Below are 132,069 nucleotides of genomic sequence, written 5' to 3' on the forward strand. Positions count from 1 at the left end.
GTAGGTACCTATTTAGATATCTTCGCTTTTATTTTAAACAAATATTATCTTGGTCCTTGGAGCAATAGAAACGATAGCTAATCGATAATATGTATATAGTACAGAGTTAATAAACTACACTACAACTAATTGTCTTTTATCTGTATTTTTTATTTCGATTTATTGACATTATATTATAAATATACTTTAAACCCGTAATTATTTATAAAGGTGTTGAGAGTTTAATCATGTTAAGTTTAAACATGATTATCTAAATTATTTCTTTTAAGTTATTACGAATTATCAACATTTTAAACAGCCAACTTTATATTCAATGTATGTAACTAGCTGTTATAATAGGACACCACACCCGCATATTATGTATAGTTGTCTCCCTCTTACGAACGTATAACAAATGTTACTTTCACAATAATCAATTTTACTCTGTTGTTTTTAAAATTAAAGTGAATATACCTATCATAAAATATACATGTGAGATTATTATCAAGGGCAGAGGTTTTCAATGTTTTCAACCATTTTAGATCCAAAACTTTTGTGATTTAAAAAAAAAACAATCAAAACGACTCCCATACAAATAATATTAATAATAAAAAAAAAAATTAACAAATTTTTATTTTCTACCGCGGACGCGATTTCTTTGATAACATCGGTGATGCCTCTAAGAGTCGAGACGCACTGGTTAAAAACCCATGATCTAGGGCGACTCGGAGACTCTTTATTGTTTTAACTTTAAAGCAAGTTATGATCATTTTAAAATTTACAAAAAAATATCAGTTTTAAAATTCTTATAACTTGGTTAGTAATTAAAATACCAAATTGGGTTATTGCGAACGTACAATTTGGTATGTTATACCACTTAAATAATATGTACCCATACGTTTGTGAGTCGGAGACAACAAATATGGGTGTGGCGTCTTCATAAAAATAATATATAATATAGGTACTATATTATAATAATGACTTATAAAGTTATAACATAATATTATATACTATGTACATTATGGAAATATGTAATTGTTATTATTATATAATTACTCATGATTCATTAAATAAACTTGATTACAACTTTTAAATAATAATCGGAATTTATTTATATTTTTATTTATTATATGTATATTGTCTATTGTTAATGCACACCAGGCTAAAATATTTAAATATTAATATTAATTATCGATCACGCTTAAAGAAGTTATTCTATTTCCTATTAATCAACGAACGGAATCCAATATTATGTGTTTACAAACCAACATTAATATGTTTTTGTGTAGGTATACCTATGTAATGTGGTAGTGTAAATAATTTTTTGCACTCGTAATATGTTAGTACAAAATATTTATATACATACCTATAGGTATATTGGTGTAACTTGGAAAATGTGGGGAGGAAAAATTATCTTATGCCAGTCTAATCACAGATTAGATTTATTGAATATATAATATGTATACAGGGTGTCCCACAGAGATCTGACATTCTGACAAATGAAATAACTTTTGTTATAATCAATATTAAAAAAATTTTTTTTTAAATATAATTCATAAACACTACATTTTTTATTTTTTAATACTGAAAATAAAAAACTTAAAAATTGATAAAATTTTTTTCGAAAAATTCAATATAACCAATTTGTAAATCTGATTTTTAGAAAAATTTATATGGTAAAAACACTTATTTAAGTCAAATGGCTGATTTTTTACAATTTTTTTAAATATCAATATTTTCGTTAAGTAAATTACGATCTAGTTTATGTTAGAAACCTTGTAATTTCAAATAATAATAAAGTTTTTTAAAAATATTTTATAAGAACATTTTTAAATAAGTGCATGTTAAAATCTATTTTTTTTTTTTTATTGTATTTATTTTAATAATATGTGATGTATAAACTATAAATTACTATCATTTACCTAACGAAAATATTGATATTTAAAAATTTTTTAAAAATCAGCTATTTGACTTAAATAAGTGTTTTTACAATATAAATGTTTCTAAAAATCAGATTTACAAATTGGCTATATTGAATATTTCGAAAAAAAATTTTATCAATTTTTAAGTTTTTTATTTTCAGTATTAAAAATAAAAAGGCGGGTAAGACGTGGATGTCACTCTGCTGTACAGTAGGTTACAACTGGGTTACTGTAATGGATGGAATTAAATTTGAATCCTATGATATTATATCATTGTATACGAAAAACGATTCTGAGCGAAGACGGTTTATCTGTCTAGGATATATTATAAATTATTAAAAAATTTCAAATCTTAGATTTAAAAAGAAAATTTTTTATGAATTTCTAGTTTGAAATAATTTGCGAATTTTCGTGATTTTTGCATATGTTGTCAAAATTCAAACTTTGAATGCTTGTAAAAAAAAATTGTGACTACGCATTTCTTTTATTTTTCAATTGCTATTGTAAAAATATCATAGGAGCCATGTATTAAATTTTCAAATCTTAGATATAAAAAGGAAAATTTTTTATGAATTTCTAGCATAAAATAATTTATGAATTTTCGTGATTTATACGTATGTTGTCAAAATTCAAACTTTGAATCCTTGTAAAAAAAAAAAATTGTGACTATGAATTAATTTTATTTTTCAACTGTTATTGTTAAAATGTGTTAGAAGCCTTGTATTATATTTTCAAGCTTTTCTAACGAACAAATAAATTGTTATCGATACCTATTTATAGAAGAAAAAACTAAAAAAGTTGAAAAATTAAAATGTCAGTAAACAGCTCAAAACAAATCTAAATATTTTTAAAATTTTATCAAATATAGAAAATGCCTATATAAACATTCAGTGAATGTTTAAAGTATCTGCGGTCATTAGTTTCAGACTTTTAGAGTTACACCAAAAAAAGAAAATCACTAAATGTGAAATCCAGTGAAAATCCAATGTTGTAAATTTTTTCGTATTTAGTCAAAATTTTAACTTTAAATGCTTATAAAAAAAAATCGTGCAAAACGTATTTTTAATATTTTTTAACTGCTATTGTTACAAGTTGTTAGAAGCTTTGTATTAAATTTTCAAGCTTTTCTACCGAAGAAATAATTTTTCATCGATATTTATAGAAAAAAAACTAAAAAAGTTGAAAAATTAAAATGTCAGTAAACAGCTCAAAACATCTATCTATCAAAACAATCTAAATATTTTGAAAATTTTATCAAATATAGAAAATGCCTACATAAACATTCAGTCAAAATTTCAAGTATCTGCGGTCATTTGTTTTAGAATTACACCAAAATAAGGAAATCGCTAAAAGTGAAAATCCAATGTTGTAAAAATTTAAATTTCAAATGCTCATATAAATTTAATTTGAATTTCCGGTGGACTTTTTATTTGTGATAAAGATTGAAAAACTTGTAAGGAATCTTGTATTAATTTTGAAATCTTAGATTTAGAAAGAAAATTTTTATGAATTTCTAGCTTGAAATAATTTGTGAATTTTCGTGATTTTACGTATTTTGTCAAAATTCAAACTTTGAATGCTTATAAAAAAAAATTGTGACTATGAATTTCTTTTATTTTTTAACTGCTATTGTTACAATATGTTAAGAGCCTTGTATTAAATTTTCAAGCTTTTCTGCCTAACAAATACATTTTTATCAATATTAATTTTGAAAATTGCATGGTAGATAGAATATACTTATATAAACATTCGGTGAAAATTTCATGTATCTATGGTCATTTGTTTTAAAATTACATCAAAAACCAAAATCGATTTTGTCGAAAAATTAGTGTGCGTAAAATTTCCCATTTTTCCCTTAATTTTTAGTTTGTTTATCCCAATTATTTAAAAAAACATTAAGAATTTTTTACTTTTGACCCCCCAAAGTACCAACTAGATTCACTTTCTGATCGAACGAAGTACTGAAGTAAAAAATTGAAGCACTTTTACTGCCCCAAAACGTGATGACAGACACAAAAAAAAAACACACACATCATGGTAAAATCAATACATTCATCGCTCTGCTCAGAATCTAAAAATGTAGCACAAGTGTCTATGAATTATATTTAAAAGAAATTTTTAAAAAATATTGATTAGAACAAAAGTTATTTCACTTGTCAGAATGTCAGATCTCTGTAGTGGGACACCCTGTATATATTATAATAATGTGTGTACCTACTTAATATCTGAGCTAAATATTATATTAAAAATGTATAGTAAGTAGGTTATAGCCTATATAGGTTAGACTTAATGATATAACTAATTAATGAAACAGGCTTAATTAATCTAAATAATCCCCGATTAAAACATTCTGTTAACTGCTTAATGTTTATACTTAGAGTGATTCACTAAGCATGCTCAACCAAAATTGCAGTGACTTATTTCCAACATTTTTGCAGGAGGGGAGGAGAGTTTAACAAGTTTTAGTTATTTTTCAGGGGTTTTAAATTGTTTGAATAGTTGAACCAACAGCTAACAAGCAGTAGGTATAGGCTATATTTATTAGTTGTAATTGTAAATCGATACTAATATACAGAAAATGTTTTTATTAAATTCAATAATTGTATTTTAATTAAGAAACAGCAAAATCATGAATTAAACAATTAAACAATGTTTATAAAAAACTAGAATATTAAAAAAAAAATTGATGCAAGCATTCAAAAATATTGATTAGGTATAGGAGTAAATCAATATCTTTTTCAGGATGGTTAATGGATGTTTATAATAATACAATAAAAGTAATAAAATGACAGTGACTACATTACATGAAAAATACATTTTCAATTTTGATATTAATTATAATTTTTAAAAATCGCGTGGACAGCGATCAGCCCGTCCCGAGGTTTTTCGGGGTATTTTTAAAATTAATATAGGTGTCTTTTGACCATCATAATATAGTTAAATAAACAAAATATTCACTAAAATTAAAAAATTTGTTTGAAAATATATTTTTCCAAACCGTATAAAAACCCAAACTCATTTTAATTCATGTCCTTCATTACATTTTCAATAACTTCTCAGGTTTATGTATTACCAAATATACTAAAAAGTTCAAAATATCTCTAGGTAATTATAAACATTAACGATTTTTGTCCAAAAATATCGTCTGCACCGTCACCTACTGTAGTAAATCGAACCTTGGAATTTATTGTTTATAAGCGGTTATACCTTAAACAACACTTAGGTTTACGTGTTTTTAATGTTTACATAGCTTGACTAACTTTCTGCTGTAGACTTTTAGTCACTTGTGACTACTGTCCATCCTGTGTACTAGTTGGCGTATATCGTGAATATTATTATAATGAGTTCTATAGTTTCATTTGCACAGAATTTCAATAGGTATAATACAATATTCTTACAATGGTTCATGCTAGTTAATCAAAAAAAATTATGCGCTCTACAACCACCACAAACATATAACAGGTATGTCCGATAATTTGTTATTGATTTACACGATCCAATTTATTGTACAACAATAATATTATAATATCGCGTAAATATATAGCAACGGTCTCGCGCGAGTGATTTTCGATATTATTAGTTATTACTGTGCGATTATTATGCGAAATTAGTACATAATATACTTATTTCATGTACTCGGGTCGTATAATATCATAATATAAAACAATACGTTTTGAATTTCGTATAATTCCCGTAAATTAAACATTGTCTTCCGAAAATATAACAATTACTTGCAATAAAAATATATATTATATATGTATACAGAGTGATTCTCCAAGCATACGCAACACAATTTTTCCTTTAATGATGAATTTATTCAAATTATAATTTTTGGAATTTGAAAATATAGATACTATTAAAGACCATATTTTCAAATTCTTGTGATTTTTTTACTACTTAAAGAATTTTCTATGGCGATACAGAACTGTTCTGCTGTCTTTCAAACGCGAACTACATATTTTAAACTTCAAAATTATTAAGTAAATAATTTTTTTGAAAATAATAATATACCTAGTACCTACTTAATTAAAAACTCACACAATTAGATCATAATTATTAAAATATGTTTGCCAAGAAATAAGGATAATATAGTCATACTCTCATACTTAATAGTTTTACAAAAATTTAACGTTGATAGGTATAATATTGGATCTACATAGACATAGTATAATATATTATACATAGACCATTATTTCAAACTATACCTACCTATATACGCAGAAAGATTATTAATAACTGAAATGTTCAAATCACCATGGCCCACAAGGCCACAAATCTTCAAAGCTTATTATCTTGAATTTACATTATCCTTAGTAGGTAGATTAGAATAATATAAACATTTTCAGAATAATAACCCACAAAATAATTTACATTACAAAAGGGGTGTTTTCATTTTGAAAAAAAAAAACAAAAGTTTGTATAGGACACTTCTTAATTTGTAAAAAAATCTCAAGAACTTGGAAAATATTGTTTTAAAGGTTATACAACAATTCCAAAACTCAGATTTTTAATAACTGCATTATCAAAGAAAAAAGGGAATGAGTAATATGCTTAGTAAAACATCCTGTATATTATTTTCTATCGTCACCTAGTGACCTTGAGCGGTGGCCATATGTCGTATATTATTATAATATACGACGGATGTGCGCAAGTAGGTATCTTCAAGGCAGGATTGCAGGAGAGATATTATTATAATATGTGGCCATAATAATATCGTTACGACCAAAATAAAATTACGTCCTTAATGAGTAGGGATCGCGACACAGCCTGACAATTAATATTATTAAGTTTTAATATAATAGTTTATTATTGCCATTATATTGTGTAGACTGTTAGAGTCTTTTGTTTAATGTGTAACATTTCTTGCGAGTAGAACACGTATAATATAGTTATATACTTATATGCGACTATATGACCACAATGTATACAATGGCTGAAAAAATAAAATGATTATTTGTAAAAGTCAGAAGACTTCTAATATATTGTTAATAAAACAAAAATCTTAAGATAGGTAATATTAACTATTAATATTGTAGGCATAAATACAAAATAAATACCTGCATATAATATATAATATATATAATAATTAATCATTACATTATTATCATAAGAACAAATTGAATAGTTATGGAATACATTTTTTTCTTTTAGTTTTATTAAAAATAAATCATTATTACTTACAAAACTACAGCAATTTTTATTTCGGTGAATATAATATAATTCAAACGGCCCTAAAAATTTAAAATATATAAATTACTAGTAAAATATGATTATATTTATTTTAAGATTATTGAAGTTTGTTGTGTTATCAATAATTTATAAGCAATAAATTAAAATGCAACCATTTTTATTTTAGGTAAATTGTATTTATCCAATATTAATAAAAGATAAATACTAAATAGAAGACAGCAAGTATAAGTATGTTTAAATCAATCAATAAAATGATATTTTCATAATATTACAGATGATTAATTAAAAATTGTTTATGTGCTAAATAAAAGAAATCGTTTAAAAAATATGAAAATGAATAAAACATTTTTCCATTATTTAGTGAACATACAAAATAATGAAAATTCCATATTAGATAAACTCAAGTTTTCTAAAATCTATTTCTTAATAACGTCAATGTTGTTAGCTTTAAATTCTTGTGACTTCAAAGATGCTCCTCCAATGGCAACCTCCTCTTTAATTTCAGATCCAATGCTAGCGGATTTGAAAAGAGATGATGCATCAGATGATGCTGAATTACCGGAGAAAGTGTTAAATGGAGCTGGTGTCGAAGATCCGAAGAAAGATTGTTGGCCGAAATTGAAAGGAGACGCGGATGAACTGACGAAACCATCTTGGACGATGTTTGAGCCGTAGAAACCAGCCGGGCTGGCAGTTGAACTGTATGCGCTTATTGGGCTAGTGGTAGAGCTGTATGCGCCTATTGGGCTAGCGGTAGAGCTGAATAATGCACTTCCAGTTGCTGGAGTAGAGCTGTAGAATGCACTTCCATAACCTTGAGCCAAACCAGATGAGAATGATTTGTAACCAGATTGACCAATGAGAGCTTGGCTGGATTCATATCCTAAAGCAACTGGAGATTGTTGATAATAGTGGACAGTAGCAAAACGTTGAGCTGGAGCTGCAACCGGGACTGGGACCTTAACTTCAACTGGAACTTGAACTGGATATGGAACTCTCTTTTCTACTGGATATGGGACGGGTCTGTCGACGGATACTGGAACTTTAACTTCTACTGGTACTGGAACATTAACTGGAACGTCGTGCCTTACTGGATAAGGTACCCTCTTTTCAACGGCATATGGGACTAATTTTTCTACTGGGTATGGCACAGCTTTTTCTACGGCGTATGGCACTGGCTTTTCGACAGCTACTGGGTATGGCACTGGTTTTTCAACGGGGTAAGGCCTGTCAACATTTACTCTCACTGGGTAAGGAACGGGTTTCTCAACTGCGTACGGGACAGGTTTCTCAACTGGAACTGGAACTGCGTACGGCCTGTCAACTGGTACTTTCACTTCATAAGGTACTGGCTTTTCAACAGGATATGGCACTCTCTTTTCAACTTCTACTGGGTATGGCTGAGGAACGTGAACTGGACGGTCTACATTAACTTTAACAGCGTATGGCACGTGTTTTTCTACAGTGACTTGGTATGGGTGTGGTACTCGAACATAGACGGGGTATGGAACTCTTTTTTCAACTTGGACGTAGTATGGAACTGGAACTTCCTTATGGATGGTAACTTCATGTTGGGGTGCAGGGGCGTTAGATACGACTGGAACTTCCAAAGCATCATGGCTAATAGAGTCAGATTTGATGATAGTTCCTTGAGAGTAAGACGGGGCAAAAGCTCCAGAATAGTATGAACCATACGATGTAGCAAAAGCCGGTGACCTATTTAAAAGAACTGCTTCTGGGTTAGATGAAATAGCGGGCGAAGCTCCACCTGCTAAAATTGAAGCCGGGGTGGAAGAATATGCAAAGCTTGCGTCCGATACTGCGGCTCCAGATATGAAAGGTGCTGGCGTAGATGAGCCAATTAGAGCAGCTGGGGTGGAAGAAACAAATGATCCATCGTAGAATGGAGTAGGTGTGGAAGATCCAATGAATGATGCTGCATCGAATGATTGAGCTGCGGCGGCGTTGGAGTAGGAATTTGAGGCAAAAGAGTTACCGTATGCGAATGGAGCTGGTGTGGAGCTGTAAGAAACGGATTTGAATGGTGCAGCAGTCGACGAGAACGAGCCGCCAAACGCAAATGGGGCCGGGGTGGATGAGCCAAAAGTCTTGGCTCCAAATGCGAAGGATGGGTCGAATAAGGTGTCTCTTTTCTTATCGTTCTTATTCGCCGACTTGACGTCCGCAAATGTGGTGGACACAAATAGGAGTCCTAGAAAAGCTACATATATCTGAAAAACAAATGACAACTAAAATCATACACTAATAATTATTTCTATTCCTATCATAAAATACATAAAAATAAAATAAAACTTAGATGGGTAATCTACCTGCGGTTGAAAGAAAAAAATTATCCAAAAAAAAACTTACGTGTAATAAATTGCAAAAATAAATAAACGAATTTCGTGGTTATGGTTTAATATTATTAATAGCCTATGTGCCTTACTAAATTAATTGGTTCTATAAACTAAGCTTTCCTTGACTAGTCAAAATCGATCCAGTATTTTTTGATTTTATAAGCCTCAACCTCCACCTTGCCTTTTGTATATTAAAAAAGCTATTACTCACTCAATTTTTCATTTATATAAAATATTTATTTACATTAGCCTAAATTACAAAATATAATAAAATATAGTTATATCCAATCATAACAAATATTTGATTTTCGTGAGTCGAAACAAAATTCTTACCTATTTGACGTTATCTATCCTTTAGCGACTTACATACTTTACTTATTGTATGGTTAAAAAACGGAGCTTCAAACTCTCTCTGAGTCGCAAGGGATTTATTGCCATAGATGACAAATAATGCATTAATTTTTAATATTTAAATTATATCGAAGTAAAAAAAAATTATTGAAGTACAATATAATTTTGTGGAAAACACTACATCTACAATAATTATTCTATTGATATATACGTGCAAATAATTTAACATAATTAACTATAATAAAACCTATATAATATACATTTTTAAACATTTAAATATTTTACAAATAAGAACTAAAATAATTAAAAGCATTTTATAATAATTTTAATTTTATTGTTTGTAGTAACAAGAAACGTGCATAATATTTATAATATTGTGAATATTTTTTATGCTTTTTTAGTTATTAATTTTAATTTGACAAGTACATAATTTGTATATTACAACTATCATTATGTTATAATTATATCATATTAAATACCAATGAAATAAAAGTATTTCAAACCTAGTATTATAATTAACAACTGAATAAAATAATAAGTTAAAATATTCAAAAATATAATTTCTGTATACCTACCAATACTTAAGATTTTTTTAGATAAATTTATTTCTAACTGCATAATATATTTTTAATTTTCTCACTCGTATATTTTAATAATTCGTCATTATAAAAGAAGAACCGTGAAAATGTTTCAAAATACGTTAAATAATTGGTTTCGAAAAATTAATAGTTATTTACATCCTTTATTATGACAAGAAGTAAAGTTTAGGTAATTTTAAATACTGCGATGATGTTTAATTAAACGTAAAGATTTACCAATTACCAAAAAAGTGTAATATAATAAATAGTTGGCCACTATAAGTTTATTTAAGTATATAATATAGGTATCTATTATTATATTATAATAATATTTTTAAATGAATAAAACTTGATTCCTGTACATAATAATTGTATGTTATTTTATACCTATCTGTTGTTAGATTTTTAACTGTTAGAAATACGAGTTGATCAGTTATAGAAATATATATATATTATAGAAGTATAATTATGTGATAAGTATAAAACAAAAATAATATCTTGTCCGTTCTCACCATAGCACCGGACGCCATAATGTTTGTCGCTTCTGCCTTGTTGTTGGTACTGTTCAGCTCTGCAGCTACCAATTGACTGGATACTTTTCTGAACTCCGGCATTTATTATATATATACACGCGGGAGTACTAAAATTTACTGGATGGTCTCCGGACAATAATATTGTCAAAAACCAGTAATCTGGGATGGGAGAATTTTTTTATGGATATCTGAACGCGAAAAAACTCTTTCTACCGATAAATGTTTGATTTACGTTCCAAGGTTTTATTTTTTAAATATTTTTCAACATATTATTTAAATATAATTGATTTTTATTCGTATTATACACGATTTTATTTTAAAAAAATGTCTCTATATGTGTTTTTTTTTGTCTGGTCTTCTTATGTCCAAAAACCGGTTGTCCGTCTGCAGTTCATCCAAGGGTTGCATAATCATAATATTATATTATATATTATGATATGGTTTCTGCAAAATCGGAGACCTTCGGCCATTAAAATGTATGCTGTTCCACATCTTTCGACTCGCATGCAGCCATTCGTTTTTTCATTATTGTCACTACGGTGTCATATAATGAATAGGAGTTAAATGAGATGCACACGGTAAATGGTGATCACGGTTCACAATGATATTGGATGCAAAACGGGTCAAATTGAATTCATTTTTTTTTCTACTACATTTAAAAAAATATTATTTAAAATTATGGAAATATCAAATTTACATAAAGTAAATGTTGATTCTTCATAACATTAACGTTATTATATCATTTTATATTATTGTATATTGATAAGCAATGCTTGTGTGTTATGATGAGTTCCAACCTAATAATACACCATAAGTACATTAATATGCAGTTATAATTTAATAATTTCATACAAATATTAAATTATAAGATTTTAAACATTTCAAAAGGACGGAAACGTCTTTTCACAAAAATAAATTTTGGCGGAAACGGGAATCATACCTTTTTCGTTTTTGCCGGAAAAGGGCTATGCCTAAATCAGGGAACCGGTTTTTTGGCGGAAACGGGCGATGCCCGAAGGATATGGGGGTTATTGTGATTTGAAAAATATGGTAATTAATATTAATCCATCAACAAATAAATGCTACACCTAGTAAATTAAATTAATTTTATATTTTGTAAAACCATTTTTAAGAACTTTATCCTTTCTAAAAATATTTTAGTATTGAATACGTTTTAGACATGTGAAAAGTATGGCTATGAAAATGGCCCACCTACTTGAACCCAAATCAATCTTCTAACCAATATAAATTATAAACATTTAGTAAGAATTAGTAAGTTAAGTCTTAAAATTTGTAATTCATTATTTTCAAGTACGAAACAAAATAAAAGAAAGGTGGGCCAACTTCACGTAATCCAACTTTTTTCACTCACACGTTTGAATAAGTGGTATCGTTCGATTCCATGGTAGAATTGTCAAAAATTATTTTCTAAATTTAATAGGCAGTAGAAAACAAGGGTTCTTATTTAAATATCTTAAAAATCAAAAATATATTTGAATTAACTACATTACTGAAGAAAATAAGGTGGATGAGCATGCTTGGTGAATCAATATCTGCACATAATATTTACTACTTAGGCTTGTTAAGTGATGTAAACCGATGTGTCGTTTCAAGTCATGGATATAGGTTAGGCTAAAACTCCTGTGCAGTACTCCTGGAAACGTCGCTGGAATTATATCAGCTCGTTTTCAATGTAAAAATTATGTTAGGTATAGAAATATTAAAAAATTTCATTCAGAACCTTTATATTATAATTTATAGGCTATGGTTCAAACGAATTTGTGTTGTTATAGGGCGATCGGCTGGTGATAGTATTTTGCTCATTTAATATCTCGTACATTAAAGGTAACTAGGTATTACGCTTGAGCCAGAGCGATAAATAAATAATGCACAAAATCCTCTTATAGATTAATAATTTGAATGGTATGTGAAGGTACACCAATAGAAATAACTGACATTGTAACGCATTTGATTAAGATTATTTATTAATTATAAAAAAAAGCGAAGAAAATCAATTCGACGACATATACATTTTTGTCTGTAAAACGAGTTATCGTTATATTTTTACATTTATTTCTGCAGTAATACACTCTCTATAAAAGTACGTTTGAAATAAGCAATAAATCATTGCATTCCCAAAAACAATTCAGAGCGGGCTGCGGCGCTCGCAGATATTTTATAATAATGAATAATAATATAATATAGTGTTTACGGAAAGTTGTTGAAACTTGAAACTCTAGTAAAAAACGTTTGGAATAGCGATTTTTGAGGTTTTTTTTAAATAAAACTAGTAAAACTATACATTGTTACAAGACAAACTTTGTGCTAGATATTTAGTTCTTAGAAAGTATCCCAACAGGAAGTAACCCGCACAAATCGAGGACGTAAAAAAAATCTGTAATAGCACTATAAACTGCAGGACGAGTTCGAGGTCAGTGATAATATACTTTTGTTCCTCTTCTTACGACGACTTCGTAATTTTTCTAAGAAATTAATGGTTAAAAAAATGCCCTGTCATTATATATATTATAATTATTATATACAAATTTATGACGATTACATTAATGGAGATTATAAGAATTGTGCCTAAAACATCAAAACAACATTTAATTTGGTGATTTGCACCACATTAAAACCTATAATAAAATGTATTACCTATATGTAGGTAATATACTAATATGTATAATTTTGTAGGTAGCTTAAAAATTGCAATTAACGTCATTTTCACCTTATTAAAATCATAAGTTGTGCCATTTTAAAATAATTTTAAAATTTTGTTTTAACTTATCAATATTATGTATATTTTAAATCATATTCATTTTAATAGGTACATTTCAAGAATATTATAAAAATATAAATAAAGAAAAAAATGTAAAGTTAATTGTAATTGGAGGTGTTCGTAGGTACCTATTTAATGTTTAAATGAGTAATTAATACAAAACATTTTAGTCAATAATAACTCGTGTAAACATCAGGAATAATTTACTAATGTCTAATCTATTGTTCTTTTTATTCATTCACTTTTCATATGATAGATACAATTTATGTGAACTCGGTAAATTTATCAGATACCTACCTATATTCCAACAATTTAGATTGAGTATGTAACAGATAAAATGTTCTATTTTCTATCGTGGCACAGGTTACCAAAATTAATATCTAGTTATAGATGTGGCGAAAATAACATGTGGTTTCTGAATAATAAATTGGCGCACATTACATACCTATCCAATCAAAAAAACATAAGAATTCCTTCAAGTTCCGCCAAGTTTAATAATATAAACCTAGCTATTATAGCTAACAATCCAAAGTTGCTTTGCTGAACACAAATTTGCTATGTATATTATTATCCTTTTAAGTCTTATTACGTTCGAAATCAACATGGCAATACATTTAATTATTTGAAATATTATTACATCTAGGAGTATATAGTGTTATAAAAATTAGTAGATAGTATGTGATATATATTACAATATCATATATTAAATTAAACGATAAAGTACCTGTATACTATAGGTACAGCCCAAGTCCACAACACAGCAATCGCTTGGAGCTTCGGAATAAGTGCTTTTGCACCTCCAAAGCATGCGCCTAACAAATTTTTTTGTCCGGTACCGCATGAGTCAACGTCTGTGTGTTTGACGTTTGACCACGTTCATGGTAACCACCTAGTCAAATTACATCTTGATCCAAAATCCCAAAATAATCTGTACCAAGGCCACCACTAGGGATCGGATTTTGTAGCAAATGATTTTTTTCCATTTATGGGCTTATGGCAGTCAACAGGAATATAAACAAACTTGTATTGAGTTGTATAGGTTTATATACTTTGGTACATTAATTCGTATTATGTAATTCTGCTTATCATTAACCTATAGTCACACTAATAAGACAACTAATAAGTAATAAGATACCTAGGGTTGAAATAATTAAAAAAACCGTGAAACATTGAATTTTTTTAAATACAATTAATATTAATGATGGTTAATTATTAATTAATTAACTACCTATATTATAATATAGTCAATGAGTTCTAGAAAAGTTTAATCATTGAAATTAATGCAATGAGTGCCGTGGTTGACATATTCCTGTACTAGGTCTCGTTTTCCAGGGCCAGTGTTAAGGGGGGTGACAGTGCGGGGCATTTGTCCAGGGCCTCGCGCTTAAAATTTATATTGAAAAACATTTTATAAGGAAATCGTATAGCCGTATAGGCTATAGGTGACTATAGTTATTTTTTGAATAAGTTTTGCCCAGGGCCTTGCAAAAGGTAGCGCCACGGCCCTGTTGTTTTCAACTATTTACAGCAAAACTTGGTTTTTTTCCCCAGGAAATAGGCCTATCGTCGACGACGATGCAATACCTAATGGTACTATTAATAATAATAACTATACGTAAAAAAAAAAATGTATCAAAATACTTATTGAAATATTCCACGCTTTTAAAACATTTCATGGAATTCTCAAACACTAAAAATACTTAATAAAGTGATAAATAAATTCAAAATTTTTTTTATCGAATATTTTTATTGACACCGATAATATTTAAATTTTTGAAGGTGCAAAAGGTTTGAAGGTTATACTTTTCATTAAAAATCGTTTTTACGTCATCGAATGTATTATTATCTACTGGTATACCTTCCACCGATATGATTATTATAAACTAAGTTTGTATTTGTTCAGAAATTAATTTATCATGTTATCGTTTAAGCAAACATTATTGGAGTACAAACAACAGGTAACCATAGTAATGAAAACGATTTACCTGGTTGGATACTTACATGCACTCTGTCTATTGTGCCAGGAAACATTCTTCTACAGCTTTGTTTGGTGTGGAAGACGAAGTCAAAGTATTGTGTATGTACCGGTGATGCTGGTACTGCTGCAGATTTTACCAATTATTTGTTTTATGGGAAAACTTAAGAGTTTAATGTACATTTTTCGTTAAAAAAAATCTCTATTATATAGAATGCCATAAAAACTGTATAGTTTGTTTCCGTTGTTCGTTCGTAACGTTTTACGCTTTGGTAGTAAAATCTCTAGTGTATAGTGCGTCACTCGTAAAAGGAAACCAATAAGAATAATATAGGAACCGTCTCAACGATAAAAATATCCAACAACCCATTAGTGTTGTAGTTGCATTCAATGGAAGAACTTAATTTAAATGTTACTGTAGATTACTGTACTTGGATAAATATATATTATAAAGTTGTACATGCAGTTGTATAAACTATATTATATTAATATACTATACAGCAAAAATGTGAGTAGTTAATGGTTTTGTGCAAACTATAACTGCCAAAGTTACTACACAAACATGATATGTTTATTATGTAAAATAATGTTTGATTACATTATTATATATTTAAAAAAAAAAAAATAAAATGCGATTGGAGAATAAATCCAATATTTTATACGCTGCCTACAGACTGATAACGTATTATAGTCTATAAGTAAACATTTAAATTGAATGCAGTGACAGGTACAGTTGTATACGAAAAACGAATTTTGGACGGAGATGATATGTCTGTCTAGGATTAGGTACCTATACGTATATTTAAATTATAATATATTTTTATACGTTCACAAAATGTTTTCTATATTTGACACTAGAGTTTTTTTTTACGGTTATTTGAAGAAAAAGTTAGGAGAACGTTGTGTTTGGTTTTTTAACCTTAGGTACCTATTACCTAGTCACAACAATTTTATGAATTTTCAACTTTACAATTCCATAGAAATTTTTTGTGATTTTGACATATGTCGTAAACATATGAACTTTAAATGCTTATAAACAAAAATCGTGACTAACGATTTTTGATTTTTTTTACTACGATATATACAACTTAGAATAAACCTTGAATTAAATTTAAAAGATTTTTTAAATAGCCAAATTTTTTTTATAGGCATTTAAAAAAAAAACTTAGAAAAATCGAAAATCGAAAATTTCAATTGTATTTAAATAGCTTAAAAAAAGTCAAAATATTTTGAAAATTTTATCGTAAGTAGAAAACGCGAATATAAACATGGTGAAAATTTCATGTATTTACAATGTTTCGTTTTTGAGTTACAGCAAAATATAAAAATATATTTTGTTGAAGACTGATAATGCGTGTAAATTCCCGTTTTTTCGCTATTTTTTTTTTTTTTTTGAGTTTTTCCTAATCGTTTTAAAAACTACTAGAAATGTTTTACCTTTGACACCCTAAAGTACCAACTAGATGAATTTTCCTGTTCAAAGGGGGTCTGAAGTCATAAATCAAAGCATTATTTCTTTGCTACAAAACGTGATGAAAGGCACAAAAAAAAACTTACATCTTTGTAAAATCAATACATTCCCCACTTCGTGCATAACCTAATACGAACATATTTGTTAAAATTTTAATATTATTAAAACAATTGTTTAGTAAACAAAAATTTAAACGGTATACGGCTATTTTACAGTATACGATGATTACAGTGCCTTCTAAAAGTGATGATGTCATGTACGAGTCCATTTGTATAGAACAAAATGGTTTGTACTTTCTTCTTTTTTGACTTTTTTATTTTTATATTATGGTTACAGAAAATAAAACAACTCTTATGGTTGGATATCATTTTGTACCTATATTTTATACTTGGCCAAAACAGCTGAAATAACTGTATTAAAAATCGGTTTAGGTTACATTTAACGCAATTTAAGAAGGGTTAAATCCACTGAACATTATATTATAATTACGGGCAACACTGTGCAGGGTCATCTAGTTATTAATTTATTATATAATACAAAGATTTATTTTTTATCTTGCAAAACTATACGTGTTTTAACTGTATAACAATAAAATGTAAATTAAAAAAAAAAAAAAATGTTTTTTTTTTGTAGATATAAAATTCAAAATGCCATGGATCTATTATAGGTGCAGTAACTGTTAGTATACAAATTTATTTCGATGTACCTAAATGGATAAAATTCCTGTTAAAATATATTTTTGTTGTTATTTTAATATCAAATGAACAGATACTATTTAATTTTAATACGACGGTATTTATGTTAATTTCTTAAATCGTTAATGCATGAGGCTAGTGTGATATTTATGTCAAGTAGTTTGATAATGTCGCAATATTTACATAACAAAATTATAAAATGTTACTCATTTCTTCAGTATGAAATGAAGCATGGTGTGCACCATGACCAGTACACCGTGCAGGTCGTTTCAGCGTAATTTACATATAAATATGAACTATGAAGTAGAGTATACAATATTATAATAATTTGTATATAATTATATTTCGATGTGCAAACGGCTTAACCACATCGATAGAAATTGTAAAAATTACTTTGTTCTTCGAAAATATTGTTGCATATTATAATCAATCATATATGTGGTATATTATTACATTAAAACTAAGTAATACTACTAAACTAAGTGTATTTTAGGGCATATTTCGTATGCAACGTTGCCGTTGTGATTCTTATTATTATAAATCATATTTATTTTGATAAATGGGGGCATGGCAGAAACCTACGGGTGCCCATTCAAAATTCTGCCAAAATACCAACGTGTTTAAAACCTACAGTACCTTCCCCTACAGTTCCCCCAGGCTAATGATCTCAGTTGTCGAAGCCTTAACCCTAAAAAAAAAAAAAAATTTTGATAAATACTCAAATTAATTAGATTAGTAGATTATATTATAATCTATTATTTAGACAAATATTAGTAGTGATTATAATTGTCTTTAATAATATAATTTAAATTTTATAATTTTTTCAACATTTTGGGTTTAAAAAAAATAGTCAATATAAAAATAACTAACATTAAATTTAAGAATTCTAAGTTAAACAACACATAATTAATTCATACTAAGTTTGATTTACTGTAGTCATAATTCATCTCACATAAAATGATACAAAGTACAATATATGGTTAAGTATAATCAATGGTATAATACATCCAATTATTATAAAAATGAATACTGTTGTTTTTTCACACGTCATAATATAATAAAAAATTCAATAATATCGATAAGAGTGTAACGTAAAAATTAAAAATAGTTAAAACGGGAAAAATAATATGTAGGTACCTACATAGGTACAATAGTTTTAACTTTATTAGGTAATTCCAGAATACAGTTTACAGAGGGGGGGTTAAAATAACATCCCTCTCCTACCCATCCCACACAATATCACCATTATATACTATATGTATGGTCACTTAACCTATTATAATATTATGAATAAAAATAAACACCATAGGTACATAAAATCACAGATCATTTTACTGCACTGCATAAAAATATCGTTGGTATCTGCAAAAGAAAATCGTCACTATCATTGTAAAATATTGGTTTTACAGAACTGTAAAGTGACGAATCTTAGTGATAACAATTTTGAAAATTTAAAATGTTTTTTCCCATCTAAATTTTCTCACACAGCTTTAGTTTTAATGGCCACTGATTTAATAATATATTTGAGCTACATTATAACATAACTAAATTTGATTAAAATGGTTATTAATTTGACGAGTGAACACATCTCATACATTAACTGTTAAGTTTATATAATATGTAATATGTATACAGTCATAACAGGTATTTTTCTTCGTAACATTTTTAATAAATTTTTTTTATCTGACGGTTTAATTTGATGAAAATATACAAGACAGTGTTTAAGTGTGGGCAACGTTGAAAAAAAATGTTTGAGGAGATTTGAAGTTATCAAAAATTTTATTTATTTTTAGTTTTTGTTTTGAAACCGATATCAATCCGTTGTACAATACTTGGTCCCAAATCTCATTGTACAGCCAACTAATTTCCTGAAAATTCTATAAATTTTTTTGACATAATGAGTGAGCTTGAAAAGTTTTAAAAATATTTTAAATTTCGAGAAGCTAGTTAGTACTATAACTATACACTTCATGGCTTCGTGGGCGTCGTGGGCGTACACACTTCATTGTAGTAATACTTTTTTATATTAATAATATCTTATATGAATCCGAACCATATGACAACATTCTATAGAAATCAGAATAATAATACATACACTTTTCACATTTGGTACGGCAGGGAGGGGTGGGTTTCAAAACCCAAACCATCATCTTTTGACTATGCCACTACATGCGTATGTGAGATCTGTTTTTAATTTATAATATTGACGATAATATTATACATTACAGAAAAAAATTGATTTAAGGAAAAGAAACATGGGTACATGTGAATGTCGGACATTGTTAAAATATTTTAAAAAAAAATCTTAATGGAATTTTCAGACAAATTTTTTCTGGTTTAGACTTACGTATAGGCATGTATACCATGCAGTTTATTTATTATTTATGTATAGAAAATGGTGAAATGTTGTAAAAAAAAACCTTTATCCCAATTTAAATTTTTTTTAGACGAAAAAGGAAAAATAATACAATATAGAAAATTAAAAAAAATCATTATACATATTAACGTAAATTTGCTGTTGTATTTTATTTCAGTCGGTAATATGTCCGTTACAACTTACTACACATATAATATATACATAGAAATTAAAAATTCCATACATCCATGGCCCTATCCGTCGGACTCCTCAAGGAAAATAGAAACCGCAATAAACAGAATGCGAATAGGACACACATGACTAACACACCAATATCTGATGAAAAAGGAAGACCCTCCCATTTGTGCCTGTTGTGGTATTCCTCTCACAATCAAACACATCATATCCGAATGCCGCATCATATACGAAACGGACAAACGGGAAGCAAGTGTATCAAACATTTTATCAGAAGCCCTACACCCAGACAATATTAGTAATATGATAACATTTATAATTAAGTCCAAGCTTATAAATTGTATATAACCTGTAAATAATTGTATATATATGTAACCTATTGTAAACCAACGCCAATGGCCTTTGAAGCCGAAGCTTAATATAAATAAAAAAAATATATATATATATATATACATAATCATGCGTTGTACGACCATATGACGTATAGTCGACGATTCCATCATTCTGTTCTATTAAAATATTTGACCGCGAACGATCTGGAATATAATATACAACCATAACAGTTAAGTGTTGACTAATTATTTTTTTATCGCTCGGACAGAAATACAATTATATAGGTATATCCAGATATCCTTTTTACTAGGATGACTACTTCGTGTGACGACGCGCACGCGTCGCTGATGAATATAATAATTGGCCGCCGAACTGCAGGCGACCTATATACGGTCGGTGCGCATGTCCCCTGACCAAGTTATTTCCTGCAGTGGAACTGCATCATGTGTATATTCAACCCTATATAGGCCATCTCAATATTTTTACTATAGATTTTGTATTTTATATATAAATTAATAAGATCCATACGGGAAAGCCACGGTGTAGACAATATTTAGGGTTATAAAATGTAAAATGTACAATAATTTCTTACTCGATCAAAAATCTTGTAAATCTAATAGAATTGTTTCTCACGACTGTAACAATTTTAAATTATATCAAAAACATATATTCATGGGTACAATTATTTTTTTTATAAACGTTTAAAGTTCAAACTTAGAGACAAAATTCTTCGAAAATCACGAATTTACACATTCTTTTGCAGTAGTTAAAATTTTATAAAATTTTAATATCGAATACTTAAAAATTTAATATATAATCTTCCACTTAACATTTATGTATTATAGCAAATAAAAATTGTAGAATAAACATATTAGATAAAACTTTCTATTTTTATAGACATTTGAAGTACAAATTTCGACCAAAATTTACGGTTTTTTCCCTAACGATCAAGTTATATTGTTGCAATTCAAAAAATATTAATTAAAGCTTGAACAATTTTTGTCATTAGGTATTATAGTTTTTATATGCGTTTTAAGTTCTAATGTTGATTATATTCACTATATTCATCAAAATTCCGAAAATTTCATGTCAACATTATATGACAAAGGTGAATTTTTTACATCTTTAAAAGTGTTAGCAAAATATCAAGAAAAAACCGGGTACCTACAAAGATTCTAAAACGTGATGTGGAGAATTTTGAATTCATTGAAATTCTGATACAAAAAATGTAATAAGGGTAGACGATTTCTAATAGAAAGAAATGATATTGTGGTAACGCGAATACGGTTTTTGAGGCAAATAGTTAACCTACGTAAAAATAACGACCATCGACCAGTGTAGAGTATTTAGATGAGATGTGGGTGAACCAGAATCAAACTAGGAATAACATTTGGCCAAATTCTGATAGTTCAGAAGGATTTTAAGTATAGGTTTGACTACTGATAAGGGCGATCACATTATTTATCACGCTGGTTTGGGATCATTTGGGTTTGTAAAAAACTCGAAATCAGTATTTCGTACATCAGGTTCATCTGAAGACTACCACTATCAAATAAATTCAGATATATTTAAAAAATGGTTCATTTAAATGCTGAACAATTATTTTGAAGAGCCATGTGTGGTGATTATGGACAACGCGTTGTATCACTCGGTCCATATAATAGACAACTAACCAAAGAGTAACGCTAGAAAAATTCTATTACAAGAATGACTGAAAAAATAGTTGAGTTTTCACCCTAGGAAACGGTGTCGGAATTACGGGAACGTGTGAAAAAAAGTACAAGCTCATCAATGAGATAGCATCGACATTGGGTCACGAAGTCATATGGCTACCACCGTATCATTGCAAATATAATCCAATTGAACACATATGGGTACAGGTGAAAGGGAAAATTGCAGAAGACAATACAATTTTTAAAAGTGCAGACGTTGAACAATAATTAGTCCATAACGCATTGGTCTCCGTGACAATATTGATGATTGGAAGAAGTGCGTGTTGCAAAATGCGAAGTTGACTACGCTACAAGACAGTGATTTAAAAAATAATAAGGTTTACACGATGAAATATTAGAGCCAATAATCATGACGATCGATCCTGATAATACAAGTGAAAGTGAAGATGAGGGCAATTGCTAAAAATATGTATGATATTTATGTGAATATTGTAATAGCACTTTGAATTATAATTTAATTTATTTTACTTTGTGCATGTATACTTATTTTTTTTTTTTATTTCAAGTTATTTATAATATTCAAACATAATTTTTAAGTATATTTCGTAGGTGATTCTGTTAAATAAATATAAAATTAGAAAAAATATTTAAAAAACACGTACCTATATTCTATTTGAAATTCGCCGCCATATTTAAGTACTTTTTTTGGAATCCTTGACGAAAAACCGCCATCCAGCGAGTTGGTATCGAGGGACATTTGTTGTGAAATGCATTATAATTAATGATGTCTGAATTTTAAAATATTTGCACAAATTATTAGAAGTATCTATTTTATAAAATACATTAGATATTTACTATGAAGCCATCAATTTTTTGAAAATCATATTTAAACAAAAATGAAATAGAAAACAAGTTTTTTACTGGAATAATAAACACGTTGAACGCATATCCTACAGAGTATAATAATACAGATTACAGTGTATGATTACAAAATGTTTTTATACAAATGATTTTGTGTTTCATAAACCTATCGGCTATTATATTCCATTGGTCCCAACTCTACCTGATCTAAATCTCTGGAATATATAATTATATTATTATATTATACAATACGTGATTATTATAATTCTCTCATAATCTTGACTTTCGTTTGAACGACACTTTATATACCATTACATAATACATACACTATAATGTCTAAGACCAAACCACGTTTTTTCTCTTCTCCATTTTTTAATACAGTCTTCTCTTTTCGTCATCACTGCAGATTCTAACCCACACTTTAAAGTAGTGTTAAAAAAAAGTCACATAAAAATATCAATTCGCACCACTCTCGTATTTTTATTTTTGTCGTTTGTGGTTTTTAAGATATATATATTTATAATATAATAAAATTAGAAACAAAATTATGTACAACCGAACTTGTTCAAGTGTATAAAGTGTGAACTACCTGTAATGATACCCATCCCCAATTTTAGATTCTGAACGAAGTGATGAATGTATTGATTTTACAATGATGTATGTTTTTTTTTGTGTGTGTGTCTGTGTACAGCATAACTAGTCGAAATAATGCTTGGATTTAAAACTTTGGGAGTGGTTTCCTATGTAAAATTGAAGATCTTTGGTGCATTATAAAGGTCAAAAGTAAACATTTTCCAACAGTTTTCAAAAAAATCGATTTTTTTATATGATTGTAATTCAAAAACTAATCACTGTAAATACTTGAAATTTTTACCAAATGTTTATGTTATTGTTATCTATATACAGTTTAATTTTACTTATTTGAGTTATTTATAGACCACTGTAGTTTTCGATTTTTATGAGAATTTTTTTTTGAAGTGTCGGTAAAAAAATTTTGGAAGACCAAAAAAACTTGAAAATTTAATACAAGGTTCCTTATGAGTTGTTCTTATTGTAGCTAAAAAAAATTAAAAATCGTTAGTCACAATTTTTTTTTATAAGCGTTTATAGTTCAAATTTTTACGAAATCTGTCGAAAACGCGAAAATTTGCAAGTAATTTTGAAGTTGAAAAATCATAAAAAATTTTGTGTTTATAACTAAAGATTAAAAATACAACACTAAGTTTTCCATAAGTTTTCCTTCAAGTAGCTATAGAGAAAACACGAAGCATCATTATAGGAAAAATTTTAAGTGCGTTTGAATTTTAAATTTTTACGAAATAGCGTAAAGATAACGATTCATCCTCAAACGATTTTAAATATTTGTTATTATTCAAAAAGTATATGTAGTAGATACTTGAAAATTTTACCAGTTATTAAGATTGGCATTTTCTTTACATGATTTAATTTTCAAAATATTTTGATTTTTTTTGAGATATTTATAGACAACTGAAATTTTCAATTTTCTTTTGAAGTGTCGATAAAATTTTTTTGACCGTATTAAAATACTTGAAAATTTAATACAAAGTTTCTTATAAGTTATTCTTATAGTGATTAAAAAAGTATAAGAATACATAGCAACAATTTTTTTTTATTAGCATTTGAAGTTCAAATATTGACTTAATACGTAAAAATTACGGCAATGTTCAAATTATCTTAGATAGAAATTCATAAAAGTTTTTATTTTTAAATCTAAGATTTGAAAATTAAATACGAGGCTCCTAACACATTGTAACAACAGCAGTTGAAAGATATTAAAAATATATAGCCACAATTTTTTTTTACAAGCATTTTAATTTTAATTTTGACAACATACGTAAAAATCACGAAAATTCGCAAATTCTTTTAAGCTAGAAATTCATAAAAAAAATTCTTTTTAATTCTAAAATTTGAAAATGTTTCATAATCTATAATATATCCTTGACAGATAAACCGTCTCCGTTCAGAATCGTTTTCGTATACAATGATACCTATCATTGCATTCAAATTTAATCTACCCTTGTCAGAGGTCCACCCCGATCGTACATCAGAGCGATACCCACTTACCCGCTTTTTTCTTTTGCAGGTTAGGGATTTATTTTAATCCTGATTTTTAATGTTGAAAATTTGATTATCATGTATCAAAAAAACAAACCAAAAATCGAGTTTATAGATCTTAAATCAAAAATGTATGTGGTCATTCAAAAAAGTAAAAAAATTACAGAACAATTTTTTGGATTATATTTTTATTTAATAATTTTATATTTCAATGGATTGAAAAAAAAATCCAATTAGTGAGTATCATTACTCGATGACTTCTCATATCAAGTATAGTCTGTTAATATTTACTTAGTTTAATTGTGTAAGCGATTATTAAAATTAATTTATATGTATACTACAACCACATAAGCCTATTGTGCCTCTAAGGTATAGATTTATTTTTTTAAATAAGAAAAAAAAATGTTTTTATTTATTTTTAATGTTTTTCTGTCATAAATAAAATTATGTGAAAAAAATATTTTTAAAAAAGTTTTAACTTTTCCAAATAACGAATGTATAGACACTTAAATGAATCACTTTGTATCCGATACTGCAGAATTCAATATCACGAAGTCTTACATAATATTATTATCAGGAAATATATGCATAAATCATTTAAACTGATTTGAGTGGAATTATTTGATCATAAGATAAAATAACCATTATATTTAAATTAAAATTAAATATTAATTATTTGATTATAATATTTTCACATGTTAAAAAAAAATTCATTGCATTCGACGTAGGTACTGTGACGTGACAATTTGACATAGACACATTAAACAATGAGTCACCTACATGAAGTAAATTTTTTTAATAATTTTTTCATTATATTAAAAATGTCTGAATAATATACGTTATTACTATTGTGATTAAAATCAATTAATGTTAAAATATACATTTCTACTTAATACTAACTATTATTTAATATATTAGGTTATGTAAATATATATTGTTTAAATGGAAATTAAGCTTTACTCTGATTATTATGTAATTATATAATATTTATTATACGGATAACCGAATAAAAACATATTGTATAAAAATTAAAATTAGATATTATCCAGCTGTTTGCTAATTAAAATCATAATATACAATCTTAAGTTAAGCTTATATTCTCGTTGTATTGGTCCGTTCGTTAGTTCCCTCTTACCAGTATACTTACCTAGTTACGATTGTTGATATAAATACTTAAATAGGTAATTACTATATACATAAATCGTGTAATGTAACATAATAATTTTTTCTTGTATTAAAATACATTCAGAAACCGGAAATTTAGCACGCTCACTGAGTGCACTCATGCAAGCTCGTGACATTTCCTTAACTTGTTTTTATAATAAAATGTTAGAATGATATACATAATTTATAATATATAGACGATTATGATGTTTAAAAATATAGTAACGATTTTTTTTTATTCAGAGCAATAATAATAAATACATAATACATTTATATTTACCTATAGCAATTATAATTTAGACGAATTAAGGATACTATTTTTTTTTATTTAGCTTTTTATAGTATAACAATTACATATAGCTCAACAATTATGAAAATAACAGTTATGCAAACATAATATTTATGTAATTATACTTACTAAATAATGTTCAATAACTCAGAAACTAATCCTTTGAATTTTCAATTTTCAATTTAAATTTAAATATCTTACAAAATATAATATTTTTTCAAAAAAAAAAATAGGTGGCTGTTATTTTTTTTAAATAGTTTTATCACCACCAACTGTTTCTTATTAAACGGTAATATTATAATATCTATGTGTTGTGAAACCTTCTATAATAGACATTTCTAAAAATCAACTATTTTTTTTTTTTGGAAGCAAACTAAAAATTTTCTTAAAACTGAACCATCTGAATAGCAGACAAAATTTCAACGATTCAGAGTGTCAGTTCTTTTCCCTTCAATTTATTTTTGTCATATAAAACATAAAAAAAGAAGCATATTTACCGCTATATCACGTGCAGGCCTAAGAATAGTCAAAAATACATATCCCCTCCAGCATTCAAAAAATATGTGCACTTCACTAATTTAATATATGTCTAACTTAAACTTACATATTATATCCTTGCGTATACATTCAAAAATTCGGAATTCGAAAAAACATATAACTATATAGGATAAGTATGTACGGTTAGGTACCTTAAAAAATATATTTATGCGTATAATTTTGCTTTCACACGAAAAATACGCTATATATACGCATATCGGAATGACGTATTCTTTTTACTTCGAAATGAAATATTAATTTACAATTTAATATTAATATAATATATTTTGTATATAATGTGATTTTAGATACGTCCAAACCGAAAGCAAAAAATAATTATTACTTGCAAGTCTGCTGCACAGTGCACACAAAAGTAATTAGGTATACCTACCTAAAACACATTCGAATATTTTAATACCTCCCAGCGAGTCTGTATAAGTGTTTCTTGTTGGTCTTTATACGATTAAAAACATTTGAAATTATTATTATAAGCTCAGTAAAAGGATAATGTCCCTCATTTAAGTTAACACTGCAAACGCCATAAACGAAAAGCGGATTTTAAAGCCTTTAAGTATACACATAACAATATTATATTATATAGCATCAGGTGGTCAATTGCACTTCGAGTCACAAAAATTACATTATTATATTTACGCAACAGGCGGCCCTCGAGAAACAAGCAGATTGATAGATTTCATCCGAAATAGTCGTCTGCGTAATATGATTATTTAACGTCAGCCTGTTTACCTAAATGATTTCACTGTTACAGCCTTAAAATCAAATAAATGTTATTACTATTTTTCAGTGTCGGAGCAAACATTTTGAACATAATCTGAAGACGTAAATCTCTTTCCTATAACGATTCGATAATTTAAAGCTTAAAAATATAAATTTATCATATCGTCATGTTATTAATAACAAAAAGAAAAGAAAAAAATTAAAATCAGGCTTCTTAGCAGTGGTCGAATTGGAAAAAAAATAAAGATGGACTCTAAATGTCAAATGAAGTTGAACAATTAAACAAATTAATTTAATAGTAACCCTATTCCTTAATGAATATAATAAAAGGGTACGCTACAATTTGAAGAAAAATAAAGAGTAGCTCAGTCCCTCTGCGTCCTCTCCCATTCAACCACTGCTTCTTAGGTTTTTAATAACCTGCAGTACCTATAGTCTATATTACGTTAAATATTGTATCACTCCGTATACGTGTGCAGTATTATGTCCAGGGGCGTACTCAAGGGGAGGGGGTCGTGAGGTTTGAACCTCCCCCATGACCTCACTAACCTATGTAGTCTTGTGCGTTCGTGCTTAGGGGAGAGGTGGGCACAGTGAGACACGGGGCACAGTGATCCATTAAATATAAGTCGACTAATTTAATATTAAACCATCAGATGGAGAATCCAGAAGATTCATAAAATCATAATAAACATAATGGTTAACTTTACTATTAGTCACGGATATAGATACTATTATAGTATTATACTATTATACTATTATAGTAAGTTCAGGTCAAAAATGATACTATCATCTTTTCATAATATTGTTATTTTTTGTTATCAAAACGTGAAAAATGTGAGCTTCGTTTTTTTCAATTTTGGTATCGAATTTTATTCAAAGTTACGTATTTTAAGGTATGTATAAATAGAATTTTTCTTGTGCATAATTTAGTTATATGCACAATTGTTTATTATAAATATTCATACGAGAATAATAAAAAATCTGAAAAATAATAGATCGGTATACAGTGAGACAAATAAATACTGTTGTCTCGCTGTACCCAACATCAGTTAACTCTAAAACAAGACTGTTGAAATAAATTGTGATCATAATAAAGTGATATTAGGTTGTGATTTTTATTTAATTTTTAAAACTTAAACATAAAACTACTGAAATAAACAAAGTGAACACCTACATTTTTTTAATTTTACAAAAACACAATTAATTATTTTAAAATTTGTTAAAAAAATTCTCTTTAATTGTTTTATCATATTATATAAATGTTGTGAAATTAAAAGTTTAAATATAAAAGATAAACTACAAATTTAAAAGGTTTTATATTATGCACCATAGTGCCCCGTGACGTGTATCATTGTGTACAAGGCTGGGTCACAGTGAGACACTATGACATTTAAAAAAAAAATTTCTCTGGGTTGAAATTTCGTTAAATTTTAGAATGTATTAATATGTTTTTTAATGCTCAATAATATTTAGAATAAAACCATAACGTTGTTGAAGGATTATCACTTAAAACAAAAACAATATTTAAAAAGTAATTTTTAGTGTCTCACTGTGGCCACCTTTCCCCTATATATAATATAACTCACAGGAGCAATTTTCTAAAAAGAAATTTTTTTTAAAGGGAAAAAATAAACAAAATATATCTATTTTAAATCGTATGTCAACATGCAATATACAACGATTGCGTGCATTATCTGTTAAGAACTGTAAGATTAGATAGGTAAGTAAGAATATTTTTAAAGTGAAGGTGACAAAGTCCCAGTGATAAAAAACAAAATGTTCAAACAATCTCTTTCACAATATTTCAAAATAAAATAAAACCAAGCATTTACCCATCATCACAGAACACACAATTTTAATATTTTCCTTAAGTACATATGTATTAAAATTACAAAAATATTATGAATTTTAAATAAATATTTTATCTTTAAGCGACGGGAGAGACCATGCTTGGGCTTATCTCTCTGTACAATTGGTCTGCAGACAAAATATAATAGAATAACTTATATTCAGGGCCATAACAAAAGAGGGGGAGTGTCAGAAGGTTAATTACTTCAATATATATTAGAAAAATATTCGGGGCCCCGATTTAGTTCTGTACCAGGGCCAAAAATAAGATGTGGGGGCCTGCCTATATGTCTAGGTATATATAAATTATATAGAACATTAGTACATGATGCTTTCGGTAATTTAAATACTTTTACAATTATTACTGTCTCCTGTAATTGGGGTGTAAATAATTTGACGTACTTAAGTCAACAATGTTTCATAACGCGTAGTACGTACATTGTCATACTGTACCTATAATGTATTGTGTACAGAGTGCCGCACAGTGTTTTACACCACAGAGTTTTATCATATTTTGTAAGACTGCACGACAGGCCAATGTGCAGTATAATATATATATAATATATTCTGTAGCCATTAACTAAGTATGAATCTCCGAATAAGAATGATTCGTTGTTATGTATTCACCGTACTTTTTTATGGAGTAGAGACTTGGACTTTATCCAAAGTTTCGATCAACCGAATCCAAGCGTTAGAAATGTGGATATATCGCAGAATATTGAAAATTAGTTGGTGTGATCACATAACGAATGTCACAGTATTGGAACGAATGAACTAGAATCTAGAATTAGTGACAACAATAAAAACGCGTAATTTTATATAAATACTACCAATATCAGCACGTTCGCTGTGATTATTTGTTTAGATTTAGTTATATTTCAGCTAGCATTAGGTTTCAAACCTTTTTCTTCATCAGCAATATTCAGCGTATATTACTATAGATATATACGTGTGAGAAATTCGTATTAGAAAATATCTTCTATTTTTAAGCCCCCGATTATACATAATGTTGATCAAGGGTGTGTGCAATTAAAATTAGCACCACTATAATTAAAAAGACTGTACTGCTCCATTTTCATAGATTATACAGGAGAAATAAAAATTGTTTACAATACTGTAAGAAATTCTCAATACTTACAGAATTCGTTATTATCATTTATTTCTGTACGCGATAACAATAAATTAATGAATGCTAATAAATGAGTACAAATCCTTATAATGTTGATTCTCAGCTATTGAAATTAAATTTCTAAAGTTGACAGTTTCTTATATATTTTTATTTAAGTATATTTAACACAATTATTTCAATTTAATTAAACAATTGTATTTAAGTTTGAAAACACTTTATTTTGTATTTAATGATTTAAATAAAACAGATGTCTGCTGGTTGTATTTTGACTCAGAATCGGACAACTACAATGTTACCTATAGGTGATTTTGATATTAAATATAATCAGAGATTGTCTACTTGTTTTCTATATATTTTAAATGATTTTTCCAGCCATCGCAGCACTTAAGCAGGCATTTGAATTTTGTTCCTTTCAATTTTTATTTGTTTATTTAGACATAACATTATAGTTTATTATGGCTTGTATGAAAATGGAAGGAACTCTTTTAGCTAATATTACGTCTGCGTCTCTTGATAAAATGATATACCTATAGTAGCTATTATACTATTTATTATAGGGAATATTAAAAATTAGTATGAGAGGATTGTATAAACGACAGCATGAAAATAATTTTAAAATTTAGCTGTAATCCAAATTTAAATATTATATTGTTTATAAAGTTACACAAAAATCGATAGCGATGAAAAGTATTTGATAAAATTTCTGAAAAAAATCAGAAAATTCATTCATACAGTTAGAATATAATATATTAATATTAAAAATATTTAACTATATACATATGATAATTATATAATACTATTTTTTATCAACAATTTCAATAAACAATAATAATTGTCGTACAATCTTTTGTTAGTTATAAGTTATAACGATTTCAAATTTCGAGGTAATGGGTCCGTGACGTGCAGTGACAGCTATTCAATAGTCTATACGCTTTGAAATTTGAAATTGGGTAGGTCAGATAACGCATTACAATATTACATTTAAATACATATACATATATATTGTAACATTCGTACATTACATCGATGCGTCCTGTAATTATTCATGTAGCTGCAAAGACATGGCAACGTTAAGAGAAAATTATGAAAGAAAACTCTTTATTTTGGAAAGAAAAAAAAAAGGAAGATTAATGAACCTGTAAAAGACACTCTAAATGACGAGTAGGTTAAGGAGAGGACATTAAGGAAGAATGATAAATTAAAAACACTCATTCGAGTCTTTCGTAAACCAAAATACACTCGAAACGGCGATAAGGAACAAAAGATTACAGTTCACTGGGTTGGATGCGCTTGGCGTGCAGTCAAAATCCACTCATATGTATACCAAAATTTAAAGGTTGAAGAAAATCCAACTATAAAAGACCGATTGGATGATCACACTTGGCTATGTGTGGATGTAATAAGGAAAGATATGATGGAAGCGTTAGATTAAAAGACACGGACATCGAATATTGGGGAAACTGGTAACAATTGGTTGTAGTCCGTGGGACCGGTTTTTATTGGCCGATTCACCTAAAAATAATAATTTCGTATAAACAATCTAAAAACATGCTGAAACTTCTGGGTAGCAAACCAAATTTCAGAGTGTCCGGTATTTAGAGGTTTCACTTTATCATGTAATAATTTGACGAGTGAACATAAAGCTAGATATTATATTGTCTCTCCGTCACGACCCGTAGTAATGTATATACATACTATACACTACACTGTATATTATAATATAAATACATCACATTATTGGTATTCACATAACACAACTGCGGGAGTGGGTTTATATTTTTAAAGTAAGTTTTCTTGATGTTTTACATTTTCAGGCGTAGCCGCCACTGCAGGTGATAGGGCATTTTATTTTTTTTCGCTAAACATATTATATAAGCAAAAATACATGTCCGGCTTTCTGAAAGAACCCACATAATCGATAGACAGAGAAACAATACCTCGTGAATAAAAAAAGGTCAATTTATTTAGGAGACACATTGATGTGAATATAGGGCAAGATATAAATATAAAAATATTACCATTATAATAGTACTACAAGTCAAAATTATCACTATACACTATGACGTGATACATAATATTTCTGTCAAACGTTAACAACCGAAAAATTTCAGATATTTTTCTTAAAATTTTAATGTCTTTTTTAAAATTGTATTTTTCAACTTGCCGGGTCATCTTACTACATCGTTGATGGTAATTATAATTTATATAATATATAAAATATTGGTACATTTTCTCAACTGGACGTGCGCGTGTATTAACAATTAACGTATAACAATAATATAGGTACGATATTTCGTTTGTAATACATAAATATATATTATATATTGCGCGGAATGATGTGTATATAATAATAATAATGGTGATAGAAATAATAATAATAATAACGATTATAATATTTGAAAAATAAATTACTATTGCGGATAGTCATCATAAAATATAATACTCAAGGCTCGTATGTTCATACATTTACACGATTTTTGTTTTGCTACATATAGAAAAAACATTTTGAGTGAGGTAAATATTCGTTTCATAATAACAGTGAATTAAAAATATAAATTCTAACAGTGTATATTTTCACATATTTTGGTGATTTAGAATGCAGAAAAAAATTTACATGGTTATTACCACATAATTTTATTTCGTATAAATTGAATTTTTACATTCGTGTATGTTCTTTTTTTTCTATTATGACTACTGTATATAAGTATGTCATTAATTTACGGAAAAAATTATGTAAACGATTAGAATCACAAAAATAAAATAAAGACATTCAAAACGAATGGATATTTCTTGTTATTTTAGAATATTTACTTTAGATTTTTTCTATCACGCTGCATATTAATTCAAGTGAATATAGTTTTTTTTTTGTGAATATAAATGCATATATTTCAAAACTTTTTATAGTGCACAGCAAGTGCACGTAGCTTTTATTACTTATGTGCATTTTTTTATTTTGTGGGCCAACTTTTACGAGCCCTGCATCAACAATAATAACATTACGTAAAACTACCAATTGGCCGCGGCGCTGGTCAGACGACTTTAGTGGTACCAGCCACGTCCAGTTTCTTCTTCATGGCCTCCAGTTCCTTGATGTCGGACACAGTGGACTCGCATTTGTACACGACCAGGTTTCGGTAGAAGTGGAACACGAAGAACACGAATATTACCAGCACAGGTATGACGATTATGGTGGCGGCCATGGCGGCCCGGAACGAGTGGTCCCAGAACTTGACCCAGCACAGTATGGCCACTTCGACGAGGAATAGGAATAGTCCGAGCACGGTGGAGAACGCCCAAGCCAGCTCGACGAAGCCGCGCATACGCTCGTGCGGCGACTCCTGGATCAGCTTGGTGCTCTGCAGCTTGCTGATGGCGTCCACGTTGGGCAACAGGTACGTGCTGATCATCAACGCGAATATGTGTACGGCCACTAGCACTGTGGTGCACACCGCGAACATGATGAACAACCATTCAGGAACCATGGTCGGTTCGTTGATCTGCAACTCCACCATCGCCACCTGCAGCGTGCAACGAAAGGATAGAACTGGCGTATGAATTATAATTATAATTATTTAAAATTTAAAATTTAAAATTAGAGGATCCAAGACGTGAAAAATTATTTGACACAGACCCGTTGGCCGTAAGTAACAGGGGCGGGATATCACCATCAAGACATTACTGCATTTGTTCAAATATTATACGTTTCTATATAGCGCATACATATGAATTAAAAAATTAAAAATATAACCCATGAGATAAATGTGCAGGTCCTAAGTTCCCCGAAATTAATCAAATATAGTTCATACATTAAGTTGTCACTTGAAAAAGTAAATTTTCAAATCCATTGATCAGTGATAACTGATAACTATAACTTATAAGTGGCCAGGCTTGGTCACGTAATGCGCAGAAATGAGGAAGAGACGATTAGGGTAGGGGTGGAATGGAGACCTACAGAGAAGAGGCCTCGCGGACGGCCTAGAAAGAGATGGTTGAATACAGTGGAAGAAGATCTCAAGAAAATAGGAGTGCGAGAGTGGAGAACAATAGTTCATAACAGGGAAGAATGGAGGCAGATCGTGATGGCGGTGAAAACTCTTCAAGAGTTATAAATGCCAGCAGAAGAAGAAGAAGAAGTGATAACTATAACGATTATAACATTGGCAATATAAATATTATAAACTTTCACTTCTCCAAAACAAAGAAAGAGAGATAGAGAGACACTTGGGCATTACACTTGTAATCTTAAAACAATTCACTGATAGATAATATTTTTAACAGTAATATATATTATATACATATATATATATATATATATATATATAATATATATATATATATAAATAATTTTCTTTATTGATCTTGAGCGTCGGCACCAAGGACGATTAGCTTAATACATATTAAAATATATTATTACAATTCGATTACCATTTTAACATACAAGTTTTTTAAATATAAGTTTCATTAAATAAATTACTTCATTTCGGCGCGCATTTAAGGAATGATATGATGAAACCATCAGCTGACCATCGCGTCGCGTCCAATTATTTCAAATAGGTTTGTTGACATTTGTTTTTTTTCTTTCTTCTTCATTCGCTCTACATTCAGTCACACTCCGCATGAGGTGTATATTGTTGATAGTTGATTATTCATTAGGTGCCCGTGTGTTAGGTAGACATGGCCAACACTCTGGCGGTTTATTATAGTTTCTTTTTTTCTTGTAGTTTTAATTTTTCCATATATTTTGCATGATTAATTGTATGTGTTTTTTGTTTTTTGATCTGTTAATTCGTTTCCATTTATTTTGGAATGACTCAGTGCCCATAAGAGTTGTATGTTTTTGTTTTGGTTGTTTAAGTTTTCTATTTGGTTTATGATATTGGTGGTGATGTCATTGGTTTGGAATACCACTTCGTATATTGTAGATGCTATGCTGAGAGTGCTTAAAGAGTCGAGGAATATATTATAGTTTTGAAGTGGAAGTAATATAATATATTATATTGTTTTATAAAGAAAAAATACATGTATAATTAAACCGTTTTTAAATTCAATGGCCCATATTGCGGTGAGTCTTAATAATAAAAAAATAAAAATATATAATAATATGTTGTTGTTTGTACAAAAAATTGTGTTAAATATCTTAATTAAATAATATGTTGTTTTTATTATTTTCGTAATTCCCAATTATTTTGAAAAACATAAAAAATTGTTTACATTTATTAAATATATTAATCCCTCTCAGTGACTTAATTAAGAATTTGAGTTTGAGAGGGGGGATCATATGTTTTTAGCAAAATTTGTAAGCATTATACAGTAATAACCTACCTCACCAAATATAAAATGTTAGCAGTAAATTAAAAGTTTTTTTTCCCTTAATTACGCTCCTGAGCCCTTTTCCAATTTTCCGAAACACAAATAAGATTCAATTAATACCAGAAACCTGCACATTCAAAGTCAAAAATCAAATTATTTTTTCTACAACATAAAGCGTTTTCATACGCAATATTAAAAAGTGGGTAAGTCGTGGATGTCGCTCTGCTGTACAATAGGTTACAAGTGGGTTACTGTACCTAATGGATGGAATTAAATTTGAATCCATTGATATTATATCATTGTATACGAAAAACGATTCTGAGCGGAGACAGTTTATCTGTCTAGGATATATTATAGATTATTAAAAATCTTCAAAGCACTTTTACTGCCCCAAAACGTGATGACAGACACAAAAAAAAAAAATAATAATAATAATAATAATAAAAAACACACATCATGGTAAAATCAATACATTCATCGCTCCGCTCAGAATCTAAAAACACAAATTATTGTGAAAACAATATTATATTCATTGCCCCACTCAGACATAAAATGTCATCAAGTAATACCATATATAATAGTGTAACATTTCAATAGGTAAGTTCTCTTAAAAAGTGCTATAAAATCCAAACTCTAAAGATTGATGATGATTATTATGATTATTTATGATTATCTATATGGTTAATTTAACTCGCATATTTTTTATTACATGTTATTGTGGAATTGAGCTCGTACTTAGGTACTTGGGTGTACTTTCAACAAATTTAAGCAAAGTACAGTGTAGCGTATTAAAAAACAGTTATAGCATTGCAGTCAAGAATTTTAACATATTGTAACACCGAAAAATACATATTATATAAATACCTAATTTTATTATTATGTGCACGAAAAACCATAAACTGAATCACTCGTTTCTATGAATAGAAAAAAAAATTTTCCTTGATAAATTTGTCGAGCGCTCTATAGGTTAGGTTAGGTACCTGCTATAATTAGGATTTAATTTATCGAGCATATAACCATATATACGATATAATTATATAATGATCGTACAGTAATAGATACCTAATTTTTATCGGTTCGAATATTATAGAATTTGTTATGATATGTAAAATGAGCTATCTACGTGTGAGTATGATATTTTGTGTAACGAATATGTAACGAAAGTATAAAGCAAGTACTGTGTGTAAAATGTAAACAAGTCAACAGCTCCGATAAACATTATTATTTATTATTAACCATGATTACCATTGCAAATCCAGATAAGAGTTCAGATGTGGTAGCTGTAGCTTTGAGTTTTGCTCTGCTCATGTGCAACCTCCTCCACGTTAGACCGTCACTGTCTTCGTATGGCTCTCCGTTTGAATTTTTTGGCCCTCCATTATTGCTCTGTGAAAAGTAACAAATAAATTAAGTATAACGACGCTGTTATTATTAACAGATGTAATTTTTATAAGGATTATTATTAAGATTTATATTTATTAACAATCAGGAGTATTGCTTCGAGAACATTTGGAATTGCAAAAATTATAATTTGAATAAATAAACCAACCTTGTTTTCATATTTTTTGGTGTAATCTAAAATTTAGTGAAAGTATATAAAAAGAAAACTTCTATATTTTTTAGAACACAATCGTGAAGATTCGTGTTGCGATTTTCAAGTAAAAAGGTGAAAAACATGCAAAGATTTTTAAAATATTTATTTTCTTTTGTATTAATAAATAATTATTTAAATAACTATCAGTAATTTATTTATTTATTTCGTATGACATAGATAACAAACATATAATAGTGATAATCTCTATTAAATTTCGAGGCTTGGTGGGACATGCAGGCTTACGCTCAATCTACGGAAACGCACTTAGCGTACGTACCGGCCGCAGTTGGCAATTGCTAGTTCCCGGATGGATGATCACCTGGAATTTTTAGCAAAATCTCCTTGCCACACATACACAAATACATGTTACAACCCTACCAACTTAAAAACCTTCAAACAAATACACAAAAATAACCCTTACCGTACCATCCCACACCTAATGGCCCATATGCCGTGAGTTCCCTATAAAAAAAGACTATTTAATTTCAAATTGTAACAAATAATAAAATAAAACAGATCGTCCTACTTTAAAAATAAGAAATTAAAATTAATTTTGTAATAATAAATAATAATAATAACAAAAAAACATTATAATTTGTTATTTTTAAACGTATAATAGGTAATTGTATTTAACATATTATATATACCTTTTTTTCCTGTTCATCACAATACTGCCACCCATCCCTGTATCCATAAATACCTACCCCTTTATTTAATAATTATATAGTATACCAAGTTAGTACTGTTTTAACATATTTTGCTAGGAATAACAATTTAAAATTGTTTTAAAATTATATTAGTTATTTTTGTGTATATTAAAATCAGTATCTTTATTATTAACACAATATTTATACACATAGGTGTATACACATTCACGGATGTGCACTGTCGGGATATGAATGCTTCAAACTGTACCTATGGAAAAGGGGGAGAGCAGCTGATCCCCACTGCTTCCACTACGAGGAGCTAAAAGAGTCAGTGGAGTAACGCTGTTCCATTGTCCGTACTGAGTGAAATGGAGCAATGCATCGGTCAACGTCTACGGCCCTAGGATGTTCCTGATATCATTCTGCGGGCGGAGTAGGAGTTCCTTCCAGATGATATGTCAAGAATATGATGAATTGAGGATTCCAAAGAAAAGCAGAGACTAGAATTTGGCAGATTGGTGGAGATGATACTCGGGCAGAAGGAGGCTAAAGAGCGCGTCAGGCAGGCAAGTGGAGGATAGATAAAGTAAAAAGTGTTGTTGTCTGTGGGCTGAAGGCCAGCTTTTCTGAGTGGTTAGAGACTCCCAATTTTTGTATAAATTGTTATGTTGGTGAATAAACGATACAGGAACGGGTGAAAAAATTATGATAAACAAGTTCCCACCCTGGTTTTTTAACAGGAAAAAAAAGGTACCTACATCCAGGAATGTACGTAACTACACAATGTTTTTAGTAAAAAATTCAGTAAAATTAAGATTTTTAGTTTTAACCGATGAGTACAAAATATAGTAAACTCTAAAATTAATTAGTTAATCTAATTCAAGGTAAAATATTATACTTCAACCCCCTATAGATATTCAGTTATTATTTTTTCGGATGACCAGGAGAGTACCGTTTTCCCCATAGCTCACCACATCATGCACCGATGTTGCAATTTATGTTGAAAAGCCGAATGGCGTTAATTTGTACTAATAAACAAATAATAAAAATGCATGCGTGTGAAGTTGACCCTCCACACTTCCTCAACCACTTGTTGACTAATTTTCTCCAAACCTTAACTGATGTTTTGCGTACAACTAAAACCACGTCACTTTAATATATCTACCTAAGCGAATTCCTTAACATTTATATTCTTACCCTATTGTGTTTGAACGAGTTTTGTTGCCACATATTGTTGTTGTTTTCTATCATCATTTTGCAATTGTTGACCACATGTTGACAACAGCACGTGTTTTGAGTGGTCAACGAAAATTGCGAACCACCTAATGGGCTGCATGTGCCTGTCGGATAAAAAAAAATTAAATCATTCGATTTTAAATGAACTAGCACACTCGACTGCGGAGTTATTGTTTCACATTGTTTTTTAATAACTTCGTCACCGTGTACTAATAATATGATTCTTTTTTTAAACGGAAATGTTTATTGTTTATTTAATTCTAGAAAAGTAATTTGTTATTGTAGCTCTTCTTCGGTGAATGGTGATTGTATAAAAGTGAACGAGATTTAAATTTACACCCAATCGCAACCACACGCGGAAAATTCTTAGTATAACAATTAACAAATAACAATAATAATAGCAATAACAACATTCAGAACTATGCACCTCACATAGTATTTTGGCCCTGGTACAGATGAACTAAATCCTGGCGCCTCTTAAATAACAATTAGTATTCAAAAAATGTTCTACTATATTATACTGAAGTAATTATTAGCATGAGCGCTGGGCAAGAACTAAGAAGTACCATGGGTCCTGCTCACAACCAACAAAGATATAATAATATAATATACTTTAGTTTTTGATTGATTTATTATGAACTTATAATAAGAATGTCATATAAATGCGCATGAAATAAAGTTACATGCAATTATAAATTTAAAATTCAATTTAACAATAATAAATTTTCATTTATCAAATCAATTTAGTATAATATAATATAATTATATTATGTGTATACAATTAATTTCTATTATTTCAGTCCATGATGTGTTTATTATTTTTTTTTTTGTGTGTCTATCATCATGTTTTGGGGCAGTAAAAATGCTTTGATTTTTGACTTCGGTACCTCGTTTGATCAGAAAGTGAATCTAGTTGGTACTTTGGGTGGGGGTCAAAAGTAAAAAATTCTTAATACTTTTCTAAATAATCGGGATAAACAAACTAAAAATTAAGGGATAAACGGGAAATTTACGCACACTCATTTTTCGACAAAATCGATTTTGGGTTTTTATGTAACTTTAAAACAAATGACCATAGATACATGAAATTTGCACCTAATGTTTATATAAGTATATTCTATCCATCATGCAATTTTCAAAAAATGTCGACTTAAGTTGAACTATTTGTAGGCATTTGAAATTTTTGATCATTATTAGTTTTTTTAAAATTAATATCGATAAAAATGTATTTGTTAGGCAAAAAAGCTTGAAAATTTAACAAGGCTCTTAACATATTGTTACAATAGCAGTTGAAAAATAAAATAAATTCAAAGTCACAATTTTTTTTATAAGTACCTATTCAAAGTTTGAATTTTGACAAAATACGTAAAAATCACACAAATTATTTTAAGCTAGAAATTCATAAAAAATTTTTCTTTTTAAATCTAAGATTTGAAAATTTTTATTAATCTATAATATATCCTAGACAGATAAACCGTCTTCGCTAAGAATCGTTTTTCGTATACAATTATATAATATCATTGGATTCAAATTTAATTTCATCCATTACAGTAACTTGTAACCTACTGTACAGCAGAGCGACATCCACGACTTACCCGCCTTTTTTATTTCAATATATTTATAGTTTTCGTTTATAGGACAGCCAATATATTATTAATATAGTATTAATAATAGGTAGTATTAATATGATAGTGTGTGTCGTCTGTTACCTCCGTTATATAAACATACGACATCGATAATTTGTGTTCAGAAGTTCAATTTTGAGTAGTAATCTTTAATAATAGAATGAATTAACCTATTATTAAATTTATAGGTAAAAATATATTGTCAGTGTTTTCACATGTTTTTTATGATATTTTTATTTTTAAGCAAGTAAGAGTTTAACTCGTTTAAAAATAAGCATATCGTAAACAATTCATGTAAAAACATAAATAATCTTACCTTTGAGTTAGATAACAGTTGGTAATAAATAATAATAACAATAATCGGTTCACTCAACCGTTAAAGATTACTACTTTAAATCGGTTCTTCCGAACCCACATTTGGTGTGTTGTATGAGATTGTTGTAAGACAGAAACAATATAATATTATGCGAGTGTACACAAGGCAGTGGCGTCCTCTGCACAATGTTTTCTGTCTGATCCACGCTCAACATTGACAGGACGCATCCACACAAAATAATTGTCTTTATTTTTAAGTAACTTTAGAATAATAATTCATCCATCATAAAAATTATAGAGAAAAATATTTTTGAAGATAATATGACATATTGGTTTGTCTGAATATTGTGTCGAAAAAATTTAATACACATTTAAATTTAGAAATAATGTCAAATGTCAAATAATAATAAATTATTAAAACAATGTGTCAAATCATCAACAATATTATTCTTCACAATATTTCTAATTGATGACTTTACTCTAAGATTTCTCAAAAATCATAGAAAACGATTTTATATGAACGCGGTTTATGTTTATATCTATGTCGCACGTTGACCTGAGTGGGAAAACAAATATTGCTCTGACATGATCTAGATTAAGTATTATGATTAAGTATTATGATTAAAGATTAAAGATTAAACTTTAATATAATTTATAATTCCGATAATTCCGATAATTAATCTCGCATATTACAGTTTTATTAAAAAATAATAATACTTACCTATATAATAAATAATAATAATTTAAGTCATAAATAATTAAAAAAATTGTATCTACTTAATTCGGTACATGTTAAACAGTTTGAAAATTATTTGAAATATCATGAAATGTAAATAGCTAATAAATGATGAAAATTAAACATGCTATACAGCAGCTATAACAAAATATTGGTATAGGTACCTACCATATTCGAACCAATAGTGTTGTAAATGCTAACGGATGTCAGAGTATATAATTTGGTTGTGTGGAAAAATGTAAATAACACTTCAACTATATTCCTACTCATTACTCTATATTATACTGAATAAACTAACAGTGCATATTTTATAAACATAGACGATAACACTTTTAAATGTATACATCAACTGCTAGCTGGTAAAGTTAGCTATTATAATATTATAAGTTTAATTATATTGTTAAAAAAAACATCTGATACGGATTTTTAAAAGTTCATTTAATGTCGCTCACCTGTCCATAGCGAAGGAGATCCTTTTGGGTAGCTGTTAATGGTCGGCGACCTCTCTCTTCCAAGACTGTGGTCGCTTCCCGAAGACGAATACAACACCACGCCCGGTTGATTCTGCTGTCGATGTTTGGACGTCTGACTGGGGATTTCCTGAGAAGTAAAAACAAAATGAGCATGTAATATTCAAGTGATAGTGTAGAATGACGGACGATGTGACATTTACCAGAGACAACGACCCGGGCATGTTTTTGACTTATTCGTTAATTTGTATTAATATATATTATGTAGTAAGATTATTATCTGTGTGCGTCACATTGTCGTGATATGAAATCGCGACTAACGCTATCAGCAGCGGTAAGACGAGAGACGCGTGTAATACGTGTTATATATAGTTTCTTGCGCAAATATCACAAAGAAAATGAACCTCTCCCAGTCCGACTGATGTGCAGCTGCAGCAGCTCATATACCGCGGTTCTCGGGTTTGACGATGAGTAGGTTGGTGGTATTACCTACTGTCCACTCTGGTCACACGTATCGTCATATAATAATATAATATGTAGTCGTTACCAAGACTTCCTGAATCGTAAAACGATCGGAAACGTTTCGTATTTAATATTATAGGCGTAAGATGTCCCCATTTGTACCTGCATAATATTTTTTTATATAATTATTAATACTAAGTACCTAATACGCGTATTATAAATGTGACCGTGAGGTATGCGACGAAATGATATTTTGACGGAAATTCGAATATCATCACGACTAGTTCTCCTCGGCTCAATGTCTGCCGCCGACGAAAATTGGATTCCGTCCATAGATTAATTATGGTTCTCTCACAATCAGTCGTATACAGGTGGTACTCGAAATTAACATAATATATGATATTTTTAATGAATATATTAACGATAATATTAGAAAATAAAAGTCTCTTATACATATGTAATATATTTTTAACGAAGATTTAATATCGCGGCGGTGTTGTTATATTAACACTATACTATATACAGAGTGATTCATGATGCGTAAAACACTCATTATTTATAAAAACTATTTACTTTTTTCAATATTTTTTTTCTTCAAAATTTAAGATCTATGCTTTTCTAAAACTATTATATACATTTTTAATATTTTTCACCCTTATATTTATTAGGTAAACCACTATCAACTTTTGATTTTTAAATGTCTACCTATATTAAAAATATCATCAATTAATAAGGCTATTTTTTTAAATGAATTTTCGCGTTTAAATTTTCATTTTTCGTTTATCCGTTGACGAGATATAGTCACAAAGTTGGATGGTTTTGGGGTGGTAGTGTTTGTGTATAAATGTGTTATACCATGTCAGTACCGCGGCCGCAGCAATTGGGATTTTTGTAGTCTAGCGTAAAACATAATACACTTTTCAAATAAATTCAGTAAGTAAATAGTTAAGTCTAAGTTGTGCCCCAAAATAGGTAAACATATTTACACAGGACAAACGCCACCCCAAAACCATCCAACTTTGGGAGACTATATCTCGTCAACGGATTAACGAAAAATGAAAATTTAAACGTGACAATTTATTAAAAAAACATCCTTATTAATTTATGATATTTTTAATACAGGTTGCCATTTAAAAATCAAAAGTTCGTAGTGGTTTACCTAATAAATATAAGGGTGAAAAATATTAAAATTTTATATAGTTTTACAAAAGCATATATCTACAATTTTGAAGAAAAAAAATATTGAAAAAAGTAAATAGTTTTTATAAATAATGAGTGTTTTACGCTTCATGAATCATCCTGAATAATATATATACAGGGTGATTTTTTATCATGAACCACTCATTTCAAAAAATATCAATGTTTTTGAAAATATTTTTTTACAAAGTTTCGTGTTGTTAAAAAAACAACATTTTCATTAAAAAATTATGTTTTTTAATATTTTTTATCCTTATATTTTTTTAAGTTTTTTACTTTTTTGAATGACAACCTAGAGTTTTAATTTCATATTCCAAAGCAGAATATTTTTCTAAGTATTTTGATACGTAAAAATCGAATTTTGGACGAATAGTTTATGAGTTATAGGTATTTAAAGTTTAGATTGGCGGAGTGGAGTAGTACGGGGTTACCCCGCAAAATGTTTGTCCATTACTCCGCTTGTCTAAACTTAAAATACTTATAACTCATAAACTACTCGTCCAAAATTCGATATTTACGTATCAAAATACTTAGAAAAATATTCTGCTTTGGAATATGAAATTAAAACTCTAGGTTGTCATTCAAAAAAGTAAAAAACTTAAAAAAAATATAAGGATAAAAAATATTAAAAAACATAATTTTTTAATAAAAACGTTGTTTTTTTAACAACATGAAACTTTGTAAAAAAATATTTTCTAAAACATTGATATTTTTTGAAATAATGAGTGGTTCATGATAAAAAAAATCACCCTGTATATATATTTATGCTCATCGATCATCGTGATAAGATTATACATATATTATACTATAACCGGAGGAATAGTAGGAGGAGGAGAAAGAGAAGGACGACCTGCTATTGAACTGACAAACTGAAATTAAATCTGTTGGATATTTTATTAAATTTTTATTGACCTAACCTATGTCGGGATCAAAGACAAAGATATTTTACGACGTCGTCTTAAAACACCGATGAAGCAGTCATCCTTTTGCTCAACATCTCAGCTCCATGTGCCAACCACTATATTATTGCTATTACATAGGCGCAACTAGGAGGGTGCTTGGGGGTGCTTCAGCACCTCCAGCCTTTAATTTAGCACCCCCAGATCAAAAACACCACAAATGGAAAAATCATATGAAAAAGTTTTTTTTGTTTTACGTAAGGTTGTTTAAATATTGAAAGAGATGTTGTTAATAAAATTACTTCTTCAGAAATATTGGAAATATATTCCAATTCTACTAATAAAAGAAAAATAGTATTTGTATAAAATAGTATAATATTGTATATTATGTAAACATAGTATTATTACCTAACCTTTGAGATGATTGTGCCTCATGTAAGTGACTGCTAAAAATGTAAATTGTATAATTATTTTGACATCAATGATTAAAAAAATAAATATTATTTATCTGTTTATACTAGGTCATTATTTGAATCACCTAAACAATAATATAGGTAATATACCTAATGTATTTATGAGGTAAATATTAGTGTGCTTATGTTTTTATAATGCGTTTAAGATTGGTTTTAGTAATTATAAAATTGAAGTATGGTACTTGGGGTGTGGGGGCGTTGTTCCCACGGGTCTGTTTCATCTACATAATTTTAGCACCCCCAGTGTTTGGCCTCTAGTTGCACCTATGTAGCTATATGTCCATTCAATTTCTTACCACAAAAAAATGTAACGTCACCCGTCTACATGTTTTAATTTTTTTTTATAATATTTCATAATAAATTATAACTACTTTAAAGTAGGTAGGTACTTGGCGAACACGACAGACTACGGTACAATATAAAATGATTATTATTCTCAATACGATTTCCGGTATATACAATATACATTATAATATTATAATCATCGTCCATCCATATCAATTGAAGCGTTGTTAATGACGATGATAGAAATGAAAACAGTCAAGTATATTATGTAACTTATTATACATAGTAATTTAGTATATTAATATACTATAGGTAAGTACTTCCTATTGAATTACGACAAAATAAAAAAAAAGCGTATAACAGAGTAAGCTGACGAGAGCAAAATGTTTTAGAATAATAATTTTTTTTTGTTTTTTACCACAAACGACTTGCCAAAGGTTAAATTAAAAACAAATCGCATAAAAATTAAACGTCAAATGAAAGATACAATCTGTGTCAACAGTTGAACACTGCGGTGATGCGCTTCAATATGTAATATATTAATATTGTAACAACTAACAATAGTAGGTATGTAAATACGTCATATCTTATTGAATTCTGAGTATCATTTGAATATTGTAAGTTGTATTTATTTATCTCTACGAGAGTCACAGAACATACTATTAATTTTAAAAACTATATTTTTCGAACAATTTTGGTTTATTTACGAATTACATGTAAAAAATTTAAGTAATTTATAAGGTATCTATATTCTATAGGTACTATTTATCATACGCATAACAATATAAAAAAATACATAAATTGATTTATAATAACATATAAGTACTATGAATAATTTTTTTGAATGACTGAATTTATTATCCAAATACAATATTACTTGAGTCATAAATAGCTCATCACAAATTGGGACGAGGAAAACAACTATTATCAAAAAAAATTGATTTATCAGAAACCACTCGTAGAATTTTTATATTTTGTTCTCTGTTAATTATATAATTTGTTTATTATTATTAATAATAAATAATTGTCTCTATATAGGTGTACCTTTGTGTGTATTATTTAAACAATGGATAGTGACAGTAGATGTTGTTGTTTCCGGGTGGAACGTGGGAAATTCACATTGAGTGTTATAGCTTGAGGAAATCATATTTTTGTCGAGACGTAACATTTTAACAGCTGATAAAATTATTTATTGTTTTCAATATAAAAAGTGGAGTTTTACCATATAAATGCTTACGCAATATTTTCGTTAACACTTGGAACACATTATTACAAACTTAATTTGAAAATATTGTGACTTCTAAAAATGATAAAAACCATAAATCAAATAAATAAAGTAATATATGGAATAATAGATTTTTATTCTCAAACCATATCTATGAAAAGTTTAAAAGATTTAATGGTCATATATAATGCAAAATGCAATGCAAACGAAACGAAATAATCGAATTCAAATTATTCAAATAATGAAAAAATTGAACAATGCGACATTCAGTCGCCCGTATGACCGTATATTATTATATTATAAGATATAGGTATCACTAGCTACGAGCTCACAAAGTCACGTTTAATAATTCTAGGCTTGTTAGGTACTCATTAATATTTTATAATTTTTATGATTTTCCATTATCATGAATTGTGACCATTTAATTTTTTATTACAAAAATACCTACCTACCTATAAACTATAAACAGTGGTGCATTAGTATTATATACATTTGTTATACATCGCGGAAATTCCCACTACACCTAACACAGAAGTTTCTCTTTACGCTGACGACAGTGTTGTCTATACAAGCTCCAGTGACGTACACATTGCAACTAATAATATACAGTGCCACTTAAACAAAATAAAGTGCTGGGCGAAAAAATGGAAAATTATCTTAAGCCCCTCAAAAAGTACAGCAGTATTATTTACACTTCGTCACCCCAATACCCCTCCCTCTCTAGTACTTAATGGCGACTACATTCCCTGGTCTCCAATTATAACCCTCACATTTCTTCGAAACTCCAACAAGGCTACCAACGACTCAAAATTCTTTACCCCTTAATCAACCGCCAAACTGCCTTAAGCTGGAAGTGCTCCATGCTTCTTTATAAGCAAATTCTACGACCATTAATACTCTATGCTGCTCCCATCTGGGGTAACTGTGCCAAAACTCACATAAATAAAATTCAAGTCTTCCAGTCGAAGATTCTACGCATAATATCCAACGCGTCGTGGTTCGTCAGAAACGAAGCACTTCATACAGACTTCAGACTCCCGATGGTTAAATCCTATATACAGTATCTCTCAATAAATTTTTTTAGCCAACTAAACAACGCCAAAAGTGCAAAATATTTCAAACTCAGCGATAAGCCTACCCTCCGGCGTCTTAATCGCGGACGTCCTCATGATGCCCTTTCTCAACACCAATAAGATTTACAAAAAAAAAAAAAAAAAATACACTTAGATTAACTAATATTATGATGTCATATTTTATTATTTATTTATTCATCTTTGTAATTTACTGTAATTTACTGTATATGTTGTAATTAATTTACCTTTAACAACTTAATGATGTTAAAAATTCTTTATTGTATCAATAAGTTCGATGACCTTGTATGTCAGAAACACTTTAATTTAATAAAAAAAAAAGTATTATATACATTAATTGTACAATTTTACATTCATATAAGTAATCATTCCTAAAACTTCTTGTTGACAATTATTTGTATAATAAAAATATTGAATCTCCTTTAGATTTACCAAATTCCCTTAAAGAAGTATATATAAAATACAATACTGCCTTCATTTGCACACGTTGAGCGGATCTTTAGTACTGGAGGGCAGTTGCTCAATAAAAAAAGGGGTTCAATGGCAGATCAAAATTTTGAAATGACTGTTATTTAGATTTAATAAATACTTTGAATAAACCAGCAGAAAAGTAGGTACTAGTTTTTGTATTCCTTATTTTTAAATGTTAGAGTTATTTATTTTTGAATTGTTAAAGTTAAACAATAAAGTAAGTACATTTAAACTAAAATATAAATCAACCCAGACTCCAGAGTGATATATAAATATTAAATAGAGTTATAAAATGATACAGTCCTACAACAGTTTTTAAATTATATACTTCATATCAATATAATATGCATGTATTATATTCATAGATATATTACCTACTATACAAGTGATTTTCACTTATTTTAAAACCTTTTCAATGAATTTTTTTTTTCATTATTAACTTAACTTATTAATTGAAGTTAAGTTAAGTTCAAAAAATTTGTTAACTTAACTTTAAACTTAATTGATGTATTCAAAATATATTAATTTAACTTTTAATTTAATTGAACAAAAAATATTTAACTTAACCAAGTTAAAAAAATCATTAACTTTCCCAGCCTTGTAAATAGCAAATAAACTGTTAGTCATCACTTCAATAGTTATTATTACTTACATCCAACTGTGGTCAAACGTTGAGTGCATTAGAGCTTTCTTGACAATTAGGTGATTGTAATATCTTAGCGCCGTTCCTGCCTAGTTTTATGCTTCATAGGCTGTTCTATAGATAATGTCTGGATTTTAAAATGATTTAATATTATATAACAAATTACTTTTACAAAATTAAAGTCAGTATCAATCAAAAATACGTAGATCACTAAGTTTTGTAAAATATTTTTTTCTCAAATTTTCATTATGCCCCTCCTCTACGGTTAGGTTGGGTATTAATCTATGAGGTCACAACAACAACCAAACTCATCCCCGACCATGACTAACATGTCTGGTGTATTGATCTCACAATAAACCGACGGCCTCTAGACACTTTTTCTCTTGACAGTCTCTCATTAATGTCAAGAGTAGTTTTTGAAAGAGGTGAAAAAACTAGAGACTCTTCTGGTTCGTTTAACAGCTGACGGTGTCGCTTCACTTATAAACGATAATAATTTCGGCGCGTGCACATATTTTGATGCATCTACATTTTGATTCATACAATTAAAAATGATTTTTTGGAACTAGGTCGTTGTTCATGGAACACTCTATATCAACCATATCGCCGTCATCACACAATACTTACGCGACCGATTGTCCGTTGCACCTGCATCGTCCTGGAACTGTCTTGAAGGTTGTGCAGCCCGAGCATTTGGCTGTTCTTGGCCAGCGCGTCGATGGCTGATTGCTGTTGTCGAATCCTCTTGGCGGTCGACCGGAATGAGTTGCGCAACTTGCTCTTGAACCCTGCTCCGACACTACTTCCACCACCACCTCCACCGGCACTACTACCACCGCCTCCGCCAAAGACGCGGTGTACACCCCTCTCAGGTGCTGTCAACACGGTCGCGCTGTTCGACCTGCCGTGCTGTTGACGCTGCTTGAGTGCTGTCTGCTCTTTGGCGGACTTCGCGGCGGCAGTCATCGTACTCTCCTGCAAATGACGAGGCCGAGAATCTATTTGCGGCATGCTCACGTGCCTCGCGTTTCCGGTGACTATTTTTGGTGGCGATCGACGATGATTCGCCGGTTCGACCAAAGCCGTGGTTACTGTCGTGGTGGCCTGCATGGTGTCTGCCGCCGTTGCGGCTTCCGCTGGAGTGGTGACCGCCGGAGTGGACATATCCGGCTGTAACCGGAGCTGCTGCAGCCGATATGAGTCTTCGCTGTCGTCGTCGTTACCGGAAGCGTCCTCCACGCAGCTTTACACAACCGATGATTGCTCGTATATAATGTTATCCACGGTCCACAGTGGTACAGACGATCATCTGCCAACAAATAACGTTAAACTGATATTATTTTAATACATAAATAAATTATTTTACTCAAAACGGGACAAACGTTTATTCGAATTATTTTTATGGGAAAATTTGTACCAATTCTCCACGGTTAACCACACCAATTCTAACCAACGATTGTTTTTCGTTTAACTTGAACACCACTCTCAAAGGTCAGAATTCTATGACCAACTCAATGTTACAAATTGGAATGAGCAACTGACAAATTTATCAATAATTGATTATTGATCACAAGCATTGTCGTGGGGAATAGAAAAACAACGAACATATCCGTCAATATCAATTGTCATCACCTAGCCAATCGTAAAATATTTTTTTCAGTCAATCAAACGATGAACTTGATAATTATTTATCAAAATAATATTATTTTTCTACTAGAAATGTTTTGGTATTTGACGTTTCTCTCCCCCCCCCCCCCCAACCACGGAAACTTTTCCACCTCAACGATTTTAGCGAATTGGACATTCCCTCCCCCCGGACTGAGTTATCCCCCCCTGAAACAATATATATATTTTTTTACACATAACAATAGGATGGACAATTGGTTCTTTGGTTTTACATGAAATATACGATCATCATATCGGCATCTATCGGATATCATCATTCACGTTATGGAGTAATTTTTATTACCCAATTAAATGGGTAATGATTGATAAACCAAACTCAAATTATCTAAGAAATTAATAACATATTGCTTTTAGATTTCTTAGTATAGTTCGTAAATTATGTGAAAGTTTTTCAAATTATCATATTTTAAATTTTTTAATTTCCGTGAACTATCTTATCAGAATAAAAAATAATATTAAGTTTTTTTTATTTGTATTATTTAATTTTTAATATTATTCTTATAACTCTTATTTATTTTATTATTTTTCCGTGAGCTACATTATACTACATGAATTATGAATATTGCGTTTGCATTTGTATTTTGTATTTGTATATTGTTTAATATTTTTATTTTTAATCCGTGGGGAAATTGTCCTATTCGGAGGGGGGGGGGCATGGATGGAAAATCGTCCTAGATTCAAATATTTTACTTACAGACAAAATGTTCAACATAAATTGTTGAAGTGGCTGGAACCCGATTGAGCACAGTTTACCTTTTTCATTATCCAATTGAGCACAGATATAACTAAATAATAGAAATCCAAAATACAATACGGTTGAGCATAGGCTATATATACGTACAACGTTGCCGTCTCGCACAGCAAAACAATTTTAAAAAAAAATTGAAATATTTACAGGAATTATTTTATAATAATCATCTGAGTGTATTAAAGTTAATCTATTTTTTTTTTTTTAGTTTCGGCCCTTAAGACTCCTGAAAACGCTAAACTTTGCCACCTATCCCTGTCCTCCACTACTTCTCCCCGTTTGACACCAGGCTCTATCCTTTCTACTTCTCTCTTCACACCGTCTTCCCATCTCAACTTAGGTCTACCTAGTGGTCTTTTTCCATTAGGCTCTTCTTCTTAAGTCGATAAGTCTAAGTCCGTTTTCACTAGTTATGTCATGCATGCTATGATTACCAATGGTTGTTCTGAATATATTTTCCTTTCCCAATTTGGCATTACAATCGCCTAAGACTATCTGTGTTCTGAACAAGGTTGATTTCACATGGCAGGGTTGATAGCCTTGCGCATAACCCCCAACCTGAAGGACCATGCTAGGTCATGGTACCTAGGGCTATTGCTCTTATTGAGTGCACTGGGCAATGGGAGCGCCACTTTCCCTACGCCATAAATCCATTTTATAAATATATATAATTCATGTCCTATACAGATAAGTTTAAAAGTTAATTTATAGATTTAATTTTAATATTTGCATTATGTTTTACAATTATTGTATGTATATGAGTATTTCAAAAGACGCATGTAGCCTGGTTGTAGTCGGACAGAAAACTTGGCAACGTTGCATTCATTTGACCGTGCTCAATCGAATTTCACCGGATGAAGTTTGATTCCGGGACAATTTGCAGTCTTAGTAGGTACTTTTTATCGGGAAAATGGAAAACTATATTCAAAACTAGCAATTCCAGTCTAACCGGGACGTGAGGCAACTTTATTCTATGTTATCAATTAGTTATATATCTAGCGGAACGATTAATTAACCTATATATTTTGCAATGATTGTGATTTTTCATTTTTTCGCCTGTACCTACAATGATCACATTGTTTTTTTTTTTTTTTGTAATTTATAGACTTGAAATGTTAACCAAATATTAGTACTAGCATTTTTTAAAAAGACATAATATTTTCAAAAATTTTTGGATTTTCTATGTTATTTATAGATGTTTGTCATTTTTGTCATTTTTGTAGTTTTGTAGTTTTTTTTCAAATAAAGCATGATAATATTTTTGTTTTTACGTAAAAAGTTGAAAATTGAATTCAAGGTATATACAAATACGAATTATTAGGTTAGGGTCGCTAAAAAATACAATGTAACAAGACTAAACAAATACCTATAAATGACGGATACCTACTCTTCTCAACATACCAACAAATATGTTTAAATCCCAGCAAAAATATAGGTATTCCGAAATGGTATTTCGACCCTTTCTATATTACGGATACGGACAGTAATATTGTTATTACCTAATATTATTTTTTGGCTATAGTATATATAAAAATATAATTGCACACGTTCGTACACATGGGTACTAAGCGATTACTATGCCACTATAAGGCATGGATTATGGTCGAATACACAGGTGCTCCTATATCGGCAATAACAATAACGTTAATTGCGTATATATGTATACTGTATAGCTGTTACTATGGTTGAAGCGTGTTTAGTTGTGTGTGTGTGTACCGATTATTCGTTATGGAAAGCCACAAGATTCATGAAGAGGCCCCGTGTACAGATACCACCGCTCCGTAAGGAAGACGGCACCTGGGCACGCAGCGAACAAGAAAAAGCCGAAATATACGCTTGGCATCTTGAACATGTATTTATGTCAAACACTATTGGCTCTGAGCTCGACATTTTGCAATGCCAACCATTTAATGTAGTACGTGAAAAAATCAAACATTTCTCGCCGTTAGAAATTGGTAAAGAAATAGATAACAACTTAAACCTAAAAAAATTTACAGGCTATGATGAAATTAGTCCAAAAATACTGAAAGAACTTCCAAAGAAAGCTACCATTCATCTTACACACATATACAACGCTATTTTACGTACAGAATACATTTCAGAACAATGGAAACGAGGCACGGGCACAAGTTATCATGTTGCTCAAACCAGGAAAACCACCCGAAAATGTAGCATCATACCGACTGATATGTTCCAAGTTTATCTAAACTTTTAGAGAAACTTCTGCTTAAACGCCTAAAACCGATTATAGAGGAAAAAATCTTATACCAGAACATCAGTTTGGATTTCACAACAAATATTCAACTATTTAAAATTCGAGTTACCAATGTGATTAGTAAAGCTCTTAAAGAAAAAAAGTGCCAGTAAGTCTAACATCGATGTAATACAACGCTGTCAAAACATTGCCCTTCGGACCATCACTGCAGCTTACAGGTTCGAAAGAAACAACGCAATTCATCGTGATATGATGCTGCCAACAAATGCTAGACGAGAAAATAAGTACTACAGTGTCTTACTGCCTGTTTTTAAGTGTTATTCGCCACAACGTCTCTGTGTCCACTCGTAAGATAAAATATTCTAAAAAAGGAGTAAAGAAAAACAGTGAAACTTGGTTTTTTTAAAAAAGGAATTAAATATAATAAAATATATCAAAAAAACAAAATAATAAAAAGAAACTTAAAAATACTGCTCGTTAGCTACGACAATAAGCGAAACAAAGAAACAGCCCAGCTCCCGCCGCAGACGTCACCTTATGTAGTGGTAGCAATTTTGATGACTCGGCTTGATTGACTTCTGCTTCGTATGTTATTTTAATATTTTATAATTTCGTTATATATATATATATACAACAATTGGACTATTTAAAATTTAAATTGCAATTATTATAAAGAGGATGTCAGCGTACCTACAGTTTATTTCTTCCTTGCTGGTCCACATGTAATATTATAGACATACGCATTTACGTAAAATCGTTTTTTTTTTCGTTTTTTAGTAATTTTAGAGTAAAATCACTAATTACAATAATGATAAACAAAAATATTTTTGAGGGTATGATATATCGATTCTTCTGAATATTATCTTATATTTACCATAGTTTTTTTTTTTTTTTAATGCAATATTTTCATGAAATAGACACGTATATATAAGTTTGACTGAAAAAAAAATACTAAAGCCTGCATCGTAGTGGGACACTTTTGATATGACTAACCTAACCTAACCTGACCAGTGACTGTCTGTTATAATATAAGCAGGTTTTACCGTGTGAATGAAAATAATTTGTTGGCATGCAGTATACTGCGACAGACAGACAGGGAAAAAGAGAGAGAAAGATAAAACAGAATCACAACAGAGGGAAAATAAACTTCACCACACCGAGATCGATATTTGCAATTGGTTTGCGACCAGAACGAGTATAATGAGTATATATTTATATTATATAATAATATAATAATAGTAGTGCGACGTGAATCAATCATCTCGTGCGGCGTCGTAATAAGTACGTACGAACTTTGCGTTGTATAAATAAACATAACATATTTGGCGACAATGCATCAGCTGTGAATGCAAGACAAGCACACGATCATATCATTCATATCGGTTTTCGTCGTGATAATTTTTGAAAAATGTTATGTATCGAAATCTGAACAACTATAGACGAGTCTACAGAATTATTCAACTTTCTGTGTGTTGGACTGAATGCTAGTAATAATCCATATAGCCCATATAAGCATAATCATGGGTAAATTATTCTTGAAGGGAGGACTAAACTAAAAATCTATGAGGTGAAAAAAGACACTATTGCCTCATCAGTTTATATATTGGTGGTGTGATGAGGCACGTTCGTACTCTAAGTATGTGAAAACGCGCTGAGCGTACGTACCTGCCACAGTTACTAGTTCCCGGATGTGTGACCACCCGCAATTTTTAGCAACATATCCTTATTCCTTACCACACATACACAAATACATACTAAAATAACCTACCAATTTAAAATCCTACAAACAAATACACAAAAATAACTCCTATCGTACCATCCCTGTATCTCACACTCAATGGCCTATGTTGCTGCGACCGCGCACGGATTCCCTCTTAAAAAATAAAAATAAAATAATAATAATAGTAAATAAATATCTTAGGAGCTTCACTCCTCCGTTATGATAGCCGAGTTGCTTAATATTACAATGGTATAATATGTAAAACCTACTAAAAAAATAAACCATTCTGCACAAACCACGACAATTATACTTCATCAATTATATTTAAATATACCTACGTATCTAATATAATATTCAAATACAATATAAATAGTATAGGAAACAAAACGAAATTAATTTCTAAGTTATATATTAAATCCTATGTTATGTGTTAACATTAACTTTTTAATTGTGTAACTACAATTTATGTTTTTCGTCCTCCTTTATCATTTATTGTACAAATATATATATATATATATATAGTCACGTACTACATATTCGTCGTCAATAATAAACCGTATAAAAATATTAAAGTATCACAAAAATAATCGAAAGCGTGGTATAAAAGTACTAAATTTAAAAGAATGTTATCTTTACTAATGTATAAGAAGAAAACCGAAACTACTAAACCGATATTATTTTTTTTTGCCATCAGAAAACTACACTATCTTGAGGATCTAAATGCAATATTTTACTCAATAAGTGGCCTTGATTTTTTTTCTATTGAGAATTTGAGAACATTCTTTAGAAATAATATAAATAACAATAATTTTAAATAATAATATATTTTTGTTTATTATATAGGGTTGCAAAATTTAGCATAGATGAATAAGAAATTAGCTATTGGTTATTACAGGCACCGATTTTTAAATTTTTTTAAATTATACAAAGCTAAAACTACTAGAAAAAATACTTATTATGATTGAATATATTATTTTATATGACCATATTAAATATCTTTAATAAAGATTAAAATGAGGTAAATCCTCATAAGTTTTTAACATTAATACACCAGGTATTAAATTACAAATTGAACACACATTTTGAATCATATAGAGTTAGCATTTTTAACAAGCAACTAAATGCACGGAATCAGCTGTATCTAATATATTTAACTATAAAATATGAAAATAAGTATTTGCTAATTCAACAATTATTGTGAATACAGTCTTTTTTATTATTAACCTGATATAAAGTATGAGTTGATCTACCTAGTCAAATACTTACACTGAATACCTTCATAGTCAGATGGTTTTTAATATAAATTATAAAAATATTTAATAATTAATATTGTTTTCTTTAATTTTCAATTATTAGTTTTCTATAAGATTAAAATCAATTATCGTGAATTGTACTATATTATCCTACAAATCATCTTTTCTTTGTATGTAACAATATAAAATATAACTTAGAAACTGCGTTTCAAGTTTTCAACATTTTCAAAAAAATCACCTCTTCAACAATTCACACCAAACAATAAAAGTTCTCGTTTGAAAAAAAATGTATGAAGTATAAAACACTCTTCAAACGCATTACAAAACTGTAGCACTTGAAAATATAAAGTCCTTAATTAGAGGACGTCTCACCAGTTATATCGTATCCTATTCTTATAAGTACGCGTGACACTGAAAATCTGCATTAATCATTGTTGTTAACTTTAATATCGGAGCGGATTCCATCGTCAAACTTATAAGTAAAAACGCATTATCTATGTTAAAATAAACTATGTCTTTTTGTTTTACAATTCATCAATTCTTAAGCGAGTAACCCATGTAAAATGAACTATATGCTATCTTATAGTAGGTATTTAGAAAACGCCAACGACTAGCTCGAAGATCCAAGTATCTCGAACAACTTAATAAAAACAAGGATAATGTAGGTACGAGTAGTTCTAGACTTTTCAATATTATTATTGTTTGATAATAGTTAAATTCATTCTATTTGCTATAAATTTTAAAACTGATGAAGCTAAACTCGAACTACCAAACGTACATTTGCTGACGTCCGTTTCCTCAGCTTCCATCATCAAACCTTTGTGGGGAGTGAGTAGAAAAGCATTCTAAGGCGTCGACTACAACGCGCACCGCCACCGGTTCGAACTTCGGTCACGGGCGGCACCTCTCTTCGCGCAGTCGCCATGTCTGAAGAGAGAGGCAGCCATTCCCTACCCCCGACATGGCAGAAACCTATGCGTGCCCACAAGAAATTCTGCCTAATTAGGCGTCCGAAATAGGCTTTCGTGCCTGCTCCGTACGAATAAAAAATCAAATTTCGAATCTAGTCTGTTTTGAGAGGCCGAAGAAAAATTGTCTTCGCTGAATTTTACAACAATTTTCTCTAACTCATTTTAAACAATTTTTGAGTCAAGAACAAACAAATTTCTATCAATCTGATGGTCTATATAATCTATAATAATTTATTGAAAATAACAACAGATATCCACCACATCACTAGAATGAACCACTTTCGAACAAGCCAAGAATTCAAAACCAATCAGAATAATACCACCGTTACTTAAAAGACAAATTTTACAACAATCCACACCATCAATTTATATAATTTTGTTGAAGTACCGTTGATCCTCTTCCAATCAAAAGTCAGTACTTAAATTTACTATTAAATTGAAGAATAACAACTCTAATCATATCAATTAAAGTACGGAACATAACATAATATACTTACACCGAAATAAAAAGTTCAGACTGGAATAGGTACTTAAAAACTGTGGGTTTCAAATTTCAAGTCTGATTTTAAGGTACTCATCATTACAAAATCACAATATATTGCTGTGAAATTTCCATATTATTAATAACCACCTATGGGATAAATATAGTAAATACGTTATTGAAGAATTTAAAATAAGAACAGTAGTTGCATGTTTGGTGAATCACACTGTATATAATATTATATACTAATATTTTACCGGGCTTTCGAGTCCGTGACGACGCGTAAGATGCGTTTTAAATCCACTAAATTATTAATAACTCGGTCGCATAGAAAGGTAGGTATGCCTACATATAATTGTTCGCGGTTGATGTAATATTATGATGCGATACGAGAGGACATTACATATTTACATAACAGTTTAAAATAATGTAATCCTATTAATTATAGGACTGTGATTTAAAAGACCTAAAAAAAAAAGCTTTAAAAATTATAAAATATTCGTTTTAAAATTGATTTCTTACATACTTTTTTGCTGAACACTTTGAATACTAAAATAGAAATATTGTTGTCGCCTATCTTATTATATTTGTATAAACATAATATGAAAACTGTAGTTGACGAGTATTGCATATATTATATCATCTATATTCGTTTCTATATGTTATATGCCCCATCATTATTTTCAACCTGCCCCAACCAATATGCTGGTTTTGTTGCAACGATAAACTGTAAATGTACTATAATTATTTACGATCGCCTCAAAATAAAAATAGAGAAAAATTGTGTAATAACTTGGAAAATTCTCTAAAACGTTGAATTTTTCAAAAAATCCAAATACATTCACTATTTAAGGAGTTAAACGTAAGTTACAAACCACCAGAAATGGAAGAATATTTACTTTTATTTTGTATACATACATGTAAATGATAGATGTACCTAATAGAGGTGTTTAAAGAAAGTTGATTTCTAACGAAAACTCAAGTAACGACAAAAATTTTTTTCAATTAAAAATATGATGTACGATTTAAAATCAGGTTAATGTGAGGTTTCATAATACATTTATTTATATAAACATATATATATATATTATACACATATCGATTTTAGGCGTTCAAACACAGCGATTACAACGATTTATGGTCAATGCGTGTCGTCACTGAATTAAAATAAGTATTATAATAATAATCATACGCAGGTGTTTTATTAAACAAGCGACTTGTACGCGAGATAAAATATAATTAAAGCAATTATAAACAGATGTTTATATGCGCCGTATAATAATTTATACTACAGGCTGCTGTCATTCTTTCTCTCTATACAGCGTCGGTCATATATAAACTTACCCACTCTCCAAATAAATAAAGTGTGGGTTGTGACTCACCGAACATGCTCGCCCCATTTTTTTCATTACATAATGAATTCATTCAAATTTTTATTTTTGGATTTTTTTAAATATACTTACGTAAGGACCAATTTTTTTAATGGATTATATTATGTGCATTTAAAGACTGTCCTGGCCCCTGGGACATACTTTTTTTTTCAAATGAGGACTTTTTTTACTATAAATTGTTAAGTATATGATTTTTCGAATATTCTATGTATAAGAATCTAATGAGATCCAATTAGAAATAATATTTTGAATTATTGAACTGATGGTACATCATGGATGACAGGTTAAACAGACATTCTGGGAGGTTTTTACAATTATTATAAAATTGTAATTAATATTGGTATTAATATTATTATAATTATTTTTATAATATTATGTAAACGATATAGGTACGTTGATTGGTAGATTCTAAACATTTATTTTTATTTTATGTAAAACCATTCGGTACAAGTGCTAGTTTCTTTAGTGCATAACGTTTAGAACTCAGAAACTATTCATCCGATATATACACACCAAACGAATGTAAAAAAAAAATCAGATAAACAAATACCAATTTATAGTAAAAAATTATGTTGCTCATTTGAAAAAAATAAGTTTGTATAGGACATTCCTTAAAATAATTATAGAAAATCTAAGTATTCATAGAGAAGTTTTTATACTAAAAAAATTCAAAAAATATTAATTTGAAGAAATACATTAATGGATAAGAGGGAGGCGGGGGGCAAGGAATTGTAATTCTTAGTGAATCACTTGGTATTTGTATTATTATAATATACTCTAACAGCTCCTCCTAGAGTCAAAAAACTTAAAAACCACATTTAAAAAATAATAAAAGCCACTAGATAACAAAATTATTGACTGAAGTACTAACACGCATGGCAGGCATAATCGTGTATACATTCAACAATAGAGTGGATAGTTATCGCTAATTAAAATAAATATTTGACTTGCCGAATAATGGCAAATGTAGTTAGATGCATAGTTTTAGAACATCAATCGAAGTAAAAGTGATAAAGAAGACAGTAAGTGTATTAAGTTACTTTAAAAAATAGTGATTTCCCACATTTATTAATAATACCGGCAAATGGTAATTACCTGCAATGTATCTGAATTATGTGTGGTACCTATAATTATAATGGCAGAGGACTTCACACGATTTGAAGTAGTAATTCAAATATAAAATTGCATTTACTAAGAAAATTATAATAATTTAAAATATAATTCCATTTGCATTAAATCCTAAATTTTGACTTGAGTAAAAGTTTAAATTTATATATAACATATTATAGGTATTCAAAGTTTAAACATTGTGAATGGCCTGCAAAAATATACCACACAAAAATATAATACATCTATAGGTACATCAAAACACCATATTGAACAAACTGTCCATTATTTTACCAGAAACGATAAATATGTACGATCTGTATACACTGTTAAGTTAACCTATTTGTTTTACCTTTATTATCTTATATTTTGTTTTCTGCAGCTAATAACTCATAAAATATATCAATATATCATACTAACCGTATATATTTGCGTCTAGTTTCGTGACAAAAATACCACGAAGTCATCTACGGGGACGACTTACAACATGACTGAAAATCAATATTTTTTTTCACGTCTGACTCTGAGGTGACTTCAAAAGTTCTGTCTTTAAGGACAGTATTGAAAAACCACAGACGATGTCAAGATGACAAATCTCATTTTAACGACACTAGAAGATACGTAAAAAATGATTATAAGTTATCCTTATTTTAAAATTATTCAATTCCTCTGTTGATATTATCAGACGTGTTATAAAATAAGCGAAGCAATATATCTAACTCAGCGGTTCCCAACCTTTTTGAGACTATTACCCATAAGTCAGGTTAGATATTAACAAATACCCCCTGACCCCAAAAAAAGTATTGAGTAAAAAAAAAAACAATACAAAATATATATATTATTATTACAATTTCATTTACAGTCATAATACGCATGTGTAAATGGATAATAAGAACTTAAAATACAAATAAATACCTAGTTTAACTTTTACCCCCCCAAAAAATTGTGTTTTTAACCCTTAGGGAGTAATTATTACCCCCAGGTTGGAAACCGCTGATCTAGCTATATTGCTATTCTACAATAAACACCTCAAATTGTATTTTAAATATAATATCTTGTAGATATATTTATTTAAAAAATATCGGTTAGGGCTTGCTCTATGGTTTGGTTCTAAGACGAAATGGGCATTACATGAAACATATTAAGTTCGTTATGTCTTATTAGTTAAGATTATGAATTATTTTAATGTTTAATTTATATTTTTTTAAATATTATGTGATTATTATTCGTTACGAACATTGATAATATACTTCTAGGTGGTAATAATATTGTTAATAACTCCCATATTTTTTTTTCTTTTTAAAGTTATTAAATTTTAATATTATTCATAATTATTTTGTTTTTATGTAAACATAATAAAAAAATATATAAACTAAGCCCATTGTTATAATAATATTCATACAATAATTTCGGGTAACTACTGCATTACTGCACATACGTTATATATATTAAATATATCTATATATTTTTCTTGTCATTTAAAGACTCTAACCTTCATTGTTTGAAGACAAAATAAAAAATTATTTTAACAGACATTGTAATTAAAAATGTCTAATAAAGATTCTTTTAAAAATAATATCATCCATTTATTGTCTTCAGCAGTAATTTAATTTTAGAATTCCATAATAAATATAAAGCACCAAAATTGGTGTAAACTTGATTGTGTATGCATTTCCTTTTCCAAATAATTTAATGATTAATTGTTTTAATTTTACCAATAGAATGGACAGGCCATGTATGGCGGGCCGATGGAAGTATGTTGAAAGGAGCATTGACATATATGGCAAGGGGAGAAAGACCAAGGGGATAACCGCGGAAAAGATGGAAGGACGGCGTCAAGGAATTATTAGAAGACATTGGAGTGGACTGGGAATAGGCATATGATAGAGAGAGATGGAAGGAAGTAGTTTTGTCGGTCAAGAGTCTAAATGGCTCATAAAATCCTGTAAAAAAAAAAATTGACTAACAACTAAATACTAGGATTTACACTAGGATTCTCAATTACTCAAATTAAATTGTCATCACTGGGTGGATGGGGTGGGTGAGAGATGAAGCTATGCATTGGCCGACAACTATAGCTCGAGGATATCTTTCTGGGCTTGGAGCAAGAGCTCCTCTCGGATGATACATCGGAATAGATGCCTGCAGGTTGAGCCAGCTTTTCAGGGTAGATAGAGGCCCCCATCATATGTATAATATTTGAAGTTTGGTGAATAAAAGATACGAGATCAGGTAGCACTGTAGTAGCAGTATCGTGATAAACAGTTAACACCCGGTCATGGTTTTTTGAATGAAAAAAAATGATTCTCAATTCAAAAAAATAACGATAATATAATCAACGTGTTTTTAAATAAAAATTTTGCAAGTCTATATTCAACTTTTTAAGCTTTGAGTATTTTGTTCATACTCGTATCTATACCTATAATACGCTATAATTGCTACAACAACAAAAAAAAAAAAAAAATGAATTATATTAGAATATTTATCAGAATAGATTTTTATAATAAACCAGTATTCTTGGTTATAATTTCTCATAAGATTTAAAAAAATGTATATCTACATCAAAATTGCCTACACGGAACGCCGAGTTACTGCTAAACTATATCATGTACCTACAAATGAGAATTATAAATTGTACGTATAGGTGAATTGTTATTCTGTTACAAATTAATTGCTGTTGTTATCGTTGTACGGTTTTAAAAATATTATACTGGGTCTATATAATTTGTTTTTATTTTATATAAGACCCTTTTACTCATAATTTTTCTTTCAATTTATACAATAATCAATAACCAGGAATTGAAATCGATTTTAAAATTTAAAATTTTGAAACAATAATCGATTTATAATTTGTATACACGAATCGATTTAAAATTGTAAACAAAAATAAATAGGTACCCTCAATATATAACAATATAGCAACGCCATTTGTTTGTCCATATAATTCCATAGCTAATGACGTGGGTTACACACCTTAACTAGTTTACCAATTGGCAACAATATATTCCCACATCATATTGCTCGAGTATCGGGGAATACTTTTTGCTCTGTTTTTCAACTGGCTCACAAATACATTTTATTTTGGCACAAAAATCGAATGATTTTTTTTCTTTGTAATACATAGAGTTGCCATTGGTCATAAAAATAATATTTAAAAGAATTTTAAAAAATGGTTAAATATTTATCCAACCCACTACAATGCATTTTTTGAAAGTTTTTTTTAATAAAAGAATTTAATATATATTTATTCAATTGTTTGAAAATGCAATAATATCCGTATGTACCAATATTTTGTATAGACTCAGAAACTACTCAACCAAATTTTATGAATACTTTAGAAATTGTTCTCTTATAGAAATATCATGAAATTTTAAATAATAACATGAACCCCATAAGAAAATAAACTAACGCTGTACTGCTGAATCCAATCCATCACAAATCTGTATCTCGTCTCGATAGAATTTGTTCAAATTGGTCGAATTTATTCTTGAACTGAAATATAGGTACACTAAAACCGACACACCGATTTAACGCTAGATTTTATGTTTGTTTGTTTTTTACCAAGCGAAAACGGTTATGCAACTCAAGTTATTAATGTTATTATGATATTAAGTATTTCAAGTAATTATAATAAACCAAATCTATGATGTACGCGTAGAATGCAAATTATCTACGTCACATTTAGTTTATTATTATTAGAACAAATAATGAACAGACTATTTTATATTAATATCGTATCAAGTATTACCTACCTACCTATTTAAGAACATGACCGGTTTTCTTTGGTAACCTATATACCAAATGGTACCTATTCAACATTAATTAGTATAACCTGCAACGCATGTTATAAACTATTATATTATAATAATTAATTAATAATCATTATATTTCCAATATACCCATGACTAATGTTTAGACTGTGTTTATTTATCTACATATTCTACACATCATATTATGAATCTTCTTAAATTTTTAACTACAAAACAGCATAATGTATGATATAAAATAGTTATCTGCAATCACCAAGGCTAAGGATTGATAGAAACCTTCAGTAAAAGTCAGCAGGTTAAACAGCTAATAACGTTACTACTAAAATTCATATTATTATGTTATTTATATGGTATCTAACCATAAAATCAACCCAAGTTTTTGCACTATATATTGCGATTTGTTCACGCTCTTAAAACATTGAACATGACTATAAAACTCACATAAATGGTTCAAGACGGTGAGTGAGAGATTATTTCAGGAGAGCGCACACGCACATTCCAAATATACGAACATTGGTATAATAATTTATTATAGTGAACAGGGTCAATCGAAAAACCGTAAACGTACGTGCCAAATAGCTCATCGCTTTATAGGTATCAATGTACCATCATCGTGTTATACAGGATGATTCAACAATTCACATTCCGATAAAAATGTTTTATTATCAAGGAAAAATGGCTATACAATATAGATTTAAGGAAAAACTGGTATGATTTCATTTGGACTCCAAATGTTGGCACCTCCATAGGCTCATTCATTCATTATGAATATAGAATCTTTAAATTTAATCAAATCGACTAGATTTTTTTTAACATTAATTTTATTAGAATATATATACAATCTGTAATAGTAGTTTTAAACAAAGCATATGAGCGGAAATGCAAGTAGACTGTGAAATCACCAGGGGAGTACCCAGCAGTAACACTCGACGATATCGACTAGATACATATTTTTTTTATCATAATATTCAAATAGTTTTTCATGCAAGTGTGCGATATGAAGTTCTTAAAATTATTACATAAAACTGAAAAAAACAAGCATATTCATATTTTGGATATTTTTTTAAATTAATTGTATTTATCCCCAAACAAAAAAATACCCAATTTATTTTATATACTTAGAATATCATTTTAATGTAATATTTTTTCTATAATTGATGAAATAATTTGGATGGTAAAAAATGTGTAGTATATAAAATAAACTTGATATATTGAGTTTAATGGTTAGGCATGATGAACTAGCAACTTTTCCAAAATATATAATAATTATGTTATAATTTCCTGGACATAAAATAATTTCCAAAATATTTTGGCACTTTCTTACTTTGCTCTTTTATGTAAAATATATTTTTGTTTACGAGTAAAACAGTAGAACAATTGAATACAATATTAATGAGCTATTAGTGAAGAAATAAAAAAAATATTTAAAATAATATATAAGCTTAGTCACAATTTTAATATAAGCGTTTAAACTGTTTAAAGTACACTTTACGAAAGTTATAAAAATCATAAAAATATTTATATTATTATAGATTTTGTACCGAACGATTTTAGTTTTACATTAATAATTTTTTCATATTATTATTTGATTATTTAAAGCTTGAAAACTACAAGCTTATAAAAAATTCTTCATATTGTTTTTTACTGAAATTTAAAAATTACGAGCGTAAAAAGCTACATAGATGCATTTGTATGAGTGATTGAAGTTCACATTTTGATAACGTTAATTCATAAAAAATAATGCATTTTCTAAATTTTTATGTTCGGAAGTTTTAAATATACTTAAGGACCATATTTTTAAAAAGAATTTTCATACCGTTTACAAGAATTTACTGTGGTGTTATAAAATATTTTTTTTTTAGATAAGAAACTCGTTTATTATTGTTAAGCAGGCCGTTTTCTTTTTAGGCAAATATTTATGTTACCTACTAAATAAAAATTCCATCTAGTAATTTAAAACGATCTTATGAAAATATAAAATACATGTAATACCTATATAATTTATTGATTTATTGTATGCTTTTAGATAACAGACATTTTTTACAAATTTTAAAATGTTCATAGATTTAGTAATTATAAATAAAATGTTCAAATCTTCCAAATCTATTATCTTGAACAAATAATATCTTTGAAAGAATGTAGTACACTATTTGTTTTTCTCTTTGATTAACGCGCAATATACCAATTTTGTGTTCAACAGAACTTACTCTATGCTGTTACTTTTAGTATCTAAGTGAATTCAGTAATTAAAAACTTTAAGTTAAGAACATGATCTATGTCACTACGTTGGTTATTTAATGACATCTTAATTATTGTTATGTAATTTATAAGCGTTTTTAAATTACAATATTTGACTCGCTCATAACTTACATAGAAATTAAAATATCATAAAAAAATTTAACCCAGCATGACGTGACTGTTGTAATTTTTTAACTTATAGTTTGATTGTAAGTGTATTTCGTGTTTCACTGTAATATCAAAAATAATAACAATGTTAGTTCTGTTAAATGTAAATTCAACTGTAGTGTATGTGAAATGTACATACAATAATTGAATAATGTAGCCGTATTTCAGTTGGAGGAAACATATGGTGCACTGACATCCTCTTCATAAACGAAGTTAAACAACTCAAAAAATACTTGTTCAAATTTCAATTTAAATATAATATCATCATTTTTGAGAAAGCCAACTATTTACCAATTTACAGGAAAAAAGGATAGTTTATATATGGACACTCCTTTAAAGGTACTCGTATAAAATCAAAGTATTTGAAAATAATAATAGTGCTCAGACATAATTGAAATTTCCAAGAATCAGAATTTGAATAAATTCATTACTGAAGTAAATAAAGATAGTGAACATGTTTGGTGAAACACCTATATATATTATATACATATATGGTCGTTCGATCTGTTGAAGTGCAAGTGCTAGAGGCTGAATAGAATGCTAGAATTTCACTCGTCCATCGGGGGGTTTTTTTTTATTCCGACATCACGCGGGGAAAGGCGATAAACGCCCACAATTACCTAAATACTAGTATTTATAATCGATGACAATATTATGTACGCGCTATTCTTCGACCAGTATGATCATTGATCAACAATCTTGTAAAGTATTTGTGTAAATGAATTTATTTACGTTCATAGTAACTAGAATATTTTTTAAATTTAGTATTTAAACTACTGTATTTGTATTTGAAAATACAATACTTTTCAAAATTTATAAGAATTACCACCTATAAGTTATATCTCTGAATTGACGATTTTATATTATTTTATTAATAATTAAAATCAAATTATTAAATATTTATTTGTTTTATGTTTCTTCGTCAACAACCATTAACGATTTAATTAATATAAAAGTATTACGGAAATTAAATATGACATGATTATTATATGCATATTGTATTATGCCATTGCAATTTTTAATTACGAAATGGATTTTCTTAAACATTTACAATTAAATAAATGAAATTAAAAATTATTTAATCACCTACACGTCAAATATTTATGTGTTCTTAAATACTTTTCTTAAAACTATTTCAAAAGCATTTTTACACAATTCCTGGTCAATGTGATGAATAATAAACATATAGGCATATAGGTACACCATAGATACGCGTGGCCGAATTTGAAACAAATACTATTTATAATCGACATTTGTATCATTAGTAACAAATATATTGGATAAAAAAGAGTTTATATTATAGCCTATAGGTATTACACTTGATTTATTTTTTTATTTATTTATTACTATGCGAGTATAACTAGGTATCTATCAATAGCTATACGATTATAAAATAGATTAAAATAATACAATAAATGTATTTATGAAGATTAGATTCTTAGATTTGAAAAGAAAATTTTTTATGAATTTCTAGCTTATAATAATTTGCGAATTTTCGTGATTTTTATGTATGTTGTCAAAATTAAAATTTAAATGCTTGTAAAAAAAATGTGACTATACATTTCTTGTATTTTTCAACTGCTATTTTAAAAATATTTTAGGAGCCTTGTATTAAATTTTCAAATCTTAGGTATAAAAGGAAAATTTTTTATGAATTTCTGGAATAAAATAATTTAAGAATTTTCGTGATTTTTACGTATGTTGTCAAAATTAAAATTTGAATGCATGTAAAAAAAAAATGTGGATATATATTTCTTTTATTTTTCAACTGTTATTGCAAAGCTATATTATGAGCCTTGTATTAAATTCTCAAATCTTAGAATTAAAAAGAAAAACTTTTATGAATTTCGATCTAAGATAATTTGAACATAGCTACTTGAAGGAAAACTTATGGAAAACTTAGTGTTGTATTTTTAATCCTTAGTTATAAACGCAAAAAATTTTATGATTTTTCAACTTCAAAATTACTTGCAAATTTTCGCGTTTTCGACAGATTTCGTAAAATTTTAAACTGTAAACGCTTATTAAAAAAAATTGTGACTTACGATTTTTAATTTTTTTTAGCTACAATAAGAACAACTCATAAGGAACCGTGTATTAAATTTTCAAGTTTTTTTGGTCGTCCAACATTTTTTTACCGACACTTCAAAAAAAATCGAAAATTTAAGTGGCCTATAAATAACTCAAAAAAAGTCGAAAATTTTTGAAAATTAAACTGTATATATATATCACTAACTTTAACATTTGGTGAAAATTTGAAGTATTTACAGTGATTAGTTTTTGAATTACAACCATATAAAAATATCGATTTGGTCGAAAACTGGTTTTGCGTAAAAATTCCCGTTTTTCTCGATTTTTTTGAAAACTGTTGGAAAATGTTTACTTTTGTCCTCTATAATGCACCAAGGATGTTCACTTTTACATCGGAAACCACCCCCAAAGTTTGAAATTGAAGCATTATTTCGACTAGTTATGCTGTACACAGACACAAAAACAAAAAAAACACACGTCATTGTAAAATCAATACATTCATCACTTCGTTCAGAATCTAAAAATTACATATATATTCGTGATATTATTTAGAATAAAATATTTAATGCTACACACAATATACATACTCTGATATATTAATTATAAGCATGAATATAAAATTCGGTAATAAAACTTGAAATGATTGTTCATAATCCTTGAAATTTAAAATTGATATCCCTAATGGCCTAATAACTATGCCTAACCTATACATATTATTGGTAGTCGGTAGAAGCGTATTACAACATGGAAAACGATTGTAAAATTTAGACTATCCAATCAGAATTTTTAACAACGTGCATGTCTATAATAGAATGATTTTTTATTATATTTATAAATATTATTTTATTTTACTATAACAAAAAATTGCCGTACGATACACTGATCATTCGGTATATTTTTTACATTTTTTCAGAAAATTGCATACGTTTTCTCTTAATAATGTTTCAGCAATTAATTTACAGTCAATACAATAATATTTAGGTAATGAATAATGACGTGCTGTAATGATCGGGCACTCCTATACATACGAAAAATTGATAACAGACCAAACAAAAAAACGTTTATCCTTGTAATACTAAATATACATTCTTTGTGCTGCTTATAGAATCTAAGACGAGTTGATTAAGTATAGTAGTACCTATTTATTATACATTAATTACCTACGTATAGCATATGTAATGCATCTATCAAATTGTGCAGACGCTGTGCAGACAAATTTCAATTTATGAACGACGAAAAAATCACTTCACTTTACTATCTATGTATAGAAAAATGACGTAATTTTTCCATTCAATTGTTTAGTTGAAAATTCCAAACCTGCTTTTAACTGCATTGGATGTATAAATATACTGGGTGATCCATCACTACCTACATAAAAGTTATTGAAAATATAAATGTTAATTGTTAAAAATTAAAAACTGTTTTACAAAATTATATTTTAACTATGTATTTTTTTTTTTACTTTTTTAACGGCAACATCCTCATTCCAAAACACAACAAAGATAAATAATTAAATTTTTATGAGTATTAGTATATGAATTATAAGTATATTTTAAAGTTTAGATGCACATCGCCTAAAAATGCTCATGAGGATTATCCCACAAAATGTTGATACATTACTCCGCTCATCTAAACATTATATGTTTATGCTTTATAAGTTACAAACTCTATAACTAATTAATTATTTTTCAGAAATTTTAATAAAATTACTATCAGAATACTTGCTGCTTTGTAATATAAAATTTAAAATGCATGTTGTCATTCACAAATGTGAAAAACTTAAAAAATTATAACCACCATAAAAAAGTAAAAATGTTGCTTTAAAATTATTTAAAATCATGTAAAAGAAATATTTTTTAAAAAAGCGGGTAAGTGGGTATCGCTCTGCTGTACATTGGGGGTGGGGTGGACCTCTGACTAAGGTAGGTTAAATTTCAATGCAATGATAGGTATCATTGTATACGAAAAACGATTCTGAACGGAGACGGTTTATCTGTCTAGGATATATTATAGATTATTAAAAATTTTCAAATCCTAGATTTAAAAAGAAAATTTTTTATGAATTTCTAGCTTAAAATAATTTGCGAATTTTCGTGATTTTTACGTGTGTTGTCAACATTTAAATTTAAATGCTTGTAAAAAAAAAAAATGTGACCATGCATTTCTTTTATTTTTCAACTGCTATTGTAAAAATATGATAGGAGTCTTGTATTAAATTTTCAAATCTTAGATTTAAAAAAAAAAAACTTCTATGAATTTCTATCTAAGATAATTTGAACATTGCCGTAACTTTTACGTATTTAGTCAAAATTTGAATTTGAAATACTTATATTAGTTATATTTGTATTAAATTTTCAAGTATTTTGATAGGGCCAAAAAAATTTTATCGACACTTCAAAAATAAATTTTCAGAAAAATTGAAAATTTCAGTTGTCTATAAATACCTCAAAAAAAGTTGAAATATATTGAAAATAAAATCATGTAAAGAAAATGACAATCTAAATAACTGGTAAAATTTTCAAGTATCTACGACTTATACTTTTTGAATAATAACAAATATTAAAAATCGTTTGAGGATAAATCGTTATTGTTATGCTATTTCGTAAAAATTTAAAATTCAAACGCACTTAAAATTTTTCCTATAATGATGCTTCTTCGAGTTTTCTCTATAGCTACTTAAAGGAAGGCTTATGGAAAACTTAGTGTTGTATTTTTAATCCTTAGTTATAAACACAAAAAAATTTTATGATTTTTAAACTTCAAAATTACTTGCAAATTTTCGCATTTTCGACAGATTTCGTAAAAAATTAAACTATAAACGCTTATAAAAAAAAAAATTGTGACTAACGATTTTTAATTTTTTTAGCTACAATAATAACAACTCATAAGGAACCTTGTATTAAATTTTCAAGTTTTTTTGGTCATTTAAAACTTTTTTACCGACACTTCAAAAAAGAATTCTCATAAAAATCGAAATTTCAGTGGTCTATAAAAAACTCAAAAATTTTTAAAATTAAACTGTTCATATATAACACCATCATAAACATTTTGTGAATATTTCAAGTATGTAAGTGATTAGTTTTTGAATTCCAATCATATAAAAAAATCGATTTGGTCGAAAACTGGTTTTGCGTAAAAATTCCCGTTTTTCTGTCATTTTTTTTTTTTGTTTTTCTTGATTTATTTTAAAACTGTTGGATAATGTTTACTTTTGACCTCTATAATGCACCAAGGATATAAAAGCTTTTACATCGGAAACCACCCCCAAAGTTTGAAATTGAAGCATTATTTCGACTAGTTATGCTGTACACAGACACAAAAACAAAAAAAAAAAAAACAAAAACTCATCATTGTAAATTCAATACATTCATCACTTCGTTCAGAATCTAAAACGTTAATGTTTTCTGAAATTATGAGTGACTTATGTTTAATTGATCATTCCATACATCGATTTATTATGTGTATAATATATTATATAGGTACATTATATACTGAATATTGCAGCAGTGAACCATAAGATGATACTGATATTAATATTAATTTCTATATTTTATTTCGTTTGAAATTTGAAATTAAATAAGAGTTATTAGGTATTATCCGAGTAACAGTAAATTTCACATTATGCTAGAATAAAATCAGTAATTACTTTGATCGGTATATAAATATGATACGCCGATGCAGAGAAAGCCTATGATATTTTATTAGGTACTCGTATACTTAAGTTAGATTAATTTCTTTTTAAATCAAGATAATAAATTAATAAATTTAATTAAGTTTGAAAATTAGTTAAAAAATATCATTAATAATAGTTAATTTTTAGACAAAAAAAGATGTTCATAAATTGATAGTATTAAAATATAAGCAGTGGTGGATTTTACGGTTGTTTAGTAGGCAAATTCAGGGCTATGTTTTGTTCTGGGCCCCACTAAAAACCAAAATGGTGTTCTAAGTTTGTAACATTTGTCACGAACTATGGATAAGTTTTGTATGTGAGCCCTCTTATGAATGGTTTTTCGTTTCAATCTTAAATCAGCCACTGAATATAAGTAATAAGTAATAACTTTCACTTGGAGAATAATTCAATATCATGAAAGACGAAAGTGGATGGAAATGAAAATGACATGTATACAAATTCAAAATTATATAAACTGACATGATGTACGCAGCTATATTTATTATTATTATTTTTATTTTTTTATTTAGGGTGTCGTGTTTCCGTCGTGTATTTGACAACGATCTTTAAACAGAATATAGTATAATAATAATTGTTCTCTTACCCTTTGGCCACCATCCCGCAACTAAATTGTTCCCAAAATCACCATAAAATAAAATTTTATTTTATTTAAAAATAATAATAAAACGTAGGTACTCGTTTTTTCCAAATTATATTGTGCAGTTATAATAATGTCTATAATAATGAAGTAGGTAATGTCATTTAATATAAGAATAGGAAGTATAATTTATTTTCTTTCTTGTTCTATAACCTTACTTACTTACATAAAATATTAAGAACCGTGACAAAAGTTAATTTAAATACAATTTGGGTCTCTCAGATAATAGTTCTAGCTCTAATTATATACCAGAGTTATTTATAAATATATTTAAGTTCTGTATAAGTTATCCTTATCTCGTATGTACTAGTGCATTATCAACTATGTCAAACATTTCGTAATTTTGTAATTGTTAATTAAGTACAATAGGAAATCCAAGTTATCTCGGTTTGGAAACGTTTACAAAAATATGTAATTTCATACCAGAATTATTTCAGTGATTATAATTATCATTTACACAAGTACCCACTGTATGTCTGTATATATATATGATAATTATACATAATTATAATATAATTATGTATATTGTTAGGTACTACTTATACTGTAAAAACTGGTCACCATAATTTAATATCATCGATAATTGTTTTTGACGTTTACGATGAGTAAAACATCTACTGTAGATAGGCACTCATAATTGTAATTACCTGCTGTTGCAATTCGTCGATTGAAAAATAATATATATTTTATATACGACGATTATTCAATTAACTGATTTCCGGCACTTAATATATTGTAAATGGGATTATCTGTAAATATTAATTATAACATTTATACCTACTATTAAACAATAATCACACATAATAATATTATATTAAATTATAATATAACAATTATTATATTATATGGTTTATTAATAGTGTTTATTGGCGTGAGTTTATCTTTTACATAAAAGCCCACAAACAATAGTTTAATAAATCATAGTTGAACCAAACGAAATCTTCACATTACCTAGATGATGATATTATAATCTTAGTGTATTGTTAATCAACGCTTACTTTATAAAATTTTTTCTGTTTAACTGTTTAAGAAACACATATACATGCTATAAATATTTTTAGAAATTAAAATGTAAATATTATAGTAAATAATAATACCTACATAGTTGATTTTATGACGTTTTGACTATTAATATTAACAATCGCGTGACAAATATCTGTGTACGTTAATCGTATAATAAATAAATAATTTCCGTATGTCCGTGCGTGAGTCACATCGAAAATCAGCTGCTATTACATTACCTACACTCAAATAGTTTGTACCTTTGTGGTCCATGTGTTTTCTCAGTAATCGCAGATATATTTTAGACCTGAGCGGAGCGATGAATGTATTGATTTTACCATGATGTGTGTTTTTATTGCAAGATTCCTTACAAGTTTGTCAATCTTTATCATAAAAAAAATGTCCACCGGAAATTCAAATTAAATTTTTATGAGCATTTGAAATTTAAATTTTTACAACATTGGATTTTCACTGGATTTCACAATTAGCGATTTTCTTATTTTGGTGTAACTCTAAAACAAATGACCGCAGATACTTGAAATTTTCACTGAATGTTTATATAAGTATTTTATATATTTGATACAATTTTCAAAATATTTAGATTTGTTTAAAACTGTAATAAAAATGTATTTGTTGGGTAAAAAAGCTTGAAAATTTAATACAAGACGTCAAACAAATTGTAACAATAGCAGTTGAAAAATATTAAAAATACATAGGCACGATTTTTTTTTATAAGCATTTAAAGTTCAAATTTTGACTAGATACGTAAAAATTACGGCAATGTTCAAATTATCTTAGATAAAAATTCATAAAAGTTTTTTTTTTTAAATCTAAGATTTGAAAATATAATACCAAGGCTCCTAACATATTTTTACAATAGCAGTTGAAAAATAAAAGAAATACATAGTCACAATTTTTTTTACAAGAATTAAAATTTTGATTTTGACAACATACCGTAAAAATCATGAAAATTCGCAAATTATTTTAAGCTTGAAATTCATAAAACTGATTTTTTTTAAATCTAAGATTTGAAAATTTTTATTGATCTATAATATATCCTAGACAGATAAACCGTTTCCGTTCAGAATTGTTTTTCGTATACAATAATATAATATCATTGAATTCAAATAATTCCATCCATTACAGTAACCTACTGTACAGCAGAGCGATATCCACGACTTACCCTTTTTTTTTAAATTTTTTTTTCTCCACAATTTAAAATTCGACTGTTTTGTAAATTTAATTAGGTTAGGTAGGTATTTATGCTATTTACTTTTTCATATATTTTTCTAAAAATTTCATTCAAAAAAATAAAATCGAATATTTATATTATTAATATTAACTAGACTATTATATAAAGAGGAGATGTTTGTGACGTTGTTAGGGGTAATCTCTGGTTCTCTGGATCTGCTGAACCGATTTTAAAAATTCGGTATAATCATTTTAAACTTTGAGTTTGAGTAAAACAGCGGAACTCAGCAAAAAGTTTGCGCTCATGCCTCATTTGTATACTTAAAATGCTTATAAATTATATTTGCTATATACAATTTTAAAATTTGATTATTGTTTAAATCCTTAGAAAAATACTCTGATCCGGAATACACGACATTTAAAATGTTTGGTCATGGTGATTGTCATTTAAAAAAGTAAAAACTGTTGTAATTACTTCAAATTATGTGAGAAAAAATGGTTTTCAAAAACTTATAAATTAACCGAGAAAACGACTGTTAAGTGTTAAAATATAATCTAACCTTGTGTTTCATTATTTTACGCAACTGTCAATACAGCTCTGACGTGGCCACAGAAAACGTGTATATTTATACACTTTACAAGAACAATACGGTTAGAACAAAAAAAAAATTCTGTGTGCAAGTCATCCCAGTACAATATATAAAAACATATCCGCTGCTCTCGCACGCGTTATCCTTTCTTGTATTATACGAGTATCCTCAAATAATAATATAATAATTATATTGTTTCCCTCCTACTTTAACCTTCAGGTCGTTATCGTTGGATTATAAGAAAATAAATATTTTCCATACTATGCAACCAATTCAATATGTAGTATATTATACATATTTATTTAATATAATATGATCTATGATTATTATTAATTATTATGAGTTTATGACATGAAATTACCATAGTAATAATGATCCGGATTTATATGTTATTTTAAGATAATGTATTCATGTGATTAATTCATTTTACGAAACAGATACATCGACCGTGGAACTTTTTTTCCATTATTAAAGCAATGACATTTATTATTTCCAGTGCATTTAATGAACTTTTAGTGTAAATTAGCAAATTCAATAAATGTTATAATACCAATATATTTTGTTTTCATAACAATAATACGAGTATTATTATAGTTATTGTATTTATGTAATTATTTGTAACATTTTCTAAAAGGTTTCTTCTTTCAAATCCGTTTATCTTAATAAAACAAAATAAAAATAAATACTTTAATAGTTTTTAAGTATTATTCATCTATACTCAATTTTATAACTTATAATGTATGACAGCTAAAACGACTTTATGTATCTTCAATGATGTTCATATATGGTATTTTACCGTTATTCAAAAAAATTACAACTAATTATTAGTCACTTGGGAAGTTCGAAATATATCACAATTGCATTTATTTCCAGTACACTGTATGTTTTTTGGTGTTCCTCAGTTTAGTTTTTTTTCTTTTGAAAATCTCTTAATAGTTTTCAGGGCATTTAAGTACATAGAATAAATTATATATCATATATTTATATATTATAGTCGATCCTACACGGCGTCACCTATTCTAAATTTAATGTCTTGTGAATGTATACCTTCTTAAGCTTTATTAATTAAATTTAAACAACAGATACATTAATATGCGTAGTTTCGACCAAATAGTATTAAATTATTATTAAATAAAATGCAGGTGTAATAAAATTATATCAAATTAAAACTTTCAATACCTAACAATAATAACAATTTAATTTTTTGAAACCAGTGGTAACGTAGTCATGTTTTGTGAGCCGTAAAATTTCAGTGGTGATTTGTCACTATTTAAAATTCAAAATTTAAAATATTGACTCTGATGTGCACATCTTCGGGTTTAGGATTACCATGTACCAAATATCGGTACCATGAGTGGCTGGGAATTATTAACACACATAAGCGCAAACTAACATTGTCTTTTATTATTATTATAGATTGAATACTATCTGACTTACTCTAGGATACTCTTCACCCCAGTACAGTTCTATATTATAGTTTTTAGAAATTTTACCACCAATTTAATTTAACTAATTTTATTTATGTGTAAACTAATTTTTATTTTTTTTTTTATTTAAAGGTTTACAGGCTTCAACTGCTATGGTTATTAGCCGACATTTTTTTTTTTTTTTTGAGAAAAATAAGAAAAAAAAAAATTTCAATATTTGATTAATTATAGGTTATTTAAGTAAGTTTACAGTTGAATATGGGCTTAAACTATATTTTATTTATAAGGTTGTCTTTGGTGATGAATTGGATGATTTTTGGAGTAGATTCTACATTGAGGGCTCCTTTGATGTTGAGTGGGAGGTTGAGAAGTGTGCGAGTTGGCTCGTGTATTGGACATTCTTCAAAAATATTTCTTATGTTGATACGAGTTTGGCATGTGTAGCATATAGGAGGTTGGTCTTTACTGATAAGAAAGGAGTATGTAAGAAAGGTGTGGCCGATTCTGATGTGAGTGATAGCAATATTTTGGCGTCGGCTAAGCTCTGGGGGAGTATACCATTGTTTGGTTGAACTTTGAATGTACTTTAGTTTGTTGGTTGGGAGGATGGAGTCCCAGAGATGTTGCCATGACTTGAAGGTGTAAACTAATTATTAACAATTTTTTTTTAGTTATATCGTACACTTTGAGTTCATCATTAATCATTACTAATTTGAATTTCATTTTTTAAAAATACACAGCTACGCTAATTAATTTTTAGAGTTTAATATGTTTCATTCAAAAATCAAAAACTTGTTTTGCCCCAAAATAACTTTTATGTAACACAATTTGTTGTCTTCTTTTTTTTTTTTGTACTATTTATTATAAAAATAATATATCTGTAACCAATCGCTATACTAGCTAAATAAACAGCATATTAATTAATATTCTATTTTTCTGAGCCAAAACAAAATTGATACATGAATACAGCAAACTACATGGGTTGAAAAAAATATATACTCACTCCAAGTCTATTGAAATAACTTTTAATGAAAACAGTCTAGTAATTTTTTAAGTACATAGAGGTTAAAGAAACAGACAAGTGTATTCGTGTATATATAGCTATTCATTGTGAATGATTACATAAATGTCACATTGCCATATACAAAAATATGTGATTACAAATTATTTAGGTACCACGTCCGTTAATATAAGAAGGCCATTGTAAGTTCGTTTACATTTTTACAGAGGATTAATTTTTTATATTATCACTCTATTTTAAATCGTATTCTGTGTTTGTTTTTGAAACATTGTGTGATAGACATATTAATGGTGTGTATAATAATTAATATATACTAGATATATTAATTTAAATAAATTATGAAGAAATATAATAATACCGTGTAAAATAATTGATATATATTATATTACATATTATATTAAGCCTTAAAGAGTCTTAGTATTTTAAGAAATTTTTATATTAAATATTTCCATTTGTACAAATAAGGGGAGGAAGTTGAAGGACTTCCCTCCTCCCCCCACCAAAAAAAAAATAAAAAATTACGCCAAGTTCTTTCAAATCTAATCCTCCACATTAAATGTGTTAATAATAATGTATTGACATTTTACGCGTGTGAAACAGCAATTCACCAAAACTTCACACATAACATAATTTTAGTGTGAGTTTTAATGTCTTACTTAATAATATATATTTATAGTTTGAGTGACTGTTAATCTTGAAAATAAATTATAAATAAAAATAAATGTTAATATGGGTATTTGTTATAAGCTTTTAAATCTATTAAAACATTTAAAACACATTAAGTTAAATATCGATATTTTATTACATGAGAAAATAAAATATACAACAATTGGTTCCAAAAAGTAAAAACAAAATTAATATGTAACATTGTTAGCTATATTTAAGAATTAATATAATTCTTGTTAAAATTGAGTAAAAAATAATAGTACCTATATTGATCTGTTTGAAACTTATTTTTATAGTGATGTTTTATATTATTTCATAATGATGACATCTTTTAAATTTTACAGTTAGCAATCATTAAGCCCATCGGTGATTAAAGTCGAGGTCGATTTACGTATTTTTCTTAAGCGTTTATGTATATTAGTATATAGTATATTTATATCGGTGTATAAATGCATTATACATAAGGTACAATAAAAATAACACAATTGATAAATGTTTTGTTATTATAACATCACTTAAGATTCAGATTGTAATTTATTGATAATACCAAACAGTGTTTATTTATTAAATTTAGATAAACATTTGATATATTTTAATATTTTATAAAAGTACAAACTTAGAGAAAGGCGCAATATAAAGAAAAAACTTCGCAAAGATACTTAAAAATAGGTTTTTGTTCTCTTTAAATATAAATTTATAAAATTATTTATAAAAACAAAATAGATTGTTATACAATGAATAAAAACCAATTATATAGTATAAACTATATCTATATATACATATAATATATAGTCTGAATTTTTTCGTTTTTGATAGCTGTAATATTTCAACCAAGGACACGCAGAATGTGATTATCATTGTTTAAACAATAATAATTACAACACTCAAAACCATATAAAAAATAATATGCGATCTTGAACACTTATTTTTTATAGGGAAATTAAAGTTAAATCACAAATACATCAAACCTTTCCAATCTCACAATTCCTGGAAATCTCTCTAAAAAGCTCAAAAAGAATTGGTGCCGAAATCTTCTCAATCATTAATCTAAATATGAATAATATACATAAAAGAAAAAACGACAAGTAAGGGTAGTATTACCTAACCACCGGGACTCCTCTCATCATATATAATTAATCATGTAAAAATTTAATCACATATTTTTATTGTTCCTAAGGAAATAAATTTTAGGTACATATCATTTAAAAAAAATAAAATACTTCTAGTGTTCTAGCTGTAACCTTAAAGATCCAAAGAATAATAAATATATATTATATTATATTATATTATAATAATATATTTATTATTAGAACAGTATACTATTATAAAAATTATTATTTTATTATTCTTATCTATGATGTGTTTTTAAATCTATATTATATCATAATTACTTATATACAATATAAACGATTGACATGACAAAATTTTTAAAATAACATTTTCACAGGCCAGAAATCCATTATTTATTAGTATATTTTTATTTATCTAATATAACAACGATGATTATAGATATTATATATTACATAAAAGTTTAAATAATAACTTCAATAAACAATGTTTAGCAACTGATAATAATATGTAATAAAATATTTCCCTATTATAGTTATATATTATGATTTTTTTTTAAATAATATACATGTAAAATATGAATGAAAATATCGGTGTTGTACGATTGAGAACGTTTTACCTTTTTAGCAACACGATTGAGAACGATGTCGGCAGATCAAAGAAACAATATTTTGTACCTTAAAATCAAACGATTGAGAACGATTTTTCTAGCGACGTTGCCATTTATTGGATTTTGATGCAAATGCATCTTTTTTTGGTGTTATGAAACGTTGTTTTGTAAGTATAAAATGTACGACAATTCTTGCGATTAACAAGAGCCATTTTAGAGCCATTAACAATTTTATCATGGCTAGGCTTTTCCGCTCAAACTATTGCCGTTATATATACCTATATACCATACATATATACATAGGTACAAGTTATCGTCGATAACAACAGCTAGGCCTCGATAAGTATTACTGAATTAGTAACCAATTAGTACGTCCAGAACTAAACAAGTAACAATACTAAATACGATAACGATATGTACACTGTACGTATCTGCAAATATTCAACTGTAAATAATTATTAATATTGCCAAATTCAGTTGTTCGTGGTGGACAGTGCGGTAACAACGTGTAATAGTGTATAATAGTGTAATAGTGGTTTATAATGGAAAACTTTAAAATTATTACGTCTGAACGCGGAAAATAGCTTGTATTATTAAATAATGATAAATATTCATATGTAAGGACACGCAAAGATGGATTAATGAAATGGAAATGTTCCAATAACAGTTGTAGTGCCAGTTTATTAACAAAAATAGACAAAACTTTCCATTCGTCAAATGGTAAACATGTAAATCATGCAAGTAATAACAACGAAAAAATTGAAAGACAGATTTTGAGGGAAAATTGTAAGCGAAAAGCTGAAGAAAATACATCGACAAGACCGTTAAAAATTATTAGAACAGAGTTATTAAACAGTGACTTACCAAATATTATGAACAATGATATTACATCAGTGCGAAAGGCGATTTATGATAAAAAAAGAAAACAGTATCCAATTTATCCTACTTCTTTAAATGAAGCTATATCCCAATTAAAAAATATACAAAATAATGATTTATGTATGTTTAAAAGTGAACAATTTATTTTTGTTCCTGAAACAAATGACTTCGTTTGTATAACAACTAGCCAAAATTTAAATTTTATGTCGAAACAAACCGATTTTTTTGGAGACGGTACATACGATTTTGCACCAAAATTTTTCTTACAACTATATACATTACACACATACGTGAATGGTTTTTACGTGCCTGTTGTTTATTTTTTTTTACCAAACAAAACAAAACAAATTTACATTATAATGTGGAAGTATCTTTTGCAAATATGTCCGGCTCTAAACGTTAAAAAGCTGCATCTCGACTTCGAAATTGGTGCTCACGAAGCAGTCAAAGAAATTTTTCCCAATGTCATTATCGAAACTTGCCGTTTTCATATAGCCCAAGCTTGATGGAGAAAGGTAAGAAATACGATAATTTTGGATTTTCACTCTAATTAGTAACATTCATATTTTATATTATCTGTATGACAGATAAACGGAGAATCAAAGTTGAGAAGTGCATACAAAGACAACAATGACGAATTAGGTCAATGGCTTAAATTATTTTTTGGTTTGCCTTTTCTACTTCCCACTGATGTCGATGATGCGTTTACAAAACTTATGGCAATATGTCCAGACTTAGAAGTTGGGAGTTTATTTTCAGACTACGTGTTAAACACATACATTGAAGATGATTCGCTATTTCCTCCTATTCTTTGGGCTCAAGTACCGTCATTAAACCCAAGGTACTTAATAATATAATAATAATAATATATATAATAATATATATAATAATAATAATGTATTCTATAGTTATTTGTAATTATATTTATCTGCTTTTATTTAGTCTGCATGTTTAAAGTAATTTATTATTTTATTTTTAAGAACCACCAATGGAGCAGAAAGTTTTCACAGAACTTATAATGGACAATTTTACAGCACACATCCTCCTACACATGCAGTAATTTCTGTTTTAAAGGAGAACCAAACACAAACCGTGGCAATAATCAACTCCATTGAAAATAATATTACAAAAACCATGGCCAGCAAAGATTATAATCGTATTGTTTCAACAATTAATTTATATAAAGAGTTTGAACAAAATAAGGACATTATAAGGTATTTACAATTAACCGGAAATAAGTACTTAGGAAAAAAATATTGATTTTTTAAATTATTAATCCTAAGCTGACAAATAAAATATATAAATATATTGTAAATAAATTTTAATTTTTTAAATTTTTATCTTAAGCTGACAAATATGTTGTATATAAATATAATTTTTTTTACTTTTAATCTTAAAAAATGGATATCTTATATATATTGTATATTGTATTTTTATTTTTAATTAATGTGGCAACGTTGCATAAAAGTGAGCAGGTAAGAACGTTCTCAATCGTGCTATTAAAAAAGGTACGGCCGATAAGGACCGTTCTCAATCGTGTTCTACCCGAAAATATATATGTAAGAGGTTTATCAATGGATATTATTATATATTATTATAAACGTACCGTTATGCAACGCATACATTATATGTAGGTCGTATCTCGATGGATGATTTTCTGAGATATAAAAATTAAAGCAGGTATTGAGGTAATTCTGAGAACATTACAAAGGACAAAGGACAGTGCCAAAACATAGAGGAAATGGATAACTAAAGTTTAAAGGGTTGTAATAGATTAACTTTCTTCCTCCACACGACGAAAAATTATAAAGCAAACTTCATGTATATAGACGTGCTTAAAAAAAAATAAATGAAATATAGAAATACATAGAAATACATTAGCGGTAAAATTAACTCTGATAAACTCGGAAATACCTAATACATTAACTGAAGAAACTTAACATGAAATAAAAGCGCAACTATAGGACCAATTATTTTGTAGGGGGAGAGGGGATTTAATCTTTATTCGTGGTTGTGAACATTTCCCCTTCAACCTTCTACTAAAGTGGTATATTTTCAAATGGCATAAAATAAATATAAGTTTCCATAAATATTTATAAATTATAATATTTATCCAGTAAGCAGATTCGAAAGACTCTCATTTTTCCTTCAATCACGTATTTATTAAAATCCTAATTGCTGAAATATTTAAATATATCTCTATTTAAGGGACATATTTTCAATATTGCAAAATCAACGAAATAATGTTCAGTAAAAAAGGATGATTCTCATTTGAAAATAAAAAAAATCAGTATCGTCATAGTGTCCACTTAAACGCTACAACAATATATCTCAGCCTTATCCAAATTAGAGAAACAGTTTTGCAACATACTCTTACTTAACCAGTTGTATCTCACCTTATGGAAGAAAACATTGTTCATGCCTAATTAATATATATTTGGAGGGAGGCTATTACGGAAATAACAAACAATATTATAATATATCTGGTAAGATTATGATGATATAATATCATCGCAAATTCGTATCTATACCTATATATTGAATAAAATTTTAAAAAGCATTGATCAATATTGACAATATTATTTCATAAGAAATCTAACACATTTACAATAATATATTTTTTACCACCGAGTCGTAAACCATGTATTTATTAATAATACAGTCACTCGATAATTCGAAAAACTCCATAAATCAAATTAAATGCTTATAGTCCCCTAATAAAACCTCTATAATTAGATGAAAATACATTTAATCCGGACACCTCGATAATTCAAATGTCTGTCGGTGGACACAATCCACGATTCGAATTTGTTTTTCCAGAATCTCTATAATTCGAATTTCCCTAAACGTAATGTATCTTCATATGTATAAAGATTATATACAATCTGTTTGATGTACTCGTAATGAAACTAAAATAACGATGGCGATTAAAATATATCATCCTACAATTCGTACTTAACTTATCTACCTAATCTAGACTTTAATCGTACCATTTTTCACAATAAATCTGTGTAATAGGTAAACAATTGTTGAAATCGTATAAAACGTAGGTAGTCAGTCGGAATATGGGTTCCATAAAGTATAAGTGTTTGTCTATCGGTGACAAAAAAAAGTGCTCACTGCAGTTGAAGCAGGTGAAAAATAACATACAATTTTTTACCTCTCTTTAATTCGAATGAATTCCTTTTCCCCTGATTATTCGAACAGTCAATTAATCGTAAACCTCTAAAATCGAATTTTTAGCTAGATTCCCTAAATCTCGAATTATCGAATGACTATTGTAATAATATAATATTATTATTAATAATTATACTATAATATCCATTGCGGAATATTTTGTACATTTGTCTTGAAATCCCATACCTATGAATGTGTCAAATGTGATGAATAAACGCTTCAAGTTCTTGAATTGAATTACTCGAAAACCAACCGTGGTGTGAATACCGTACCTATTATATAACAATATAGCAATATTATATAACAATAAAGAGTTCTGAAAGAAAGAAACATATCCTTGAAAATGATTTGATAAAAACTATAGATTTCGTTGTTTACATCCAATGCACAGCTTTATAATTTTCAAATAATGCACTTAAAAGGGACAAATACATTTTTTTTTATTGTTGATTAATAGTTAAAATACGCAAAAATGGTGACAAGTTTTCAAATGGCAATTATATGGACGACGAAAATAATGTGGTTACTAACTATATCCAGTGTCTAAGTGTTTTGAAAATCAGGGAAAATTATTGTTATTATATTATTAACAGTTTGTAGCAGTTCGACACTCTTCACATGCACAACTTGAGTTCACCTAGCACTTTAGGCAAGGTCACCAACATCCAACCACAATTTGATATAATATAGTTTGATGTTAGTAACGTAAGGAACAAGTGAGAATAATACTAATATTCACAACACACACAGTGGTGTATTTTCACATTTTTCTGGGGGAGGGGGGGGTTGTCTCAGTTTATACTTAATTAATATAAACTATGATATCTTGTATTAGTACTACCTTTTTATGGAGGAAGTTGAACTAAATATATAATCATATAGTCGTGTGTAATAATTGTAATATTATATATATATTGTATTTAGCACTAATACATATGAAGTATTGTTGTAAAATAAATTCCAGTCGTCTCATTTTTTTGCAAACTCCTCTATCACTTTATTAACAGTAATTTCAACTTCCCGGCGAATGTTTAACATAGCCAATCAATTTAGTTAACAATTTATGTGAGAAGTTTAGTTTTTTTTTAAGAAGAAGTTCTGGGGAGGTCCAGGACCCACACTCCCGTAAATACGCCACTGAGCACACATAAGGTAAAGAAAAAAATGTTATATATTTGATTTAGTGCCAGAAGTCTAAATAGGCATGAAACTCGGACAAAAGAGAAAAGCAAATATAATAAATAAAACCGAATGGGTATCCTCGGACGGCTCCTTTGGAAGGTTACCGGAAATAATAGGCAACAATACGTTAGGGATGTAAAAAAAAAAAACGAGAATCCAGCCACGGTTTACGGGAAATAAATTAATTTAAAAATACATTACCGACCATAAACATACTGAGCTCCACGTATGCTGCTCGATGACGCAACGGCTAAAGAGGGCTCTACTCCTCTATCTCTATGTCATTTTAATGGCGTATAAAAATAGTATCGTCGACGGCCAGATTAATCAGCTGCAAACCCACAAAAAAAAAAAAACGAACGGATGACGGAGACCGTGAGAGCTAAAGAGAGAGTGCGAGTTGTGAAGATTATTTTAATTAATTGGCTGATATTCATGTTCATGGTATCAGTTGAGTGCGGCCTGGACCAAGAAGACAACAGAGCGGGGAGAGTGTGCATTCGCCATACAATATAGCAGGTGTCATCGTATATCGGTGGAGTTGAAGTCACAGGACAAGAATAACGCTATTGCACGTACACTATAACTATAGTTTTATAATTATATTATGCGTTAAAAACAGTTCAACCAATATTCTGGTCATCACAAGTTTGAAGTAACGACTAGTAAAGTGTAAGCTATAGCTACTTTCTGATCAAATAATAAAAAGTTGCAAAACATGTTACATATACCTAAATGGACGATTGTATTAGTAATTAATATTTATTTTTGTTATATTATAAACTCTAATTTGAGATATATTAAAAGCTAAGTGAAATCCAAACACAGTTTGAGTATTGAGGTAGGTAAGCTGTAGTCTTTAATATTGATTTATTTTTATATAAATAACATAGAATTCCCGCTCAGCGTTGCCCGTGCCAAAGATTAGTTTTTCTCATAAAAATATTTGTAAAAATATATATGCCAAATTTCTACTAATTTTAACAGTTTTATTAAAGGAATAAATGTGTGAGCACTATACTATACACTGCATAAAGAGGTTGAAAATATTATATTTTAATTTTTAGCACTCTCCAAGTATCAAGGCATCTAACCTAACCTAACCTAACCTTACCTATAACATTTTAAAGAAAACGAACCGGTAGTTTTTAAGTTTAGCTACTCATCCTAGCTAGAGTAGCCCGTTTAAAAGAAATGTTTTTGTATAATCAATATATTTGTAAAAAATATACATACTATATTTTTACTACCTAATTACAAAAGGCAGTATAATATAATATGTAACAAAAATAAAAATTATTTTTTCGTCAGCTGAAAATATATTCATGATTCATGTGAGAGTTACCCTTTAACTACCTATAGAAAATTAAATCATAAGCACCTTCTAAGTCTCAGAAAATTTGATTCTACTAACTTTGGATTAACCAATGCGAATAAAAAAAGATTGACAAGTAAATAACGATCTGATGTGTAGTATTCGTCTAGTATTGTAATGAATGAGGAATGATGAGGATATGTTATATTTGTATTCAATAATAAATCATTGCACACGAAAAACGATTCTACCGTTGTGTCATCTTAGCATACTTGTATAAATAACCAAATTTAATAATTAAAAAAAAATCATTAAAAAAAACCGAAAATATCACACAAGCGTACCTACATTTCCGGTGATTTTTTTTTATAATTTTAAAGTTACCTTTTGGGAATCCTCTACTCAAATTTCTGATTTTATCTATAAAAACAAAAACTTCCATATAAACTACTAACAAAAAATTATTTAGAAAATTAGAAAAATTTCTCATGGATATACAATACATATCACACAAAAAGTCAAAATAGTTTGAAAATTTTACCATCTTTGAGAAATGCTATTATAAATATTTGGTAAAATTTCAAATGTCTACCGTAGTTTGCTAGTTTTTGAATTATAACAAAATATCAAAAACCGATCTATAGAAATTCATTAATGTATACCGGTGAAAATCAAATATTATAAAACTATTGTTACACTAAAACAATAAACCAATATTCAAACAAAAATTGGTTTTGAGTAAAAATTATTATTTTTTCACATTTTTATTGACGAAATTTCTATCTCCCGAATGCACCTACTATATTCACTTTTATCAGTGCCTATCAGAAAAGACATTGATGTCGAAAATCAGGGCATTTTACTATCTCAAATATTGATGTAAAAAAAAAAAATAAATGACATTGTTAATACAATACATTCATTCTATACGCTTATACCTAATCTATTATAGATAGTCTCCAAATATCAAAATTATAAATAAAATATAAATTATATCATAATAAAATTTTATATGATATCTGGCAACCATTTAAATAGAAAAACTCAAAATAATACTCATTAGTCATTTCTACTGTTGCTATGTTATAATATGTAATCATTGACAACCATTCATTAACAAAGAACAATTTATAGAAAAATTCCATTGAAAAAGGCTTTATAGTTTTCCCAAATTTTCCAATTTTCCGTGGAATTTTTTCAATTTTTCTTATCGTAAAACACACATTAAGAATATTTCAAATATTTTTTAAAAATGAACCAAATCGGTCCAACCATTCTTGATTGAAGCGGTTACCAACGGACAACTTTTCATTTTTACCATATAGATAATACCTGGTTATTTACACATAATAATAAATCCACAACGTTTACGATTTTTTTTGGAACAAATAAAGATTTTTATTATTTACTTACATATTATTCCTGATTAACGAAAAGAATGCTATAAGGTAGTTAGTTCATAAGAAATTTCTGATGATATATACTAAGATACGATGTGATTGATGAATTCAAAGCTTTAGTTCCGGGTCAAAGCTCTTATGCTTATATCGATCTGCATAATCTATTCAACTTGATAGGAATAGGTACATTTAAAAATGTTTGAAATCAGTATTTTTTAATCTCAAAAAGCAACTCGATTTTTAAAATAAATATCCTTAACAAGTATCACATACTCGTATAATTATAGAACACTTTTTAATACTGCATTCTAGCATCGTCTATATGATGTATATATAGGTACATATCGTAATATTTTTATGTTACAATAACCACGATTTGGAGCATTTCGATCTTAATACTCAAAACATCCGCTGAACGCTTAAGTTTGCATTTCTCGTATGGACGCCTATTAACGCATCGTATAGTATAACAGTATAACATAATGAATCTATTCTGTGCAATAATATAACATACCTATACCTATAAGGTATGCAAAAACATATATGCAAATTTATATAATTAGACTCAGACTTTAAACTGTGGTTGGTCGCGCCTCCACCGCCGTTGTGAATCAGACACTGTATGATATATATCATAACATTATAATAACAACATGTAAGACAGAACATATTAATAATATTATATATCTTGTAATGGAACTTGCGAAAGAATCCGGTTTTTGGCATGAGCGCCAAGTAGAGAACTCGCGTAAGCAGTTTTGAACAACTTATGGGTGGCAAAACGGCCTTCAACAATTCGATTACACATTAACATTTCATTATATTATATATACAGAGACAGTGCGTACACCTATGTATAAGCTTGTGTGTGAGTGCGTAAAGAGGACATAAGAGAGAGAAAAATATATATAAATAAAGAAAACGGAATCATTCTCAATATTATGTTTTTTGCCGACGGATCCTGGAGAACGTTGAACCTGTCATATAGGTATTATAATACCATATAATTTATACTCGTATATATAGTACCTATATTGTGTATATTATGTTAAAACACATGACTATAATACACCAGATACATATAAAGACAATAGATGACGATACGTATTATTATTAATTATTGTTACCTTTCCTAGTGTATAGATAAGTTCTAAGAGCCAAGTTAGGCCGTAAGTAAACCTATTCACGATAAGTATTACCTACGCTTGAAGTTTGTACGAATTACAAGTGTCGTGTGAGTTTTTCCACCGTTAGTTCAAGCCAACTGGTAGAGAACAATTCCGAATATTTTCGGAATAGTGAAAATTTTAATATTTTTGAATATAAATATAAAAACTGCTCGATTTCTCAAATTTTATAATCATATACAAGATTCGGCTATTTCCGCAAGAATTGTGAGTAACATTGCTATTTAATTCTTCTGCTCTCGTTATTATAATTTGTAATTTACAATACATATAAAATATAAATGTATTATATCATTACAATTTAAAAGTAAGCAGTAGGTACTTAAAAGTTACGAGAACTAGTGTTGAATTATAATAGAAATAATAGAAATGTAATATGTAACCAAATATAATTTTAATCCTAAAGAAAATTAATCATTGAGCTACCCTACTTATTTTAACTACCTAGGTACAAAGATAGAAAAAAAAACCCAAAAACACTCTTTAAGTCTCAAGGGATCTATTGGTAAAATTTTTTATTGAAAACGATAAAGTAGCTTTTGAGTCCATTAACTTTGGATAAACCCCATGAGGGTTGAAAATTTAGTAACTAAATATCAAAATTATAAATTAAAATTATTATATCCGATCAATTATAGGTATTACATATTATGTGACAACCGTTTACACAGAAAAAATACTGATTTCTGCTATTACTATATTATAATAATTAATATGTAATATGGCAATAGACCATATTTGAGCAAACAAAAAAATAAAATTTATTGAAAAATCCCATTGAAAAGGCCTTTAATTTTTTTCCAAATTTTCCATTTTTCTTTCCGTAAAAACCTAATTCAGAATATTACGAACATTTAAAAAAAAATTTGCCTAATCGATCAAACCGTTTTCAATTGATGTGGTTATAAACAAGACAGCTTTTCATTTTTTTGATATATAGGTAAAATTAAAATAATAATTTGAAAATGGATCAATATTTTCAGTCATACCTTATAAATTGAGGTGTATACTGTACAGTATGTTAAAGTCTGTTATAGTATGTATAGTATGTTAAAGATTTTTCTATTTTTTGATAATTATTATTATTATTATTATTATTATTATTATTATTGTTATAAAATTATAGTATTAATATAATTTATTTATAATTTATATATATATAGAATTTATTTTCTGAAAAAAAGTGGAACATAAAATATAAAATTCCTAAACTAAGAAAACCATTAGGACTAAGACTTCAGCTAGAGATGATGGAAATTAATATCGTAGCCAGTGAAATTTGTCAACGTGAAAACTGCCTGATACCTACTTGGAAACAACCAAATTATCGTGTTGATACAAGCCTAACAGTTCACTCGAAAAAAGAAACCTCAAATATTATCTACAATAATTTATTCAACGAAATTATACATAGTTCCAGTACCAGTACTCAGATCTACACCGATGCTTCTAAAACTGAAATGGGAATAGGACTTGCAATAGACCACCTCAACGAAACCAAGCAGTTCAAACTTAACATGTACAACAGCATTTATACAGCAGAATATCTGGCCTTATATAAAGGAGTCCAATTAGCTCTACAGATTCAAGATACCAAAATTGATATATGTTCCGACTCACTTAGTGCCTTAGCTAATCTGCAATCAATAATACTTTCAGAGCCATTGGCTATACTAATTAGCAACCTTCTTTCAAAATCAAGCAAAGATATTCAATTCGTATGGATCCCTGGTCATTGCGACATAAAGGGAAATGAAAAGGCAGATGAAGCAGCTAGAAATGCAATTATGAGTCCAAACAGTGAATTAATCCCCTTTTCCTCACTTGTTGACATAAAGAGGAATATAAATAAATACTGCGTTGAATGGTGGAACACAAAATGGCACAACACCACGGAAAACAAACTTAGAGAAATTAAACACTCTGTCGAACTCTGGCCAAAATACACCGACCTAAATAGGAAAAATGAGGTAATTCTTAATCGCTTAAGAATCGGCCATACCAAATTCACACACGGACATCTCATGGCTAAAACAGATCCACCCCTATGCCCTACATGCAACATCAACTACTCTATCAAACACATCATTGTCCACTGCCCAAACTTTAATACAGCCAGAAGAGACTTCAACATCTCTGACAACCTGTATGATGCTATTGGTCCTTTTTCTAACTGGCGAAACACAATTTTATACCTTAAAGAAATTGAATTGTATAACAGCATATAATAAGTTTGTTTATTTGTAATACTTGTTTTTAATTGTATATAATCGAATTGTCCAATAACTTATAATACCGTAAAATGTAGAACCTAAAATGTAAAATGTAAAAATGTAATAATAGTAAAGCTAATAACCTTGCAGTTGATGCTTAAACAATAAAAAAAAAAAAAAAAAAAAAATATATAAAATTAAATTACTGAAATTTTGACAGTATACAATGTTGTTGTCATATGAAGGAAAAAAACGATGTCTTAGTATCAAATTAAATTAATGCGATTTCCTACAAAATTTAATAAAATTCAAAAATATATCTCTAATCATAAGGAAGTAAATCATAATTCCAAGTCTGATTATCAAATACGATACATCCAACAATGCAAAATCGAGTTATATGCGAGCTGTAGGCCAACAACGAATTTGTTTCCTGGGATAGTTAAAAGTTATCAGTGATAATTTATCACGTCATATTCACTTATTCTATGTAAATTATAGGTGGATTATATAATAGGTTAATCCAGAACTTATCGCACTAAAAAATAAAAAAAACATTAAAATATTCAATTATATAGCTATGCTCCAAAATTGCATTGTAATTTACAATACAACTATTTAAGATATATGCATTCTCAATAATGAAGAAAATATTTGTAAAAATACAAATTGGTGATATTGTTCAGACATGAAAAAAATCTATTTTCCATAAAAACTAGTTACCATACAACGTTTTAAAACAATGAGAATTATAAAATAATAATTTAATACAACTAAATTGAAAAAAGTATTTTCTATACGGTCAAATCAAAACTTTATATTTAAAACCTGGTTGTGCTGATCATATCTATAATGTTTTTATTCAATCAATAAAAGTTTAAATTATTTAATTTTGACTGTTTAAACAAGAATAATGCGGTTAAATTTTAACAAAATCTACACCTAGTATGATTTCACTTAACAAAATCCTAAAAATATTCAAAAATAACCAAAACTAAAATACTTTAAATAAAATTTTGACATTCCTTGTACTAGTTTATTTACTTTAAAACGTATTTGTATATGCTCCGCTATTTATTACTACATCCAATGCGAATATTTAATTGAATAAACATGTCCATAACACTGAACTAATAGTATATAATATTTATATGTACACTATACGCGGTAATGCACTTATACACGAAGCTCTTATAGTTGTAGTCGATTTACATTAACCATGAGTATTTCTTTTACGTGTTTAGGTATTAAGTATAATATTGTGTAAAGATTTAAAATTATAAGTATTTCGTATTAAAATAAAAAATTTAAAGTTGAATTTATATTGTGTGAGTAATTACATAATATGTATTCCTAATATAGTACAATTAATGTGCAATTCAATAATTATTGACAAAATGTATCTAATAATGGTTTATAGCATAAATAAATTATTTTATAAAGATTAAATCAATTTTTTTTTCACAACTATGAAAATTTTCTTACAATGTTTAATCTTTTTAATAAATATAGATTATTTCATATTTGTTATAAGTGTACATTTTCTTTTTAAATGCCTACATTGACCTAACCAGTAACTAATTTATAATTAACGGTAACAAAATATGTTTTTCTGCAATAATTTAAGCGATATAATAATATATAGGTACGCTCAAAAAATTCCTATTATTACATTACATATTATTTAGCCCTACATAGGTTAGATACTTAGATTGTTACAATTAATTACTAGAATAGCTAATAATAATCAGAACAAAATATTAAATTAAGCTGCCATTATTCATATTAAAGTTGACATTATAATAGAAAAAAAGAGTGTATGATGACATGATGTGTATTATGTATTTATGTAATACAATTATAAATATACTACTATACATCATATTATATTATAGTAGGTACATAAATATAATTATTGCTATGAATAATAACTTTTGTTTCAGTTTAGTAAAATGTTTTTTAGGTAAATTATTATGCTTGTAATACACAGGAATGTAATAAGTTGATAATACATTTTATTGCCATTACATTAAAAACATAAATATAACAATAATATGCTAATTTAAATGTCTTATAAAAAATAAATCCACCATTTTCATTTATGTACTTAGGTTATTATACTAGATTTCTTACTATTAAGTAGGTATAATGTAGGTACTTAATACGCACAAAACAAATATAGTACCTAAGAACTATTGGTATATTCAAACAATAAATCTTAATACAGTACGTGTCTAACAGCCGACCGTGTAGCACGTGTTTTCTTTACGCGAGTGCGCATTTATAAGCTCCCGATAGCACATCACCGCTGGATACACGTATACGGGTAATATAATCATATTATGTAACGTCCCTCCTTATCGCATAATGAGCAACGTTAATAAGACGGGCAGACCGTCATTATCGTCGGTCATTAAACCGATATCGAATAGACCTAGTATTAAAACCAATGCAACACAAATAACTAAATCTACAAATGCACACTCTCCACAAACCACTCTACCTAGTCGTTCAAAGATACCCAAAACCCCTACTTCCACCACCTCACCTCACACTCATATTTCGACCGCACCAGCATTTCTGCCATCAACGTCCACCGCGTCCAGCGATATCAACAAACAAGTAATAACTACCAACATCACAACACATAACACAAATCGTAATTATGCGTCCGCGACATCTAATGAAAACTCTCCTAGTAGAGAACAAGCTCTCGTGTTTAATTCTATAGACGGCATACCTCAAAGAGAATACATTGTCGCCATAGGTAAAATAATCTCGCCAAAGAACATAGTTTTTGTTTCCCGCATATCGAATAACCGTTTTTGCATTTTTCTCTCAAGCAAGCAAATACTCGACTCACTCTTAGAAGCCACTCAAACTATTACAATAAATGAACAGATAATACAAATACGCAGACTCATAAACCCAGCCAAGAGGATTGTCATTTCTAATGTCTGCCCCTCTATTCCCAACCACGTCATACTCGATGCGCTTAAAAATATCAATGTTATCCCCGTATCCGAAATTGCATACCTCAAAGCAGGTATCAACATTGAGGGATATGAACACATATTAAGCTTCCGCCGCCAAATCTTTATCAAACACGAAGACTTTCCAAACCTCCCCGGATCTCTACCATTACTCCATAATCAAACCGAATATAGAGTATTCTTTACTGACGATAGAATCACTTGCTTTTTATGCAAATCCACTGGACACACCTCCAATAATTGCAAGAAAATTAATGCCAATCCCCAAACCACAACTTCACCCATACAACCTGAACCTGTGGAAGAACCTTCCTTGGAAGAATCTAGCTTATATCCTCATACAAGCACAAGCACTCCAGAAATGAATTTATCCTCCCCACCCCCCCAAAAAAATCCTATTACTCCACACATGCCCCTTCAAAAAATGGAAGGAATCTCAGAAGACCATCAAACCAACAAAACCCACCAATCCTCCTCCCACAACCAGTCCGAAATAACCGAGATAAATTTCAATGCAATTTGCGAACCACATAAAAGACCGTTGTCCGATAATTCATCTCTAACAATACCTGACTCTCCGCCTAAGGTAAACTTAAGCACCGACAGAAGCAGGAATAGTTCAAAAAAAGCTAAAGTAGATAGATCCCGCTCTAATTCTTCATCTAAAACAGCCGACAAAATATCCTATGGGCTTAAACCAGCAGAGGACATCTTCTCCAATCATTCACTCATTTCGCTTCAACAATTCAAATACGTACTGGAAAATTATACCAACAAAAATCTTAATATTCACAATATCTGTAAAGACATAAACTCGGATATTACTTCGCTTATGCTCCTGATCGATGCAATACGACCTAAAATCACTGAACGTACCACCAAAGCTCAACTCACCAGACTGGCGAACTTTTTATTTCAAGCGCTACCTCCACCTCAAGACAATTAACCTCCTTCACAACCCCAATCAGCTCACTCTTAGTACTTACCACCACTCCTCACATAGTTTACTGGACACCACCTATCAAAACAAGAGCAAAATCTTATCTTTAAAACAATTAACATGTCAGCTAACATTATACAATGGAACATAAACGGGTTCTACAGCAAATTAGAAGAACTCCAACTAATAATCAAAGACCATACCCCCACAATTATATGTCTACAAGAAACTAATTTTAATACCAAAAGCAATCCTGCACTTCTCCACTTCAACATTTTCAAAAAAAACAGAAATGTATGCAATAGATCGAGCGGAGGAGTCGCTATTCTGGTCAACCACAATTTTCCCTCCGAAGAAATTACACTCCACACTGACTTAGAAGCCATAGCACTCTCAATCACACTTCCTCACATGACCTTAACTTTGTGTAACATTTACATACCCAACCAAAAAGATTTTACACTCTACGATATAGAGCATATCATCCAACAACTACCCAACACGTTTATAATTGTGGGCGACTTCAACAGCCACAGCGAAACCTGGGGTTCGTACAAAACCGACTACAGAGGTAGAATAATCGAAGAGCTACTCTCAAACGACAGTCTTATTATACTAAACAATGGCCAACCCACCAGAATAAATCCTTCAAATGGACATCCGTCAGCCATAGATCTATCCATCACAAACGCGTCCCTATCCCACAAACTAGAATGGAACACCCTCCCCGATATATATAGCAGCGATCATATACCTATAGAAATATTGATCACGCTTCCGCTTGACAATTCACGCCTTAATTACCCCCCCATGTGGAAAATTAAAAACGCCAACTGGAATCTATTCTCATCTACCTTGGAGGCAAATACTCCCTCTTTACCTACTCCTTCCAGAACAAGCATCACCACTGATGTAGCAAACTTTACCACCCTTATTCAAGACACTGCTAAAATCTCCATAGGTGAATCTTTAAATAAGACTACACATAGACCCAGAGTACCATGGTGGAACGATGACATCAAAAAATCCATCCAAATCAAAAACAAAGCACTAAAAACATTTCAAACTTCCAAGACCCAAGAAGACTTTATCGCCCTCAAAAGATGCAAAGCACGTACCAGATTCCTCGTTAAAAACAGCAAGGCTTCAAGTTGGAAAAACTTCGTGTCCAGCATACATAACCAAACGGACTCTTCCATTGTTTGGAAAAAAATTAAATCCATAAAAGGGACCAATAGATCTAACGTTATAAATCTACTTATTGACTCAAAACTCTCCACATCACCTTATGACGTAGCCAATTCTCTGGGACGTATATTCCATGAAAATTCTTGCAATGCTAACTATGACCAAGATTTCTTATACTACTCGCAATGTTATGCCAACCCAGTCAACACAGTAGATCCTCTCGACCCCCAGCAATCCCTACTAAACTCTCCACTGAAGATCGAGGAACTTGAAGACGCTCTCCACAACTGTAAAAGTAAATCCCCTGGCCCTGATGGGATTCCCTACTCCTTCATCAAAAACTTCCCCAAAAACACCTTAAATCACCTCTTAGCCATCTATAACTTAATTTGGGATAGTAACGTCTTCCCTGAATCTTGGAAACATGGTTATGTCATCCCCATACTCAAGCCTAACAAAAATAAATTCTTAGCAGAAAGCTACCGCCCCATTTGTCTACTTAACACCTTATGTAAGTTACTCGAAAAAATAGTCAATCGTCGACTTATATGGTTTATTGAAAACCTCAACTTTCTCACCTCCGAACAAAATGGATTCCGATGTAATAGAAGTACAATGAACAACCTTCTAACCATTAAAAATGAACTTCACTCTTCCTTAAACAACAAACAAAACCTGGGAATGATCAGCTTTGATATAGTCAAAGCATATGACACGGCGTGGAGACCCAGAATATTAAACAAACTCAATAAAATTATTGCCAAAGGATACATGCTAGATTTCATCTCGAATTTCCTCAACCACCGCACCTTTCAAGTAAAAACCTCCAACACGCTTTCAGACACCTTTCTCCAAGAAAGTGGGGTTCCACAGGGGTCCACTATCTCCGTAACTCTTTTTCTGATCGCTATCAACGACATATCAGAAGGAATATCACGCCCAAACATACCTCTATTATTCGCAGACGACTTCACTATTCTTTGCCACAGTACAAACGTTAATTCTATTCAATCGATACTTCAAGATTCCACGAACAAACTCACATCCTGGTCGAAAACTTCCGGCTTCCGATTTTCCCCGGAAAAAACCAACCTTATAGTTTTCAGCCATAACAGAAATAAGAAGAAAATACACATTAACATCGGAAACCAAGTCGTAGAAAACCAACCCAATGTTAAAATACTGGGCATCATTTTTGATCATAAAGCTTCATGGATCCCTCATATTCTTAATCTCAAGAACATTACCACGCCAAGATTGAACATCATAAAAACTCTAGCTCATACCTCATGGGGAGCCAAATCTCAAACCCTCCTTAAAATACACAAAGCATTCATACTATCGAAACTTGATTACGGCGCTCCAATCTTCTCATCAGCGAAACACACCAAACTTAAAATACTGGAGACTATCCACAACTCGGGAATCCGACTCTCCATTGGAGCCTTCCGTTCTAGCCCCATCAAAAGCATCTTAAACATTGCTGGAATTCCATCCTTAGAAGTACGCTGGAGAGAACAAACCCACAAATTAGCAGCAAGAATATCAAGATCCCCCCAAAATCAAATTCACCACCCTAAATATACATTCAATCACACTTATATAAAATACGACCTCGAAAATATAATCCCATATGAAAAATCCCTATGCCCCCCATGGCAGTTCAGCATGAATATTAACATTGACCTACATCAATTCCCTAAAAACTCAACCTGTCCCCACATTTTCAAGAATGCTTTCAGAGACTTTTGCTCACGCGCCCACCCACAAACCCATATATATACAGATGCCTCCATCATCGAAGGACGAGTCGGGATGGCTATCATATGCGATGAAACTACATTACAATGGAAACTCTCAGACAAATGCTCTATTTATACAGCAGAAGCCCTGGCGATTCTTAAAGCTATCGAGTTCACCATATCTGAAATAAACGACAACAATATTACAATATTTAGTGACTCCCTCTCAGCTCTTACCAGCCTCCAAAATCTGTATTCCCCTTCTGATATCGTTAGAAAAATTCAAAACACCCACTACATAGCAAAACAACAGGACAAAAAACATCACATACTCTTGGATTCCTGGCCACTGTAACATAGACGGCAACGAACTTGCAGACACAGCCGCCAAACTCGCTCACACTTCCCCAAATTCTATCAACCTACCCATTTTCTCTCTCAGCGACATAAAGAGGGTCATCGAAAATGATACATTACTTCAGCGTCAAAAGGAATGGAATGAAATGTCAACCAAACTGAACGAAATCAAGAGATCCGCCTTACCGTATCCTTCTCCAGATAACATCTCAAGAAAACACGAGACCTCTATAAACCGTCTCAGAATTGGCCACACACACCTTACACACTCCCACTTAATGAAGAAGGAAGACCCCCCAGTTTGCACATGTTGCGGAACACTACTTACTGTAAAACATATCTTAACCGAATGCAGAATATATGACAAAGAAAGAAGGCTATATCAAATATCCAACCACCTTGCTGAAGCACTCAACCCGGACCCCAACAATATACACAAGATCATACTATTTCTCAGACAAACGAATCTTATAAACAAACTGTAAATTGTAAATAATACTATTCACTTAACTCCTAATTACTACTACTTTGTCTTGTTTTAAATACTAAATCACTTTGTATATCTTTTTAAATATTAATGTAATATGTAAATATACTAATATATAATGTACTGTTACATCCAATGGCCATAGACGCCGCGGATAGTTGTTTAATAAAAAAAAAAAAAAAAAAAAAAAAAATCTTAATAGGTACTTAATAAAATTATCAACGGTCAACATGTATTAAAAATTAAAATTAAAAATATTTATTTATTTGATACATAGTAAATCAACTTAACAAGATAATTATTAATATTTTAATGTGTGAATTCATTTAAATTAAGTAACTACTATAACTAGGCCACTAGGGAAGATTTGGTGAAGGGGGGCTTAAGTTTCCAAAAAATACTACTATAGCAAAATATTTAGAAAAAATAATGACCAAAATTGTACTGAATAAAAATGATTTAAAAAGTACTTTGCTCCCAATTGTCTAATATTACTCAATACCTTTAATTATAAATACCTGTTGTACATTCTACAGCTGATATTACATGTTTCAGTTACAAATAAAGACTCATACATTTTAAGTGGGTTTTATAATTCATTGTTCAATTAATAAATAAATTGTAAAAATATATCACATAACTATATACCGATTAATTAGATATAATTGAATTCCAGATTTAATCAGGAAACCGAATAACAGTTTGTTCACGTATACATAATACATTAATCAAGCGGTTCCCAACCTGTGCACCGCGGTGCCAACAATAAAATTATAATTTATTAATAATATGTTCAATAAAATTATTTAAATCAGTTATGAATGAAAATTAGTGTTTATTTTTATCACTTTTCTCGTGATATTCACAGAAGGGCACCTAACAAAATTTGTACAAACAATAGGGCACCGCCTGCTAAAACGGTTGGAAACCACTGATAAACCTAACCACCTAAACCACCTGGAAACCACCTAACCTGATTAATGATTGATCAATTAATGTAAATTAATCACCTATATTAATCGTGACTTCTCACGTCGCCGAAACCCAATTTGCCGAATCCCAATTCACCGACACACTAGTTCGCTGACATCCCAGTTCGCCGATTATTTATTTACATTTTCCCAATTCGCCGACTTATTAAAAAAATTAAAGTAAATACAAATTTGTCATGTATAAATATGGTTATTAATACATGAAGTCAGTAGAAATATTATATAAAAATGAAAGTAGGTTAGTATATTATATTATTATATAGGTACAAAATAAAAGTAAATATAAATAAAAAGTTATAAAATTATTGTATTATTATTATTGTTTTATTATATCAACATACTCTGTGAAAGAAATTTCTTCTGATTCCAATCTATTATTATATTCTGTCCACTCGATGAATAAAATTATCATAAACTAGTAAATCTCGATCTTTTTCACATTTTATTTTTATTTTATTTTTTATTTTTATTCAATTTTTAATCAGCACTTTTCAATAGTTATACTAAAGTTCACTATAAAATCGGCTGGAATGAACTAAATTCACCAATCTATAGTACATATGGATTTTATATTTTTATGTGTGGAAAAACATTTAAAGGTTGAACTTAAATCGATGACATCCCATAATATTATCGCTATCTTATCCGTTTTCGATAAAATCATTATGGATCAATCAACTGTCATCGAATCGGGAAAATTGAAACTTTATTAATAATTTGTCGGTGAACCGAGACGTCGGCAAACTAGACTGTCGGCGAAAAGGGAATATTTTAAAAATATTTTAAAACTGGTATACCTATATGTCGGCAAACTGAGTAGTCGGCGAATTGGGATTCGGTAAAGTGGGTATGAACCATATTAACGACGTGCTATCGGTGGTTGTTAAACACTTTACCTAAGGCTATACATACAATAAATTACTCTGCAATGATATAACATAATATAATGAATAAGTATAAATAATACGATATAAAGGTAATTGTTTTTATACTATTATTAGGCATTTGTAATTTATATTTGAAAATATAAGATCATAATCTATAACTCTCCCATTACGGCTTATTGTAAGGGCAAATATAGCATATATTCATACGGCATTTACTGGGTAAATGATTATTAAAAAACAAGAGCATGGATAATTGAACAATAAAAAATATCACACAAAAACGATCATAAGAATTTAACGAAATTCAAAAAATAATTATTATCACCTTCAAGAAATTATAAAATCTACACATCATACATACAATTTAAATAAATTTTAAATATGGGGTGGAACCATTTAACGTAAGATGCACAAGTTATTTAAGAAGACACTTCAGTTTTCGATCAAAGCGTTCCACATATTATATGCAGATTTTGCTATTTTGGGATAAAGATTTTAAAATGCATGTCGCCATTCAAGAAAGTTAGAGACTTAAAAAAAGTTATATTCAAATTACTAAAAATGTTATTATTCATTTAGGCACCAAATTTTGTCTGAATTTGAACTTGAAATATCTATAAAAAAACTTAGTTTATAAACTTTTTTAGGTTTTATGGGTTACAGTATGGACTAGTTATGAAAAACGATGTTTTAACTTTTCAATCCTTAGCTATAAAAATTCAACATTTTAGAAATTTTGAACTACCTACAAAATTATTTGAAAATTTACACAGTTTTGACGAATTTCGTCAACATTTTAACTTCAAATAGGTACTTATTTTTAAAAAAAGTGCATGTATGTTTTTAATATATTTAATTATTATTAAAACAGCTTATATGGATCCTTATATTACTTTTCAAGCATTTTGACGCAGGAAAAAAGAATTTATCGGCATTTTTAGAATAAAAACTAAAACAAATATTATTTCAAAAGCCAATAAGTATAGCTCAAAGAGAAATGAAATATTTTTAAAATGTCATCAAGTACAGAAAATTATAATATTAATATTTGATGAAAATTTCAAGTACCTACCTACGGTTATCTCGAACGCTTTATAAAAGTACTGGGAATTTATAATTTTTACCTCTCAAAGTACCAATATCAGGGAATTTGATATCTCAGAAATCACCCTCAAAGTTGAAAATCGAAATATTTTATGATTTTTATTTGCTAATACGTTTTTCACATAACTATAGATATAACAAATGTCAAATAATATAATATAAATAATTATTAATCAAACAATTTTTTTTGAATGAATACAATAATCCAAACTTAAAATTTAAATTTGACATAATAAATAGTGGCGGTAAAGTATAATATATTTTAGAATCACAATGATTCTCAGTTCTTAAATAATCTGTTTATAGAAACTAAAATCGATATCGATGCGTGACGTAGTATTTTAGATTCTGAATGGAGTGATGAATGTATTGATTTTACAATGATGTGTGTGGTTTTTTTTGTGTCTGTGTACAGCATAGCTAGTCAAAATAATGCTTCAATTTCAAACTTTGCTATATAATTATATGTTCTTAAATGTAATCAAATTAAAAAATATATATATTTTTTGTGATTTCTGTTATTAAGTGTGATTCTTTTAAATCCCCATTATTAGGCATCTATCTTGAAAAACAATAAAGTTTTTTTTAAATATCTTTTTATTATATTATTCAAAATCATAACCATAATAATGACATAAAAAATGATTATTACTATTTTCAATGTAATACCGTTTTAAAACGAATATACTTGCAATTTTAGTTTAAAAGCTAAATATTTTTCTAAGATTTTTTTTTATATAAAAATAAAATTTCTGATTAATGGTTAATTCCGAATTCACTAGAATATATTTTGTAAGTACCTATTTTATATTCATTTAACATAAACGGAGTAAAATCGAACTCGGGGAAACTGTGCAAAATCAATGGTCCACTATATTATTCCGTTCATCTATAAATTTTAAATATACTTGTAAGTAATATGTATGTTTTAATTTAGTCTAGGAATTGTGTGCCTGATGTCATACAAAATAGTTAAATATGTAATTAAAATTTAAGAATCATATAACGGTATATACAATGAATTAACCAAAAATATCCAACCTAAAGAGTCACATCTTATAGATTTACTAGTTTGAATCAAGTTACTTTTAGATTCTGAAAGGGGTGATGAATGTATTGATTTTACAATGATGTGTTTCTTTTTTGTGTCTGTCTACAGCATAAATAGTCGAAATAATGCTTCAATTTCAAACTTTGGGGGTGGTTCCGATGGAAAAGTGAAAATCCTTGGTGCTTTATAAAGGTCAAAAGTAAATATTTTCCAACAGTTTTCAAAAAAATCGAGAAAAACAAAAAAAAGTGACAGAAAAACGGGAATTTTTACGCAAAACCAGTTTTCGACCAAACCGATTTTTTTATATGGTTGTAATTCAAAAACTAATCACTGTAAATACTTGAAATTTTCCACAAATGTTTATTTGAGTGTTATCTATATACAGTTTAATTTAAAAAAATATTTTGACTTTTTTTGAGTTATTTATAGACCACTGAAATTTTCGATTTTTATGAGAATTTTGTTTTGAAGTGTGGGTAAAAAAATTTTGGATGACCAAAAATACATGAAAATTTAATACAAGGTTCCTTATGAGTTGTTCTTATTGTAGCGAAAAAAAATTAAAAATTGATAGTCACATTTTTTTTTTATTAGCATTTGAAGTCAAAATATTAAGTTTTCCATAAGTTTCGCTTCAAATAGCTATAGAGAAAATTTGAAGCGTCATTATAGGAAAAATGTTTTGGGCGTTTGAGTTTTAAATTTGTATGAAATCTCGTAACGGAATTCACGGACAGTCCCAAATCTGTCAAAATAAGAGGTAAAATGGATTGATAAAATACACCATCCCAGGGTATTCAAAATGAATAATAAAAAAATGGTCGCCCAAGCGTATTACAATGTTTTAAAATCACTCGCCCAAACGCAAAATTGCCCAAACACATTGCAATTTTTAAAAATTCGCCCAAATGCGTGACGCCCAAAGGTCCGCCCCACTCTCTAATGTACAGCAGAGCGATATCCACTTACCCGCTTTTTTTTTCAAATTAAAAGTGCACGTCAAAGATGTGAAAATATACTGAAAAACTTTTTTTTAAACATAATTTGAAAATATTTGTTTGTTTCTACGATATTTTTAAAATTTTAAAATAAAACAAATGAAGTATATTACTTTGAATTTTCAGGGTATATAATCATTTTAAAATATAATTGTTATACCTATTTTAATTAATATTACAACTGCACAAGTGGTTTGAAAATCATTCGCTACTTATTAGTACTTACTGGATATTATATCATTTTAATTTATAAGCTACCTATAGTACAAATGTATATATATCTATATGTAATCTATATATATAATATATATATATATATATATATATATAGATGGCTATAATATTATAGACCCGCGCAAAACATATTACCACTCGCTGTTTTAGAGTTACTAAAAGCGACGGTGGCATATAATGCGCAAATATTTTAAGTAAAAGTTTATCATATACGGTTTTAATGAGCGAGTCATTTACGAGTTGAACTCGCCGTGGAAATCGATGAGTGGAGCTTTCTCACTAAAATGAGAGAAAGCATATATATATATGCGGGTGCATATACCCAGTGCCGGCCCAAGGTACGGGCGAACCGGGCAGTTGCCCGGGGCGCAACTTTTTTAGGGGCGCTTTTAATATACGAATATATTTTATAAATTTTAGCGTAATATTTATTCAAATTGACAAAAATATAGCTAAATGACTAAATTATCTATGACAGAATATTCCGTTATATATTTTACTCCACTTTCCATTTTTTATTATTATATGTATTACAAATAATTACAAAATAATATACAATCATTAACTCGGGAAAACCAAAAAAGTATGTGTTACAGCTGATACGTCTATAAATTGTATGCAAATAAGTTTTGCAATCCTTTGCGTATCCATAAATATAAGAATTTTAATCAAAATATGTAGTAAGTACTTTAGTACTCGTATAAAAAGTATTAAATGTATTATGGAGCATTTGATTAAGGGCGCCTTTCAAAAGATTGCCCGGGGTGTCAAAATACCTTGGGCCGGCCCTGCATATACCTATAAATTATAATGTAACAATATATAACAGTAAATACAAAGTCTTATCTCTCAAAATCTACTGGTTTTGTTATATCCACGCTAATTGTCCAACAATAATATGGATCTACATCAATCTCCTTTCCCCAAGACACAAATCGTTGCATGATGTATGTGTTTCAGTTTTCAAATGGCCAGAGGTAATGGGAGTAGATTAGTCGTAGTTCCTTGTTCATTCGAAAGTCAGTAGGTATAGATTTTATTGACTATAAGTTTTTTTTCAACCATTTTATTGTTTACATTATCAATGTATAGGGCTTATTCAAGAATAAGATAATTATATTATTAACATAAGGTTCTGAGAGTATCTATGAATGTATGGTGTTTAAAATTATGTGTTAATTTTTCTAATAAAAATGTGAATCTATAGTTGGTTAGATTTGATTAACTATTGGATAAAATCCACTATAGTTTTTAAAGAATCGGAAAAAGCAAAAAAAATTAAGGAATAGTGGAATTTTTACCAAAAACCAATTTAATTTTTTAGTATCGGTAATACTTGAAACTTCTAATGCACTAGTGATTACGATTAAACCATTATTTTCTTCGTTGTCAATTTGTTATGTATTATTAATATTAATAATAACATAAACGTATTATATAGACATTTATTGTTAACAGTATAAATCGTAATGACGTACAATATATTTCTACTCGCTAATAACCAATGGACAGTCCCCACCGATCGTAATATGATACTTATGATTATTGTTAGTATAAACAGTATAGGTGTAGTATCATATAATATAAATACTGAATATGCAACATATTTTTCCTTAAAAAAAAAATATAAATAGTATTTTGTGTATTACTTAATCGCTATGTTAGTGTGTTAGTAAGTTTAATTACATTAATTTTATTATAATCACTTGGAGAATATCGTCGAGGTGGTTTTCTAGATCTAATTGGTCTGGGTGTTTTATTTATTATTATAGTATCAGGATTTTGTTTTGCACCTACGGTTTCGATATTTTCAGTATTTTCATTTATTTGTCTAGTAGGTGTAAGTGGAATTGAATTATTCGCTGGTGTCAGCTATTTATCAATGAGTAATAATTGATCATTGTGTCTCTTCCAAATAGTTCCGTCATCGAGCTCTACATCGTGTGTATTACAACTAACGGATTTGATAATTTTACCCTTTTGCCATTTATTGTTATTATTCCTATAATCTCTAGCTAAAACATAACCACCATTGTTTATTTGTGATATTTGTCGTTCAATAACCACTTCACTTGTATTCGGCATTAACGCGTCAAATTGTAAACGTGTTGATCGACCTAACATTAGTTTAGCTGGAGTTTCTCGTGTTGTTGAATGAGGTGTATTACGATACATCAAAAGAAATTTATTTAATTGGGATTGTGCAGTCGAGCATTTAAAAAAAAAATTTGTATTGTTTTGACTACTGATTCCGCACAGCCGTTTGATTCTGGGTGAAATGGAGTGCCTGTCATATGCCTTATACCTAGATTTTTTCAATATGCTTGAAATTCAAAACCTGTGAAACATTTTGCACCATTTGATGTAATTGTTTTGGGGATTCCAAATCGTGCTATCGTTTCTGAAAAATTTTGAATAACAATTTCTGCTTTCATAGAATTTATTTGAAATACTTCTAACCATTTTGTGGTTGCGTCAACAATGACAAAAAATATTTATTTTGAAATGGTCCAAGAAAATCGCAATGCACTCTATTCCACGGTTTTTCTGGCCATTTCCAAGATGATATTACAGATTTTGGCGGACTTTGCCTGAAATTAATGCAATTATCACAACTTTGTGTGATATTTTCGATTTCTTTGTCCATTCATGGCCACCAAAAGTATGATCTCGCTAAACTTTTCATACTGGAAGAACTCATATGACATGAATGAAGTTCCTTGAGTATATTATTTCGAAATTTAGCTGGTATAATAACACGGTAACCCCATAATAGACATACCTGTTCCATTGCAATTTGAGTTTTTCGTAATTAAATTCTAAATTTTTAGAAAAATCACTATTCCATTCTCCTGTTTTCACTGCGTTTAATACTTTGGTGAGAATTGTGTCTCTACTTGTTTAAATTTTTATTTTAGACCAGTCTAATGTGAAAGGTGATTGTTCGTGAATAAAATTAAGACTAATACATTCTTCATTATGATTTTCAATTTTTAATTTTGAACATTTTATTCGTGATAAAAAATCGGGTGTATTATCTTCGGATTTCACATATTTTATGTCGAAATCGAATGATGATAAAACATAGGCCCATCGTTTTAAACTTTTAACCTATTAGCCGCGTAAATTGGGATACCTTTCTTATCACCGAAAATATATACCAACGGTTTATGGTCGGTTCTAATAGAAAATTTCATAGTCATACAATTTCGTAACCCCGTAAATAATTATATTATTAATAAAGCTTCTTTTTCAATTTGTGGAAATTTACATTCTGGCTCAGATAGAACTCTTGATGCATATGCTATAGGTTTTTCAGTACGATCTAGGTACACATGGGAAAGAACTGCTCCTAGTGCATAAGATGATGAATCTACAACGAGTTTAATCGGAATATTATGATCATAATGTGCCAATACGGGTTTCGAAATTAAAATTTGTTTGACTTTATTGAATGCTTGGTCACATTCTGGCATCCAATTCCATTCACTGCAGTTACGTAAAAGAGTGTACAATGGTTTTAAACTATTTGCAGCGTTTGGAATAAATTTTATATAATACGTAACTAAACCTAAAAATAATTTTAGCAATTTTTTATTTTCTGGGACAATGGCAACGTTTATAACATCTGTGTGTTGTTAGTGTGTGTAAACCATTTTCGTCTAACCTGTGACCCAAATATTCAATTGACTTTTGCATAAATTTTCACTTATTCAACTTTACTCTTAAACCTGCATTTGACTATACATTTAGTAATTTTTCTAAACGAGCATTGTGCTCTGTGATAGTGGAACCTGCAACAATAATGTCGTCTTGGAATATACCTATGCCCTCAAGACCTTCTGTAGAAGTTTCCATAGCTTTTTGAAACTCCCCTGCTGACGACTTTATTCCAAAAGGGTTACGTGTATAGCTAAATAAACCTTTATGTGTGTTAATAGTGGTATATTTGCGATCAGATTCTTTAATAACCATTTGTTGGTATGCGTTTTTTAAATCTATTTTCGAAAAATATTTTGAACCACTAATATTTGCATATAAATGTTCTATTTTTGAAAAAGGGTATTCAGTCCCTTCTAATACCGGATCTATTGTTATTTTAAAATCACCGTGAATTCTAACCGTGCCGTCTGGTTTTAATATTGGTACTATTGAAGTTGCCCATTCGCTGTGGTCGACGGGGACTAAAATGTTGCTTTTGATTAAACGCTCAATTTCGGTTTCAACTTTTCCCTTTAATTCTAAAGGAATAGATCTATGTTTATAAAATTTAGTTACTGCCCCCGCTTTGATATTTAATGAAATTTCGTATTTGTTAAAAGTGCCTATTTCATCTTTAAAAACATTGTTATATTTTTTTATAATACTATCGACACTTACGTCATTTTCAATACTAAACAAGGTAAAACATTTTATAATTTTTATATCATTTCGGCATATTAATGGAGGACCACCATTATCGATAATATAAAGGCACATTGTAATTTTTTATTTTGGTACACCGAATCGACAAATATTTTTCCTATCGGTTTAATGTCGTTGTCGACGTAATCAGATAGCGAAATGTCATTTTTTTTTAAATTTGATATGACAAAACAGTTGATGATATAATCTTTTTGAAATTACGCTATGTTGTGAACCGGTATCAATTTCGAAGCTTATACATTATTGTTTTCTGCGATTAAATTTACCGTAAACGGTTTCACCGCTTTATTTTGAGTATTTAGATCAATTATGGAAAAAAAGTATTCGAAAGATCATAATTAACTGTTTCGTCGTCATCATTATTATCATACAAAAATTTATTTTGTGTTTTGATATTTTTCCTTTCTTTCTTACCCTTTTTACATACGGTAGACAAATGACGCTTTTCACCACAATTGTTGCACTCGTAGTCCTTGTATCTGTAGTCTTTTTGAAAGTGATTGGTACAGCCACAAATCGCGCATTTGATTTTTGATTCCTTGTATGTGTTGAACCCCTGCTTGGCAGTATGTCCATTATTTTTTTTTTGGTACTTTAAGTCTGCGTATTCTTCTTTTTTCCAGCCACTCTTGTCATTTATTGCAGCTTCTTTAGGTGTCGCGATGCCCATAAGATTTTAATATGTAACTCCAATTTTTGAGGCATCCTCTTCTAACAGACGATCTTGGATTGGTCCTGAACCCATACCGACAACAAATATGTCTCTAATTACCGTTGTTAGTTCCGACGAAAACCCACATTTTGAAGCAAGGTTTTTGACACGTGCACCCCATTGGCACACCGATTCATCTTGTCTTTGTTTAGCAATTAGCTTGATAAAATGTATACCTAGCCGCGAAGTACGATTTTATTGGTTTGAAATATTTGTTCAAACTTTTCATTAGAGTTTCATACTCAACATCGTTTGGCGTGCTAGGAACACATAAACTAAAAAGTACTTTGTGAATTTCCTCACTGAATGATGATAATAGAATGGCTCTTTTTTGAATATTATTTTCGATGGCATTTGCCAAAAAAAAATTTGTCAACTTTGACTCAAAAATTGTGATATCCATACCTGTTTCAAAGTTTCAAGGTGACCCAATAACTTGATTGGAGTTCGTTATGGATTCTGTCTTAGGAGTTGCCATTTTGTATTATAGTATGAATACAATACTTACAATACAATACAATACAATACAATACAATACAATACTTGAAAATTCTAATGCAATAGTGATTACGATTAAACCATTATTTTCTTCGTCGCCAATTTGTTATGTATTATTAATATAATAAATATAATTATTAAATAATAAATAATAATAAATATTTTATAATAATATATAAACGTATTATATAGACATTTATTGTTATCAGTATAAATCGTAATGACGTAGGTACAATATATTTCTACTCGCTAATAACCAATGGACAGTCCCCACCGATCGTAATATGATACTTAATTAATATGATTATTGTTAGTATAAACAGTATAGGTGTAATATCATATAAAATTAATGCTGAATATGCAACAAATATTATAAAATTATAATTGTATATTATAAAACTAATTGTACTTGCTATACTACCGGTTTCTACAGTAACTCACGAACGAACTTTTTCGACATTAAAACATGTCAAGACATTTTTACAGAACTCTACAGCCCTACAGACATATCGTTTTCTAGGTTTACAAGAGGTTGTTGATAAGTTTAACTTTTTACAACCACAAAATATGTTACAATTTAGTGAAGAAAATCTTGTTAAGGCAACATATGACTTTATTATATTTTATGAAAAATATATAAGTTCAGATTTTACAAGACAAGTATTATCAATAAAAGAAATATTAACTGATTCAATCTCAAAAATCAAAAGTATTAAAGAACTAGCAAAATGCATTTCAGAAAATGATTTAGGATCTCTGTACAAAGATGTTTTAACTGCTTGTGTAATTTTTACATCATTACCCGTCACAGTAGCACCAGCAGAACGTTCTTTTTCCAAGCTCAAAATTATTAAAAATTATTTGAGGAACTCTATGGCACAAGAAAGACTTACAAATATTAGTATACTAAATATTGACGTAACAGAACTCAAGATTTGAATATAAATCAAGTAATTGACAATTTCGCCAACAAAAAAGCTCGAAAAAAGAACTTTTTAAAAAAACAATTATTTATTAATTTGTAATTTAAAATGAATAATATTTTCAAGTAAATTTTGTTTTTTGTGTATTAAATTATTTTATACTTTTATGTTTACTAATATCATATTAGTAATATGTGTACCTACCTTTTCCACTGATATAAAAAAGTACATTTTATCCGATAAGTACAATATATTATGAAGTTTTAACTTTTAAGTAAGTTATACTTATAACGTTATAACTCTACTTATTTATTTATTTATTGTGATTTAAACGGGCTAGAGCACAATGTTTTATAATATGTGTAACAATAATTGAGATTACAAATAATTATAAAGAGTTACATGTATAAATCAAAAGGAGAAACAATAAAGAAATAATAATTTTACAATAATTTGAGAAATAGAAAAAAAAATGTGACTATTGATAATATTTAGTAATATAGTCACAAAAAGATTCAATAGTGTGAAAGTTTATAAAAATTAATCTGGATATCATTAGCTAATTTGGTGGATCTATTAAAAGGTGTATTTTTTATATAGTTAGTTCTGTGCAAGTGATTGTGAAAGGTATAACTGTATAAGTATTCCTGGTTTGTCATTGAGGGACATAAAAATGTATAGAATTAAGCGGTTTTTACACAATTTATGTAGTCATTTACCAATCTATAAATAACTAATAAGAATTAATAATAATAATAATTCTTATAAATAATAATTTTAAATATGTTTTTTCTGTCAGCAAAGTTGTTCATATTTAGTATTTAATATTTATCATATATTGTGAATGTGTGTAAAAAGACACATCTTATAAGAACTTTTATAATATTTTATTTACTTGTTAAAATATTTAATATTTTTATGATAACAATTTATGACATTCATTAGTCATTACAGTATTAATGCTTAAAAATTAAGTTGAAATCACAAAAGTAAGTAATTTATTAATGCATACTCTACAATAATGAAGATTTAATGTTTAAAAAACAAGAATATTTAGAAAAATTATAAATATAAATTATTACGGTAATAAAATTAAGTTATGACAAAATCCCTTTAAGAGGGGGCCCCCACAGTAAAATTTGCACTAGGGCCCCACAAAGCCTAGTTGCGGCACTGCATACAGTACAAGAAAAACTAACTGGGCTTTCTCTATTAAGTGTTCATAGAGATGTTACTGTTAATCCCGATGAAATGTTAAACCAGTTTGATCTTCAAAAAAATAGGAACTTATTATTAGTTTAAAATAATATGATTTGTAATCGCGCATTCATCTTTATTTTTATTTCTTAATTTTATATTTCATATTTGTATAGTGTATAATGACAAGATGTCAAAGTAATTTTGTTTATTTGATTTTATTATATCTTGATAAAAGAAGTTTAAGAGAAATAATACAAAATATAAATAGCCGCAAACGTTTACAAGAAAAGCAAATATAATAATATAACCCGACTAAGAATAGGTCACACATGGATAACTTATGAATAATCAAACACCAACGGAATGCACCTCATGCGGAACGACCCTTACCAACAAACATTTGCTAACCGAGTGAAAATCCAACGAGGAAGTAAGAAAAAAGCAGAACATACCAACTGACCTGTACGAGATTATCGGTCCTGCCTGCCAACCAAAAATTATTATATCATTTCTGAAGACATTCAATTTAGAAAAAAGCATATGAAAATAAAATAAAATTAGGCCACTAATGATGTAAAAAAAAAAATTAATTATATACATTTCTAAAGCTAATGGTCTATGTTGTCAAAGCTATAAAGATCAATAGTAAAAAAAAGAAGATTAAATCTTTTTGTCTTATTTTTAACCAAATATCAAAAGTCAAAATCTAAATTCAATAAAATTATAATATACATGTTTTGGACTCCACCACACGAAAAAAATGTCTAGATAGGTACGGCCTTGAATAGAAGGCCTTCACTAGTCTCTCTAATGAAAGTTCAAAATTATATATAAATGTATAATTTGCATAAATATTTTTTACATGCTATTAAAGTTCAAATGTTGACAAAATTAATCAACATTTTCTTTTCATAGCTAACATAAGAAATTTTAATGCGAAATAAGTTTTTTGCATTTAACAACAACAAAAAAGTTTAGGATAAAATAAGATTTGTTTTACTTATATGAGCGTTGGAATTTAAATTTTACGATATTAAAAATTCAGTGGTTATCATGAATTATTAAATTAAACTATATTTTATACATGTATGCTAGGAGAACACATCGTCTACGCTCAGTCGTTTTTCATATTCAATAATTTATCATTGAATTCAAATTTAACACACACAATTCAATGGCATACTCGACAACTACTGTACATCATTGCAGTCCACGTTTCTTAAAGTATTTTATTTTATTATTAAGGTATTATTACTAGAGTGGTTAAATTAGTCTTTGCAAAATAATAATTACGTTTGAAAATTTGATTGTGTGTATACTGTATAAATTATACAATATAATAATGTAAGTCTCAAGTACCAACAAACAATATTTTTAAATTGCAACAAAATATCTAAAATCGTATCAAAATTAGAACTTAAATATTTGTAAAAATTAACAATGTTTTTATATTTTTTAAATTTCTTGGTAAAGTATTAAATACTTTATGAAAACCCTTGTTTTAAATTTTCAACATTTAGCAATAATAATTGAACATTTTATAATGTTTGAACTAAAAATAAATTTAAGATTTTAACTTAAAATAATCATAAAAATAATAAAATCATTAATCAACTGCTAAAGTAAAGTCTTATAAGAAACCTTGAATTACATTTTTCAAACTTTTTGACCTATAGAAATTCAATACATGGACATTTATATAATAAACACTAAAAAAATTGATGTAGGAAAATTTATATAAAAATTTAAAATTTTGAAGGAAAATGTAAAGTTTAATTATAAAATTCTAACACTCGAATTAATATGCCGATTTTCTTGATTTTGATTAATTTCATTAATATATTAACTTCAAACAAGTATACAAAATTATTGCGACTTTGCTAATCTTTTAAGAAACATTGTATTATACTTTCAAGTTTTTTTACCAAGCGAAAATTTTTTATCGACAATAATTACAAAATTACACTCATAAAACTCGTAATTTATGTAATATAAGTATAAAGTATAGATATATATCATTTGTACACATCACTATAACAGTGAAATCTGGGTTGATAGGACAGTTATAGGTATTTGGATACAGCTGGTGTATATGCATCAAGTTACTATACCATCATTCTCAAGACATTTTTTCAACAGAATGAAGGGTCATTCAAGTTTCCTGGATTATGATTTAGAATAAATGGCAACCCTAAAGGTGCTACGGATATATTATACGCACGTCTCGTCTTCCAAGGCCATCGTCATCACTCACTTTTATGAGAAATTTAAAATATAAAGCCACACAAAAAACTCACTTATTTTTTGTCCTCGTCTACTGCAGGTTATGGAACACGACGTTCGACAGTAAACGCTTTCATATGTATGATATCATATGATATTGTCAAACCGAATCAAAGTTGGATATAAATCATCTTACGGATATGTATTGCTGTATATATTTATAATTCTAATTGGAACGAATAAAAAACAAAGACTTTAAACGGCCCTAGCGATTCCCGTTTGTTTCCGTCACGACGAATTCGTACAAGTTATTCACACACAACGGCAATAAATAATAGTTATAATAATAATAATAATATCGTCCACAAATGTAAGTCGTTGTGCTCGTACTCCGTAAATAAACTGCAATAGTATATTATTATCTGTTACACGCACGTTTTTACAAAGTACAACGTTGCACTGAAGCAGCCGCTGGACGTCAATTATAATATGGATCTACGAGGTGTGCGTCTGAGATTCCTGATATGCTATCGATTTATAATATTTTGTTGTAAATACGTGGGCTGCTGGTGATGATGATGATGATGATGATGATGGTGGTGATGAGGAAGTTAGATACAGGCGAGACATTCGAGGGGGAAATGTTCGTTAAATGAAAACCAATTGGTGAATAATTATGTATAAAAATAAATTATTTAACTGGTCCTCGTTTATTAAGAATATTTAAATATTACACGGATAGCAATAAATAATAATGATAATATTATAATTATTATATAGGCATTAGGCGTCGAAACAGTATGCACCACCTGCAGCAGAACCATGACCTCCTGTCGCCACCAATTGACTCTAATAATCCATAGGTCCGCCGTTAATAATAATTGTACACTATATGTTATAGGTACCCCGTGCATCATGCACGTATCTTAATAATGTTGACGCGAATGTAAGGTATGCATAATAAATAGATGAGCACAAACATTATATACATCAGTCAAAATGATTGGCATTGATTGTACATTCATAGCGTTTATTTAATTTCTTAACTTATTTTCAATACAAGCATTCTTTCAGAGAAATGTCCTATTTGCACATGTACTCGAAATCATACTTTTGTTTGAGGTCTAAAATAAGTTAAATAACGAAATCAATACAATGCGTGTATCAAAGATTAGACAACAATTAATCTCGTGGTGGAGTACAAGATAATACAGGATGATTATCCCTTTTGAATTATTCAATAATGCATTTATTGAAGATCGAATTTTTATAATTTAAAAATATATTTGAAGATATTTAAATGTATTTTTAAATTCTAGTGATTTTTTCATACTACTTAAGATGTGTCATGCGGAGGAGATACAAACTTCTGTTTTTCAAATGAGAACGAGTACCCACTCCTCTTTAACTTATAATTATGTATATTCAATGGATTTCACGTATCTACTCGTAAATCAAAATTCAAATGTGGAGTTTTTGAGTAATTTAACTTTATGTACCAAGGATAATAGGTATATCATAATTTGGGTATAGAAGATATATGGGGCCATAATAGTGATTTGAAGATTTTATTAATCAATATAGATCTACCAACGACTATAATTTATAAAAAATCGGGTAAGTCATGGATGTCACTCTGCTGTATAGTGGTTACAACTTTACAAGTGGGTTACTGTAATGGATGGAATTAAATTTGAATCCAATGATATTATATCATTGTATACGAAAAACGATTCTGAGCAGAGACGGTTTATCTGTCTAGGATATATTATAGATTATTAAATATTTTCAAATCTTAGATTTAAAAAGAAAATTTTTTATGAATTTCTAGCTTTAAATAATTTGCGAATTTTCGTGATTTCTACATATTTTATCAAAATTAAAATTTTAATGTTTGTAAAAAATTGTGACAACGCATTTCTTTTATTTTTCAACTGCTATTGTACAAATTTGTTAGGAGCCTTGTATTACATTTTCAAATCTTAGATATAAAAGGAAAATTTTTTATGAATTTCTATCCAAGGTAATTTGAACATTGCCGTAATTTTTACGTATTTAATTAAAATTTGAACTTTAAATGCTTATAAAAAAAATCATGTCTATGTATTTTTAATATTTTTCAACTGCTATTGTTACAATGTGTTAAAAAAATTGTATTAAATTTTCAAGCTTTTCTGCCCAACAAATAAATTTATTTTATTGATATTTATAGAAAACAAATCTAAATATTTTGAAAATTGTATCAAATGTAGAAAATGCTTATATAAACATTCAGTGAAAATTACAAGTATCTGCGGTCATTTGTTTTAGAGTTACACCATAATAAGAAAATCGCTAAATGTGAAATCCAGTGAAAATCCAATGTTGTAAAAATTTAAATTTCAAATGCTCATAAAAATTTAATTTTAATAAAATAATTTACTAATTTTTGTGATTTTTACGTATGTTGTCACAATTCAAACTTTGAATGCTTATAAAAAAAAAATTGTGACAAAATATTTCTGTTATTTTTCGACTGCTAACTTCATGATCTTTCATCTAAGATAATTTGAACATTGCCATAATTTTTACATCTTTAGTCAAAATTTGAACTTTAAATGCTTATAAAAAAAATCGTGCCTATTTTTTTTAAAAATATTTTTCAACTGCTATATATTGTAACAATGTGTTAAGAGCCTAGTATTAAATTTTCAAGCTTTTCTATCAAACAAATAAATTATTATCGATATTTATAGATAAAAAAAACTAAAAAATTAAAATGTCAATTAACAGCTCAAAACAAATCAAAATCTTATAAAATATAGAAAATGCCAATGTAAACATTCAGTGGAAATTTCAAGTATCTGCGGTCATTTGTTTTAGAGTTACACCAAAATAAGAAAATCGCTAAATGAGAAATCTAGTGAAAATCCAGTGTTGTAAAAATTTAAAATTCAAACGCTCATAAAACTTAATTTGACTTTCTGGAGGATCTAAAATTGTCAAGTATAATAAAATATAAGTACTACATACAACATGACACATAATAAATTGTATATGTTTATAATTCAACTTTTAAGGACTGTTACCCTTGGTTAAATACATTTTATTAACTGAAAAACTACTTGTTTAAATTTTTAAACAAGTATACATGTAAAAACTTTCCAAAAAATTATCTACTAAATAATTTTCTGTTAAAAAAATGAGTTCTGATAATAAAAACAGAATTTTTCTATAGTCATAGGAGTAGACACTCCTTAAGAAGATATAAAAAATATTGTAAGATTTAAAAATATGGTCTCTCAGTATATTTAAAAATTCCAAAAATCAGAATTTGAATAAATTTATTTTTAATGAAGAAATAGAGATGAGTAACTTGGTGAATCACACTGTATACACCAATATTATCCAATTATTATTGTTTAATGGTTACTATCGTAAATAACATAATAATATAATGCTACGTTCAGTACGTTGTGATAACTAACTTATTCGATTTTACTGAATAATTCGTATTGTAAGCCCCCTTACCTATAATTAAATCTTTTTTTGAACATAAAAGATTTTTAATTAATTTTTAACACAACCGTATAATATATTAATATAGTAATTTCCATAATAGTTTTTCAACGTTAATTTTGAAAATGTTTAAAGTTTAAATAGATTATATGATTGAATGGTTTTTTTATGATCCTGCTTGAACAGTTAAACGTAGTTTCTGTAAAATAAAAACCACTATCCCCCGGTGATACTTGATGCAAGAATTGTTCAGTCTCAATCCAATAATTACATTCTACGATCACCAATAAGTGATTTAATCGTCTTTATTCCAGATAGACAGCTTGAATGATCGTGCAGAAATATCTAAATCAAATTGTCAAAAAGTCAAATTTCACAAATAGCTCCAAATTTAAATCTAACATTCTAATATTTTTCACAAATTTAAATTAGAAACCTCTAACAGTTATGTAACATAATATATCATATATCATATATTATTACATTATATACGTATTACGTTATATTAAATACCCCTAATCAATTAAAAATAAATTGTGTAATAAATATCACAGTTTTCAAATGATTTTCCAATTACTATACAATTGAAAAATAATAGGAACATTTAAAACTTTTTACTTATTTTACTATCGTGAAAAAGTGTTTTCCAGAAACTGAAACATAAACTCAGAGACATCATTGTTTCTAAATAATTGAGACCACATCCGTTCAGAATCTCTGGCCAACTGATATATTTAAAGATCTTATAAATAACAATATGTACTTAGATGAAACGATATTTGGTATGTACTTATGTCCCATACCGTATAATATAAAAACCTCAAAAATAAACGGAAAATACTTTGTCCTATCTATTATATTGTTAAAACGCCTATACATATAATATATCCTGTAAGACCTACATTATTGGGGTACATTTTTAATTACCAAATTTTTAATATTTATATACAATTATTATCGTTCAGAATTTATTAGCTGTTAAGTCTTTAATAAGAAGTCTATTTCAAATCGATAATATTATTATAATAATCACACATCTAAAACAAGACTGTCACAACTCAAAATTTATAGTTTAAAAAAAAGTAATGATCTTTAATTATCGTTAAATAATGACATATATCAACCCAGTAAATCGGGAAGAAAGGTGTTTCACCCTTATATCTTTTCCAATAATTGTGCGCACGAGGTAGTCTGAATAGGCAGTTGGCTACCCTTCTTTTTATAAACATACCAATCATCATAGACGATGATAATATAATATAATTTAAAATATCAATTGGAAAAAAAACGTCAATTAAAATACAACCCTGAATTAATACTTACATGTTAAGTATCGTATATTCGTATATAATATAAAATATTATATATGTATAATGTATTTAGTATATAGTATTTAATTTATATTTATGTGCCGTTATGGTTTATAAATGGTGTAAAAAAATAAATATATAAATGGCGCTATCAATCCTAGAATAATGTATATTTATTAAAGTTTTATATACTAAAAGTACCTATAGTATCATTATCAATAATTTAATGAATATTTGTAGGTATATATTAATACGTGGTCTTTGATTATCAATTTATTTTATGTTAATATTAATATTATTAAAAGAAATAATAAATATTTAAATATTAATTTAAAATTTATTGAAGTATAATATACAATCTGTAATGGTATTTACAATGAGCATATGTGCATAACATAAATATGTATACAAAGACAGAAAATATGAGAAGAGTAACCCAGCAGTGACACTCAGAATTACTATATAATTTTTATCTAGGTATAGAGTATTTTTTTTTAAGATAAAATAAGTCAGGTTGTGTTACCCAAGTGTATGTAGAATAAAAACGTTGTTGGAAAAATTATTTGTTTTTATAGGTAAATCATAAATAAATAAATATTTGACTACTCTGCCAACAATAATGTATATGTGCCTATGCGATCAATGTTTCTAGGTAAAATATAAATAATATATATATCTATTAATTTTTACACTATAAATATAATATGGTAATATAAGTTCATACTCACGTTTTTACTGTAGACAGGTATATACTATATTTTGTTCGTTTGTCGCATTGTACGTGCGAAGGTATAAGTACCTAAATATTTTGTGGTATCGGAATGACCGGCATCTAACTACCAATATAACAGTCGTGGGCATGACAAAAATATTTCTGAACAATTCAAACGCCCGATCGCTGCACTCGCACTGTACGCACACACGTGCAACATTATAATATGCCGCGTATATTATTAGACGTACCTACACGTTTTTCCGCGCGTAAATCACGAGATTTGCAGCGCTGTTCACTGACTGGCGCCGTGGCCAACACTGGACCGGTTGTCGTTGTGGGAGCGCACCTGGCTAAAAACATAAGTACTTATAATACTCTGTGTTTATGTTACCTAGTAGGTACATATTTTTATACCGTGGTCTGTATCGTGCAACGGCGAAGACTCAACCATTGTATATTCGCGCTCTACACCGCTACAGGTACATGCACACAATAATAAAAAACAATAACATCATTGATAATCAATATTATGATGTGTATATATTATTATTATAGTTTATAGGTTCCTAGGCATGTACCGCGAAATGCCTTGCGGTGGTAGATCGATACCGTTTAATTTATTCACGTACGACCCTATACTAAAAAATATCTATTAATTTTTTTTAATAAATTATTTTTTATTGCAATAATGATTAATTTTTAAAATTTTTAATTGTATTATATTTAAAATACATCTCTTTATCATACATTTATCCAATCCTACTGCCTCCCTATTTAAACAATTTAAAAAACGCTTATACATTGATTCGTATGAAAATATTGTGTATTACGGTATCGCGATCGACTGGTTGATATTTAGAGGAATATAAGTCAATCGTATTAAATTTTAATTGTACCGATATCGGTACCACGTATACAGTGTGATTCACCAAACATGCTCACCTCCATTTTTCCTTTGATAATAAATTTATTCAGATTCTAATTTTTGGAATTTTCAAATATACTCTCAAAGAACATATTTCCAAATTCTCAACATTTTTTATACTACCTACTTAAAGAGTGTCGTGTGGAGATACAAACTTTGTTTTTCAAATGAGAACCCCCCTGTTTAACTGTAAATTATTTAGTAAATACATTTTTTTTTTAAATTTTGATTTACCTAATTAAAAATTAAAATGAGTAGTTTCTTAGTTATTAATATATTTTTACCAAGGATAATATAGTCCTTAAAAATCGTCTTACAAAATTATAAAATATACATGTACTATTGGAACTAGTATTTATGATACTTAGGTCGTTTTTACAAATTATTTATGTTGACAGATTAATATTAATGACTAATATTTTCAAATTCACCATACACCACATATCTTATAAAACTAAACCATGGTTCTTAAAACACTAAATTAAATAACTCAAAAACTACTCTTTGGAATTTTGATTTCAATATACATCAACATTTAAAAAAAAAAAATCTACTAAATAATTTAGGTACAGTAAAAATGGGAGTTATCATTTGAAAAGTAAAAGTTTGGATCGCTACAGAACACGCCTTAAGTATAGTACAAAAAATCTTAAGAATTTAAAAATATGGTCTTCGAGTTTATTTAAAAATTCTAAGAATCAGATTTTGAATAACTGCATTATTAAAGAAAAAGGGGGTTAGCATGTTTAGTGAATCACCCTGTATATTATAATCTTAGACACGTTTATACTTTACCTACGTATAAAGTAAAGTATTTATTAGCTTATTAATTTATTTTCCTTTGGAGAAATAATGAAAGAAGAATATTATTAGGATACAATTTATGCTGCATATAATAATTTAATACTATAACAAATAATGGTAAAACATCCGATAGGTAGCTAAATTAACTAATATATTTTTATAATAATACAGATAGTAAAAAACACACATCATTGAAAATCAATACATTAATCGCTCCGCCCGGAATCTAAAATAAAATATCTTTAACGCATATTATAATTCATTCATTATTAGAAGAACGTTTAAAGCATATCCGCCATATACGATTAATTAATAAACAGAGAATATAGTTTAAAAATTCAAAATACATTTTATTTTTGTTCATTTTTAGATCGATCAAATAAAATGAAACATGTTTAATATTTACTGACTTTTTATAAATGTCATAATATGCTATTTTGTCAACGTTCATAAAAAATAATCAGTAAAGTATTATATACACTTTATACAGTGAATGTGTACTAATATTTATACCAATAATATTAATTATTTTACACATGGTATAGTTTTCGTGTCATATATATTTTTTTGTTTTATGATGGAATTCATAAAAACATTTTGGTAACAAAAATCAATCTATTCGAATTTGTGCTTTATCATAGGTACTAAATATGCTTGGAGTTATTATAATTACCTATTTCATATTTCATGTTCAACTACTCGGTACTCCTTTAAATTAAATTTGAAATCCGTTTTAATGGGTACTTAATTGAAGTTTATTTTTATAAGTAACTTTAAATTTACATATTTTCAATGTATAAAATATTATTGAACGGGCTGCGGATCATATAAAGTAATATTATTTCTCTACGTTTCAGATACAACTCTATCAAATAATACAGTATGATAGTACATAATAGCTATTGTCACAAGGTATGGTACCTGCAGGCTATCTAATTGAAATTTTTATTTTTTCGTTACTATTACGTAACATTTTCACATTTTGTATATTTGTTTGCAATATTATTAATATATGTTGTTAAGACTTTTACACAATTTTTTTAATATTCATAGTATAAATATATAATTGATTATTAATATAAACTATGAAATACTAATATTAATATAGGTACAGTGTCAATAAAAAATGACATGGTTCTTACAAAATTCAATTTTAAATTGTGAAAATTAACAATAAAATGTTTACATTAATTTCTTTTGATGTAGCTAGTAGGTATATGGTGTAATAATAATGAAAAACAAATTTTATGTAGCTATAGGCTATATTATATGTATTATGAACTAGAAGTGGTTACATAAGTCACAAAGACTACATCATATAAATATATTAGGTATGTTACATTCTATTTCTTAAGATGTTCACAACATTACAACATAATTATAACTTATAACAGTTATAACTGAATATTCTTAATATTCAGAATAAAATTAATATATCATCATTTAAACCCTTTTATTTTATAAATATTAGGTGTAAAATTTTATTTTAAATTAATATTATTGTGTTTACTGTTTAATGAATGCGGTCATTTGTCTTTAATGAGCATTTTAAGTAAAGTAATAATAATGTAATAAAATACCGTAATCATGGAATCCCCTCCCCCGAAATTTGTTTTTAACTATGGCTTTGAGGAAATATAATATTATAATATATTATTGTATAGGTATAAGATATTAGTGTATCACTTATAAGAAACTATAGACATAAATTAATAATGAAAAAAAAATAGAAAAATAGACCAGGAAATAAATTGTTATATTATCTAAATTCTCAATCATAAATAATACTATACATCAGGGATGGGCAACTCAAAGTAACTAGCGGGCCACTTTTAAATACTTTAAAATCTAGCGGGCCGCAGGAGAAAGCAAAAAAAAATTAAAATTTTATTTTTTATTTTTATTTATTTATATTTACAATTATTATTTAATGTGATACTTGAGGATGAGGTTTTTCAATAGACAATTTAGTAAAATCCACTTCTATTTCTGTAGCGCGGGCCAGATAAAAAAGGTACGCGGGCCGCCAGTTGCCCATCCCTGCTATACATAATAATATATTATTGCATTGTATCGTAGTATCGTCTATCGTAGAGAATAGGGATTCGACGCATATAATATTATACCATTCTCGACGCTTTGATTTATAACTACAAACAATTTTACGATAGATGTGCGGAAGCAGGAAAGGCACTCAGATGTATGTCTATAAATAATATTTACCTATTCAATAATTATGACAATAATTTTTTTTTCCGTTTTCGGAAAAATTAAAACGTTTACCAATTGCTTTCAAAACGAATAAGATATATACCTAAGACTGCATATTTCTTCATGATTGTATGCAATGATTTATTATTGAATTGAATTTTAACACAATAATTATTATAGCGCCTACTATACGAGTCGTTATGAGGTACACTCGACTACTATACTGTTGTACAGCAGAGCGATAACCTATTTTCCCCTTTTATTACTTTTATAAAGAATTTATCGAAATTCTAATTTATGGAATACATTTTCAAATATTAAAACTAAAATCTAAATACCATATTTTCAGATTCTTGTGATATTTTTGCAGGTATTACTTGAGGAGTTTCGTGAAGTGATACAAATTTCTGTTTGCCAAATGAGACTCACCAATTTGAAAGTTGACAGTTGTACTGGGGTATAATCTGGGTTTACCACATTTACCTCTTATAGTATGGCTATATTTACAGCATACCTATATATAGCATAATGTCCTATTACTATGTAAATAATACTAGTAAATAAAAAACCCGATTGGCACATGGTGAAACTTTTAAGTTATTATAGGTACATCATATTATAATTATATATGTGTTACCTACCTACCAAGATATACGTAATTATAAAAATGGGGAAAGTAGGTAACTGCTCTACTGTTTAGTATAGTTGATGTCAAGTGTACCTCACTGTAATATTGTATGTGTTGGATTTGAATTCAATGATAAAATATTGTATATTATGATGCATATTCTGAGCAAAGACGGACTATAAGTCTAAAAGTAGGTATTGGGTTTGGATACTAATCTACCTGCAACTGTCAGTATATTTCACGATATGATTTATGAAAATATGTTCTTATATTATTAAAGATAATCTTGAGTTTTGTAATAAAAATTTATACGTGTGGATTGTAAATAAATTCCCATAAATAGCTTTAGATAAGTAATGTAATGGTGATACAAATACATTTCCTACAGTATTCCAACTTCTTAGTATACTTTACCAATGAGTGTAGGTATCGTGGAAAATGTTTCTATATCCTGAGATAGATAAAAACCCGGCTACATTTAAAAATGCAAGAAGATATTTTTACTTATTTGTGTTTATAATAAAATGTTCATAGGGAAATAATAATAGGTAATAATTAATATTATTGACATAAATGTTGACCTAATAATTTAATGTTTTGGATAAAGCGTTTTTAATGTGAAAATATGTTGGGATTTTGTTAGGTTGATTAAAATATAATTAGTTATATTAAGTTTATACTTTTAAAATTAAGAATAAAGCATAGGTATATTGTTATTACTTATTTTTATTGCATAAAACATTTTACTTATGAATTCACTACCTAGATATGAGTGTAAGTCTTTCCTCATAAAATAAAAAGTAGAGCCATAATAACTCATGAAGAGTAATGAGTTATGAATTTTTTATTTGAATGATGTAATTTTTAAATATAGGCATATAGCGATGTATTAGTAATAAATTTAAAATGTATATTGAATTATTGTATTATTCAATTTGTATGTACATAATATTAATATATATTGCGTATTTATGTATAGATGACAATATAGTTAATAGTTAATAAAATTCAATACATTGATAATATGGAGTATCAATGTATAATGTATTTTTGATAAATTAATGTATCTATTGTATCTAGATACACCAATTACATGTATAATATTTTTTTTTCAGTATCATGTGTCTAATTCTCTCAGCATCACTATATGAATTATTATAGTGGAGAAACTTTTAAGTCTAAATGTCTTATTCGTTCACCATTTTAAAATTATACTTGTACAGTAGTCACTCGATAATTTTAAAAACTCCATAAATCGAACTAAATGCTAAGTCCCCTAAGAAAACCTCTATAATTAGAAGAAATACATGTGTATTTCGATCCGCTCGATAATTTGAAATGTCTGTCAGCGAGGCAACTCTACAATTCGAATTTTTTTTTTCACTAATCTCTATAATTCGAATTTATTTAAACGCAATTATATATTTATATGTAAGTTCATTTGTATAAAGATTGTGTACAATCTATTTAACTTGTTTGTAATGAAACTACTAACGACGGTGGTTAAATATTATCATAATTTATAAATGTTATCGTAATCTTATCTACCTATTAATCTAAGCTTTAATCATATCATTTTACCAAAATAAACCTCTGCAATGGTTAAACCTTTACTGAAATTGGATAAAACATAGTCAGTCGCGATATAGGTCCCGTAAAGACCGTAAAGTACAAGTGTTTATCGATTGCCGACAAAAAAAAAAAAGTGATCGCGGCAGTTGCCAGTTGAGCAGGTGAAAAAAAAAGATGTTGCTCTACGTTTTGATATCCCAGCTTCTACACCTTCAACAATACTTAAACAAAAAGGACTATCTTACAATATTAACACCTTATTCATCGTAGATCAGACAAAAAAAATGTGAGTACCGATCTGGAAGAATATCTTATGGCTTGGTTTACTCTAATATAATAATAGGTACCTGGTACCTATATATGATAAATAAATATCAATTAATAATTTTAAAATATAATAATATTATGCATAATAAATAAATGTCAAAATAAACGTAATAATATATATATATATATATATGTATATACAGGGTGATTCGTTTATCAAACAACACTCATTATTTATAAAAGTATTGACTTTTTTCAAAATATTGTTTTACATAGTTTCAAGTTGTTAAAAAACCAACGCTTTTATTAAAAAATTATATTTTTAAATATTTTTTATCCTTATCATTTTTTAAGTTTTTTACTTTTTTGAATGGCAACATAGTTTTTTAATTTCATATTCCAAAGCAGAATATTTTTCTAAAAATTTTGATACATAAAAATCGAATTTAGGACTAGTAGTTTATGAGTTATAAGTATTTAAAGTTTAGACAAGCGGAGTAGTGGACAAACATTTTGCGGGGTAACCCCGTACCACTCCACTCTGCCAATCTAAACTTTAAATACCTATAACTCATAAACTACTAGCGCTAAATTCAAAATTTTAACGTAATAATTAATTAAAAAAATAGCTTTATTAAATTATGAAATTTGAAGTATAGGTTACCATTTAAAAATCAAAAGTTGATGGTGGTGTATATAATAAATATAAGGGTGAAAAATATAAAAATAATAAACAATTCAAGAAGAGTGTAAATCTACAATTTTGAAAAAAAAAAAAATTGAAAAAAGTCAATACTTTTTTAAATAATGAGTGTTGTTTGATAAAAGAATCACCCTGTATATACATACAATTTTTCACCTCTATAAATCTAATTTTTAACTCGGACCCCTGAATTTCGAATTACCGAGTGACTACTGTACATATATAAAGCTCATACGTTAGGTACAAGTGTGAACAGTTCACCAACGAATTTCATCTGCATTTGCATTTTTCGAAGCGAAATAATTGTACATTGTACATACCTATATTCCTTAAAAAATTTATTTACTTGTCTCACTTACTTATTATAAAAATAACCATCATTTTTATTTATTTTATTTTAAAGTGTTTCTGACATACAAGGTCATCGAACTTATTGATATTATAGAAATTTTTAACATGAAGTTGTTAAGCGTAAATTAATTACAATATATTTCCTATATAATACAATAAATTTATCATTAAATGAGTAGTACCTACAAATTATTTATATTTAATTAAAACTATATGAAACTCGAAACTTGATTTCTATAGTGGCTACTAACTTCTAGGGTACATCACATACCTATACTGATAAGTGATAAACTGATAACCCTTGGCGTACGCAGGGGTATAGGGTTCTAGGGTGCTGACCCCCATGAAATAATATTTTTGGTCAAAACGTATATAAGCGTACGGGTCGCGCCCTACCTATACATATATAAATATAATATATTAACTATATAATAATACAATATAATATTACACTTACTTATTAGTTATTTCTATGAATTGCGGAAAAAAATATCCGGAAAAAATATCCCCAGTCGGCAATATTACTCACAACCTCTTGAAAATGGTTGAACATATATTTTTAAACATTAATAACTGGCATTCGTTCATATTTGAAAATGTATCAAAGTCTTTGATTGATAATTGTAATGTTTGAGGAATAAATTATATTTTATGAGTTTCTATTAAAATTGAACTTTTAATTTTTAAATTATCTGTCAATTAAATAAAAATAAAAATTGTAGTATTTTTAGATTCTGAGCAGAGCGATGAATGTATTGATTTTACCATGTGTGTTTTTTTTTTTTTTTGTGTCTGTCATCACGTTTTGGGGCAGTAAAAATGCTTCGATTTTTGACTTCAGTACCTCGTTCGATCAGAAAGTGAATCTAGTTGGTACTTTGGGGGGTCAAAAGTAAAAAATTCCTAATACTTTTCTAAATAATTGAGAAAAACAAACTAAAAATTAAGGGAAAAACGGGAAATTTTACGCACACACATTTTTCGACAAAATCTTCGCAGAAAAGCTTGAAAATTTAATACAAGGCTCTTAACATATTGTTACAATAGCAGTTGAAAAATTAAAAGAAATTCATAGTCTCAATTTTTTTTTATAAGCATTCAAAGTTTGAATTTTGACAAAATACGTAAAAATCACGAAAATTCACAAATTATTTTAAGCTAGAAATTCATAAAAAATTTTCTTTTTAAATCTAAGATTTAAAAATTTAATACAAGATTCCTTATTAGTTTTTCAATCTTTATCACAAATAAAAATTCCACCGGAAATTCAAATTAAATTTTTATGAGCATTTGAAATTTAAATTTTTACAACATTGGATTTTCACTTTTAGCGATTTCCTTATTTTGATGTAACTCTAAAAAAAATTACCGCAGATACTTGAAATTTTGACTGAATGTTTATGTAGGCATTTTCTATATTTGATAAAATTTTCAAAATATTTAGATTTGTTTTGAGCTGTTTACTGACATTTTAATTTTTCAACTTTTTTAGTTTTTTTTTCTATAAATATCGATAAAAAATTATTTCTTCGGTAGAAAAGCTTGAAAATTTAATACAAAGCTTCTAACAACTTGTAACAATAGCAGTTAAAAAATATTAAAAATATCTTTTGCACGATTTTTTTTTATAAGCATTTAAAGTTAAAATTTTGACTAAATACGTAAAAATTACGGATATGTTCAAATTATCTTAGATAGAAATTCATAAAAGTTTTTTTTTTTAATTCTAAGATTTGAAAATTTTATACAAGGCTCCTAACATATTTTTACAATAGCAGTTGAAAAATAAAAGAAATGCGTATTCACAATTTTTTTTTAAAAGCATTCAAAGTTTGAATTTTGACAACATATGTAAGAATCACGAAAATTCGCAAATTATTTCAAACTAGAAATTCATAAAAAATTTTCCTTTTAATCTAAGATTGGAAAATTTAATACAAGGCTCATAATATATTTTTACAATAGCAATTGAAAAATAAAATAAATATATAGTCACAATTTTTTTTTTATAAGCATTTAAAGTTCAAATTTTGCAAGGCTGGGCAAGTTAATGATTTTTTTAATTCAGTTAAGTTAAGTTAAATTAAAATCCAAATCAAGTTAATAGTTAAAAGTTAATTCAAAATTTTCTATCAATTGAATTAAGTTAAGAGTTAACCAAAATTTAATATTAACTTTTTAACTCAAAACTTCTAAAACAAATGTTTCTTGTTTTCTTATAGGTAAAATTAAAATAATCGGTACCCAAAATTGTTCATGTTATTAGACCAAAGAACTATTACTATTTTATGTGTGCAAAAGCTAACAATACACGTTTTGTTAGCATACTTATAACCTTATAAAATGTGTACCTATACCAGCAATTTGTATTTCTACAATAGTTCACAAAATTAAATTAAATTAACTTAACTTGTTTAAATGTAAAATTAACTCAAGTTAATTAAAAGTTAATTCAAAAGCTCCTAAAGTTATTAATTAAGTTAATAAACATAAAAATAATAACTTATTAACGCGTTAATGCCCAGCCTTGAAATGTTGACTAAATACGTAAAAATTACGGCAAAGTTCAAATTATCTTATATAGAAATTCATAAAACTTTTTCTTTTTAATTCTAAGATTTGAAAATTTATTACAAGGCTCCTAACATATTGTTACAATAGCAGTTGAAAAATAAAAGAAATTCATAGTCACAATTTTTTTTTTTAAGCATTCAAAGTTTGAATTTTTACAACATATTATGTAAAAATCATGAAAATTCGTAAATTATTTTATGCTAGAAATTCATAAAAAATTTTCCTTTTATATCTAAGATTTTAAAATTTAATACAAGGCTCATTATATATTTTTACAATAGAAATTGAAAAATAAAAGAAATATATAGTCACAATTTTTTTTTATAAGCATTTAAAGTTCAAATTTTGACTAAATACGTAAAAATTACGGCAATGTTCAAATTATCTTAGATAGAAATTCATAAAAGTTTTCCTTTTTAATTCTAAGATTTGAAAATTTAATACAAGACTCCTATCATATTTTTACAATAGCAGTTGCAAAATAAAAGGAATACATAGTCACAATTTTTTTTAAGCATTCAAAGTTTGAGTTTTGACAACATAATATATGTAAAAATCACGAAAATACAGAAATTATTTTAAGCTAGAAATTCATAAAAAATTTTCTTTTTATATCTAAGATTTAAAGAAATGGGTAGTCACAATTTTTTTTTTACAAGCATTCAAATTTTGAATTTTGACAACATATGTAAAAATCACGAAAATTCGCAAATTATTTCAAACTAGAAATTCATAAAAATTTTTCTTTTTAAATCTAAGATTTGAAAATTTTTAATAATCTATAATATATCCTAGACAGATAAAC

The 132,069-nt window shown here is 28.4% G+C and overlaps 4 protein-coding genes across 5 annotated transcripts; 2 read left to right on the forward strand and 2 right to left on the reverse strand.

Annotated features, from left to right (window-relative positions):
- Window positions 1-7,231: 7,231 nt before the first annotated feature.
- Window positions 7,232-11,046, reverse strand: LOC107163032 (uncharacterized). Its single transcript, XM_089225146.1, has 2 exons — window positions 10,890-11,046; window positions 7,232-9,322 (listed from the first exon to the last, which is right to left on the reverse strand). The coding sequence occupies exons 1-2, from the start codon at window positions 10,989-10,991 to the stop codon at window positions 7,508-7,510; spliced, it is 1,917 nt and encodes a 638-aa protein (XP_089081272.1). The 5' UTR covers window positions 10,992-11,046; the 3' UTR covers window positions 7,232-7,507.
- A 21,927-nt stretch (window positions 11,047-32,973) lies between these two features.
- Window positions 32,974-121,548, reverse strand: LOC107172370 (uncharacterized). 2 transcript variants are annotated; one of them, XM_089226383.1, is made up of 6 exons: window positions 121,243-121,548; window positions 50,339-51,020; window positions 42,948-43,095; window positions 39,781-39,923; window positions 37,588-37,728; window positions 32,974-34,550 (listed from the first exon to the last, which is right to left on the reverse strand). In XM_089226383.1, exons 2-6 carry the CDS (start codon window positions 50,873-50,875, stop codon window positions 34,062-34,064), a joined length of 1,458 nt encoding a protein of 485 aa, XP_089082509.1. In that variant the 5' UTR covers window positions 50,876-51,020; window positions 121,243-121,548; the 3' UTR covers window positions 32,974-34,061. The 2 variants fall into 2 exon arrangements, with proteins under 2 accessions (XP_089082509.1, XP_089082510.1); XM_089226384.1 differs by lacking the exon at window positions 121,243-121,548 and adding an exon at window positions 115,781-116,200.
- Window positions 82,863-83,535, forward strand: LOC107171823 (uncharacterized). Its single transcript, XM_015522078.2, has 2 exons — window positions 82,863-83,116; window positions 83,256-83,535. The coding sequence occupies exons 1-2, from the start codon at window positions 82,992-82,994 to the stop codon at window positions 83,533-83,535; spliced, it is 405 nt and encodes a 134-aa protein (XP_015377564.2). The 5' UTR covers window positions 82,863-82,991.
- LOC149056467 (uncharacterized) lies at window positions 91,784-92,764 on the forward strand. The gene has a single exon (XM_089227085.1). The coding sequence runs from the start codon at window positions 91,784-91,786 to the stop codon at window positions 92,762-92,764; it is 981 nt and encodes a 326-aa protein (XP_089083211.1).
- Window positions 121,549-132,069: the final 10,521 nt, after the last annotated feature.

This window comes from Diuraphis noxia, unplaced genomic scaffold (genome assembly GCF_037042655.1).
Source record: "Diuraphis noxia isolate RWA-SAM2 unplaced genomic scaffold, SU_Dnox_SAM2 contig0004, whole genome shotgun sequence".
Lineage (NCBI taxonomy): Eukaryota > Metazoa > Arthropoda > Insecta > Hemiptera > Aphididae > Diuraphis > Diuraphis noxia.

Coding starts and splice junctions, on each gene's coding strand:
- LOC107172370 (XM_089226383.1), bottom strand. CDS start 50,875: ATGTCCACTCCGGCGGTCACCACTCCAGCGGAAGCCGCAACGGCGGCA. Junction 39,924..42,947: donor ATCTCCTTCGCTATGGACAG/GTGAGCGACATT, acceptor TTTATCCGACAG/GCACATGCAGCCCATTAGGT. Junction 34,551..37,587: donor TCTTATCTGGATTTGCAATG/GTAATCATGGTT, acceptor TGCACGCTGCAG/GTGGCGATGGTGGAGTTGCA.
- LOC107163032 (XM_089225146.1), bottom strand. CDS start 10,991: ATGCCGGAGTTCAGAAAAGTATCCAGTCAATTGGTAGCTGCAGAGCTG. Junction 9,323..10,889: donor TTATGGCGTCCGGTGCTATG/GTGAGAACGGAC, acceptor TTTGTTTTTCAG/ATATATGTAGCTTTTCTAGG.
- LOC149056467 (XM_089227085.1), top strand. CDS start 91,784: ATGATGGAAATTAATATCGTAGCCAGTGAAATTTGTCAACGTGAAAAC.
- LOC107171823 (XM_015522078.2), top strand. CDS start 82,992: ATGGCAATATGTCCAGACTTAGAAGTTGGGAGTTTATTTTCAGACTAC. Junction 83,117..83,255: donor GTACCGTCATTAAACCCAAG/GTACTTAATAAT, acceptor TTTATTTTTAAG/AACCACCAATGGAGCAGAAA.